The following is a 144,179-nucleotide window of genomic DNA, read 5'->3' as shown; positions in this document are numbered from 1 at the left end:
TTAAAAAAGGTGGGAGCCAGTTTGAGCCAGAAGAGTCGAAAGTGGTTTGGCACATCTAATATTTATAAGAAAAACACAGGGCACTGCACAGAATCCGGCAGGAATTGAGATGCACTCCCTAGAAGATTACACCCAGAAAAAAGTTAATGATATTATAGACAGATTCAAGCAGAGATCTGGGGAAACATTATTTACATGAATGCTGTGATTATTTGAAACAGGAGCCTCTGGAGTAATGTTAGATATAGGAGTCGCTCCTAAGTTTTGTACTCTTAGTACTGATCCCATAATACAGAAGCTGTTCAAGGGTTATCAGGGTAACTAACAGATCACCCTACTGCAGCTAGCAGTCGTGGGGTGCAACCATAAGTATCCTACAGAATCATATTGCCCACTAAATGACAAGACCTGATACACCTTGAGAGATGCAGTGCAGAGAATTAAGGAGGAGGGAATGAAAACTGCTCTTTTCCTGGATGATGCTCACCGTCTGTTATACGGACTGCACTCTGTGTCAGTGCAGAATAAAATCATTCGCCTTGCTCCTCCAACTTACAAGCAAGTAATAATGACTCTCTTAATTAACCAGACAGGGCAGGCAATGAAAGATGTGCTGGAGTCAGTTTGTGAGTTAGGAGAGCTTGGAGACTGGACAAAACCTGAGAGAACCTCAAGATCTGAGGGTCGCATGGATAATAAAAGAGTTTCTAGGAGAGACATGTTTATGGCATTACTGAAGGATGGTGTCAACAAGGAGCAGATTGATGGGATTGATACCAAAAGCTTGTAGGAGATGTACTGTAAGAGAGGGATGAACAGAAAGAAAGGCCTCAGGAAAGTTAACAAACCAGATAATAAACAAGTGATTCATGGCCAGCCACAGATGGAGGAGGATGGAAAAGAGAGGGAGAAAACGTTTGTTTTCACCAGGAAAGGAGGAGGAATATTTGGACAGCGAGTGGTTAACTGCTGAGAACAGGGAAGGAGAGGAATTTGCTCACAAATATGAAAACATATATCCAGACCAGACTTAGGCAAAAGTTGACAGGTTTAAATTAGATTAGGAAACAGGCCAAGCTCCAGTCCAGGGATGGGCTCATAAAGATAACAGACCCCACGTTGATTTAGAAATACACTGAAAGCACAAAAATTTTCAAAGGGTCCAAGCCTTAGTCAACACTGGAGCGGAGGCATCTTTAATTTATGGAAAAAGTTTACCGATAAGCACTACATGATCACAGGGTTAGGTGGACAACAACCCTCGGCAGTGCAGACTACTGTTCAAATGATAATAGGAAGAACACTAAAAAGAGAATATACTGTTTTAATGTTGCCCCTCCTAGAATATATATTAGTAATTAACATTCTGAAGGGGATGACTTTATACTTGGATGACAGATGCTATAAATTTGGATCTAAGACATACATTTCAGTGGCAGCAATGAGGGTAGGTCATATGAAGATACCCCCAGTGAGGTGCCCCAGCAACCAAGGTGATTTGTTTAAAGCAATACCGAATTTCAGGAAGGTATGAGGAAATAAGTGAGACTACACAGGAGTTGATTGAGGCTGGTGTGGTGGCTCCAGTCACCAGTGAATAAAATAATCTTCTGTGGCCCATGAGCAAACCAGATGGATGCTATAGAATATTGATTACCGCAAATTAAATAGATATATACCCCCTTTGACTACTTCAGTCCCCATCACCATCACTTTGATTTAAATAATACAAAAACACAAAGGGGCCTGGTATGCAACCAGTGATATTGCTAATGCTTTCTTTTCTATACCATTGGCCCCTGAGAATCAGGAGCAATTTGCTTTCTCTCATGCTGACAGACAATTTAAGATGCTATCCTTGCCTATGGGGTGTGTACATAGCCCACCATGACGACTTCCACCAGCAGACGTAGGTCATTTCCTTATGTGCAGAAAAGTAGGTCAGGCAGCTGACATCTTAAGGACCCTTAGATGGTGTGGAAAGTTACAGTAAAGATGCGTCAAAGGGTCAGAAACATATATACACTATAATTTTAAGTGCTGGCTATGAGCAAACAAGTTACTGACAACCAATTTAAATACATGTTGTGATATTCATGGAATGTGATTAATGTATCATTAGTGGCATAGTCTGCACCCTCATGGCCATTGGATAGATGGTAATTGTGTCTATTTTATGTGAATCATGGTAAGAATGTCATTATCACTGAGACTTTCAGTGACATGCGTTTCCATTTCCAAGTCACAATTGAGGAAAGGGGGTTGTGGCAGGCTGAACGGTATAAACCAGACAGAGATCCGATAATATGGTAAGTAAGGGTTTATTTATAGGTGTTACTTTCTTTGTTCGTTAAAGTTCAGATTATATATTTATATATGGCGTAACCCGGTTAAATGTCTCTTCTTTAACTTGGTCGTTCTTCTTTCTCTTTTCTTCCTCGGTCAGGTTTTTCAGGGAACTTGGTAAGGCTCCAGGGAGGTACCGGCAAGAAAACAGAAGAATGCCTGGGTAAGTATATAAGCGTTTTCTGGGGTTTTCTCTATTAAGAAGGAATAGGGAATGGGTAAGCAGGGAGATAGGAAAAGTGTGCGTCCACCCGTGAACTGTGTTTAAGCCTAACAAAGTCTATGCTTCAGGTAACTCTTAGGGTGCGCCCGAGAGGTTAGGTTAATCAGTCCTTTCATAGGCTGTGCCCTTCCTTTATCCCTTTCCCCTCTCACCCCTCCCCAGTTCCCTTTCCCAGTGTAGGTTTGAGGTTTCTGCCCCTTGCCCCTAGGAGGGACCGTACCTTTGTGAGCCACGACCCTCCAGGGTCGTGGCTGGGCTCCTTCGTCTGGCTCTCCGATGTTCCAGGGACGTGGTCTTGCTCTCCACCTCTCCGGAACTGCTCTGTTCGTGCTTTGTGGTGTCCTGCTGCTTCGTGATGTCTCCAGCGTCCGTCCTCCTCTCGCCGCCAACGTCCTCCTCCTCGCCGTGTTCCAGCCTTTTATGGCGTTCCGCGGGCTCGTTTAGAGTGAGCGTTTCCCCGGGAATGGGGAAACGCAGCTGAGTCCAGTTGCGCGTCCCCATGGCAACATGGGGACGCGGAAATGACGTATCGGGTTCGCCCGATACAGCGTCTCCCGCTGCTGCCGGTGCCGGGATCGGGTTCGCCCGATCACATACCCCTTCCCAAGAACGGTCCTGTTCGAGGACCGGAGTAGGGCAAGGAAACCTGGATAGGTAATCCGCGGGACCCTGTTGCGTTCCAGGGACATGACAAACCTGAAAGGAAAAAGGCTGAAGTTCAAGAAACCATCGAAGTATCCTAGAGTTGGAATCCTTATGTGAAGCAAGCCAGGTAAGGGGAGCATGATCAGTATATAGTAAAAAAGGACGTCCCAGGAGATAATATTGCAAGGTCTCCACTGCCCATTTAATGGCCAAACACTCCTTCTCAATGGTGGGGTAATGCCACTCCCGGGGAAGCAGCTTCCGGCTGATAAAGACAATCGGGTGATCCCCACCATCCGCATCCAGTTGTGCGAGCACTGCGCCAATGCCCACATTAGAAGCATCCGTGTACACATGAAAAGGTTTGGAGAAATCAGGACATAGCAAAACCGGTTCTGAGGAGCCAAGTTGTTGGGGTGTTTTTGTGATAATAGGTCAGTAAGCGGGGCCGCCACAGTGGAATACCCCGGGATAAATCTACGGTAGTAACCTACTAGCCCAAGAAAGGAACGCAAATCTTTCTTTGTTTTTGGGGTTGGAGCGTTTTGAATTGCTTCTACTTTAGTCATTTGGGGTTTTAACGTACCACTGCCTATCTTGTAGCCGAGATATGATATGTCAGTCTTCCCCAAGACACATTTCTTTGGATTAGCAGTCAACCCGGCTTCTTTGAGAGTAGTCAAAATTTGGTGTAGATGATGCAGATGGTCTAGCCAAGTATTGCTAAAGATGACAACATCATCAAGATAAGCGGCAGAGAATGAATGGAAGGGTTTCAACAATCTATCCATCAACCTCTGAAAGGTTGCCGGCGCCCCATGAAGACCAAAAGGTAACACAGTGAATTGATATAAACCAGATTGAGTAGAGAAGGCTGTTTTCTCTTTGTCTTCGGGGAAAAGGGGTATCTGCCAATATCCTTTAGTGAGGTCTAAGGTAGACATATACTTAGCTGTTCCTAGCTTCTCGAGAACATCATCCACCCGGGGAATAGGATAAGAGTCAAATACAGAGATGGCATTGAGTTTGCGGAAGTCAATACAAAAACGAACTGTTCCGTCCGGTTTGGGAACCAGAACTACAGGTGAACACCAGGGACTGACAGAAGGCTCAATTACTCCCAGGTGTATCATCTTTTCTATTTCGTCTTCTATGATATGTTTCCTAGCCTCGGGAATACGATAGGGCCGTAATCGAATAGTCTGACCTGTTGGTGTTCTTATTCTGTGATGGATCAGGGATGTTCTGCCAGGTGTGTCTGAAAACACCCCTGAGTGCTGGGTTAATAGGGCGTATAACTGATCCTACTGTGACTTTGTCAACAAAGTGTTGACAACGGGCATGTTTGCCTCTTGTTGATTTCCAGAGGGAAACAACTCTATCTCTACTTCCTTAACGGGGGATAAGAGACAACTCACTGCTACTCTCTCGCTAACCTCCGTTTCTGCTTCCCATTTCTTGAGGAGATTCACATGATAAATTTGTTTTTTTGGGGGGTTGACACTTAACTCAATAAGATAGGTGACAGTGGAGATTGCTTGAATAATCCTATATGGCCCTTGCCATCTGGCTAATAACTTTTGATCAGATGTGGGTCTCATAATCAACACCTGGTCATTAGGAAGGAATGTACGGAGTTTACTTCCCCTATCATAATATTGTTTCTGCGACTCTTGGGCCTTTTCCATATGTTGTCGTACATTCTCCCATAAATCTTGTAAATGTGATTTCAGCTTCTGAACGTATTCTAACACTGGTCGCCCTTCCTCTCCTTCTTCTTCCTCCCATGTTTCGACTGCCATATCTAAAAGGGAACGGGGTTGCCTCCCGAAGACCAGTTCGAATGGACTATGTCCTGTAGAGGACTGTTCGTGGGTTCGAATGGCATATAACACTAAGGGTAGTTTCTGGTCCCAATCCCTCCCTGTCTCGTCTACTATTTTCTTCAAGAGTGTTTTAATAGTTTGATTGTATCGTCCACAAATCCGTCTGTCTGTGGATGATAAACTGAAGTTTTAATCTGGGTGATGCCAAGTGTCTTGCAGATCTGCTTCATAAGGTTGGACATGAAGGGTGTACCCTGGTCAGTAAGAATTTCTCGGGGAAACCCTGTCCGCGTGAATACCGTTATCATTGCCTGTGCTACCGTTTTAGTCGTCATGCTGGCAAGAGGAATGGCTTCGGGATACCGGGTTGCATAGTCTACTATCACTAGTATATACGTATGTCCCTTAGTTGAGGGGAGCAAGGGTCCAATTAGATCCATCCCCACCCTACTGAACAGAATATCAATGATAGGAAGAGGTAAGAGAGGTGCTTTCCGGGGCCGGCCTGGTTCGGTGAGTTGACACCTAGGGCATTGCGAGCAATATTTTCTAATGTGGGCAAAAACTCCTGGCCAGTAGAATCTTCGGAGGAGATATTCTTCGGTTTTGTCCCTGCCAAAATGGCCCCCACCCGGTTGATTGTGGGCTAGAAAAAGTACTTGATCTCTATATGTCTCTGGGACTACTAATTGGAATTTGTGTTCCCCTGTCCTGGTGGTGGTCACCCTATACAGAAGGTTGCGTTGTACAAGGAAATAGGGACCCACCTCGTCAGTTTCTTCAGTTTTTGCTGTTCTCCAAGCATGAGTGAGAGTGGGGTCCTCCCTCTGATGCTGGCGGAAACTGATGGGGCCTCTGTGGTTCTCCGCTATAACTCTTATGGGTTGAGGTTAGTCTTTAACCGCTCGAAACTGTGCCTTGCCTTCTCTTTTTTCCCGGCGGGAAAGTTTTCTACGATATGGGGGAGAGTCAATTTCGCTATAAGAAAAAGGAGCCTCTGTCCACCATTCGAAGTTCTCCTTTTGGGTACCATTTAATAATTGCTGGAAGTGTACGTAGTCTGTTCCCACAATACATTCTTCTATTAGTTGTTCCATAATACCCATGGGAAGAAAGTCTCTGTAATTTCCCCACTCTAGCTCCACTGTGGAAAGAGGGTATTGTGCCTTATCGCCGTGTATACAGCAAATAGTTACTCTTTGGCAGGTGTTTTCATCCACCGGGTCTATCAGATCTTGTCGTGTGACCGACTGACTACAACCCGAGTCTATGAGGGCAGAGAGGAGATGCCCATTGATTCGTAAAGTCTGTTTAAATTTGGTGTCCCCTTTTCCTGTACATAAGACCCTGCGTCGAGTTACTCCTATTTCCATAGGTTCCGCCCCCTCTGTTTTCCTGGGACACACGCGAGCAATATGTCCCCATTCTCCGCAGTTAAAACATTGGGGTCCGGGTATTGGATGAGCCTCCCCTGGTTTACGTGGAAATGGGTCTTCTACGGGATATCCCTGGATGGGACGTGCTGGAGGGGTAATGGGTTTGGGATTGGGCCGAGGTGATATTGATCTTACGTCCGTGGATCTGTGATATGCACTAGCCAGATCTATAGCCATGTCCGTATCCACATTGGGATGTTGTCTTATCCAGCTTTTTGGACCTGTGGGTAAGGAGTCCAAATATTGTTCGAGGATAATTGTTTTGATAACATCCTCTCGGCTAGTTCCTATAGGACCTAGCCATTTGAGCGCCAAGTCCTTAACCCTAAAATAAAAGGTTCGGGGGTCCTCATTTTGTCCCCATCTAACCTTACGGAACCTTACTCTGTAGTACTCGGTGTTGTGACCAACCCGTTCTAAAATGCTCTTTTCAATGTCTTTATAGGGTGTAGTTCCGTCAGGATTGGCCACCTGATAGGCTGCCTGTATAAGTCCGGTGAGTAAAGGTGCGATGTATTGTCCCCATCTCTCTTCGGGCCACTGAGCCGAAGAGGCGACCCGCTCAAAGTTAGTAAAGAACGAATCAGGATCTTCCCCTTCCTGATACCGTTGGAGAACCGAACTGGGGACATTAGGGTGCACTTTACTAGCAGCTATGGTCTCAGTTAATTTTTTCATGGCCGTCTCATGAACCAGCTGATTGTTTGCCAATATAGTGGCTTGGCTCTTTAGAGCAGACTGTAAGGCTTCCCTATCTTCTTTGGCCTCGCGCTGGTGAGCTTCCCAAACCAGCTGTAAATGCCGCTGTCCTTCCGCCAGTTGTTTAATCATGTCCTCTAGGCTAGGCTGTTCACTCAAGGTTATACCGTTCCTCAGCCGCTGGGACTAAATCCCACTTCTGACACCACTGTGGCAGGCTGAACGGTATAAACCAGACAGAGATCCGATAATATGGTAAGTAAGGGTTTATTTATAGGTGTTACTTTCTTTGTTCGTTAAAGTTCAGATTATATATTTATATATGGCGTAACCCGGTTAAATGTCTCTTCTTTAACTTGGTCGTTCTTCTTTCTCTTTTCTTCCTCGGTCAGGTTTTTCAGGGAACTTGGTAATGCTCCAGGAAGGTACCGGCAAGAAAACAGAAGAATGCCTGGGTAAGTATATAAGCGTTTTCTGGGGTTTTCTCTATTAAGAAGGAATAGGGAATGGGTAAGCAGGGAGATAGGAAAAGTGTGCGTCCAACCGTGAACTGTGTTTAATCCTATCAAAGTCTGTGCTTCAGGTAACTCTTAGGGTGCGCCCGAGAGGTTAGGTTAATCAGTCCTTTCATAGGCTGTGCCCTTCCTTTATCCCTTTCCCCTCTCACCCCTCCCCAGTTCCCTTTCCCAGTGTAGGTTTGAGGTTTCTGCCCCTTGCCCCTAGGAGGGACCGTACCTTTGTGAGCCACGACCCTCCAGGGTCGTGGCTGGGCTCCTTCGTCTGTCTCTCCGATGTTCCAGGGACCGTGGTCTTGCTCTCCACCTCTCCGGAACTGCTCTGTTCGTGCTTTGTGGTGTCCTGCTGCTTCGTGATGTCTCCAGCGTCCGTCCTCCTCTCGCCGCCAACGTCCTCCTCCTCGCCGTGTTCCAGCCTTTTATGGCGTTCCGCGGGCTCGTTTAGAGTGAGCGTTTCCCCGGGAACGGGGAAACGCAGCTGAGTCGGGTTGCGCGTCCGCATGGCAACATGGGGACGCGGAAATGACGTATCGGGTTCGCCCGATACAGCGTCTCCCGCTGCTGCCGGTGCCGGGATCGGGTTCGCCCGATCACAGGGGTGACATTGCAGGAATAATCCATTATGTCCCTAGGTATGTCCTGGGTAACATGTTTTTACTATTTCATATGGCATGTCCAAGCATCATGTGTGCTATATGTATTTTCACACATTCAATCGACACAATGACTGATAGACATACCTTCTTATTCCCCTTCACCTTGTTACCCTGGAATGAGAAGGGTCAGACCACCAACAGTGTACTATCCAATAGCAGACCTGCTGACCACGGAGGATTCACATGTCATCCAGATCTACAGCATGGATAGGCAGACAATCATGGATCTCTGTTGTCAGTTGGAGCCAGATCTGATACCTGCCACTCATCATCCCAATAGCATTCCATCCATTGTACAAGTCAAGTCAGTGCTGCAGTTCCTGGCCACAGGCTCTTTTCAAAATACTGTGGCCCTAACTGCAGGGATGTCACAGCCTATCTTCAGTTTGGTCTTGAAGGATGTCCTCTCAGCCCTGTTAAGACACCAAGACAGCTACATCCAGTTTCCACAGTGTGAGGATTTGGCACGTGTGGAGGCAGATTTATATGCATTGGCAACATCCCACATGTGGTGGGAGCCATTGATGGAACACATGATGCCTTGTTTCCCCCAAGTGGCAATGTACAGGTGTATCAGAAAAGGAAGAACTTCTACTCCATAAATGTTGAAGTAGTCTGTTTGGTGAACCTCTACATTTCCCAATTATGTGCAAAGTACCCAGGTTCAGTTCATGATGCCTTCCTCATGCGGGATAACAATATCCCACAGATGATGGCACAACAGTACACAGAGTGAGCCTGGCTGGTCGGTAAGTCATATAGATAATAAGTGTCAGTATCAATTGACTGCTGCCAAATGGAAGGATGTCCAATATTCATGTTTGCACACATTTAACGGTTTCTTACAGGGGATTCTTGCTACCCTAACTTTCCCTGGTTGTTGACACCAGTGAGGTATCAAATCACGCCAGGGGAAGTTAGCTTCAATGAGGCCCACGGAGGGACCAGGAGTATCGTGAAGCGGACCTTTGGGCTCCTAAAGGCTAGATTTTATTGCATAGATGAGTCAGGTGGAGCCCTACTCTACTCACCCGCCAAGTCTGTCAAATCATTGATTCATGCTGCATGCTCCACAATCTCATCCTCAGATGTCAGATCCCATATATACCAGATGAGGGGAACCAGCAGTTCCATTGGGTGCGAATGCAGAATTGACAAGTGAGGATGGCAGTGTTAAGGAAAAAGGTGGAGACAGCCATCAGATCTCATAAAGCAGTACTTCAACTGTCTGTAAGTATGTGTTGTTCAGTTAAATACTTGACTCAGTGGGTATTTGGGGGGCTTAGAGATGTTTGTGAAGGGTCTTTGTATGACCATCAGACAGCTGATCAGTTGTCTAGCAGTGCATAGCTCAAGTGTGCATGCAAAATTGTACATGGAGCTGTGACTATCGTCATGGTCTCATTTGTTAATGTTTGTCACACAGCACATCCAGTGTAACTATTGTATTTCGGACATGTCTTTATGGGTCTTCATCACAAGGTCATCCTCACGTGGTCAGTTCTGAGTTGTGTCACAGGCAGGTGGGGATTGCAGCTCTGACATGTGAAGTCAACATAGATGGATCCAGGTACTGTATGGCATCACATAGGTGGGTGTTGAGTTCCATGCCCAGACCACCAGGACAGTGGGATGGTAGGGTACTGTTCCACACAATAGACCTGTGTGACATGTTCTCTGGGTTGAATGGTGTCATATGTGTGGTCGTGTGCCTCTGACACGTCACCCTGTGTACTCCATCTCCTCAACCATCTCATCGGTTTGAAATTGATACTATTTGACTCTTATGTAGCGGTCACTGTGTTTCCTCATTGCTGCCCATTGTGCATGTATGTCAAGACTGATAGAGGTGAGTAGCATGCCTACAGATACCATGGTAAGTGGAAGGTTGCATGACTGGGGACAGTTGTACTGACTTCTGCCAGTAATATGGGGTATAGTCATTTGGGAGGTATGGAATGGATATGTTATAAGACTTAAGCTGATGAAACATTGAACCAATCTGTTTGCCTATTTAGATAGACAAACACTAACATGTCTTTAACTTCAGTAGTCTGTGGGGGTCCTGTTATTCACACCTATACAGAAACATTACATTGTGAAGCTATACTGCACTGTATGATATTTGGTATGTTGTCAACCTTTGTGCCGGAAAGCACACACAATGGGAAAAGGAGTGTGTCCATTTGTACAATTGTACATATATCAGACCTAGATTCAATAGTATAGAGATGGGACTTAACATATTTGGAACATATGCAAATTTAATGTGTATGCAACATTTATCACAGTTACCTGTTCAGTATAGAAATGATTCTCAACCATATGTGGTTTAGTTGTGTTTATATACAAGTGCATGGGTACGTTTGAGGAATGGGATCAAATCATACAGTGCAAACAGTGAATGGTTCAGTCATGGTGGATGTGATCATCAGGTTAACTGCTACAACATTTCAAGTCTCAAGTCCAGTGTCCTTGTGCTATTGGAAAATGGAGAGTGGTCACACACAAGGGGAACCAATGAGTAGAGGATCACTTCCTGGCAGTGGTTGAGGTCTTGGCGTCTGCTCCTCCTGGATGTTTAGGTGGATGTCTACATTTGCGGTGGGAGGTTTTTCAGCTACAGAGGCAGGGGTGTCTGAGGCATGTCCTTCCCCTTGCAGAGCCTCCATTCCACTGGCTGCCATAGATGTAGAAAGGCCTGATGTAACATGGCCAATGGAAGGGGTCTGCTGTGGTGGATGTAACCTACTCATGGTGGTATTATTGTCTCTCAGCACCCCTTTTAGGGAGGCCATTTTGGCATTGTGGGCCCCCCACTTTAGCATGTCTTCCTGGTGGTTGTCCCTCTGCAGCTTCTTTATCTCCCCATCAGGGCAAGTACCTGGCCCATCACGCCTTGAGACTGTTGATAGGCTCCCAAGAATTGGGAGATGTTGTTCTGGCCTGTTGTATCCCTAGAAGCCTCAATCCGCTGGCCCACACCATCCTTCCCATGCACCCTACCCACACATGCCTGTGCCCTTGGCACAGTTTGCCCACTCCCACTGGTGCCAGGTCCTTCATTGTCTGAGTTCTCTAGTGGTGACTCCGGTACCTGTACTGGGGGGCACATGATGGTATTGACTGTCCAGATGACACAGGTTTGGGGGCGAATGGTTGCCTAGGATGTATTAGCAACAGGGATGGAAGAAGTAGTTGTGGGCAGGGTAAGGCTGACAGGTGTAGACAGACCAGGTATCCCAGGTGGGCCAAAGACATCCTCATTGTCCTCACATTCAGGGGTGTTCTCCTTACTGAGCGCTTCATCCAGGGGGGAGATGCCTGTCTCAGGTGTCCTCTCCATGGCCACATTGTGTAGGTGACTTTTTGAAGAAGTGGAACAGATTGTTATAGATTGTAATGCAGCATGTGGAATCAAACTTTGACAGGTAGATATGCTTTGAGCCATGTACAGAAAGGCTTTACTAGATCCCCTGATATGACTGTTCACCTGCTTTCAAATCTGGGGCACAGTTATATGATACAGGATTTTCCTATGTCATACACCTTGCTACAGGATATCAGATTAGCTTGGCAGTTGGTGGTCTTTTGATATACTCATATCTTGTCTGTTGTGAAGCTTTATATTGTTCATGAAACATCCCAGTTAGCACTAGTTTAGTACTGAGTCACCAGGCTGCTGCATAATGTAATTGGACACTGACCAGTCCATCGGCTTAGGAGTGACCATTCTACCTGGCCATATATATCAGGTTACACCTACTATAGCATACTGCAGATATGTGTGTTCCCCCAGGTGAGTATCTCTCAATAGGTGATGGGAGGTAAAAGGGCCATTTTAGCAGAGGACACAGCAGTATCTTTGTGTTGGTGGTATGGTACTGGCAGATGCCCATAGCATTGCTGTCATTGCCCTAGACTGTGAAACTGTGGATAATTCAGGTGGATTTAGTTGATTGTTTAGCAAGGCTCCTTCCATTATGTAACACTGTTCTGGTTTTCTTATTGATAGAACAGTGACTGCTGGGAGTTGTAGTGCTGTCTGTCCCTGTACTAACCACACCATACACATACACTATGTCCCCCAGGTGAGTTTAGTTGATGTGCTATGGCAGTGAGGGGTATTTGAACAGTTGGACACAGGGGTGGTAAGTGTGTTGTCGGTTAAGACGTCAAAAGGTGATCAGTGAGCGTGCAAAACAGGTGACAGTTCCAGTGTTGTGGCTCAACCAACTCCACTCCCCCAGGTATTCCTGTCAAACCCTCAGGATGCAGGATGTCCAAGACCTTCTCCTCCTATGATGTGTACATTGGGGGAAGAGGTGAGAACCCACTGCCAGTCTTGTGAACCACCAGCTGGTGCCTGACGGTCATGGAACATACCTTCCTCCTGAGGTCGTTCCACCTCTTCCAGGTGTCCTCCCTTGTACGTGGATAGCTGCCTACAGAATTTACCCTATCAACTATGTTTTGTCACATCTCCATTTTCCTGGCAATTGAGGTTTGTTGGACTTGGGCTCTAAATAGGTGTGGCTCTACTCTGATGATTTTGCCCACCATAACCCTCAACTCTTCGTCTGTGAAGCGGGAAATTTTTGTGGGGACATGGTAGTGGTGGACGACACAAAAAGGTAAAAAAATGGGTGGTGAGGTGTGGGTGCTCTGTTGTGAGTGGGTGACAGATGTTGTGTGATGTGTGGTGAAGATTAGTGTGATATGTATGATGTGCAGGTGTGGGATGAGTGGTACTTGGAGCGGTGAGGAGTGCCTATTCTATGGTTCCTAAAATCAGTGTGGCCTCTGTCTAGATGTGTATGGTGTTTTGATGCAAAGGATTGTGGGGTGTGAAGGGGCGTGTTGTATACTACAGTTTGTAGGTGTGTCGGGTGTGTGGATGTGTGTCAGGTGTGTGGAATTCGAACTATCCAATGTGGTGCACTGTATTACTTTATAGACCGCCACAATTCACACCGCCATTGGTTTTAATGCAATGGGAGAACCGCTATTGTGATTTGTGGGTCAGAATTGGTTTGGAAGATTTTTGATGGGCTGGCGGTGCTGGTGGTGGTACTGCCTCTTTCCCACCCTCCAGGATCCTGGTGGTGTTGCATTTTGGCTGGGTTTTTGCGGTCCTACCTGTGTAACTCATAATACGGCACCAACATGGTGGTCTTTTGGCGTCTGCCACCTCGGCGGCCTTACTGTCAGACCGCCAAACTCATAATAAGGCCCGTAGTGTTATATGCAAGACAGAGTCTCACCAAAGCGACAAAGGCGTTTTCTCAACTGGAAGAAGACTACCTGGCAGTTGTGTGGGCATGCAAACATAATCATGTCTTTGTGAATGGAAAACCTTTCACCAAAATAACAGATTGTCAGGCACTAATAACAATCTTTGGAAACCCCAAAGCCAAGATGTCACCACTCATTGGGAGACTGGGACTTTGCCTACAAAAGTACTTACACTCAATAATACAAAAACTAAGAGAAGCTGATAACCCATTTAATTACATGTCCAGATACCCATTGCAAGCAAGAAAGACCAGGAGATACACAGCAGAGCAATACATTACCTTTTTTGTCAATCAGGAAACACCATATTCCACCTCCATCCAACCCATCAGTGAAAGCATGCACCATGATGTAACTTCAAAGGAGGGGAAGAGGAGAGCTAAACAAAATGCATTTCAACACCTAAATGATGCAGTGGCAGAGGATGATAAAAAAGTACTGTCTTGTGGCATGTGAAAGACATACTGTCAGTCAAACAGTGTGGTTGCATAGTTTGAGATAAAAGACTTGTGATCCCAGCCACACTGAGAAAACACATTTTGCATGTAACATATCAAGATCACAGTGCCATCGTAGCTCCCAAGCAAGCACAACAAGAGAGAGTGCATCCCCCCAAGCTAGAAAAATTAGTGGAAGAGTCATACCAATTTGCGACCATTGTCAAGTACTCAGCAAGCGTACATACCCACCCCCACTGTGGATGTCACCACCCCACAAAAGGCATGCCAAAATGTGGCTGTAAATGACTTTAACCCTTTGCAATCCAGGAAATGCATACTTATAATCAATGAATGTAGCTGATTTCCATTTGTCAAGTCACCACATTAAAGCAGTGCAAAGGTAATAATTTGTGGCCTGGATGAAATACGTACCCCTTGGGGAATGCTGAAATCATCAAAACTATTACTGGGTCCCTGTTCAACAGCCACAGTTTGCCCAATTTGCAACACACTTCAATTTCAAGTAGTGGTGAATCACTCCTGTGTAGGTGCAGGTGGTTTTAATAGTCGAGTTTTTTTCATGTTCAACACCAAGAGAGTACTGCTGAACTTAACCACAAGCCTGCTCAGCAGCACACTCATCACAATTCTTCAATCACATTGCAACACCCTATACCGCACCACTGGACAACATCCTGCAAAATTGATGAGAGAGTCACACTTGAAAACCAAACGTGATGGCACCAAGAGCTCTGATGATCGTCAGAGAGGAGGCATTCCGCATAAGATGAGCAAGCTTTGATATCAAGAAAGATGACTGGGTATTAGTGAGGCAGAAACAGACCAAGGTTACTGATCCACAATATGCCTCTGAGCAAAATGATCAATGGGAACAGCGAGTGTCAATTGCGGAGAACTGATGCAGAACATATCCCTATTCAGGGTCTACCACCAACACACCCAACATGTCTATGAACACTCAAAGGAACTGAAACTGGATGGGGACACAAGGGCAATCAAATCAAGCTGTTCCTTTCAAGAGAACAACAGGAATTCACCACAATGACTTCAGAGGGTCTGTACATGACGCAAGAGATTCACTGAAAAATGTGGCTGGACAGAGAAGAAAGAGATATCTCGCCTACCTAGTTACCTATTCTTTTTTACCACATATTCACTATTTGTCAATTTTTCAGCAGGGGTCGAAGGGGAACATAATGGTGACTGAACAGGGACTGAATGTAGTTGGACAAAAAACAGGTCAGCAGACCAGTTAGAAATTGGACACCTCACTTGAGAGTAGGAAATACTCCCCAGGGATAAATTTGGAAAAATAATGGACCCAAGGGCCCAGATTTACTAATGGCGTGTGCTGCCCTTGTGTCACACAAGGTGATACAAAAACAACGCAAGTTCTTAAGTGAGATTTACTGTAAATTGCAGAGCCACCTTGGGTGGCTCTGCATTGCATAGTACATCTGGAGCAACGCAAGACAGCACAAATTACAGCCTTGCGTGAATCTGCCCTGGGAAGCCCTTCCATGGGTGGAGCGTGGGTGTTCCACGCATCCACCCAGTGCTTTTGGTGCATTCTCAGATTTACTAACACTAGTAAACCTGGTAATGCATCAAAGTGTTTTGCCTTTCCAGGGGAGACGTAAGGAGGAGGCAAACGATACTTCCTGCAACAAAGGCAACCTTGCACCTTGGTGCAAGGGTGCCCGCATTGGCGCTTGGCAGCCACTACTGGGCACATGCAGAGAGAGAAAGCAGCAATGCATATCTTACTAGACACGGTGCATTCCTGCCCTTTCCATTTGACGCAGTACAGCAAGTTGTCCTGCTGCATTGTGCTGCATCAAATGTAAACAACTTTGCACTGGGTGTCCCACTCTTGTTGCCATTGGGATCACAGCCACAGGAAGAACACGGAGAGATATGTCATGTTAATCCTTAAAGTTCCTGAACAAATAAATTAATTTGCACCTACCTCCCTGATGCGGTGCCAATCCTGAGGAACTGTCACCAAACACACTATAAACTGACTGAAGGCTTTGGAAAGAAGGTAACATACGTTAACCTGCTGCTGATGCTGAAACATGAAAAACGATTCCCTTTTTTGATAAGTTTGAGCTCAGTGGACCTAAGATATTCAACAAATCTAAAAACACCATTGATATGACTGAGAAGACTGGTAAAAGCGGATGCGGCAGTGTTCATGCTTACTCTACCAAAAGAAAAACAAAAGAAAGCACTGCCAGGGAATGAGCTAGTATCTAACGAAACCATGAAGTTTCGGAGAGCTGTTGGGGCACATTTTCATTGAGTTGCTAATTCCTAAAAATGCTTTTACCATAAATCTGTTCCATCAACATGTGTGGAGGGATGTATGTCCACTTTACATTCCTGGCCAAATTCCCTTTCTCACTTTACTTAATGAGCAATGTATAAAGTAACACCCAAGCTAACAGTGTCAAACAATATTCAGAGGTTGCCATAAGACATTAATAAAAAGCACCAATGAAGAATCACTGGTAACTATTTTCCTCGCCTTAACTGTTAGCATTCTACATGAAACATTATTGTGAAAACTATACACCAGTTTTAAAAGCAAGTTGACCAAATAACAGTTAAAGCTGGCGCCTGCATATTTTCGAGTTAAGGTACATGAGTAAGCATGTCTTTTACAATATACAGTCCGCCGTGAGCAAATGTGACCTAGTGCCGAGAGACAACCGCTATATAAATGGTTGCGAATTACTGTGTCTTCTGCAGACCGTGACTGAGTTTTAATAGGTTTGCATGCCCTTTGGTCTAGCATTATCCCACCAACAGCAGACCACAGATTATTTAAATACATTATATAAATTACCACCTCGTGAAGCTGCTTTCCCACAGTGCTGACCACGACTCCAGCCTCCACCTGTTTTTACAGCATCATTAATCAGCTCACCAGTTCAGCTTCAGGTCGGAGGATGACATCATTCAAAAGAATGGAAAACCAATACAATTTTAAGCAGTGGGCTAGCTTAAACCAGGTATCGGATTGCATTTGTGTTTTTTTAATTTTTTTATTTTAAATACATTTAGGACCCAACGGCTACCTAAATGGATGGGCGCTACTAAACGAGTCCAAAACTATGGGGTACATTTTCAACAGACAGTATACAGTTGTGAAAGCTCTGCAAAGAGCAATTACTAAATGTATACAAAGTCCTTCACCCACCTACCCCCAATACACAGATTCAACTAAATATTTAATGACGTTTGTATTTTTATTTTTCATTGTAAGACTTGAAGCACATCAGAGTTTATGAATTGGTGTACTCGAAGTAAACATACACTTTAAAAGAGAGTCATATCATGTGGAATTATTTCTATAGGGATAAGTGTGGAAACACTAGCAGATAGGAGTTTTGTGGATCTCTGCAGATTCCAAATTTTTTCTTGACTGAATGTGAGGAAAATGCATTATTTTAGTCAAAGTGTGAGGTTTATAGAGCATTTTGGATAAGAAAACCTAGTGAGATACATGCGCGTTGCAACATCCTGGACTTCTCAGGGTGTCTATATTTCAGAAATGTCTGTGTTTAGTAGAGTTCCCTAGTTGCAGGGTGACATTAAGCCCAAATAGTGCAACAATTCAGCATGGCAAGTAAAAATAAAATTGGGATTTACCCATGCAATTTTGACCCATATGTCAAAACTACACCCACAACAATCCAAGTTTCCTCTAGCTTGCAATGGGGATGCTGTAGGCCCTAAGTCGGTGTTAGACATTAGGAGTGGGAGTAGGCTAAGCGCATAAGCACCTGTCCCCATCCTATACATTTTTTTGTAAATATATTCTATATATCTGTGGTGTCTAGCGGTCCCTATGCCACCTCCATGCCCCTGAGGACAGGTTCCTGGTAACACGCAAATCTGCTCCAGAGGAGTGTAGTTTAAAGACTGTTGGGCCTTTTCTGGTGTGGGGGCACAAAACAATGCTTGGATTTACCATTCCACCATCTTTTTTTGCAACTAGAACAAAGTCATATTGTCTAGTGAGATTCATAACCCCGGGGAACGATCTGGGTCAAACCCCTCAACATAGCCCCCAGGTGGTAGAAATATATTTTCCTGATAGTGGTGGAGAGAGAAAACTGGATCTTGCTAGTGGATCCACTCGACACACAAAAAGAAGACCCTGATGTTCAGCAGCCTTTTTATGCCCCAATAGGGCAGATTGGGCACAAGCCCTATTTACATCCTAAGGGTTGGGGGGGCATAAAGACTATTGCCTCATTAAGTGGTGTTGGCATAGTTCAATGCCAGGGAAGGCTGCCCCAGCCCTTTCTTTTCCACCATTGTAGAAAACCCTGGTGTCTACTGATCTTTCTACCTTCCAGTTGGGTCAAATTGGGGCTCCTGGGGAACAAAGCCTATATTGCCCCTTCTAGATTGGGTGCACAGTCCGAAGTCATGGTGGGCCTCCTCTACCCTGTTTCAATCCACCATGTGGAAATCTCTGGTGTCTAGTGGACATTTTAACCCCCCCCCCCCCAGCCCTCCTGCCTGGCCCCAAAACCACGTCCAGGGTATTAGAAGGATTGTTTTGTCCTGGATTGGGGACGCACTGGCCAAGTGTCCGATTATACCCCCTACCCCCCATCAACAGTGAAAGGTGACCATGCCTTCAGCATGGCCTGCTTACAATTTGTTTTGCTGTGATGTCAGCAAGCTGCACAAGCTCATGTTACAGCCAAAGAAAAAAGACAAGCACGAGCCTTCTCCCTCATGTTACGACTTTGATTTTAGAAAAGGAAATGTTTCCGGTGATTTGATCAGAAGCCTTTTCTTGTGTGGCCGACAATATAATCCCCACTGCCACACTTAAAAGGTAGTGCTGTTGTTGAGAACGTGCCAAGCAGTGCACTAAAAAAGTTTAGAAAATTTGGAGTTTCAATATGCAATAATATTCAGGAAAAATAATAATAAATAAAATATTCAGTTGCTGAATGAATGCAGACAGTTCAGACTTGTTTGCAAATCCTCACCATTAGCTAGACCAAAATCTATTTGATATATCACTATACGAAGCCCTAGGATACTAATGAACAGAAGGACGTGTTAAAGATCACAAGATTACTTGTTTCTATCAACTCCATGTATGTAATACATGATAAGATTTTGTTCTTAACTTTGCTTTAACGTTTCAGACAGATCTACTCAATGCTAAGCCACAACTCTTTCGTTTTAATCTTCAGCTTTTCATTATTTAGTGATCCTGATGGTTAATATTGCTACAGTTGTTACCTTGCTACAAACAGTGTACACTTCGTGTTTTCAATGTAATGACCTTATGTTTTATCATATGTCCTTAAGGATATTTGTCAATCTGGTAGTCGAATATGTTTTTGTTTTTAAAAAATGTAACACCAGAAATGGTTAAGTGTTGTCCAGTGATAGGATGAGGTATAAGAGTCGTCGTAGTCGGAGCAGTTGATGTCCTGCACTAGTGATTGATTTTACTTGCCATACTAGTGATTGGTCACCATACATCACCATACGCCTAGGCACCTAACCCTTTAGAGGAGGATGACTTGACAACTGTTTCAATTTAGAAAGAAACAGTACCATTGCCTGGGGTTGTTGGCAATTTTGGACGAATATCTCCAGATGGCTTTCCAGGACGGTTTGCATGAGAGGGGTAAACGTCTTGAAGCAGTCTGCTTGCAAAATGCAAGTAATCCGGCCTTCACCACAGTTCCTTGGATGTTGTCAAGAGTTACAGCCAAGGAGGGATTATATACTATGCCCAGGTCCTGAATATGTATACTAGACAGTGCCCATCCAATAGTCTATTACAATCAAAGACATTCATAAGTTTGTCACTACTGATTTCTATATTATTTCTGAAAAAGTGGAAGGGTAACGAAGCATGTATGCGTGGCCTGTACATCCAGGCCTAGTGATAGCAGGTCAGTATTTTCAGGCAGATATAATAGCACATTTGAAGGCTCAGTATGATACTTTCCAAGAATGTGTTTTTCTATTCTAGCTTGTGATGGTAATTGAAGTTCAGCCATATAGTAGCACTGCCTTTGAAACAATTTGACTCTGGCGCAGTAGACGTAAGTATCATCTCAAGTATAAAAATAGGTTACTCAAAAAATGAAAAACTTAAATCAAATTCTGTTTTCCTCTCTGCTCATGGTGAACAGCCAGGTGGAGAACCATCGCAGGATCCCAGTCTACACTGAGCGGCATTTCAGCAGGCTCAGACCACTACCGGAGCTTCTTTCATGCTGGGTAACAGCATGGGAGAAGCATCTGGATTGGGAGGGGAAGGGAGCAAGCACAGAAGCACTGATGCAGCTGGGGCAGATGAACACTGAGGCGGAAGGTAAGACTTTGTTACATTTTTTTATTCTTACTCTCATCCCTCCATCCCCCTCCCCCACTTTGTGCGCTCCCCCACCGAGCGTTACTGGTGGCAGCCGCCACTGGAAAGCAGAATTCACTTTCAAGGATGTACAACTAATATGTTAAGGTGTTAGCTTTGGAAGCCTTTATGAGTTAATGTTTCACTGGTGTAGCTCCAAAATGTCAATGCATCAGCAGCTTTCTTTTTCTGAGAGTTTTCATTGCAATCTGGTCTTTGCAATAATGTTGCTTTAAACACTTGAACTTTGGCATTTTTCACTTCTGAAATCACAGGGTTTTATGGTTCTGTAAACACATTACCAATCCCGGCATTGTTTCATTCATATTTGAGGCCACTAGAGGTGTATGGAAATTGCTGAATACTAACTTTGGCCCTCTTTATGTACTTGGCGGGATGCCCGGCTGCCAACTGTGCCGTTGGTCAATGGAAGACGGCAAATGTCAGCGACCGGCATCCCGCCACATAATGACACATGGAGCCTCACTGCCATTGATGGCGGTGAGGGCCACCATGCGCAATGCTGCTGGTCGGTGGCGGGGTGGATGCTGCTCCACCCTCACTGCCATGTCAGACCATACACTGCCACACCTATGAAGAAGCAGTTATAGGCGTGGTGGTGTATGGAGATGCGGCTATGGTGGCGGAGCAGCATCCAGGGAGCCGTTCCCTCCCAGAGCAGCAGGACGGAAGAGGTAAGTGCTGTCTGAGAGGGAAGGGGAGGAGGGGGGTGTGTGTGAGCATGTGAGTGCATGGGGGTGTGCGTGAGCGTATGTGTGGGGGAATGTGTGTCTGAGTGTATGTATGCATGTGTGCATGTAGGTGAATGGGTTGATGTGGGGGTTTGGGTTTTCAGGGGACCTGTATGTAGGGATGGGGGATGGTGAGGGTCTCGTTGGGGGGACCTACATGGGGTTTTGGGGGCAGAGGTTTGTGGGGGCGGTTTTCAGGGTTTGGGGTTAGAGCAGATCTACGGGCTTGGGAGGTGGGCAGGTGTAGTGGCAAGAGTGTGGCTGGCATGTCACATACATCTCATGCAGCCGTTGCTTTACATTGAGCTTTCTGAAAAGGACACCCACTTCACAATTCACATAGAACTCAAATTTCAAGAACATAAATCACATCAACTGACTAACCAAACTGGAAGATGCAGGTACTGACAGTGCTCTTCTCAAGTGGGTATATTATTTAATCATTACAAGTCCTAGTTAAACACACTTTCGCCTTTGTGATGACTAAATGTGGCGCTCCACAGAGTTCATTCATTTCGCCTACCTTTTCACATCTGGTTTGACAGAGCAGCTGTCACCAGACCACATGTGATCAACCTACAAAAGAGCCTTCTGGAGTACTACAGAGAGGGGTTTTAGCTTCATCTACATGTTGGCGGACAGGAGTATATGGTTAGTTGGACACAAGCAAGGGAGTATCTAGAAAATTAAACAACCGAACACAATCCACACCTTGCATGTCATCGAGTGAAATGAAAAAAACCCTACCCACCCTAGATGAGGTCCTTCATCTTTCTCTCTATCCTTTAAGTCTTTCATCCATCTATCCATCCAACAATCCATCACCTCATGCTCCCATTGATCCATCCATCCTTTCACCTTTCAATCTGTCCTTTTGTTATCATTCTGTCTAGCCACCTTTTTAACCTTACAGTTCCCCATTCAGCCTTCTGTCCTTTTACTCACACTTACAGCCATTCATCAATCTCTTTTCCATCCATACACCCATTCATCTTGATGCATGTATCATTTCACCTTCCTGTTATCAATTCGCCCACCCATTTCATCATTTCTGCTAGTCTTTCTTTCACTCACCTATGTCAATGTTGTTTTATACTTTATCCATCAGTCCTTTCACCCTTGATTCCATTGTTTAATGATTTTGACCCTTATTTTGTGCCACTGTTTCTTTCTTTTCCTACGTCCTTTGTTTCATCCTTCCTTTAAACCATCTATTTCAGTCACTCAGTAGTATAGCCAGTGTAACGCAGGACCCCACACATGGAAGGAAATGGGTCCACTGGTGTCACTTGAATGATAAAATTCAGCAATAAAAGGGGATCAGTGGGCCCCTCAGGCCTCTAGGCCCCAGTGTCACTGTACCTGCTGCACCAATGGAAGCTATGCCCCTTTACAGTCTTTTCTTCTCTTTTTCTAATCATTTCACATTTTGAGCCTCCTTCACTATGATTTGCTTCACATCCCTGACCTCTGTTGTGATTTCTCCTTACTTTGCATTTTTTAAATAGCTTTTGTCTGCAGAGCTGCAGACAGAACAGGCTAATAAATAATTATGTGTCAACTCCACTCCCACTTTAGCTGTGAAAGAGGAGGGGATCGCTATGCCACTGTGCAGAAGTTGTGTGCTGCTACAGAAAAAAGTGCATACCCTCTAAACTGCTGTGATTATTTTGTTTGTTTATCCAGCTGCCTGGGCCAGCGGCGCAGCTGTCTAGAGAAGTCTCCCTAACATGCACAAAGTGCCAAGCTTACAACAGAATAGAGCTTGAACTTTTAGGAGTACACATATGGCATTGAAATGCCATTAAAGTGTCATGTAAGATAAGTGGATATTTCCAGGTGTTTGTTTTTCTCTGGCAGCAGCACAGATAGTATGAGGGCAGTCAAGAGGAATGGACTGTTGTTTTCCAATCCCTTCCACGATTTACTTCAGACTTCAGAGAGCAGATGTGTGTTTGAGAGCAATATGGGATGCCCAAAGCCACACTAGTCTACATGGATTTGTAGGGTTGGCCTGAGAGCGCAGCTGTCACCTCAGCTGCTGTGATTAACTAAAAAAGAGCTTTCAGAGTGCTACGCCCACCAGTTTGTACCCCTTAACACAGGATTCGTACTTGGCTAAATGTGTGTGTTTCCACCAAAATATCTGCTAGTACTGCTTTTTTGACTTGTGGCAAAGCTTATAGTTGATACAGCAAGACTAAGGCCCTGATTTAAGAGGCCTAGCGCTGCTTTAGCGCCACCTTAGGTTATTTTTGTCCTTTTCCCAGCACCAGATTTACAAAGTGGTGCAATGCATGCATTGTGCCACTTTGTAACTCTTTGCGCTACATTATGCCTGTACCAGGCATTATGTATGCAAAGGGGGCTTTCTCCCGTTGGGGGTGGGAGGGGGGGGTGAAAAGATTGTGCAAAGAAATCTAAGCGATTTCTTTGCATCATTTGTTCAGCACTATTAACGTCTGCTCAGAGCAGGCGTTAAAAGTGGGCACACCATTGTTTACAATGGGCCCCTATGTACTGTTCAGGGTTAGCACCAAAATGTTGGTGCTAACCCTGAACAGTGTAGCAATAGAGTCAGAAATTCTGTTGCTATTGCCCCCTACCATGCGCCATGGTGCTCTGTTTTTCAAATACGGCGCACAGATGGTGGCTGGGGGGGCGCAAGGGGCCGCAAGAAAAGTGGCTCTACATGTAATGTAGCTCCATTTTTAATAAATCTGGCTTTAAGTGTCTTATGGTGGCAATCCTGAACTGTTCATTATAAAATGTACAATAAAGACACTAGGCCATTTATTCTAAGAACAAAACATTTTTTTATAGGCATTTAAGAGGGGATTGTTATTGTTCTGTATTAAAGTATAATGATAGCTGTTTTGTAAGCTGGAATCTCACAGATTACTGTGATAGGCAAGGGTTTGGGAGTTGGTTACCTCCTGTGACAAACCATGGGTGTAGAAGATCTGCTCTTCGAGAATCCTTGTTAGGACCCCGCTTTGAAAAAAAAGATAGTTCAGTTGCCATTGGCCTCATCTGTTTAATATGGACAGTTATGATAAATGCAGTCAGCCTGACACATTGATTGTGAAAATTATATGTTTAAATCAATAAACATTTAAGGATGGATTGTTATTTCTCTTTATCAAGGTCACATATAGGTATTTTGTTACATGAAATATCACAGATTCCCTTTGTAGGGAAGGATTTTGGTGTTGGTTGCCACCACTGACAAAGTTTCTGATTTGCACTGAAATAATTGTTGCTATGATCTCTTTGTAGCTCTCTGACAGGATCTTGTAGTAAGAAAAATCAGTAAGAAATTCTGTTAGCTATCACTCGTCTGTGATATATTTAATATTTTATACCGACGCCGTCTTACACCAGCTCCTATTGTCAAGTACCTAGAGATACTACTAGGTGCAGATCCGACAATGGCAATGTCAGAAACCCTTTCAGAGGGCCACGGGCCACACAGGGCTACTGGTCCCAACTGTGGTGGTTGAGACCTTTTACTCCGGATGTCCTGAGGCCTGACCTACTATGGATCCCACTCAACTGGGCCAAGTACCCCTTCTGCATTTAACTGTCAGTGGTAGCTGTGGTTGAGCAGCCAAGGCTCCCTTTGGGAGGGATGTAGATACAGGTCAGTGAACACAACTAATAACTAAAAGTGCAAACAGTGCAAAAAAGAAATAAATGTCCAGCCAAATACTTTCTTTTATAAGAAAAAGTAATATTTTATCTCTAACTTTACAAACGCAAAGAAATGCAACATTCAGAAGCAACAACACAGGCCCCCTTGAGTAATAATTGTTAGGCAAATCCCTGTCCCACGCTCCTTCATGTAATGGGTTCAGGGTATTCCTCATTCACTGGTGGCTGCATCAGGGAATCCAAACTATTAGGCCATACTCAAGAGTTCCCTTCTTACTCTTCATGGTTTCAGATAAAAGTGTCTATTGTGCCGTAGCACCTTCAGCAGTGACTCCTCTGGGGATCCAAAGGCCTGGTTCAAATCTTATACACTCCTGTGGTGTGGTAGTATCCAGTGGTGCAGTGACTGCCCTCTCCTCAGTCGCTACCAAGTCTGGATCTTGTACAGTGAAGTTGGGCCCCTCACCATGTCCTCACCAGCACTTGGCAGTGTAGGCTTTTCCTGTCGAGCAGTGCTGCTGTTTGGTTTCCAGTGATCAGAACTGCTCCCGCTCTGTGGACATAAAAGGTAATTGTGCTTTCCCTAGAAAGGAGGGGTTCTCTCACCCTCGACTGGAGCTCAGGTAAGAGTGTGACGTTCTCAAAGCATCCTGTGATTCTCAGGCAAACAGTCAGGTGCAGTTGGCAGGCTAGACCCAAAGGTTACGGAAGTAATCATTTCGACTGACCTACGACCCAAACAGTTGGCCACAGTGATACTGGCATCTCCTTCTGGCATACGGGGTTGCTGCATTGCTTACTATTGGGTGCACACTCTTCGGTGCTATCACCCTACACCAGTGGTCTTCAAACTTTTTAATGCTGCGCCCCCCAAGTTGAAAAATAAAAATCATTGGGCCCCCCGTCAGAATTTTTCACAATTATTTTAGAAAGATGGCAATATTTAAATAGGTCTAAACCTATTTAAACATTGCAGTTAAGTACTGTTACCTTTTTAAAACTGCAATAACATGCTTCTGCTTAAAACAAAGGCATGTTATTTGTATAATATTTCTTTTGGCCAGAGTTTGGCGCCCCCCCTGGGATTACTTGAGGCCCCCCTAGGGGGGCCCGCCCCCCAGTTTGAAGACTCCTGCCCTACACACAGCAGACAAAAGTCTCATGCTCCAGACCAATTAAGTCACTAGTGGCCCCATCTGGCATACATGGTCACCACAACAATGCTGTGTGGGCTTGGTACCCTCCACCCAGCTCTCGATACTTGACACAGTCTACAGAGTCTCTCTCCTGGCATATGGTGGTCTCCAAAAAAAAGTCTTGCTCACGGGCTGTGACCCGATTGTTGAACAGTCTAATCCTCACACAGGAAGCCCACATGGGGGAGCCCACTGGACTTCGCTCCCTCCAATGCTTTCCTCTTCCTCACAGGGCACACTGGTCTGGCAAGCAGGCAAACGCTCATGCTCCAGCTAGGGTGACCAGGGTCCCAGATATGACAGTCCTGTCTTTTTCACCAGCTGTCCTGGCAGATTTTGGCATCTCATGTCCCGGTTCGACTGAGAACAATGGAAGGTGCCTTTTTATGTTCTCCAAAGCAGAAACAGTTAGCAGGTGTTATAAGAAAGCAATTGAAACTACAGGCATGATGCTAGCTTTAAATTGGCATTTTATTTATGTTCTTATGCCCCTGCTGTAATTCTATACTGATAAGTGCTGACATTCTGCTCAGTCGGTTGAAGTAAAATTGTAGTCATTTTTCTATTTTTATGTAATGTCCCAGTTTTTTACTTTAAAATTCTGGTCACCCTAACTCCATGGCAGGTGGTCTGGTTTCCTTGGGTGATTTCCCCTCACTCATCAGGGACATTAGCAGGTCTTGGCCTCCAGTCCTGGCCACAGGCAAAAGTCTTGCAGAGCCTCCCTTTCTCACACAGCATATCTGAGTTCTTTATGGGTGACAAGTTTTTGTGGACTCAACCTCCCCTTCACATAGTCCTTCTTCAGGCACCAAATGTGAGTTAGGATCTGAGTTTTTTATGCTGGGGTACTGCTTCTTTTGAAGCAGGCAGTTTTCCTTTTCATCTTCATTCATGAAAGAGTGTATGCACAGCAGGCACAACTCCAAAGCTGTTTGTCCACAACATAATTCATGAGATTGACCAGAGCTTACATCTGCATGCCAGCCACTGTGATGTATGCATCAAAGGGTTAATCCCAGACCCTCAGCCTTACTCTTTATGATTCTTTTATCAGCTCAATCTCCTTTCCTAAAATATGTCCAAGTCCCTCCATTGTGATCTATCACTGAATCAAAGGCCAATATTTTCAAATGTAAAGGGATTCTCATCTTTTTCACTCCAGTGTGTCCCCACCCTGCTTACAGGAATGCACCAATACACAAATATGTCTAGGGGGATTCCTCTTCTCTGCGTGCCTTCACCAGGAAGGCCTGGGCTTCCCAAAATTGAACCTAGCATTCTCCATACAATGCACCCTTACTAGCACACTTACTCCTTGTACTTTCACCGCATACTTTCAGTCCAGCACTAACACCACTACTCATTGTACATCTACCTGTACACATGCATTCAGTTTACATACCAAATCTATGCACACTGTTCAGTACTGAATCTTCCCTGCATTCAACCAGATTGTGCTTAATTTAAAACACATGCACTCCCCAGCACACACACTTACTATGTTCACCCTGCACAACTCTTCACCCTTCATGTATTGTACTTCATGCAAGCACATATACACCCAGCACTTGCAGTCCCTGGACACGCATCTCACAGCACTACATCTCTCATGTAATGTATTCCAATCGGGCATAAATACATCCAGCACATGTACTGACCACACATGAGCTGCACAGTCCTGCTCCATTATTGTACTGTACCCTTCCCAGGCACTCATACAACCAACTCAAAGTCACTAGTTCTATGCTGCACAGCACTCCACAACTTACCTGGTATAGGCCAAAGGTGAGTTAAACACACAGCAGCTGAACTCTTAAGAAGGTGAGTGAGGCTGTAGGCCTCGCTCCAATGACACAGGGTGAAAAGGTCCCGTTTGCTATTTCTGAACACTACATGATATGCTACGACTTCCATGCCCATGCTGCTTAACTCCTGGTGAAAGTGGTAGCCTTCCACCCCTATGAGGGTAGAACTTTTGGAGCCCCTCACATTCCAACAAGACCTAATCTATAAGACAGGCCTATGTCATGTTGCACCCACATGATCTGTGTTCGCCTATGACAAAAACAACAGTACAGTTAGGCACTCAGGGCAGGTGTACATATCTTTACCATTCAGTGAACTTTTCCATCCCAATAGGTAACAAATGTGACAAATATTGTACAATCTGTATTTTATCACTGCCAATCATTAAAAAACGTCTCCCTTATATGGTGTCTCCTCATTGAACTCAATCAGTGATTTTGCTGGTGTTCTTCACACTCCAGTATGAAAATGGCTTACTTAGGATTTCTGCCTAGTTTCTGAAGGGAGTATATGGGCTTCAAACTGCTGCTGGGTACTTTTTTTCCCCATCTTACTTTGAGATGCCTCCCCCCCCACACACACACACAACATTAAGACAGCTTCACTGGTTGGCAGTTGAAAAACAGATCCACTTAAAGGCACTTTCTACAATTCAAAGAAGTGTAAAAATCAGGAGGTGGTCTATTTCTATAACACAGACTTGCTTCTCCCATGCCTCCCTGATCTCTCTAATAATGAAATGCTAACCTTTTGGTCATCTTTAGTGTGCATTGCATCTATATTTATATACCAACCTGACCTCAGGCTTCTTATCTTAGGGAACATGTCCCCCTTCTTAATTTTGTCCCTGTTCCTTAAGGATTTTCAATAAATCAATCAGCAATTTTTATAGTGCTGCTTATCACCCATGGGCTCTCAAAGCGCTGTTAAAGGGGAGCTGGCCAGTCGAAGAGCCAGGTCTTGAGGTCTTTCTTGCACTGAGTCAGCGAGGGGGCCTGCCTGAGGTGGATAGGTAGCGTGTTCCAGGTCCGTGCTGTGAGGTAGGAGATGGATCCGCCTCCCGCAGTGCTCTTCCTGATCAAAGGGGTGGTGGCGAGGGCAAGTTGAGAAGATCAGAGCCGTCTGGTGGGGGTGTAGAAAGATAGGCCGTGGTTGAGGTAGGCTGGCCAGATGTTTTGCAAAACTTTGTAAACATGTGTCAGGAGCTTTAAGGTGATGCGTTTGTTGATGGGGAGCCAGTGCAGGTGTCTGAGGTGGGCGGAGATGTGGCTGTGGCAGGGGATGTCTAGGATGGGTCTGGCTGCTGCGTTCTGAATTCTCTGGAGTCTTGCTTGGAGCTTCTTTGTGATTCTGGCATAGAGAGTGTTGCCGCAGTCAAGTTTCCTGCTGATGAGTGTGTGGGTAACTGTCGGTCTTGCCTCGTGGGGATCCACTTGAAGATCTTTTGGAGGAGGCGAAGAGGGTGTAAGCATGATGATGAGACGACATTGACTTGGCAGGTCATGGACAGCGTGGAGTCCAGGATTATGCCCAGGTTCCATGCGTGGTCAGTGGGGTGCTTCCGAGGGTAGCTGGCCACTAGGAGTCACCCCAGGCAGAGGGAGTCGGACCCAGGATGAAGATCTCAGTCTTGTCCGAGTTGAGCTTGAGACAGCTGTTTTTCATCCAGTCGGTGACTGCTCTCATTTTGTTGTGGAAGTTGTTCTTGGCTGTTGATGATTCATTGGCAAGGGAGAGACTTAGTTGTGTAACGTTTGCATAGGAGACTATGTTGAGGCTGTGCTGTTTGATGATTTTGAATGATGACTGAAGAGAGTTGGGTTGGGGTACTCCACTGTGGGTTTCTGTAGGTTCCGAGACGAATGGCTGGAGTCGGCTTCTCTGGGTCCTTTCATTGAGGAAGGAGCGGATCCATTACAGGGCCTTACTGCGGATGTCAATGTTGCAAAGTCTGGTGCATAGGGTGGTGTGGGATACGGTGTCAAAGGCAGTGGAGAGGTCGAGGAGGATTAGGGCAGGCATGTCTCATGATTCAATATGGTGTGGATGTCATCCGTGACTGCGAGGAGGGTAGTTTCGGTGCTGTGGTTGCTCCTGAAGGCAGATTGGGAGGGGTCCAGGATGTGATGTGCTTTGAGGAATTGAGCTGGATGTTGATGGCCTTTTCAGGTACAGTTGCTCAGAATGGGAGAAGCAGGCAGTTTTCCTTTTCATCTTCCTGTAGTTTTTCATGACTCTGGGGTCAGAGGTGGATTTCTTTAGTAGCAGGTTCATCTCAGCGTCCTTCCAGTCATTTGGGAAGGTGGTGGTTTTGATGGAGCGGTTAATTGTCTGGCACAGCTCAAGGGTGATGGTTGTGCTGCCTCAGTTGAAGTTGTGGTGTGGGCACAGGTCCAAGGGTGCCCCAGAGTGGATTGAGTTCATGAGCATTCAGGTGTCTTCTGTGGAGATGGGGGTCCATTGGCTCAGAGTTGGCTTGAAGGTGGGGTCTGTGGTGGTGCTGGTCTACGGTGGAGGTGGGATTTGGCTCTTGAACACTTTGTATATGTTCTGGATTTTAAGGTGGAAAAAGGTAGTGAGGTTGTCGCAGAGGTCTTGAGGGGGGATGTCTGTGGTGTCCATGCTGGGGTACATGAATTCCTTGACTATGCTGAAAAGCTGTTTCCTGTTGTGTGCGTTGGTGCTGATGCATTCCTGGATGGCAGCCTTTCTGGAGGCTCAGATGCATTGGTGGTGCGCAGTTACTGTGTCTTTGTATGCTGTGCGGTCTGCCATGTTTTTGTTGTTCCTCCATTTTCATTTGAGTCGGCTGCAGTTGAGTTTAGAATCTTGGAGGTCAGTAGTTAACCAGCTGGGTTTCATGCGGTGCTGATTTCCGGCAGGTTTTGTTAGGGAGGCTGCAGTATTTGCAGAGTCGGTGATCCTGTGGTGGAGATTGCGAGCTGAATCGGTTGCGTCCATGGTCTTCGGTGGAGGGGAGAGGCTGAGTGCGTTGGTAAGCTGGGCTTTAGTTACGTTGCTCCAGTTCCTGCAGGTGGAACGGGTTCCATGATGGTGTATGGTGGTCCTAGTGAAAGTGAAGTGGATGTAGTGGTGGCCGGTCCAGAGGTGTTTGGAGGTGTGGGAGAGGGAGATGTTGTTTCCAGTTGAGAAGATGGGTTCAAGGGTGTGTCCCACTGAGTGAGTGGGGAGGTTGACCAGTTGCTTGAGTCCTAGAGTGGAGAGGTTGTCCAGGAGGGATGCAGTGTTTGGATCGTAAGGTGGAGTGTGTTCCTATAGATTATGGAGACGCCTCCTCCTGTTCGGTCGACGTGGTCTTTGTGGATGATTTTGTAGCCGTCTGGGATGGTAGTGGCGATGTCTGGGGCTGAGGTGAGGGTTATCCAGGTCTCCATGAGGAAGGCGATGTCAAGGGTGATTGAGTCGAGGAGGTCCCACTCTTCTACTGTGTGCTTGACGAGGAAGTGGGTGTTGAGAAGTAAACATCTGAGGTGTCCGGCTAGGCTTGGGGTGGGGCACTGTGGCATGCGAGGGCAAGTGAAGGCACAGTAGCAGCAAGAGAAAGGGCCTGGCATGTTCTTCGGAGAGGTGTGGTGGCATGCGGCAGAGCCTCCAGTGTTAAGGGCGTGTTGGGTGTAACGCTTGTACCGATGACTGATGCGGGGGCAGGGTCTGTGGTGCTGGGCACAGTCTAGGTGCAGCCGGGTGCAGACAGGCTTGCCTTTGGCATGTCTTCTGGGTGCCAGCAGCGCACCCGCAGCATGCACCCGCAGCATGCGCCCGCAGCGTGCACCGCTGCGTCACTGCCATTAAGAAGGGGCGGGTGGTGGGAGGGGATGGTCAGCTGGGCTGCGGGAGGGTAGAAAAGCATGTCACAAGTGGGGGTGGGGCCACAGCGGTGGGTAGCAAGTGCAGGAAAACAAAAAATCAGAAAAAAAAATTAAAAGCCAAAAAAGAGAAGAACAGAGAAAGGCAGAAAAAATCAGAAAAAGCAGAGCGAGGCAGAAAGGTAGCAGAGACAGACAGAGGCCACCACAAGGCCACCAGGGATAAGGTGAAGGCGGGTGCCTGAGGGTGGAGGAGGGTCTCGAACTAGGAGGCAAGCAGGCTCACTCTCACAGGGCATTAGCAGCAAACAGGTGGTGTTGCGTGGGGGGCGGCCCAAATGCTGACCAAGGTAGCCATTTTTAAACAGATGTTCCGCAATTTAACTTATCTCTTGACTGATGTACTGAATTTGCATCTCGATTCCTCACTAAGAACATGTTTTATAAAACTTACAGAAAATTGGATTCTAAGACTAAAACTTTGTGGTATGGTTCCAGAAACGTAGAGGAGTGTCTAAGTTGTCAGCCTCCATAACTGACCATAGGCAAAACAATTCTTAAAGAAAGGGCAAACATGTAGCCCTGTTCAGAATAAATCTCTCACCCGTTTGGCATTCACAGAGAGTTCCTGGAGTACCTCTAGGAAGCTGTGACTGCTACAGCTTTCCTGAAGTAGTTCAAGAATTCTTTGTTAAGTACTCTCATGTATATGCACATCTACATGCACAGGTGCGAGAAGTGTTCATTCAATAATGTAGAAAGTGTTTGCCCAATTGCATTTGCACTTATTCACTTTTTTTGTTTCGTGACAGGGAAAATATTTTCCACCTTCCATTAGAGGAGATTTTCCCATGCAATCACCCATGGACTGTGACACAAATCCCTATGTATTAACCTTGGCAGACAGAGATTTGAATAAAACAAATTATGTTTCCTTGAGGTATGCATAACATTAAGGAAAAGCTTTTTCTCTGTGTGTGTACTGTACTGTTATTGAGTTAGTATGGATTTAGGTCCTAATTTAGTTCTTTGCGGTAACAGTCCCACCGTTGACTTTTTGGCTGGAAGCCCACCCCATGCCATGATGGTCCGACCGCCCTATTCAGGTGTCATCAGGTCATATGGAAAAGACCACCAATGGACCATTGTCACCAACAAGAAACTTCACCCGCATCGAGGCACAATAGGCAAAAGTGGCTGGTAGCGGGACAACAGACCCTTTTACTGCTGTGCCTATCATGATGTGTATTCCTGCTGACCCAACTGTGGCAGCTGAACCTCCACACCTGAGTTGGATTGGGAGCTATATAAGGATTAAATCCTGACACCATGAACTGGCTGCTACCAGTCCTGCAGTTCCTCCTGGGCCATATCCAAAATTGAAATCACCCCCTCATCACCGGAACAGAAGGGAAATCACTGACATCACTGTTATCCTAGGAGTTGTAGCTTCATGGTCATCCTGGACTTGTGAATGGCTCAATCATTTGTGCCTGTTGTGCAAACACCTCCAGAATGCTGTGCAGTGCTCAAGTGTGTACTGTTGTAGACAGTATGTATCGGAGCAGACCTCGAGATATAAGTGGCACCCACCAAGCTGGTACGGACTGCCTTCATGGCAATGGACACCCACACAAAAATTCTCAACAATCACAAATAGAAATGTATCTGCACAGATGTGTGCAATAATGTCCCCAAAATATTGAAAGCATCAACTGAAAGAGTATACCCAATCTGAACGAAATAATCCCATGATAATGTAACAATTACACTACAACATGCTACAGGTGGTGTACATAGAATGTACTACAAAGTTTACTGGTAAACTGCAAACATGGCAGAGATGTATGAAGGTCACATATCCGCTCGGTGTGGACAATATTTCACCTAAATAAGAACTCATTTGACTGTAATTTGCCAGGTACCCTGTGTAATGCATATGTGCATATTATTGACACATCATGTGAAAATAAACACACATGCATTCTCCAGTCACTAAAACAGAAACATATATAATGTTGGTGTAAGTGTCCAGTAACTACATGAACGCTTGCACCAAAATTAATATGTCCATTACAAATGTACAACACTAATGTATATTTTGAAAAAGCCAAAATATACAACCTGTGCTTGTCACTTTCACAAATGAGACTAAGTGCAAGGCACACACATGAGCAGAAAGAAACTCATTAGTAAACAGTTAGTAACAATCATAAAATATGGCCAGTGCAAAGGTATTCTCAAAATAAAAATGTTTTATCAAAATGAGATAACTCTCTCGGAAGTCTAAACTTAAACTGTACAGAAAAAAACAAAGGCACAAGGCCAGTAGTCCATTGTGTGGTGCATGCCCACAATTTACCTTCTACTGTCACTGCCAAAATAAACCTCCTCTGGAAGGAGCATCTATGGGGCAGAGAGCAGGCACCTCAATGATCTCACTGGGAGGGGTGGTCCTTGGGTTTGGGAGGGGTGGTTTTGGGTTTGGGAGGGGTGGGTTTGGTAGGAGTGGGTTGGGCTTTGGAAGGGGTGAAAAGACTTTTAGGAGGGATGGATTTACGCTTGGAAGGGGTTGGGTGGGATGTGGAAGAAGTGGTTTGGAAGATGGAAGGGCTAGAAAGATGTTTGGAGGGGTGAATTCGGGTTTGGAAGGGCTCATGGCCAGTGAAGAAAGTAGGTCCTCATTAAGGAAAAGGGTAGGGTGGTTTTCAGGGAGTTGGGGTTGGGAGGTAGAGGGCGTGGCTGTGTCTGTTGTGCATGAGTGTGCTGAAGGTGTCTGTGCTTGAGGGTCCGTTGTATGTACTGTATCTTTAGATTTGTGTCTCTTACTTATTGTCTTTTGGGTGGGTGAGTGTGGGTGCTTGGGTCCGGTATGTGTGTGTGGATAAGTGTGTAGTGGATGTGGTATGTGTTGGTGTGGTATCTGTGGGTGTGCTGGTGCATGCATGTGTGGTGGTGGGTGCAATGACTGGGGGTGTGCTTGTGGTGTTTGTGGGTGTTGGTGTAGTGGTAGGTGTTAGTCTGTGGGTGTGATGGTGCTAGTGGTGTGTGCTTGTGTCACGGTGGGTGCACTAACTGGGGGTATGCTTGTGGTGTGTAGGGTGTTGGTGGGTGTTGTGTCTGTGGGTGTGTGGGCTGGTCGGTGTGTGTTTGTGTCATGGTGGGTGTATTGCCTCGGCGTATGCTTGTGGTGGTAGTGTGTATGGTGTCTGCATGTGTGGTTGTTGTTGTGGGTGCATGCACATGTTTGTGGCTTGGATAGTTCTGAGTTGAGGGATTTGGGATGGAAAAAGGGGTGGGAGTGTGGGCACGAGGTTGGAGTGGGTGATAGGCTGATGCCAATGAGGAGACCAGATCCTGGACTGACTACTGTAGGCCAGACAGAGCACTGTGATTGCCATCCAAGTAAGCCAGGACCTGGGGGTTCTGGCCAGCAAGCCTGTGGATGGCATTCAGAAGTGTGGTGTGGCCTACAGTGATCGTCTGCAAAAGGTCTGCAGCCTCCTGACTGAGCGCAGCCTGGGTCACCAGGGCAGGGACAGAGGTGCCTGCAACAAAGGTGACACCACCCTTTTTAGGGGGGTGGCTACGGCCAATTGGGGGGAAAAAGAGGGAGGGTGGAGATTGGAACGGGGGCAGATGAAGATGTAGGTGTCACAGTCACTCCAGGATCCACCCCCACTATTGACTAGTCTTCATTGGAGGCCTCAGAGGAAGATTTTGACTTACTTGTGGCCTCCTGGCCAGTCCCCTCACCTTCCGTGCCACTGGGTCCCTCGGTGTCAGTGGTATCCATACCTGATCCCCAAGGGTCAGTATCATCCCGCGGATGAGGCCGCTGTCATCTTTGCCTTGCACAGTTGATGCTGAAAACACAGATACAACAGTTTTAGAGTATCTGTGAGAATACAGTTGGACATCGATGTACATCACACAACATTTGCACAAAGTTCAAAAATCCTCCATCCCAGCTCCCATATAATGTATGCCTTTGTCATTTATACACTTGTAGCTCACTCCATGACAAAAGCTTCCAACAGTATGAGTAAACACATAAGCATGGAGGCACCTCTGAACCACTGCAGTACAGAGCCAAAATTGATTCACTTCTCAGAAAGGGCAAGGTGTTGAGATGAAAATAGACTGCTCAAGGTGGGACACTGCAACATCTAAGTGATGTAACCTTACATATGCAAATATCCTTTCAAATCTCCTGCTTCTGATAGGCGTTGACCTGTATGGCTGACAGAAAATAAGAAGAAAAGAAATTTGATTGTTTCTGTTTGGCAGTACTGATGTGACAATTCATTTCAGATATTCACACCTACATTCACCAAACAGTAACTAGATTTTTTCAAACAAAATATTACAGTTACTTTGAAATACAGATTTGCAGTGATCTCATGAGCAACATCAATACGTCCCAGGTCCTCATGTAACCTACAGCATTATCTTGGCCAGAGCTATGCAACCATTACTCACAATCATTGTGAGGTACTAATGACCAAACCACCTGTACAATCTTTGCACATAATCCCAGGCAAAGCTACATTGGCTTCCTGCCTAACTCCCAAGAGTCATAACCCATGGTCTGCATCACATACAGTGACTAAGGGCAAATAGAAGGGCTGCTATGTGTCAGTGAGCACAGGGACTTGTGGGATGGTAAAACAAGTGTGTGTTGGAATGGGACAGTCTTGGATGATTGACTGTGAGCCAGTGTCATCTGAACTTGCAGCACATAAACTAACTTTACCTATGTGTGGCTCCATGACAGGTTTAAACTATACAGAGCAACCTAATATACCTTATGTGCTGGAATCCCACATGACTGTACAGCATCAGACAACTCCAGGCCCTCTACATGTTCCCCTCAACATCAACATGATTCCAACATTGGCTGTATGTTGTCAGTCATGCTACTGGCCACTTGTGTGACGAAATAGGATTTGTGTGTTACATGGACACATATTTTAGCTTTTACTTTCAGGTAACTTAACATTGCCATGCACAGACATTTCAAACAGTGGCAAAAAACAATCTGTCCCCGCTACATCATTCTGTCAATTCCAATCACAACACTACCCCATTACCAAAAATAAATAAAATAGCCTGTGTATCAGAAAGAAAGAGGTTACTCAGTCAGACATTCCCCAATCAGACATGTACCTGTTTCTCTGGAGTACAATAGAGCTGGCTGTACAGGGACAGAATCTCCATGGCAAGGAGCTCCAGCTCCTCCATGCTGAAGGCAGGGCCCCGTCGCCTGTTTTGCCCAGCATCCTGCCTCCCAGAGGTTGGTAACCGCAGCAAAAAATTGGGGAGGTCTAATTGTCTGCAGTGTTAGGAGGCAAGTGTAGGAAGTTGGCTCTGTATGTGCTATTTCAAAGTAAGGAATAGCATGCACAGAGTCCAAGGGTTCCCCTTAGAGGTAAAATAGTGGTAAAAATAGATAATACTAATGCTCTATTTTGTGGTAGTGTGGTCGAGCAGTAGGCTTATCCAAGGAGTAGTGTTAAGCATTTGTTGTACATACACATAGACAATAAATGAGGTACACACACTCAGAGACAAATCCAGCCAATAGGATTTATAGAAAAATATCTTTTCTTAGTTTATTTTAAGAACCATAGGTTCAAATTCTACATGTAATATCTCATTCGAAAGGTATTGCAGGTAAGTACTTTAGGAACTTCAAATCATCAAAATTGCATGTATACTTTTCAAGTTATTCACAAATAGCTGTTTTAAAAGTGGACACAGTGCAATTTTCACAGTTCCTAGGGGAGGTAAGTTTTGGTTAGTTTTACCAGGTAAGTACGACACTTACAGGGTTCAGTTCTTGGTCCAAGGTAGCCCACCGTTGGGGGTTCAGAGCAACCCCAAAGTCACCACACCAGCAGCTCAGGGCCGGTCAGGTGCAGAGTTCAAAGTGGTGCCCAAAACACATAGGCTAGAATGGAGAGAAGGGGGTGCCCCGGTTCCGGTCTGCTTGCAGGTAAGTACCCGCGTCTTCGGAGGGCAGACCAGGGGGGTTTTGTAGGGCACCGGGGGGGACACAAGCCCACACAGAAATTTCACCCTCAGCGGCGCGGGGGCGGCCGGGTGCAGTGTAGAAACAAGCGTCGGGTTCGCAATGTTAGTCTATGAGAGATCTCGGGATCTCTTCAGCGCTGCAGGCAGGCAAGGGGGGGGTTCCTCGGGGAAACCTCCACTTGGTCAAGGGAGAGGGACTCCTGGGGGTCACTCCTCCAGTGAAAGTCCGGTCCTTCAGGTCCTGGGGGCTGCGGGTGCAGGGTCTCTCCCAGGTGTCGGGACTTGGGATTCAAAGAGTCGCGGTCAGGGGAAGCCTCGGGATTCCCTCTGCAGGCGGCGCTGTGGGGGCTCAGGGGGGACAGGTTTTGGTACTCACAGTATCAGAGTAGTCCTGAGGTCCCTCCTGAGGTGTTGGATCTCCACCAGCCGAGTCGGGGTCGCCGGGTGCAGTGTTGCAAGTCTCACGCTTCTTGCGGGGAGCTTGCAGGGTTCTTTAAAGCTGCTGGAAACAAAGTTGCAGCTTTTCTTGGAGCAGGTCCGCTGTCCTCGGGAGTTTCTTGTCTTTTCGAAGCAGGGGCAGTCCTCAGAGGATGTCGAGGTCGCTGGTCCCTTTGGAAGGCGTCGCTGGAGCAGGATCTTTGGAAGGCAGGAGACAGGCCGGTGAGTTTCTGGGGCCAAGGCAGTTGTCGTCTTCTGGTCTTCCTCTGCAGGGGTTTTCAGCTAGGCAGTCCTTCTTCTTGTAGTTGCAGGAATCTAATTTTCTAGGGTTCAGGGTAGCCCTTAAATACTAAATTTAAGGGCGTGTTTAGGTCTGGGGGGTTAGTAGCCAATGGCTACTAGCCCTGAGGGTGGGTACACCCTCTTTGTGCCTCCTCCCAAGGGGAGGGGGTCACAATCCTAACCCTATTGGGGGAATCCTCCATCTGCAAGATGGAGGATTTCTAAAAGTCAGAGTCACCTCAGCTCAGGACACCTTAGGGGCTGTCCTGACTGGCCAGTGACTCCTCCTTGTTGCTTTCTTTGTTCCCTCCAGCCTTGCCGCCAAAAGTGGGGGCCGTGGCCGGAGGGGGCGGGCAACTCCACTAAGCTGGAGTGCCCTGCTGGGCTGTGACAAAGGGGTGAGCCTTTGAGGCTCACCGCCAGGTGTCACAGCTCCTGCCTGGGGGAGGTGTTAGCATCTCCACCCAGTGCAGGCTTTGTTACTGGCCTCAGAGTGACAAAGGCACTCTCCCCATGGGGCCAGCAACATGTCTCTGGTGTGGCAGGCTGCTGGAACTAGTCAGCCTACACAGACAGTCGGTTAAGTTTCAGGGGGCACCTCTAAGGTGCCCTCTGTGGTGTATTTTACAATAAAATGTACACTGGCATCAGTGTGCATTTATTGTGCTGAGAAGTTTGATACCAAACTTCCCAGTTTTCAGTGTAGCCATTATGGTGCTGTGGAGTTCGTGTTTGACAGACTCCCAGACCATATACTCTTATGGCTACCCTGCACTTACAATGTCTAAGGTTTTGTTTAGACACTGTAGGGGTACCATGCTCATGCACTGGTACCCTCACCTATGGTATAGTGCACCCTGCCTTAGGGCTGTAAGGCCTGCTAGAGGGGTGTCTTACCTATACTGCATAGGCAGTGAGAGGCTGGCATGGCACCCTGAGGGGAGTGCCATGTCGACTTACTCGTTTTGTCCTCACTAGCACACACAAGCTGGCAAGCAGTGTGTCTGTGCTGAGTGAGAGGTCTCCAGGGTGGCATAAGACATGCTGCAGCCCTTAGAGACCTTCCTTGGCATCAGGGCCCTTGGTACTAGAAGTACCAGTTACAAGGGACTTATCTGGATGCCAGGGTCTGCCAATTGTGGATACAAAAGTACAGGTTAGGGAAAGAACACTGGTGCTGGGGCCTGGTTAGCAGGCCTCAGCACACTTTCAATTGTAAACATAGCATCAGCAAAGGCAAAAAGTCAGGGGGCAACCATGCCAAGGAGGCATTTCCTTACACAACCCCCCCCCAAACGAAAGAGGATGAGACTAACCTTTCCCAAGAGAGTCTTCATTTTCTAAGTGGAAGAACCTGGAAAGGCCATCTGCATTGGCATGGGCAGTCCCAGGTCTGTGTTCCACTATAAAGTCCATTCCCTGTAGGGAGATGGACCACCTCAACAGTTTAGGATTTTCACTTTTCATTTGCATCAGCCATTTGAGAGGTCTGTGGTCAGTTTGAACTAGGAAGTGAGTCCCAAAGAGGTATGGTCTCAGCTTCTTCAGGGACCAAACCACAGCAAAGGCCTCCCTCTCAATGGCACTCCAACGCTGTTCCCTGGGGAGTAACCTCCTGCTAATGAAAGCAACAGGCTGGTCAAGGCCATCATCATTTGTTTGGGACAAAACTGCCCCTATCCCATGTTCAGAGGCATCAGTCTGCACAATGAACTGCTTAGAATAATCTGGAGCTTTTAGAACTGGTGCTGAGCACATCGCTTGTTTCAGGGTGTCAAAGGCCTGTTGGCATTCCACAGTCCAGTTCACTTTCTTGGGCATTTTCTTGGAGGTGAGTTCAGTGAGGGCTGTCACAATGGATCCATATCCCTTCACAAACCTCCTGTAATACCCAGTCAAGCCAAGGAATGCCCTGACTTGAGTCTGGGTTTTTGGAGCTACCCAGTCCAGAATAGTCTGGATCTTGGGTTGGAGTGGCTGAACTTGGCCTCCACCTACAAGGTGGCCCAAGTAAACCACAGTTCCCTGCCCTATCTGGCATTTGGATGCCTTGATAGAGAGGCCTGCAGATTGCAGAGCCTTCAAAACCTTCTTCAGGTGGACCAGGTGATCCTGCCAGGTGGAGCTAAAGACAGCAATATCATCAAGATAAGCTGTGCTAAAGGACTCCAAGCCAGCAAGGACTTGATTCACCAACCTTTGGAAGGTGGCAGGGGCATTCTTTAAACCAAAGGGCATAACAGTAAACTGATAATGCCCATCAGGTGTGGAGAATGCTGTTTTCTCTTTTGCTCCAGGTGCCATTTTTATTTGCCAGTACCCTGCTGTCAAGTCAAAGGTACTTAAGAATTTGGCAGCACCTAATTTATCTATGAGCTCATCAGCTCTAGGAATTGGATGAGCATCTGTCTTGGTGACAGAATTGAGCCCTCTGTAGTCCACACAAAACCTCATCTCTTTCTTTCCATCTTTGGTGTGAGGTTTGGGGACTAAGACCACTGGGCTAGCCCAGGGGCTGTCAGAGCGCTCAATTACTCCCAATTCTAGCATCTTGTGGACTTCCACCTTGATGCTTTCCTTAACATGGTCAGACTGTCTAAAGATTTTGTTTTTGACAGGCATGCTGTCTCCTGTGTCCACATCATGGGTACACAGGTGTGTCTGACCAGGGGTTAAGGAGAAGAGTTCAGGAAACTGTTGTAGGACTCTCCTACAATCAGCTTGCTGTTGGCCAGAGAGGGTGTCCGAGTAGATCACTCCATCTACTGTGCCATCTTTTGGGTCTGAAGACAGAAGATCAGGGAGAGGTTCACTCTCTGCCTCCTGATCCTCATCTGTTACCATCAACAGATTCACATCAGCCCTGTCATGGAAGAGCTTAAGGCGGTTCACATGGATCACCCTCTTGGGGCTCCTGCTTGTGCCCAGGTCCACCAGGTAGGTGACCTGACTCTTCCTTTCTAGCACTGGGTAAGGGCCACTCCATTTGTCCTGGAGTGCCCTGGGAGCCACAGGCTCCAGAACCCAGACTTTCTGCCCTGGTTGGAACTCAACCAGTGCAGCCTTTTGGTCATACCAAAACTTCTGGAGCTGTTGGCTGGCCTCAAGGTTTTTGGTTGCCTTTTCCATGTACTCTGCCATTCTAGAGCGAAGCCAAGTACATAGTCCACTATGTCCTGTTTAGGCTCATGGAGAGGTCTCTCCCAGCCTTCTTTAACAAGAGCAAGTGGTCCCCTTACAGGATGACCAAACAGAAGTTCAAAGGGTGAGAATCCTACTCCCTTCTGTGGCACCTCTCTGTAAGCGAAAAGCAGACATGGCAAGAGGACATCCCATCTCCTTTTGAGTTTTTCTGGGAGCCCCATGATCATGCCTTTTAATGTCTTGTTGAATCTCTCAACCAAGCCATTAGTTTGTGGATGGTATGGTGTAGTGAATTTGTAAGTCACTCCACACTCATTCCACATGTGTTTTAGGTATGCTGACATGAAGTTGGTACCTCTGTCAGACACCACCTCCTTAGGGAAACCCACTCTGGTAAAGATACCAATGAGGGCCTTGGCTACTGCAGGGGCAGTAGTTGACCTAAGGGGAATAGCTTCAGGATACCTGGTAGCATGATCCACTACTACCAGGATATACATATTTCCTGAGGCTGTGGGAGGTTCTAGTGGACCAACTATGTCCACACCCACTCTTTCAAAGGGAACCCCCACCACTGGAAGTGGAATGAGGGGGGCCTTTGGATGCCCACCTGTCTTACCACTGGCTTGACAGGTGGGGCAGGAGAGGCAAAACTCCTTAACCATGTTGGACATATTGGGCCAGTAGAAGTGGTTGACTAACCTCTCCCACGTCTTGGTTTGTCCCAAATGTCCAGCAAGGGGAATGTCATGGGCCAATGTTAGGATGAACTTCCTGAACAGCTGAGGCACTACCACTCTCCTAGTGGCACCAGGTTTGGGGTCTCTGGCCTCAGTGTACAGGAGCCCATCTTCCCAATAGACCCTATGTGTTCCATTTTTCTTGCCTTCGGACTCTTCAGCAGCTTGCTGCCTAAGGCCTTCAAGAGAGGGACAGGTTTCTTGTCCCTTACACAGCTCCTCCCTTGAGGGTCCCCCTGGGCCTAAGAGCTCAACCTGATAAGGTTCAAGCTCCAAAGGCTCAGTTCCCTCAGAGGGCAGAACTTCTTCCTGAGAAGAGAGGTTCCCTTTCTTTTGCTGTGTTGTAGTTGGTTTCCCAACTGACTTTCCTGTTCTCTTGGTAGGCTGGGCCATTCTTCCAGACTCCAGCTCTACTTGTTCACCCTGTGCCTTGCACTGTGCTCTTGTTTTCACACACACCAGTTCAGGGATACCCAGCATTGCTGCATGGGTTTTTAGTTCTACCTCAGCCCATGCTGAGGACTCCAGGTCATTTCCAAGCAGACAGTCCACTGGGATATTTGAGGAGACCACCACCTGTTTCAGGCCATTGACCCCTCCCCATTCTAAAGTAACCATTGCCATGGGATGTACTTTTCTCTGATTGTCAGCGTTGGTGACTGTGTAAGTTTTTCCAGTCAGGTATTGGCCAGGGGAAACCAGTTTCTCTGTCACCATGGTGACACTGGCACCTGTATCCCTCAGGCCCTCTATTCTAGTCCCATTGATTAAGAGTTGCTGTCTGTATTTTTGCATGTTAGGCGGCCAGACAGCTAGTGTGGCTAAATCCACCCCACCCTCAGAAACTAGAGTAGCTTCAGTGTGGACCCTGATTTGCTCTGGGCACACTGTTGATCCCACTTGGAGACTAGCCATACCAGTGTTACCTGGATGGGAGTTTGGAGTGGAACCTTTCTTGGGACAGGCCTTGTCTCCAGTTTGGTGTCCATGCTGTTTACAGCTATGACACCAGGCCTTTTTGGGATCAAAGTTTTTACCCTTGTACCCATTGTTTTGTGAAGAGGCTCTGGGCCCACCCTCCTGTGCAGGTTTTTGGGGGCCTGTAGAAGACTCTTTACTATTTTTAGTTTTGGTTGTCTCATCACCCTTCCCCTGGGGAGTCTTTGTGACCCCTTTCTTTTGGTCACCCCCTGTTGAAGTCTTGGACACCCTTGTCTTGACCCAATGGTCCGCCTTCTTTCCCAATTCTTGGGGAGAAATTGGTCCTAGGTCTACCAGATGCTGATGCAGTTTATCATTGAAACAATTACTCAATAGGTGTTCTTTCACAAATAAATTGTACAGCCCATCATAATTACTTACACCACTGCCTTGAATCCAACTATCTAGTGTTTTCACTGAGTAGTCAACAAAGTCAACCCAGGTCTGGCTCGAGGATTTTTGAGCCCCCCTGAACCTAATCCTGTACTCCTCAGTGGAGAATCCAAAGCCCTCAATCAGGGTACCCTTCATGAGGTCATAAGATTCTGCATCTTTTCCAGAGAGTGTGAGGAGTCTATCCCTACACTTTCCAGTGAACATTTCCCAAAGGAGAGCACCCCAGTGAGATCTGTTCACTTTTCTGGTTACACAAGCCCTCTCAAAAGCTGTGAACCATTTGGTGATGTCATCACCATCTTCATATTTTGTCACAATCCCTTTGGGGATTTTTAACATGTCAGGAGAATCTCTGACCCTATTTATATTGCTGCCACCATTGATGGGTCCTAGGCCCATCTCTTGTCTTTCCCTTTCTATGGCTAGGAGCTGTCTCTCTAAAGCCAATCTTTTGGCCATCCTGGCTAACAGGAGGTCATCTTCACTGAGAGCATCCTCAGTGATTTCAGAAATGTGGGACCCTCCTGTGAGGGACTCACTATTTCTGACTAACACAGTTGGAGACAGGACTTGAGGGGTCCTGTTCTCCCTATTTAGGACTGGAGGAGGGACATTGGCCTCCAAGTCACTAATTTCTTCCTCTGTGAGGTCATCATCAGAGGGGTTGGCTTTTTCAAACTCTGCCAATAGCTCATGGAGCTGAATTTTGGTAGGTCTGGAGCCAATGGTTATTTTTTTGATATTACAGAGAGACCTTAGCTCCCTCATCTTAAGATGGAGGTAAGGTGTGGTGTCGAGTTCCACCACATTCATCTCTGTATCAGACATTGTTTTGCTAAGAGTTGGAAGACTTTTTAAAGAATCTAAAACTGTTTCTAGAATCTAATTTCAAACTTTTAACAAACTTTTAAACTCTAAAAAGACAATGCTAAACAGGGACTTAACACACAAGGCCCTAGCAGGACTTTTAAGAATTTAGAAAACTTTCAAATTGCAAAAATGAATTTCTAATGACAATTTTGGAATTTGTCGTGTGATCAGGTATTGGCTGAGTAGTCCAGCAAATGCAAAGTCTTGTTCCCCACCGCTGATCCACCAATGTAGGAAGTTGGCTCTGTATGTGCTATTTCAAAGTAAGGAATAGCATGCACAGAGTCCAAGGGTTCCCCTTAGAGGTAAAATAGTGGTAAAAATAGATAATACTAATGCTCTATTTTGTGGTAGTGTGGTCGAGCAGTAGGCTTATCCAAGGAGTAGTGTTAAGCATTTGTTGTACATACACATAGACAATAAATGAGGTACACACACTCAGAGACAAATCCAGCCAATAGATTTTATAGAAAAATATCTTTTCTTAGTTTATTTTAAGAACCATAGGTTCAAATTCTACATGTAATATCTCATTCGAAAGGTATTGCAGGTAAGTACTTTAGGAACTTCAAATCATCAAAATTGCATGTATACTTTTCAAGTTATTCACAAATAGCTGTTTTAAAAGTGGACACAGTGCAATTTTCACAGTTCCTAGGGGAGGTAAGTTTTGGTTAGTTTTACCAGGTAAGTACGACACTTACAGGGTTCAGTTCTTGGTCCAAGGTAGCCCACCGTTGGGGGTTCAGAGCAACCCCAAAGTCACCACACCAGCAGCTCAGGGCCGGTCAGGTGCAGAGTTCAAAGTGGTGCCCAAAACACATAGGCTAGAATGGAGAGAAGGGGGTGCCCCGGTTCCGGTCTGCTTGCAGGTAAGTACCCGCGTCTTCGGAGGGCAGACCAGGGGGGTTTTGTAGGGCACCGGGGGGGACACAAGCCCACACAGAAATTTCACCCTCAGCGGCGCGGGGGCGGCCGGGTGCAGTGTAGAAACAAGCGTCGGGTTCGCAATGTTAGTCTATGAGAGATCTCGGGATCTCTTCAGCGCTGCAGGCAGGCAAGGGGGGGGTTCCTCGGGGAAACCTCCACTTGGTCAAGGGAGAGGGACTCCTGGGGGTCACTCCTCCCGTGAAAGTCCGGTCCTTCAGGTCCTGGGGGCTGCGGGTGCAGGGTCTCTCCCAGGTGTCGGGACTTGGGATTCAAAGAGTCGCGGTCAGGGGAAGCCTCGGGATTCCCTCTGCAGGCGGCGCTGTGGGGGCTCAGGGGGGACAGGTTTTGGTACTCACAGTATCAGAGTAGTCCTGAGGTCCCTCCTGAGGTGTTGGATCTCCACCAGCCGAGTCGGGTCGCCGGGTGCAGTGTTGCAAGTCTCACGCTTCTTGCGGGGAGCTTGCAGGGTTCTTTAAAGCTGCTGGAAACAAAGTTGCAGCTTTTCTTGGAGCAGGTCCGCTGTCCTCGGGAGTTTCTTGTCTTTTCGAAGCAGGGGCAGTCCTCAGAGGATGTCGAGGTCGCTGGTCCCTTTGGAAGGCGTCGCTGGAGCAGGATCTTTGGAAGGCAGGAGACAGGCCGGTGAGTTTCTGGGGCCAAGGCAGTTGTCGTCTTCTGGTCTTCCTCTGCAGGGGTTTTCAGCTAGGCAGTCCTTCTTCTTGTAGTTGCAGGAATCTAATTTTCTAGGGTTCAGGGTAGCCCTTAAATACTAAATTTAAGGGCGTGTTTAGGTCTGGGGGGTTAGTAGCCAATGGCTACTAGCCCTGAGGGTGGGTACACCCTCTTTGTGCCTCCTCCCAAGGGGAGGGGGTCACAATCCTAACCCTATTGGGGGAATCCTCCATCTGCAAGATGGAGGATTTCTAAAAGTCAGAGTCACCTCAGCTCAGGACACCTTAGGGGCTGTCCTGACTGGCCAGTGACTCCTCCTTGTTGCTTTCTTTGTTCCCTCCAGCCTTGCCGCCAAAAGTGGGGGCCGTGGCCGGAGGGGGCGGGCAACTCCACTAAGCTGGAGTGCCCTGCTGGGCTGTGACAAAGGGGTGAGCCTTTGAGGCTCACCGCCAGGTGTCACAGCTCCTGCCTGGGGGAGGTGTTAGCATCTCCACCCAGTGCAGGCTTTGTTACTGGCCTCAGAGTGACAAAGGCACTCTCCCCATGGGGCCAGCAACATGTCTCTGGTGTGGCAGGCTGCTGGAACTAGTCAGCCTACACAGACAGTCGGTTAAGTTTCAGGGGGCACCTCTAAGGTGCCCTCTGTGGTGTATTTTACAATAAAATGTACACTGGCATCAGTGTGCATTTATTGTGCTGAGAAGTTTGATACCGAACTTCCCAGTTTTCAGTGTAGCCATTATGGTGCTGTGGAGTTCGTGTTTGACAGACTCCCAGACCATATACTCTTATGGCTACCCTGCACTTACAATGTCTAAGGTTTTGTTTAGACACTGTAGGGGTACCATGCTCATGCACTGGTACCCTCACCTATGGTATAGTGCACCCTGCCTTAGGGCTGTAAGGCCTGCTAGAGGGGTGTCTTACCTATACTGCATAGGCAGTGAGAGGCTGGCATGGCACCCTGAGGGGAGTGCCATGTCGACTTACTCGTTTTGTCCTCACTAGCACACACAAGCTGGCAAGCAGTGTGTCTGTGCTGAGTGAGAGGTCTCCAGGGTGGCATAAGACATGCTGCAGCCCTTAGAGACCTTCCTTGGCATCAGGGCCCTTGGTACTAGAAGTACCAGTTACAAGGGACTTATCTGGATGCCAGGGTCTGCCAATTGTGGATACAAAAGTACAGGTTAGGGAAAGAACACTGGTGCTGGGGCCTGGTTAGCAGGCCTCAGCACACTTTCAATTGTAAACATAGCATCAGCAAAGGCAAAAAGTCAGGGGGCAACCATGCCAAGGAGGCATTTCCTTACAGCAAGTGAGTGTTGTTTCACAATGCAGTGTACAAGTACACGGTGAACACGATCCATAATGAAGACAGACACAGCTTTTGGCTTTTAGGTGTGTGAGGCACACAAGTTAGCCTATGACAGGGCCCGTTGAGGAGCCCACCACCTACTACCCAGTCAACTTCTGCCGACAGCCGTGGGGTAGCCTATGTCCTGATGGCAAGGTCAGGTAGCTGCCATTTTAGGGTATGTAGCTGTGCATTTTTCAATTGTTAGTGCATCACCAGCAATCAAAATGGAGGCTAGTGGATTTCTAAATGTCAGATAAAATGACACTTTTCCTGGCAAGATTTGACACAATAAAATGTGAACCGTGACTGTGTTTGCCACCGATAGTGCCCTGGGGCAGGTACTACCTCCGTAAATGTATTTTGAAAAAATATATATATATATCATGTGCAAATAATATATTTCAAATGTTCTATTTGCACATAATGAAATACATTAAAAATTAGATTTGAAACAAATTTTTGAGGTCCACTTTTGAGGTTGATGTGAATCTGTGGTATGGCCATTTCATCTGATATTTTCTTTTCTATATATACAGATGTCTGAACCCAACTATGGGTATGATGCAACAGTCTCAGGTCTTTCAGCCCTTTCCAGACTTTGCCACCATGGAGGAAAGGGACATCATCAAGGAATATTGTCTAAATAGGCAATCTATCCTGAATTTGTGTCAGCAGTTGGAACCTGATCTCCTATGTCACAATATAAATCCAACAGCCATAACACCAATAGTGAAACGTATGGCAGTACTGCATATTGTTGCCACTGACACCCTTCAATACACTGTAGCAGTATCTGGGGGCATGTCTCAGGCAACGTTCACTGGTGTGCTACTAAAGTCCTCGCTTCCCTGATTAAACAGAATAAACAGAGACATCCAATTTCCACATCCACAGGATTTGGCCACCATGAAGGGAGATTTTAATCCTTTGTGTGGACTACCACGTGTGGTTGGAGCAATAGATGGCATGCTTATTACCTTGGTGCCACAACACACAAGGGAACAGGTCTACTACAATCAGAAGAACTTCCATTCCATTAAAGTGCAAGTTGTCTGCTTACCAGACTATTACATCTCAATTGTGTGTGCTTGCTTCCCTGGGTCAACACATGATTCATTTGTACTACTCAACAGCAACATACATATGCTAATCTCACAACTTGGACCGGAGAGGGCCTGGCTTGTTGGTAAGTACAATATGACTTGAGGGTCTTTTGCCTGAATCCTATTTTAGGAAGGGACAATGGCTTGACATGTGAGTAATATGTTGATGTGTTGCCTCCGTATAGGAGACAGCGTATCCTAACCAACCATGGTTATTGGCACCGCCGAGAAATCCAACAACACCAGGGGAAGCCCACTTCAATGAGACCCATGGAAGAACACGGAGGACAGTGGAGCGGGCTCTTGGGCTCCTGAAGGCCAAGTTTAGATGCCTGGACAAGACCGGTAGAGCCTTCCTCTACTCACACGATAAGATGTGCCAAATCACAGTTGCCAGCTGCATTCTCCATAACACCACCCTGCGGAGGTACATCCCTGTTACTGCAGAGGAGGGAGACTGTGATGAACCCCCTGCTGAGGATGTTGAAAAGCCCAATGAAGATGACAGTGGTGAAGAAGGAGTTGACATACGTAAATATCTGATTGACCACTTCTTCACCTGAATGCAAGTTTACCTTTACAAACTGTAACCTCTAATCTCAGAACAACTTGTGACATAGGGAAAATATCAGTTTGCTATGGTAATTTGCTAGGAATGCTCAGCGCAGGAAAGTCTAAAGCAAAGATGTTAGTGGATCAGAATTTCCCCACATTAAGTACTGTGGTCATTGACAGACAGACACTAACTGTGCTTGTGCTAAGTATGTGTGACCTCATAACTTGTCATTATAGTCAGGTTGAATATGTTATCTTGTTTGAGAGTCCTTCACCATGTCATCCCCATTTGGACATTTCAAAGTTGTGACATTTGTAGTGATATGTTGCTGTTGGAAAGTACAAAGTGAACACATGTTGATACTGGAACACACACCTACTTAGGCTGGACAAATCTCATGGAGAGACAACTTGCACTCTGATAGGATGGATGTTCAGAAGATTGGATCAGACCTGTTTTCTGTGTGATGGGGTCATCAAGGCAATATGTGTCACTTCATTTCCTCAAGCCACATGCATATGTCTAACCCTAGCATACTGTTCTTCCTTCCATTGGCCAAGTCTTCAATGTGTGGGCAGTGGAGATAGCTGTTGAGTTGTCTCCTCATAGTTGATAGGACTTTTTATGAGCAATGCACTGAATGGTGAATGCGTAATTGCACCAGATACTGTCACAGTGTTCTGTACTGGTCATGTGGACTCAAATGTTGTCACTGCCATGATGTAGAATATTGGTGCAATTGATCTGGGGTTCCTATTGTGAAAGAAGGATGTATGGCTCCAACTGAGGTTGTGTATCAGTGATAGTTTGCTTATTTAATTTGATCCCTCAAATATTCCCTTTCCTCCATGGTATCAAAGTCGTGGAGTGTATAGCCCTGCATGACACAGACAATTTGTATTAGGCCTGGTTATTGAAACCCAGATTTATTTTCTCCAAAATATATGTTCCAAATACATAAAGATTTGTGTTGGTTTCCTGAATAAACTGGACAACACTTTACCACTTTGTCAATAGGGGTTTTGCAAATAAATCTTCAGAAGGCATGACTACATGATGGTGGAAGACCAATATGACAAATGAGAGGCCACAAAATAATACAACAATAATCTTGTAGTCTGCATCCATACTATTTATTAGCATGAAGCAAAAATCAGAAACGTCAATCCAAAAAATTGGAAATTAAAGAAATAAATCTATCCTGGTGGATAAAAGTATGGTACTAGAGGCAAAAACAGTTTGGAGTCCAATATAAAAATTACAACAGCTCTCAGAAAAGGTGAAGCATCTCAAAAATAGTCCACAGAGTGAATGCTGAACACACACTGGAGGAGATTAGGATTTGCATCTCTTGGAGGTGGCGGTGGCCGCCTTGCAATCCTCTCCTGGTGGTTCGGGTGACCATACTCTCCGGGGCAAAGGAGGGGGAAAGGAGCAGGGTCTGGTGTGAAAGGAGCAGGTTCCTCATGCACAGGGCCTCCCTGTCTGTGGCTGGCAGTGGTGTTATGGTGCAAGGTCTAGAGGGTTCACAGACGGGGCAGGTGGTATAGGAAAAGCCCTGCTCACGTGGTGGTAGATGTCGAACAGTACCCTAGTCAGGGAGCTCATATTTGCTTTATGATTACATATTTTCAACATGAGCTCCCACTGCACCTCTTTGATTTCTCTGAGCTCAGTTACTACCTGGAACATCACGTCTTGAGTCTGTTGGACTGCTTCCAAGACTTGGTCAATGGTGATCCGACGGACAAAGACCCAGTGGCCTCACGTGGCTGACCCATAGATTCCCTCCCACAACCACTACCCCCGCTACCTTGTGCCCTAGAAGTGGTGTGCCCCATCCTACTGGTTTCTGGCAGAACTGGAGGAGCCAGTGTTGTGTTCTCAACAAAAGTCAGGACTGGGGGGCACAAGATTGGTGTGATGCTCCTTTGGACACAGGAAGTGGAGGAATCCATTGTCTGAGGTATTGTTACTGCTAGGGTGAGAAGCACAGATGTAGCCCGAGTGCAAACCACTGGAGCTGATTGACCAGACAGACCAGATAAACCAGGTCCCTCATGATCATCCGGACTGGCAGGAGTGGTGTCCTCACTGAAGGCCTGCTACTGGCCTGGAGTGGAGATGTCTTGGGAGGCAGTCGTTATTCCACTGGTCCGGGGTGTTGGACTTGAAAAGGATGCAGAGAATATATAATTAATATCTAGTTAGTGCATTTTATGTCTCTTTCTCAACAAATGGGGCAACTTAAAAAAGCAAAATCAGACTCATCGTCTGATTAGGCCTTGGTGTGAATTTTATTGCTTTACACATGCAGGCTGATTTATACAGATGCCATTGTACATTCCATGTAGTAGACTTTCAACACAACACAATGGTGGATAGATTACGGTACTGAACCATTCCAAGGTCTAGCAGCCTAAAAGACTATAAAGCAATGTATGTGAACTTAAAATGTAACTGTCATTGTCATCGATGGAGAGTGCAACGTAAATTGTGTGACAATACTACTTTTACACAGCATGCCAAATCATAATATGGGGATTCTTGGATGCAGAGGACTATGAAGTACGTGAGCATTTCCATCACTTCAATGTAGCTATGAGAAAGTGCCGGTTTAAGAGTGGAGGAGGACACCTATATGTATTACTCTTATTGGGCAAATGCGGGAATGTAAGTTTAATTTTATTATTAATTTTACTAAACCCGAAAGGACGTGCGTCAGATAGGTAGGCAAGACATCCGATGAGTAAAATGCTAGGAAAACGGGAACGGCAGTCGTCGAAAGATCATTAAAACTATTAGTCGAGCGGACGGCTTGTGAATACAAACGGTAAAAAGTCACTAACAGGCAGGTGCGTGAAAATGAGAAAATATATGAACTATAAATAAATAAGTGCAGGAAACGGGAAAGGGACACGAGGTAGTAAGAAAAGCCAGGGCTTACCCATATCACAGCATCGGTAAACGTGCTCTGACATTTCGGGAAATGTTAGTAAGTGTGAATGATGGCCGCCATCTTAATAGACAATTCCCAAAAGATAGAAAAAGGACAAAGCTGAAACGGAGATCACCAAGTGACAAACAGGATAACGGGGCCGTATTGGAATGGTCAGTGGAAATAATAGAAAATGATATTAACGATCAGGCCTCTGAAAGAGAGGATACAAGAGGATACTGAGTGCAGCGCTACTTTCCCTGCTCCTCTTAGCGCCCCCTACTGCCACAATGGGTGCGCTGTATTTAAAATATGGCACACCATGGCGAAGGGTAGGGGGTAATAGCATAATTTTTCATTACACTATTGATGTACTCTGCAGGAGTAGCACCAAACTGTTGGTGCTGCTCCTGCAGAGTACATAGGGGCCCATTCTAAAGAATGGAAGCCCCCTTTCAACGCCTGCTCTGAGCAGGCTTAAAAGTGCCATAAAAAATGGTTTAAGGAAATCTCATGGATTTCCTTGTGTGAATTTTTCATCCCCCCCCCTTAACGGGGGAATGCCCCCTTTGCATATATTATGCCTGGCGCAGGCATAATGTAGCGCAAAGGGTTACAGAGTGGTGCAATGCATGCATTGCGCCACCCTGTAAATACGGCGCAGTGATTTCAACCTTTTTAGGCCACATTAACGTCAAAAGTAATAATGTGGCGCAAGTTGGCGCTATGGGCCTAAAAGTATGTCCCATAGTTTTTGAACAAGGGGTAGGTAATAGTGTGGATTTATAAATGCGAGGGGTACATTCATTTTGACATCTAATCTCTTTTCCCTTGCAAGCGTTCTCATAATGTGAAAAAAGAACAGATTCTGGCTACTTTAGTTCGGAGAAGAGGGTGCAAAAGCAGAAAATATTTGTGTTCGTATTAAAAATATTAAACATGTTCTTAGGCCTCATTTCTAAATTGGGTAGCTATCCTACTGCATAATTCTCTCACTGGAAGAGATACAATTTGTCAAGTGTTTACAAGAGATGTCAAATGAGGTATGATGGACGATATCTTTGGTGATGTCTGCTTAACTCCGCTACTGGGTCCCTTGTGACTTTCTGAAACTATCAACATTCAGGCCCGGTTTTCGTATATTTTTCACAAAAGAAAAATCAACCTTCTCTATTTTTCAAATTTTGACGAACGATCCACTGCTGACGTATTCAGACAAGTTGCACGCTCCCTCTGAATCGTATACATCTCACACATGTAATTAAAGAAGTTAAAAAACCTCTTAGTGTAGTGGGCTAGACATTGAGGTAAGTATTTACCTTTGGAAAAACAGAATACTTGTGAGTTTAAGGGTCATTGCTTTACATTACTCAGCTTACATAACATGAAGTCATTGTGCATTTATTAGTGACCACCAGGTACTGTCTGCACTTTATGGGCCGTGATTTACAGTGTGGTCTTGTAAAAGACTTATGGCGTAATGTGTATTTTAGCAAAGGTCACCCTGACCAGCAATATCTTGACAGTATAAAAATAACTTTCGTCTACATTATAGACTAAGTTAGGGAAAATATACAGCTTAAACCATAGTTTGTAATGCCCAAAAATGTGTTACATTGCTAGCAGCAAGGCTACGTTAAAGATCTTCTGCAAGCGAGTTCCACGTCAACCCTCGGTGACTGCGAGGCAGACTGAATCCTACACTCTAGGGATAGCTAATGAAGCGCGTAACGATGCTGAGTAAATTACATTACCCACTAAATGATGTAACATCTGTTTTACAGCACATCTGGCAGCCTTTATAGGTTTTAAAGTGATTGTTTAAACATATAGGTTACCTATAATGGTCAAGCAGTAGACATTTCAGATGCTATTCATTAGTCTTTCTAATGTTTACTCGTTGAAATATTGTGTCATAATTTGGTTTATGATGGCATCAACCGGCCATATAATGGCATCATTTCTGATGGCATTTTATTTTGGTGCTCAAATATACTGGCTGCCACTTGAACAATAAAGGGCTGTGAGAAATTAGGTTATAGGTTGAAGGGGGTCAAACCCTACTCAAGCAACAACCACAATTCTTGTCAGGGTGAAACACAAAAAATAACTAAATTAACCTGTGCTTATCCCTTTGGTAGCTTGGTACAAAACGAGTCACTCTTAACTTAGAGGCAATGTGTACAGTATCATTGTAGCACACCAACAGTAATAAAGTGGAAACACAGTACGAAACAAATCCACACCAACTTGTCAACATAGAACAAATTAAATACATTATTTGACACTAAAATAACAAAAATCCAATCAGTAGAACCGGAGATATGCAATTACTAAGATTTAAGATAAGTCTAATGCCTCAAAGCAAAAACTGCCACTAGCAGTCATCTGGTAATGCTAATCACAAGTTCCGGCATGGGCCAGATAGAGGGACCAGGTTAGTCCAATGGAAAAAGTTACCTTCCTCAAAATTCAGCACAAAGAGCCCAGTTTGCAGTGGAGGAGGCCATGAGGAGCAGGGAGAGTGTCATGGATGGTCATCGTTGTAGCACAAAGATCCTGTTGGGCGCTGTGGATGGTCGATGCTGGAGCTTGGCGTTGGTGATCACTGCAGACTGACGATGCTGTAGTGCAAAGTGCAGATCTTGAATTGCCGGTCATCACTAACAGTCTCTGTAGCATGAAAAGTCAGGTTCACCGGAGCTTTACATTGGTTGTGGACACAGGGGACAAGGTCTTGGCATGATTATGCCCGATGGTCAAAACGAAGAGCCCATGCCCTCAGGATTTCTCCTTCATTTTCAGAGGAGGGCACTTTGATGTCAACCAAGGGCTCAGGACCTGCGGAGGTGCCTCCTGGGGATTGGGAACTCACTCCTGTAGAGGACAGAAGGGCTCAAGCACGTCCAGTGCAGCAGGTCGGGAGGCAGACACAAGGAAGTCTTTGGAGCTTGCTATGTCCCTGAAGCTCTTAACAGGAGGTCAGTCAGCGGACTCTTGGAGTCAATTCAGGGAGCTTGAGATGAAGGGAGCAGGTCCAATCTTCCTTCTCAAATAGCATGGCAGGTCTCAGGTAGCAAGACAATCTGGGAGCAGGGCAGTGCTTCTTCTGCATCGAGCCCCTCAATTCTCACCTTTGCAGTTTTTAGAACACAACAAAGGTATGTGGAGAAAAGGAATTCTCTGTTTTGAAACTAGTTGTAGTCTTAAAGCTACTTTTGACCCTTAGGGGCATATTTACAATAAAGTGGTGCAGGGCGGCGCTGCGCAGAAATTGGCAGCACTGCATCACTTTAGAAACACAGGGATGCGCTTATTAACAAAAATACGGCGCACCCCTTGCAAAGCGCCAACGCAGCCACCCTTGCACCAGAGTGCAAGGATGGCTGCATTGCGAGGAAGATTGTTTTAGTGCAGGAAGGGACACCTCCCTGCACAAAAACAATCTTAAAAGGTGATTTGCTCTTTCTATGAGTGCTGCAGAATGCAGCACTCATAGAAAGAGCAAAAAACAAGGAGAAAAAAAAGCATTTCTCCTCATTGCGCCATGCTAATGCCATACCTGGGATGGCATTAGATTCTGGTGCTGCCTCAGATTTATAAAATCTTGTATATCTGGGGCAGCGTCAAAAGACAATTGGTGTTGCTGTGGAACGCCCACAGCTACACCCATTGCACGCCCCTGCCACGCAAAGTGCTGCATGTGAAGGGGCCATATTTAAAGGTGGGGTTAAGCCAGAGAAAGTGGCTTATCTCCGCCTTGTAAATATGGTGGAGTGAACAGCGCCACCAGAGCGTCACAAAAAGTAATACTCTAGTGGCGCTAGGGGCTTGTAAATTTGCTCCTATGTTTCTCAATCTTCCTCCCCACAGTGCTCCAACCTGTTTCCGCTCTCTCTCATCCCTCACAGCCCTGGCCACAACTCCCAATGCACTTCCTCCCCTCCCAAGACTGACTTAAGGTTGGCCACGGCAAGTCTGTCTGTGCCCAATGATACCTAGACTGTGCCCTCCACCAGGAACCCTAGTCCAACCCCTACACTCACCTACTCTGCCTCTATTCTCCTTGCTGTCAATCTCGACTTCCACACCGTATGTGCATGATCCTCAAAACTTGCTCGCTCAACAAACATGCCACATGGATCTTGGGTCTGTTACATACCTCTGTCATGTTCCTCACAAAAACATGTCTAAACCCAGCCATGGCACCTACATTGCCACAGCCATCCCAGCTGTTACAAGATCTCAAGGCAGGGTGGGCATTACAAGCCCAGAGGTGGAGTGCCATCATATTCAAGGACCCCATCTGCAGCACCACCACCACTGACACATCCACTGGCTACATAGAACACCTCAAGCGTCTCATCACAGCAATCTTCAGCCTGAACAGTATCCTTATTTACAGACTTATTTACAGACTATCAGGACCTCACACCAGCTTCTCCAGCAACATCATAGACTTCGGCACACCCGTCATCATCAACATCAGCACCGTCATCTTCCTCAGAGACCTAACTTCCACTTGGAAGACCTCACAACCCCAAGATCTACAATCCTCCAGGGAATGTTTGGAAACCTCCACCTCACTCAGCATGTCATTGGATCTACCCACACCTTAAGACTCCTCCTGGGGCTGATTCTCACCTCCTTCAGCAGCATCACAGTCTACAAGTCATCACCTATAACCTGGACAGACCGTGCGCTTGTCAGTTTATGCGTACATGTCCTGCAACACCTTAGTCCCATCACAATCGGACCTGCCCGCAGCAGCTGGAAAAACATCCCAGAGGATGACTGGGCATCCACTCTATCACTGCACCAGCCCGAGCACATCAGCAACCTGCCGAAAGACATGAAGAACTTTAACAGCTAGATCTTTGCATGCCCGAACTCGCCTTATTCCCTTCAAGAGCAACCATGACAGCAAGAGCCCAACTGCAAGCCAGTTGGTACACAAAAGAACTCAGGATGATGAAACGTCTCTGCATGCAACTGGAGCACAAATGGAAAATGAGCTAAAATGCCACTTTCAGAGGCATCTCTAACTCTACTCTTAGACACCAATAACAGATCAGGAACAATAAATCAGGAACACCAAAGTGCACAGCACTCACAAACTGCAACTGCATCAACAGAGCAAGGAATTATTTCCCATCATTAAAAACTTCACCTCAGCACTGACAGGACTTAGAAGTAATGGTCTTTGGCAAGAACACACCACCATGGGACTCCATCTGGTGCCAAGTCCACTTTGGACCAACACCCATGCCAAGAACCTTAGGATCATCAATGACAACAAGCTGGACATGACCACATAAGTCAACACCGTCGCTGCATCCTGCTTCCACACCCCGAAGATGCGAATGAAGATCTTGAAATGGCTCCCAAGTAACAGAAGAAAAAACGCCACTAGTCACCAGCAAGCTGGACTACAGGAACATTCTCAACTTCCCACGTAGAGCACATATCACACCACACCTTAGGGAGTCGCACTTCCTACAACACAAACACGCTCAGTTCAAACTTCTCAGTCACACATTAAAGGCATTACAAAACATAGGCCCTGCCTACCTGATCAGACATATCTCCTTCTACCCCTGATCTGTTGGACTCCTACTTGCACACATCCCATCCCAACACAGAGACAGATCCAGAGGCAGGGCCTTCTTGTACTTTGTCACTAAGGCATAGAACAATCTGCCACTACAGATCAGAGCCTCCTCCTCTCTTCATTCTTCAAGAAGCTGAAGACATTGTTCTTTGAATAAACCCTCCCACTCCCTAACCCTAGGTTCAGTTAGGCAAATACACCTGCTCAGCGCCAGGATACTTCCTGGGTAATAGGGTGCTCCACAAATACACAGAACTCAACATAACTGGTAACAGTGGCTGTTGCCTTTAATATAGACTGGGACACTACTGGTGGATCAGATGGAGTGGTAATGGTGATAATTCTTCTTTAAAAGAATGTTCTAAAACTGCCATATAGCTATTGAGGTCTGGAGACGTTGCCAAGTCCTTGCTGACCTCATGTACTTCGTGTTGTGCTGTCAGTTTCTATGGTTTATAATCCATGGCAGTATTTATGTAAGGAGAGAGTACACAAGCCAATCGGGTATATCTTTTTGTTTTTCTTTTGTGTGAACAGCAAATGGGTTTTAAGATCTTGTGCACAGTTTGTCTCTGGTGGCTGTAGGAGGCTACCCTCTAGGTAGTGTCCAAGGCTAGGCACATTGTGCAGGGGATCCACGCAACAACACGTTGGTTCACATAGGTGAAAACTAGACCTCCTAATGATCTAACTTTTACAGTAGCTTGATCGAGCAGTTCGGCCAATCTTGGAGAAGTGCAAAGTATTTGTTGCATTCACAGTATCAATAAATCAAGTCACTCACTCAAAAGAATAACTCAAGACCAATTTACCAAAAATACTTCTGATTTGTTTAACATTTTTAAGAACAAGATCATCAAAATTGGGTGGTAAGTATTTTTTAAGTTATACATTTTCAAAGTTTTAATAAAGTTAGTCTTTTTGTGTGCAATTACGCACCTTAGGAATCAAAGGAGAAATACTTTGAAAATTCCCAGTAAATCAGGCAATGCGTTTACCAATTGATGGGTACCCTGGACCCGCTGGTGAAATTGGGATGACTCACAGTGCTGGCAGGAGCACCTTCAGAAAGTCGATGGAGCTGGTGCCAGGCCACTGCAGGGGGACCATCTGGAAAAGCACTGCTCAGGCAGACGTAGGGGTAAGTCCAGTGAGTCCCCTTTGGTTGTCCAGGTTGCAAGTGGTGTGAGACCCTTCTGGTCCTTTTTCAGTCCGGAACAGACTGTCCTTCTGGGTGTTCTACATGAGGTGGCTAGTAGCTGGGGCTATTGCACAATCTAGCCACTGGAGGTTGCAGTGTCATGAAACGTATCACACTGGTAGGTCCTGTCCACATGGTCAAAAGGGTGAAGTTTGATCTAGCTGCACCATCTGGTTCCCTGGTCAGCAGCCAGTTAGTGAAGTGGCCTTTACTGGGTCTATGGTTCCTTGAGGTTGCAGAGTTATGCCTTCACTCTGGAGGGAGATCTTTGGTGGTTTTTGTAGAGTGGAGGTCCTCTGGGGGTTTATTGAGTCTGTACAATGTACAAGCAATCACTCAGCGGTGATTGTCGAGTCCTAGGTACATCAGGCAGGGTTTGGCTCCTTTTCTTGGTGCAACAGCCCTTAAGTTGTCCATCCTTGGGGCTTCTTTGTTGCTGGTCTTCTTTTGTCCTTAGAATCTGATTTCTTGGTCTAGGGATGCCCACTAAATACTGTATTTACTGGGTATTTTATGGGAGGAACCTAGTAGTTACCAATGGATTATCTACCTTTGGGTGGCTACACACACTAAGTGACCACTTCCCGTGGGCAGAGGTCACTTCCTCACACCATATTGGCTATTTTCCGTCCATGCAAGATAGAGGAAATTGAAATAAAGCAGTCACCTCGCAAGCAACACCTCGGGGGGAGGGGTGCATGCCAAAACTGACCACTCCTCCTGTTCTTTGTTTGGTTCCCACCGTTGCTCCTGCCAAAAGTGGATGTTTGCGATGGGGGTGGCCATCTGCTGCTAGCAGCAGGCCTGGGGGTCAAGTTTCAAGGGCGGTAAGCCCTTTGAAGCTCGCTAGCAGGGCAGTACACATTCCTGAGGGATGGGGTTAGCACCTCCACCCAGCAAGGGCTTTGTTCTGAATCTGGGTACATTTTGCAAAAAAAAACAATGCTGGTACCAGTTTGGATTTATCATTCTGAGTTTTTTGTTACCAAACATCCCAGGGTTTAGGGTGGCCATCATGTAGCTGTGAAACTCGTACTGACCAGTGCCCAGCACATGCATTACAATGGCAGCCCTGTTCACTTACTATGTCCCGGGTTTGGCAAGGACACAGTATGGGCATATTGCTCAGGTACCTATGCCCACACATACCATATAGTGCACCCTGTCATTTTTCAATAAATCCAATGCTGGTACCAGTTTGGATTTATCATTCTGAGTTTTTGTTACCAAACATCCCAGGGTTCAGGGTGGCCATCATGTAGCTGGGAAACTCGTACTGACCAGTGCCCAGCACATGTATTACAATGGCAGCCCTGTTCACTTACTATGTCCCAAGTTTGGCAAGGACACAGTATGGGCATATTGCTCAGGTACCTATGCCCACACATATCATATATTGTACCCTGTCATAGGCCTGGAAGGCCTGCCAGAGGGGTGATTTACCTGAAGCATATGCAGTGTATGGTGGACAGGGCACACAGGCTGTGTTCCATACTGAGTTTGTCTGTTGGGTTTCTAACACGACACAGCCTGGACTGGCATTGCTGGATGCACATGAATGCATGGCCCTGCAGGGTGGCACAATCAATGCTGCTGCCCTCAGGGGCCTACCCTTAGTATCCCATGCCCTGGGTCCCTAAGTAACATTTACTTGGGACTTATAGTGGCAGCTAAGGGTGTCTCCAATTGTGCCAATCCATCATAACAGTTTTGGGGAAAGAGATCTAGCCCAGGGAACCTGGTTAGCAGGGGCCCTGGGCACTAACAACTTTGAGACTATATCATTTACCAGGCAAAAAGTGGGGGGCTAACCATGTCAAAACAAGGCCTTTTCTCACATTACCCCTTCCCCACAAATGGAAGAGGATGAAACTACCATTTCCCTAGTGAGTCTTTATCATCTAAGTGGAAGAACCTGGAAAGGCCATCCGCATTGGCATGGGCAGTCCTAGGTCTGTGTTCCACTTGAAAGTTGATTACGTGTAGGAAAATGGACCACCTAAGCAGTTTGGGGTTTTCACCTTTCATCTGCTGTATACATCTGAGAGGCCTGTGGTCATTCTGAACTAGAAAGTGAGAACCAAACAGGTATGGCCTCAACCTGTTCATGGCCCAAACAACAGCAAAGGCTTCCTTCATTGTGGTACTGCATTTTTGTTTCCTCATGAGTAGTCTCCTGCTTATAAAAGCAAATGGCTGGTCATGTCCTTCATTAGTTTTCTGGCCTACGACTGCTACTACCCCCATTTCAGATGCATCTGTTTGGACTATGAGTTGCCTGGAGTAGTCTGGAGCTTGTAGGACTGGGGCAGAGCACATAGCATTCTTCAAAGTGTCAAAGGCCCTTTGACAACTCACTGTCCAGTTAACCTTTTTGAGCATTGTCTTGGATGTTAGATCTGTGATGGGGGCAACTATGGTGCCATAGTCCTTCACAAACCTACTACAGTACCCAGTCAAGCCAAGGAATGCCCTGACCTGTGTCTGGATTGTGAGAGCCTCCCAAACCAGAATGGTATGGATCTTGGGTTGAAGCGGTTGAACTTGGTCTCCACCAAGTAGGTGGCCCAATTAAACAACCGTAGGCGGCCCTATCTGGCACTTACTTTCCTCGATAGTGAGGCCTGGTTTCTGAAGAGCCTCAAGGAACTTACCTAGGTGGATCAAGTTATCCAGTCAGGTGGAACTATAGACAGCTATGTCATCAAGGTACGGTGCACTAAAAGATTCCAGTCCAGCAAGGACTTGGATCACCAACCTCTGGAAGGTGTCAGGGGCATTCTTTAGTCCAAAGGGCATAACAGTGAACTGATAATGCCCACTAGGAGTAGAAAATGCTGACCTCTCTTTTCCGCCTGGGGTCAGGTCATTCTACCAGTACCCAAATGTTAAATCAAAAGTACTCAGGTATTTGGTTGCCCCTAATCTGTCTATGAGCTCATCAACTCCTTTAAATGGGTGCACATCAGTTTTTGTAACAGAATTGAGGCCCCCTGTAATCCACACAAAACCTGATTTCCCTTTCTCTCCTTTAGAGTTGAGTTTGGGGACTAAAACTACTGGGCTAGCCCAGGGACTCTTGAGGGTTCAATGACACCCAAATCTAGCATTATTTTAACTTCTGCTTGGGCGCTCTCCCTGGCATAGTCTGACTGTCTGATAAGTTTGTTTTTGAGAGGCAAGCTGTCACCAGTGTCCACATCATGGGTACACAAGTTTATCTTTCTAGAGGTCAGGGAGAATAACCCAACATACTGGCTGAGGACTTGCCTGCAATCAGTTTGCTGTTGTTCTGAGAGGGTGTCTGATAAAACTGTTCCGTCCATAGAACCATCTTGTGGGTTGCTGGAGAGGAGGTCAGGGAGAAGTTCACTCTCTTCTTCCTGTCCGTCATTTATAACCATGGTCACATCAGCTCTGTCATGGTAGGGTTTTAGACCGTTGACATGGGTAATTCCTTTTGGGTTTTTGCAACTGCCTAGGTCATCTAACTAGGTGACCACCCCCTTTTTTTCAAGTGTGGGATAGGGCCCAGTCCATTTGTCTTGAAGGGCCCTTGGAGCAACAGGCTCTAACACCCAAACTTTCTGCCCTGGTTTAAACTCAACCATATCAGCCTTTTGGTCAAATCAGAGCTTTTGCAGCTCCTGGCTGGCCTGAAGATTTTTGTTGGCTTCCTTCATGTACTCTGCCATCCTTGAACGTAGGCATAGTACATAGTCCACAATGTCTTGCTTGGGCTCTTTGAGAGGCTTCTCCCAGCCTTCCCTAACAAGACTTAGTAGTCCCCTAACAGGACGCCCAAACAAAAGCTCAAATGGAGAGAATCGTACCCCCTTTTGTGGCACTTCCCTGTAGGCAGACATGTAAGTAAGACATCCCACCTCCTTCTGAGTTTTTTAGGGAGTCCTCCAATCGTGTCTTTTAGGATCTGGTTAAATCTTTCAACCAACTAATTTGTCTGAGAATGGGGTAGTGGACTTATAAGTCACATCACATTCCTTCCACATGTGTTTTAAGTATGCAGACATGAAGTTGGAACCTGTCTGATACTACCTCCTTAGGGAACTCTACCCTACTAAAAATAGCCAGGAGGGCCTTTGCAACTGCAGGGGCAGTAATGGTCCTTAGAGGTATACCCGCAGGATACCTAGTGGCATGGTCCATTACCACTAGTATGTATCTGTGTCCTGATGCTGTTTTGGAGGCCCAGGGAGATGACAATGTCCATCTCTACCCTCTCAAAGGGAACCAAAACCACAGTGGTAGTATCATTAAGGGGGCCTTAAAGTGTATTCCATCCTTTCCACTGACTTGGCAGGTAGTGCAGAGCTGGCAAAATTCATATATTTTTGTGACATTCCTGGCCAGTAGAAGTGGTAAATCAACCTATTCCAAGTATTATTTTGGCCCAGCTGCCCAACTAGGGGGATGTCATGGGGTAGAGTGGGGAGAAATTCTTGGAACTGCTGGGGCACTATCACTCTCCTGGTTGCACCAGGCTTGAGGTCTCTGGCCTCAGTGTACAGGAGCCACTCCTCCCAATAAACCCTGTGGGTATCACTGACATTTCCTAGCACTTCCTGTGCAGCTTGCTGCCTCAGGCCTTCAATAGTGGGGCAGGTTACCTGCCCCTGCACAGATCTTCCCTGGAGGGTCCTCCTGGACCCAAGAGCTTCGGGTGGTAAGGCCCAAGCTCTGCAGCCCTAGTTCCCACTAGGAAAGGCCAGTCCTCTTCCTGGGAAAAGGGATCTGGTCTTGGATCAGTTGCAAAGCTGGTTCCAGAGTCTTCTTGCCCTTTCTCTTGGTAGGCTGGTCCACTATTTCAGGATCCAACTCTCCTTTTTTCTCTGAAGTTCGCTTGGCCCTAGGCTTGACACATGCCCATTCTGGGATCCGAAGCATTGCTGCATGGGTATTCAGCTCCACTTCATCCCAGCGGGAATGATCTAGGTAATTTCCAAGCAGACAGTCTACCGTTATGGAGAAAGACCCAACCACTTCTTTTTGTTCTACTACTCCCCCCCAATCACAGGTTACCATCGCCATGAGATGGAACTTTGTCTCATTGTCAGCATTGGTGACAGGATGAGACTTCCCTACCAGGTACTGATTTGAGTGGACCAGGTGCTGGGCTACCATGGTAACACAAGCTCCTGTGTCCTTCAGTGCTTCCATTTTCTGCCCATTAATCAAAGGGTGCTGCCTATATTGTTGCATGTTTCTTGGCCAAGCAGCACAGAATAACTCCACCCAACCCTCAGTGACTAATGTTGCCTCTATGGGACACTGACATGGTCAAACCACATATATGATCCCACCTGGAGATTGGCAACTGCATTTACTGCAGATTGACTAGAGGCATTCTTTTTGTTTTTACAGCTAGGATTTCCAGTTGGATGCCCTCTGTTTTTACAGTCATAGCACCACGTCTTGTTGGGATCAAAGTTCTTACCATTGAACCCACCCCTAGACTGTAAGGTGTCTCTAGACACACCTTTCTCTGCAGGTTTTTGGGGGCTTTGAGAAAACTCTTTGTTATTTTTATTTAGGCTCCCATCTTTCCCTTGGGGGGCTTTTTGGTCTCTTTCTTTTGGTCTCCTCCACCAGTGATAGTCTTGATCACCCTTGTTTTGACTCAGTGATGTGCTTTCTTTCCCAACTCCTGAGGGGAAAGTATACCTTGGTCGACCAGGTATTGATGTAGCCTTTCATTGTAACAATTACTTAGCAAATGCTCTCTCATGAATAGGTTATACAGCCCTTCATAATCCTGTACCTTGTAACCAGCTAACCAACCACCCAGCATTTTTACTGAATAGTCCACAAACTCTCTCCATTTTTGGCTCTGGGTTTTTCGAGCCTCCCTAAATTTTATGCAGTACTCCTTAGTTGTAAATCCAAAGCCCCCAAGCAGGGTACCCTTCATGAGGTCATAGGTTTTATAATCTGCCCCATTCAGTGTCAGGAACCTATCGCTGCACTTTCCTAAAAATAACTCCCACAACAGTGTGCCTCAATGCTTTTTCTCAATTTCTCACCCAATACAGGCTCTTTCAAAGGCAGAAAACCATTTGACTATATCATCCCCTTGAGTGAAGGAAGGGACAACTTCTTTTGGAAGATTAGTATTGAAAGATGTCTCCCTCAATACTTGGATGCTGCCACCAAAGATAGGTCCTAGGCCCAACTCATTTCTTTGTTTCTCAATTTCCAAAAGCTGACTCTTTAAGGCCAGTCTTTTGGTCAGCCTCGCTAGGGCCAGGTGTTCTTCTGTGGGCGCACTAATGCTTTGGGAGGAGGAGCTACCCTCACCCCCATTTTCCACAGAGTCTTTTTCCCCCACAGACATTTTATAATTTACTCTATCTGTGGGGTGCTCCTTCTCATGCTGGGCCACCAGAAGCCTAAGCTTATCTGTGTTGGCATGCTACCCAGTATAAGTGTTGTACAGCTTGCAGAGTTTCCTTAACTGGTCACAACTAAATGCCTAGTAAGGGGCCACGTTGGGCTCCTGGCTCTGGGTCTCTGCATCTGATATGTTTACTCTGCGAAAGCGGGGACCTCCTTATAAATTTGGAACCCCTTTTTTTAGGTAAGGCCAATTAAGGTAAGCACTTTTAAACATTTACTATTTTTGTAGGGACCTAACCAGGGCCCTAAAGATTATTAAAAAATTGGTTAAAAAAATTCTAGCCAATTGAAAATGTAAAATAATTAGGCTAAAGACAATTTAGAGAGTTATTTGTGTGCTCAAATAAATGACAGAGTGGTATCAGCAAATGCAAAGTCTTTATCCCACCGTTGATACACCAAATGTCGAAGGCTGGCCCTCTATGTATTGTGCAAAGCTAAGCACACTATGCAGGGGGTCCAGGCAACCACACATTGGTTCACAGAGGTAAAAACTAGACCACCTAAGGCCCTCATTTTTATGGTAGCCTAGTCAAGCAGTTAGGACCGTCTTGGAGAACTGCAAAGCATTTGCTGCACTCACACTATCAAGAAATCAAGGCACACACTCAAAAGAATAACTTGAGACCAATTTACTAAATATTTCAGATTTGTATACATTTTTTAAGACCAAGCTCAACAAAAATGGGTAAGTACTTTTTAAGTTCTGAATTTGTTAAGTTTTAATAAAGTTAGCCTTTTTGCGTAAATATGCACAATAGGAATCAAAGGAGAAATACTTTGAAAATTCACAGTAAATCAGGCAGTGCATGTCTCCATTTGCAGGTACGTGAAGGTCGTTGATGGGTACCCTGGACCAGCTGGAGAAATTTGGATGACTTCAGTGGGAGAAGCAGCAGCAGAAAGTCGATGGAGCTGGTGCCGGGTCACTGCAGGGGGAGCATTTGGAAAGGCATTGCACAGGAGGACTTAGAAGTAAGTTCAGTGGGTCCCCTTGGGGTGCCGAGGTCACAAGTGATGTGGCACTCGCAGGGCACAGCTGGTTCTTTGGTTCAGGGTGCAGGGCGGCCGCGTGCAGAGTAAATTGGTGAGCCAGGAGCTGTGCACAAAGTTGCCCTTGGAAGCAAGAGGTAGGTCACTTTGAGGGTCTCTTGCAGGTCAGCAGGGGCACTCTGGTGTGTGGTGAGGGTGGTTCCTGAAGTCCCTTGACTGGGACTTCCCCTTGGTCCTTTTGCAGTCTGGAATGGACTGTCCTTCTGAGTGTCCAATGTGAGGTGACCAGTACCTGGGGCTATTGCATGGTCTGGCCACTGGAGATTGCAGTGTCTCCAACCTTGGCACACTGGTGGGTTTTATCCTCCCGGTCTTAAGGCTGAAGTTTGGTCTGGCTGGCGCATCCGGTTCCTTGGTCAGCAGCTAGACAGTGAGTTGGCCTTTACTGGATCTTTGGATCCTTGGAGTTGCAGAGTGATGCCTTCACTCTGGAGGGAGATCTTTGGTGATTTTTGAAGAGTGGAGGTCTTCTGGGCGTTTGTAGAGTCTGTCTGATGTTCAAGCAACCACTAAGCGGCAATTGTCAAGTCCTAGTTGCAGCAGGCAGGGTTTGGCACCTTTTCCTGGTGCAGCAAGACTTCAGTTCTCGAGCCTTGGGTATTATTTGTTGCTAGTCTTCTTTTGTCCCTAGAATCTGATTTCTTGGTCTAGGGATTCCCACTAAATACTGTATTTAGTGGGCGTTCTGGGGGGTACCTAGTAGTGACCAATGGGTAATCTACCTTAGGGTGGCTACACCCACTAAGTGACAACTTCCTGTGGGCAGATGTCACTTCCCTACACCTGATTGCCTATTTTCCTTCCATGAAAAATTGAGAACATCGAAATGGAAAGGGTACCTCGCATGCAGCATCTTGGGGGTGGTGCAAGACAGGATTGCCCACTCCTCCTGTCCTTTGTCTGGTTTCCAGCCATTGCTCCCTTCAAAAGTAGGGGTTTGTAATGGAGGCAGCCATTTGCTGTTAGCAACAGGCCTGGTAGTTGAGTTTGAAGGGCGGTAAGCCCTTTGAAGCTCACTAGCAGGGCTGTGCACATTCCTGAGGGAGGGGGTGTTAGCACCTCCACCCAGGAAGGGCTTTGCTCTAAATTCCAGAGAGCAGGATCTCTCATCCCACGGATTCAGACTCTTGTCTGGTGGTGGCAGGCTGGTTGTGACCGGCCAGCAACCATGCCAGGGTAGAAAACTGGCTGCAGTCTCTTCAGAGCCCAGGCCAAGACCAACATTTCCTTCTCTGATGTAGATTAGCTTTATTTGTCAGGCAGAAGCTTACTGAACAGGTGCACAGTGGAGTTGTCTGACATCTGAATGAGGACAGATCCCACTGGATACTGTACTTTTGCTCATGGTCCTGTTGCTAACAAATAAAGAAATAAAATAAAGTAAACAGTGTCAAAGAAGCCCCTAGCTTGGCTAAGAACTGAGGCATGTACCAAGTTTTCATAGCTTAATTGTATCCTGTCTAGGCTTCCAGGCATGACCTCTGTAGGTGTCTGTGTTCAAGACAAACTAGCACATCTCTGCCCTCACAGTCAGGGTTGTGTCACCCGTCCTGGTCAGCACAATTGTTATCTGCTGAAGATATGACTATGACCGGAATAAAGTTTTGGGATTTGAGTAGGCTATGACACTTGGATGGTTCCAGCCGAGTGGGACAATCTTCATGCCAAATGGCTCAACCTGGTACTCTCCCTGGACCAAGGTGCAAGAGAAGCCAGGCCCTATTAGAGCTTTCATAGCTTCACCTGTCCATACCCCTTGTGATCTTGTTAGAAATTAACCTGCAAGGCACCTTTTTGTCAAGGATTTCCTACACCAAGGACATCAGGTATGACAGTTTAATTTAATTCAAATTCCTATGACCAGAACAGCATCAAGAAGTTCCATCCGCCCTGGGAATCAGGTCTGCAAGGTTGGCTAGTCAGTAGTGGACTGAGTTATGATTTCCATCTTTTTGTCCTTCACAGTTGCTGTAAGAACAAGAATATAGATTGTGACGACACAGATGTCCATATTGTGCTCCCCATCCTTCACTTTATCAAGCATGCTGCACATTGTGCAGTGCTGCCATCTGTATTTATGACAGTTCCTCAGCAAGGCAGCCTTTCTTGCAGTTGTCTGAGTCCTCTGGGTCGCACACCATCAAGGTCAGCTCAGTAACTCTGTGATAGGAGTCAGGTCCCATCTCTATCATGCAGACCGAGCTGATGGAAGGCGACTGTGGCACTGAGGTGAGTGATTGAGTTCAAGGCAGGTGAGGGACAGGTGGGGGAACAGGATTGAGAAAGGGGACACATATGGAGTGCTGTGAGGAAGTGGACTTCCATCTTTCTTTAACCCATTCACAGCCTAACCTTGATGCAGAATCTGTTTGAAAGCTACTAAATTATTTTCCAGCAGCCCTTCCCTGCTCCCAGTAGGCAACTGACCTTTGGAAGCACTTTTTGAGTTGTATATTTTCCTTTTACAGGTAATTTGTTTTCAGGTGTGTTGGTCCCATTAAACTAAATGACCTGGCATGTGTCTGGAAATGGGTAGTCCATGATATAGCCACCTGAGCATGTATTATGATTTCTCTATAGAAGCAGGAGTCGACTACGTTTTAGAAGGTCACACCCTCCTGACATGAGGCATTTCCTTTTCCAAAACTGTCACACAAAACTAGTCTTGGACACGGCTTTTAATATCCTCCGAGGACTATTAAATGTCAACAACAGCAAAGTATATATGTGTGTTTATATAAGCCCTCATTATGACATTGGCGGTAAGTACCGCTTACCGCCATGCTGACTGCCGCCAACATACCGCCGCCGTGGCGGATCACCGCTACCCGTATTATGACACACACAGAGCAATCACACTATACACTATACAGCCACACACAAGTCCGCCAGCCCAAAGGTCGGTGATAAACTGGCGTTAGCAAAACCCACACTGTTACGCCAACTGAACTACGCCCACAACATTATGTCCCACGAATCACCGCGGCAGACATTCAATGGCGGTAAACCATTGGTGCTACATACCGCCGCACTCAAAATACAAACACACATACAAAACTACACCACATTGGCCAATTCAAACCACACACACCTGACACACGTACAGCCACCACACACACACACACCACTATAAAACAAACACCCACACTACCCACAACCCTTTACGACTACAAAGTGCCACAAGAGAGATAGACCACAGACAAGACCACAGCCACCAACCACCAACACCTCTACACCATCCACGCACCTTACATCACACACCCCAACACATCACCCCACACACCCACACCACTCACAGTACACCCATTGCACCACAATGACACCCCAGATTCTCTGAGGAGGAGCTGAGGGTCATGGTGGAGGAAATCATCCAGGCAGAGCCACAGCTATTCGGATCACAGGTGCAGCAGAAATCCATTGCTAGGAAGATGGAGCTATGGCGGAGAATCGTGGACAGGGTCAACGCCGTGGGACAGCACCCCAGAACAAGGGATGACATCAGGAAGAGGTGGAACGATCTACGGGGGAAGGTGCATTCCACAGCAGAAAGACACCAACTAGCTGTACAGAGGACTGGTGAAGGACCCCCACCTCCTCCCCCACAACTAACAACATGGGAGGAGCAAGTCTTGGCAATACTGCATCCCGAGGACCTGGCAAGAGTAGGAGGAGGACTGGACTCTGGTAAGTCAAATCTCTTTTACTATCGCCCCCTCCTGCCTGCATGCCATCACAAACCCCCACCCTTACCCTCACTGCCATCACTCCACCACCTCCCACATACCCCACCATCACAACCCACTCATCCCAATATTAAGCCCTGCATGCAACACCAATGCATGGACCCCCGTCCAGACCTGCATGGACACTAAAGTATGCACACTAGAAGGAAACAGCAAGCCCACCAAATAACTACTCACTCAAGGCAAAGCTGCCAGGGAAATAACAACCCTAGAGGGCAACACACCCATGCACAAGATGTCACACGCAGAAACAATAACACTGCATTTACATCACCACAGGTCCCCCACCCAACGTCACCGGAGAGGAGGTGCCAGCAACATCCAGTCCCCCCCAGAAGAGGCCCACAGTGATGACAGCAGCTCTGGACGTCTGGATGTGGATGACCAACCTGGCCCATCAGGGATCTCCGGGCAGTCGGTTACCCAGGCACAGTCCCATACCACCACAGAGCCTCCCCCCTCAGTAAACACCACCACAGTACCCACCCAGCAGGCCCATACCTCTGTCCCCAGAACACGTCAATCAGCAGTCAGTCCACCACTATAGGACCCCAGGGCACCCAACAAACACAGGACGATCAGGGACCTGGGATCAGTGGCAGTGGGCAGACGGTTCAGGGGACAGAGGCACAGGACAACAGGAAAGCTGGGAGGACTGCTGTGCGACAGGGGGAGTACAGGCCCAGGGAACCAACTCTCCAGGAGGCACTCACCAAGATCCTGGGAGTATACTACCATTCCCAGGAGATGATGGGCTAGATACTGGACAAGTTGCAGGAGAACCAGCGGCTGCAGGAGAGACAGTACCTGGGGATCAGGGAGGACTTGAAGTCCATTAACACCACCCTGGTCTCCATTGCAGGGGTGCTGGCAGACATGGCCAACACTATGAGGGAGGCAATGGCACACCACCAGGCCCCTACCACTAGCCAAACCGATGAACAGCCCTCCTCTTCCGCTAGTGAACAGGAGGCCCCGCTGGAGAACCAGCAACCCTTCCCCTGTAGATGGAGAACTACCACACAAATGATCCCTGCGATCCAGGCAGAAGCCAGGGACTATTGCCAAGACCCCAGCCAGGAAATAAGACTTTCCTGATTGTCACCCTTGTGTCCCCACCCTGTCGCCCTGTCTACCTTGAACTGCCATTGCTCCACTTCCTATGCCCCCTGGGACAATGAACCTGTGATTCACATATCCTGGACTCTATCCTGGACTTTCCTCCACCATCAACCCAGCCCATTGCACATCCCCTCAACTTATAAGCACTTAAATAAACACCAATTGAATACAAATACAAGTATGGAGTCTGTCAAATAATTGAACTATGTATTTGTTTAACGAGGTATAAACACTGCAATACAACTGTCCAGTAATTTATACATGGGAATGACCTGTAGTTGGCTTCAGTCAACACACCAGGAGCGATAGTGGGGTACAAATATCTGCAAATAGAAATGCCAAAGGGTACAGTGAGTGGCCATAGAAGTGGGAAAATCAGCCTGCCAGTGACAATGTCAAACACAAAACAGTCATTTAAATTTGAAGTTACACTGTCTTACCTCTGTGTCATTGTCAAATTATTGCACTTCTGTTGTCCTCATCCTCTGCCTCCTCATCTTCACTGTCCACAGGGCCCACTGCTGCCACACGCCCATCTCCAGCCTCCTCTTTCTGCAGAAAAGGCAACTGGCGACGCAAGGCAACGTTGTGCAACATACAGCGTGCCACAATGATCTGGCAGACCTTCTTGGGTGAGTAGCACAGGGAATCACCTGTCAGGTTGAGGCTTCAGGAGGCCGAATGTCCTCTCTATGATTCTTCTTGTTCGCCCATGTCCCTCATTGTAACGTTCCTCTGCCCTTGTCCTGAGATTCCTCACAGGGGTCAGTAGCCATGAGAGGTTGGGGTAACCAGAGTCACCAGCAAATATCGAGGGACAACTGTTAGCCACACACTTACCCTTAGGGACCATACCATACCCATACACCAACATCCACTGGGTGGGAACCAGGGCTCACCTATTAGCCACACCCTGTGCCTATGGAGTTGATCCATCACATATGGGATGCTACTATTCCTCAGGATAAAGGCATCATGCACAGACCCGGGATACTTAGCATTGACATTGGAGATGTACTGGTCCACCAAGCACACTATCTGCACATTCATAAAGTGAAAGCTTTTTCGATTATTGAACACCTGTTCATTTCTCTGGGGGGGGGCGGGACAAATGCAATATGTGTACCATCAATACCCCAATAATGTTGGGGATACGACCCATTGCATTAAAATCTGCTTTCACTGTGGCCAAATCCTCCACCTGGGGGAAAATGATGTAGCTGCGCATGTGTTTAATCAGGGCAGACAACACTCTTGTCTGCACTATTGAGAACATTGGCTGTGACATTCCTACTGCCAAGCGCACTCCTCACTTGGAAAGAACCAGTTGCCAAGAAATGGAGCACTGATAGCACTTGCACAAGAGGGGGAATCCCGATTGGGTGACGGATAGCAGATATCAGGTCAGGCTCCAATTGGGCACACAGCTCTGTGACTGTGGCCTTGTTCAGCCTATAGGTGAGGATAATGTGCCTGTCCTCCATTGTTGCAAAGTCCACCAGTGACCTGTACACAGGGGGATGTCTCCATCTCCTATTCATCCACAGCAGTTGCAATCAAGGGGCAAAACGTTGAGCAGCTGGTCAGCATCCCATATTTCCAAACCCTACACTTCATTGCATGTTGTGACTGTAACAGTATATTGTTGGATAGGCCCAAATGGTGCTTATGTGTACTATGACACAATTAGGTGCCATGGTCTACCCTCTCTGAAATGGCATCCACCTGTCCTGTTAGGAGGGGCATGTGTAAATGAGGTAATTCCGCAGACGTTGAGCGCCGTTGCGGGAGGCGGTCGAAAACCACTGTGCAACTCCTCATAGGTTAACATTGGGAGTTATGTGTCACAGTGGCGAATGGTTATGTACGCCCGTGATGACGGTACGCACCGCCGTGGACGTGACTGCCATTTTCTATCTGTTCACTCACTTGCTACCTGACCTTCAACAGGAGAGGACCTATACTGCATGTGCTGCTGTGACCTGTGTCTGGAACCTACATGGCTCATGTCACCGGGGAAAGGGCCCGTGCCTTCACCGCAGTGGAGTTGGAGCGACTGGTGGATGGGGTCCTACCCCAGTAGCGAATGCTGTATGGGCCTCCAGACCAACAGGTGAGTACACTGTGACCACGATGCATGGGGCGTGAATGCATAGAGTGGTGTATGTGAAGGCCTCATGTCAGGGAGGGGTTGGTGGAAGGGCACTGGCAGCATGCTGCATGTATGGTGGGCTATGTCTGTGCATAAGGGGATGTGAGGGCTAAGGTGGGCCATGAGTGTAACAGGCAGGATGGTCTGACTAATACCTTTTCCTATGTGTATTTCTCTGCAGGTCAGCGCTCATCAGAAAAAGGGTACATGGCGTGCCATCGCCAAGGACATGCGGACCCTGGGGGTCTACTGCAGGCGGAGCACCCACTGTCAGAAACGGTGGGAGGACCTGAGACGCTGGGCACAGAAGACAGCGGAAGCCCAGCTGGGGATGGCCTCCCAATGAGGAAGGGGTGCCTATCGAACCCTGACCCCCTGATGGCTTGCATGCTGGCGGTGGCCTATCCGGAGCTGGATGGGTGCTTGGGGGCATCCCAGCAGACACAAGGGGATGAGTAGAATGCCCCAATTACTACTTGCGCAGTATGGGGTGGCATCTGGGTGTGGGATGTGGGCCTGTGGGTGTCCCTAGGCCAGGCTGGACATTGCAGGGTAGGTCCCAGGTTGGGCAGGGTCTGATGAAAACTTCCTCCAAACAAGCTAGTAGGCATCCACTACTGGGCAGGGGTCTGTGGTTCTCAGGTATGCTGCAATTGGCATTCTGGGGGTCATTCTGAACCCCGGCGGGCGGCGGTTGCCGCCCGCCTGGAGGGAACCGCCATTTGGCCGCCCCGCGGTCAAAAGACCGCTGGGGCCATTCCAACTTTCCCGCCGGCCCAGCGGGAAAGAGGCCTGCAACACTGAAGCCGGCTCCGAATGGAGCCGGCGGTGTTGCAGGTGTGCGACGGGTGCAGTTGCACCCGTCGCGCTTTTCACTGTCTGCTAGGCAGACAGTGAAAAGCAGGCTGGGGCCCTGTTAGGGGGCCCCTGCACTGCCCATGCCACTGGCATGGGCAGTGCAGGGGCCCCCAGGAGCCCCAGGACACCTGTTCCCGCCATCCTGTTCCTGGCGGTAAAAACCGTCAGAAACAGGCTGGCGGGAAGGGGGTCAGAATCCCCACCATGGCGGATTCGCCCAGCCGGGGGAAATCCGGCAGGAAACTGCCGGACCCGGTTTTCTGACCGCGGCTTTACCGCCGCGGTCAGAATGGGCAGGGAAGCACCGCCAGCCTGTTGGCGGTGCTTCCGTCACCCGCGGCCCTGGCGGTCTATGACCGCCAGGGTCGGAATGAGGGCCTATGTGTCCCTTTCCATGGGCTGGTGACTAGCATTGTGATTGGTAGTACATTGCATAGTGCGTAGGGCTGTTCCCTGTGTGAGTGTGTTGTGTATGCCAATGGTGGTGTTGTTGCCACCATTTACCAAGTGTATCCTTTGTCTCTCCCCCCTTTTTGTTTTGTCACCCTGTCCTTATGTGCATTAGCATCATCTGGTAGAGGAGCAGAGGCACCAGAGACAGGGAGACAGGGAGAGCTGCATCCCACAGGGCCCAAGAGGCTGAATCCACAGACGGTGAGGGCACCAGTGGGACGGAGGGCGAGGGGAGTACCACAGCGGAGAATGGAGGGGACAGTTCGGACAGTGATGCCTCCTTCGATGGAAGCTCCCTGGTGGTGGTGGGCCCCTCTGTGCCCACCCCAACTACAGTTAAAGCCGCCACCCCCATACCAGCACCGCCCTCCCAGCAGCCCCTCAGCGTGTTTCCCGTGCCTGCTCACCCAGGAGGATGGGCATCTCCTTCGCCCTGTGCACCTCAGGCCCTGTCCCAGTTATCCCTGATGCCCCAAGTGAGGAGGCTATTGACCACCTGAGATCCATCTCTGTTGGGCAGTCAACCATTGTGAATGCCATCCAGGGGCTGGCACCCCATTTGCAACAGACTAATGCATTCCTGGAGGGAATTCACTCTGGCATGGCGACCCAACAGAGATCAATCCAGGCTCTGGCCTCTTCCCTGATGGCAAGTATTGACCCTGTTTCTAGTCTTCCCCATCCAACTTCCTCTACCCAATCCCATTCCCCTCAACCCCAACATATCCCAAGCACACAGGTAGACCCGAATGCACACAGGACAACACACAGGAGTGGTTCAGGCAAACACAAGCACCACACATCATCCCACAGGCACTCACACAAACACCATCCAGAGTCAGACATACCAACATCCACTGCCTCTACTGTGTCCCCCTCCTCCTCCTTGTCCAACTCCCTCCCAGTAGCGTCTACACTCACACCCGCATGCACTGCATCCTCATCCACTACCAGCATCACGCCTATCACTACACGCCCCTCAGTGGCAGTCACCACCCCCACAACCATGCACATGTCCCCTGTGTCCTCTCCCACTGTTTCTGTGCCCCTCCTCCCAAAGTACATAAACGCAAGCACTCAGACATCCAACAGCCATCCACCTCACAACAGCATCCAGCCCATGCACCTGCACCCAAAATCAGCAGACGGACACCTTTTACAACCAATTCCTCTTCCTTCACTCCCAAACCTTCACCCTCTTCGCATCCCAATGTCCCTTAGAAGCTTTCCCTCTCCACCGTTGACCTCTTCCCTACCACTGCCCCACCATCCTTCACGTCGGGCCAGGGTGGTCAGAACCCAGGTGAGCCCCTCTGCCACCCAGTCCACGGCCACAGTAGTGTCCACAGCTACTGCAGGTGGGAGAGGATCCCGGGCACCAGGCAGCCACACTGAAAGGGTGCCTGCACCAGCAGCGTCTAGGAAGGGCAAGGAGGCACTACCAGCTGTGTCTGGGAAGGGCAAGGAGGCAACCTAAGCTGCTACAGGGAAGGGCAAGGAATCACCCCCAGCTGCTACAGGGAAGGGCAAGGAGGCACCCCCAGCTGCTACAGGAAAGGGCAAGGGGCAATCCCCGGCTGCTGACAGGAAGGGAAAGGGGCCTGCACCAGCAGGCAAAAAGTACAAGAGGTCTGGTGCTGGGACTCAGTCGAAGCCCCCACCAACAACCATGGTGGTTCAGCAGTCCGAGGTTGCAGGGGAAGGCCTGGAGCCTCCCCACACCACTTCCAGCACCTCCACCAGCACCGTCGCTAGCACCTCCGCCAGCACAGCCACCATCACCACTGCCAGCAGCAGCAGCCCAGTGAGCAGCTTTCCAAGGCTGCAGGGGAAGGGCTGGAGCCTCCCGCCACCATTGCCAGCACCGCCACCAGCAGCAGCAGCCCCAATGGGCAGCCGTCCGAGGCTGCAGGGGAAGGACTGGAGCCTCCGCCCACCACTGCCAGTTCCACAAGCAGCACCGCCACTGCCACCACTGAGCATCCGTACCGCCGGAGGGCAGTGTGTAGTCCTGAATCCATGGGCTGTTGTGCGGACTGGCCCCTGCAAATCCTGTGGGTCCGATACTCAGGTGAGAGACTGTGACCTTGCACTCCCCGAGATCTGCATAGCTGGGCACAATGCCCCCTCCAGAACCAGTGGAAGAAGCCATCCACTTACCCCATCCTTCCCAGGATGAAGCACACTGGGCACTATGCCCCCTCCAGAACCAGTGGAAGAAGCCATCAACTCACCTCATCCTTCCCAGGATGTAGCAGACTTGGCACAATGCCCCCTTCAGAACCAGTGGAAGAAGCCATCCACTCACCCCATCCTTCCCATGATGAAGCACACTGGGCAAATGCCCCCTCCAGAACCAGTGGAAGAAGCCATCCACTCACCCCACCCTTCCCAGAGGGAAGGACACTGGGCACAATGCCCCCTCCAGAACCAGTTGAAGAAGCCATACATTAGAGAGACTGTGGCCTTACACTCCCCAGGACCAAGCACAGGGCATGTTGCCCCCTCCAGAGCATGTGGGCAAACCACCCACTAGAGAGACTGTGGCCTTGCACTCCTCAAGACCAAGCAGTGGGCAAACCACCCACTAGAGAGACTGTGGCCTTAGACTCCCCAGGACCAAGCACAGGGCATGTTGCCTCCTCCAGATCATGTGGACAAACCACCCACTAGAGACAGTGGCCTTACACTCCCCAGGGCCAAGCACAGGGCATGCTGCCCCCTCCAGAGCAGGTGGGCAAACCTCCCACTAGAAAGACTGTGGCCTTGCACTCCCCAGGACCAAGCAGTGGGCAGACCACCCACTAAAGACTGTTGCCTTGCACTCCCCAGGACCAAGCAGTGGGCAAACCACCCACTAGAGAGACTGTGGCCTTGCACTCCCAGGACAGCGCAGTTTCCCCTTCCAGGACCAGTGGTGTTGTACCATCTTCCAGCTGAGGTGCCCCCCATTCCCCGTCCACCTGAGGTGCCTGTGTATTTTCGACCTGATTCCCCTGCAGTGTTCTCTCCGTGTTGTTGCAGGAGTAAGGTAGGGCCTTGGTCTATGTGATGTGGCCCTGTGGCCCATAGACACTGAGGACTGGGCAGTGTCCCTACATTTGTAAATATGTATGTACGTTTGGATTTTGATGAACTTATTCCTAGTATTTTTTTGTATTACACTCACTTTCTTCAAATCTTTTTGTCCTTGCATTATTCCCAATGGGTATGGGGGAATATGTAATGTTACTGCATCTGGTTGTGTGTATGGTGTTGGGGGTGGGGTGTTGCGTGTTGCATGTGGGTGTCACTCTCTTTTTCCTCCCCCTCTGTTGTGTGCTAGGAGGCAGTACTCACCGTGGTCATCTTCGCCGGCGTTGATGTTCATAATGCAGCAGAAGGCAGATGAGCATGGAGAATATGTGCAACTCGGGCTCCATGACGTCGTGATTGTTCCCTGAGTCTCCCTGGTTGTGTTGACTTTAAACCGATCTACAGTGATGAAGTCTGGGCTGAGTGCCTTGCCGGCTTTACTTGCTTTTAGGGCAGCAATGATCTCATCCAAGGTAAATGCAAGCTTGATAGGGAGAAAAACCGGGGCAAAAGAGTCGCTGTTGGTTGTATTGTCTACTATCAGCCTTAGCCTGTTAGTAGGATTAGAATAAATAGTAGAGAAGTGAGTAATCCAGTCTCCCTCGCCAGGAGCCATTTCTAGGTGTGGTCCGGTGTCATTCTAGAGATAGGATTAATTAATTACCCAACAAAAAGCTGCAGGGTCCTTACTAGTGCTCGCTTCATGCAATTTGTCCCGTAGTTAATTTTTTAATACTGCTTTCCTCGGCATTAAAAACCTATTGTTTTTCCTAGCAGCCCTAACTTCATTTATGCAGCGTTGTCGTTTGTGTAGGGCTAATTTCAACGTGCTGTGAGCCTTGGTAAAAGGTTCATCAAACCACCCTCTCATCCTGTTGTTTCTGCTGTCCCTACCTGTAGTCACTAGTCCCTCCTTGACGTCCCCAGCAATCTTTTGAAAACTCTCAATGATATCCTCGGGGTCAGGACCCAGGTCTAAACAACTTTCGAAAGCCTGCGTACATCCACAAATCAACTTTTTTTAGAAACTCTTGGGGATCAATCTTTGACCAGCGCAGGGTATACCCGTTAAGCCTGTTAATGTCCATGACACCCACCGTGCAGTAGTTGGGGAGTGGTGCTTGGGATACAAAATCCATTGATGCCATATCCAAATCTATGCTCAGAGGGTAGTGGTCACTGCATGCAATTGTGTGGCTGATAAAATTTCCAACCCTTGCAGCGTGTCTATTTGTGACCAGTATGTAATCTATCACTGAGTTTTTCCCCTGGCCATTGAATGTAGTTGCAAATGGGATTGGAGGGCAGCAAATCTTGTTGCAGAATGCAAGGTCAGTGCTAAATATAAGTTAATTCAATTGTTCCCCACATATGGATTGTGTACAATGTGAGTGCCCAGGATTCCCCCTTTCACTTAAACCACAGATCTTCTCTAAACCCCTATTGCAAACTTCAGTATTAAAATCTACCCCCCCCCCCCTTCCCCCAGGAAATACCAAATCCTGGAATTTCCTATTCCTGAGAGCTTCAACATCCCTTTTTAGTAGAGTCAAGGCAGTTTTTATCTCAGCTTTTGGGATGTTATTATAAAAGTTGATTAATGCCAGCACGCATGTAGGTGATGTTTCAACAACAACAATCTGATGGTATGGTTGCGGTGCCAGCATAGTTATACTAGATGCCTTCAGGGTATTTGATACGTTGGTACAGATACCTCCCCTTTGTTCTCCCTGAGTTGGATGGTTCCGCCCAGGTATGATAGGTTCTAAAACCATTTAGGTGGATTGGGTTTACTGTCCATGTTTCTTGTACACATTCTACAGTAAAGCTATTAACAAAATCACGCCTGTCTGCTTTTACCACCTTAGACAGTAAACCTGCCACGTTGCAGAATGCTATCTTTGTCTTCCCTTCGGGAACGCTATTTTCACAATTGACCAATTGGTCCTGAGTAGGTAGATGGGATCTGTCAAGGAGGAGGGGGAGGGTGTGTTTAGAGTCAGAAGTAGGAGAAGCAGTCAAACCGGTGGTAGTTATGTTGCTTGGGAGGGATGGTAGATCAGCAGGCTTTACAGGTAGTACACTGAGTCAGTCATTCTCATCTACAGTAGAGGAAATGCCTGCTGGATGGTTGTTGAACCTGGCCCTGTCACACAGGGGCAGTCTGGGATACTTAAACTGAATGTGTGAGTACCCTGGTGAGCTTGTCCTCGCATCTAAGGCCACCAAATTATCAACCATGCTCCTATCCCGAATTGTCAGCTCAATTGTGTCAAGGCAGGTGTCCGGCTCTGGCCTTTTAACTGCTTCAATTACATTCTTTGCGCATTATGGAATAACAGCCCCTCACATGGTGGATCCAATGGATTGCTTTATTTATAACCGAATCCCCCCTTCTTTATGGGTTAGTAGGTGTAGTTTGGGGACGTTAACCTTTAGGACAGTGTTGCTAGAATTAGACCGATTAGCAACAGACTGTCCAGCACAATTTGGAACATCGTCTTTCATTGGTTTAGGAAATTGGTGGTAAAGTCTTGGTTTGTTGCCCATGTTTAGACTATTGTATGAGGGAGCCTGGCAACGTTTCTTGGTCCCACTGCCTACTGTAGAATGACCAGCACGGGGCACCAGACTAGCTGTGGCGTGTGGAGGAGCGCAATTGCAGATATTGTTACCTATTTTCGATGGTAATTTGGTCAGAAATGTTGAGAGACCTGGGGGATTGAGCGTGGAGCTACCGTTGTGATCCCTGCTGGATTTCACATCTACAGATGTTAACTGTTTGACCATAGTAATTAAAGAGTTAACCATGGATTTAGTCTCAGAAACCTCTTCCTTTAGATCTTTTATGCATGAGATGAACTGAGCTTTAGGCAGGTCTGGGCGTATGTCTGTTGCACCTGTGTATGATATTCCCCCCATCAATACACTTATGTCAGGATCACCATATGAAATATCATTTAGGGGACTGAAGCGATTGGTGCAGTGAAGGGCCTTGCTTCCAGAAGGTGAAATCTCATTTGCTGGTGGTGATGGCATGTGAATAATAGCATTTCTCACTTCACCCTGTCCTGTAGGAGCTAGAGCCTGTGACCCACATTTTCTGCCCATGTCAGGGATTTTCCTGTGGCCCTCCCTTGACCTTACTGGGGAGCACTCCCTCTGAATGCCTTTAGAGGATCTGTCCAGAGAGGAAGTCAAAATAGCCATACAATCAACCAGGAGATTGTCTATCGTATCCATTATGCAGTTACTTGCTGCGTGCTTCTGCCGTTTGTGTTGTTTTCTGTGTGCCACCCCAGACCTGCCCTCGGTCACTTTCCTTTTACCCATCACAATTGCTTTCACCAGAGGGTGAACCCTTAAAGATAAAGTGAGTTAATATAACATTCCCCAGAGGGATTGACAATACAGAAACTCTTGCAAGCCTACATAATAGTAGATGTTAGGGGGTGGCCCAGGCCAGCCTCCTTCAGGCTTTGATGGGTGTGGACGGGCCCGCCCTTCCCTGGGCTTCGCCTGGGTGCGCATACGTGCTTGTCCGGCGCTGCTGTGTTCCTCCTCGCGCTTTATAGCGTTCATTTGTCTGGTTAAGTGGGAGCAGGTGCTGTGGAAAATATCCGCCTCCTGGGGCCACAAAGCTGTCTGGCATCTGACATCCCTCTGAAAATGGTTAGCCCGTCCCGCGCTTCGTTGTGCCCCCTCGCACTTTATAGTGCTCGTTGTTCTGGTCGAGTGGGAGCAGGTGCTGTAGAAAAGGGCTGCTTCCTGGGGCCACAAAGCAGACTGGGATATGTAGTCCCTCTGGAAATGGGTAGCTAAAGTGGGGATGTGGGCTTGTGGCTTCATATGTAGGAGTAGTCTGGCAGCAGAATTCTGACTTTGTGTTACTCTTTTCATAGTTGATAAAGATGATCCGTGGTAGAAGCCGTTGGTGTTATCAAGTACAAGAGAGATAATACCTTGGACCTTGAAAGGAACTCCTAAGTGGAGGAAAATGTGTTGCAGAGTTTTCATAGTAATAAGGCTTAATCTTGCTAACTTATCAGTTTGGGAATTCATAGATAACTTGGAGTCCCTGGTAATTCCAGGTGGTCCCAGGTCATCAGGACAGGCGGAGAGTGGTCATAATTTTTCCAAGTGCCACATGTGAGTATTTCAGTTTTTGATGTATTCAGTTTGAGATGGCTCCATGTCATCCACAGATCAACGGCTCTGAGGCAACCGAAGATTTTTGAGATTCCGATGTCTTTGGGGCTTTCCAGTTTCATAAGTATTTGTCTGCGATCTGCGTAGGTATAGCTTGTGAGCTGACATTTATTGATCAGTGCTGATAATGAATTCATGTAAATGTTGTAAAGCATGAGTGAGATGATAGAGCCTTTAGGAACCCTGCATTTGTGAAGTACGGTTTGGATGAGAAACGGGGAAGTATGGATTGCATTTGTTCTCTTTTTAGGGTAGAGTGTGATCCAGTTCTGAACAGTCCCCTCTATTCCAGCTTGTAGGGTCTTTGGATTAGAGTGTCAGGATCAGCTGTGTCGAAGGCAGCTGAAGAGTCCAAGAGAACTAGTGCAGCAACCCAGTTTCAGTATACTGTGTTTTTAAGGTCATCTCAGATGGTGATTAAGGCAGATTCTGTGCCTCTTCTTGAACTGAATCCTGTTTGGATGTCAGAAAGAATGGAGTTATCAGCAATGAACTGTGACATCTGGGTGAATGCTGCTCTTCCTATCAGTTTGCCCAAGAAAGGTCTATTTCTGATTTGGTCTGTAGTTGTTTGGGTCACTGGTTCCAGGTTTATTATTTTTAATAATGTGTGTATGTATGTATATATCTATAGAAACATGGTCCTAACTATAATGACCTAGTGGCAACCGCAACTAGGTAATAATATATATAAATTTCCTTGCCCCTAATACAGCCCAGTGAGCAAGAGTCTTAGTAGACTGAGAAGATCCCAGACTTTTTGTGCATTCTTGTTAATTGTTAAAAAGTGTTTTCACTCCTTCCTGTGCCTGTTTATATTAGGCTCCCTATGTTTCAGAAAGTTGGTGCTTTTAAACTGCTGTTTCTTACCCGTGACTGTTTGAAATTTCCCCCCTAGTTTTTCACAAAGACTTTTCAAGAAGCTGAAGACATTGTTCTTTGAATAAACCCTCCCACTCCCTAACCCTAGGTTCAGTTAGGCAAATACACCTGCTCAGCGCCAGGATACTTCCTGGGTAATAGGGTGCTCCACAAATACACAGAACTCAACATAACTGGTAACAGTGGCTGTTGCCTTTAATATAGACTGGGACACTACTGGTGGATCAGATGGAGTGGTAATGGTGATAATTCTTCTTTAAAAGAATGTTCTAAAACTGCCATATAGCTATTGAGGTCTGGAGACGTTGCCAAGTCCTTGCTGACCTCATGTACTTCGTGTTGTGCTGTCAGTTTCTATGGTTTATAATCCATGGCAGTATTTATGTAAGGAGAGAGTACACAAGCCAATCGGGTATATCTTTTTGTTTTTCTTTTGTGTGAACAGCAAATGGGTTTTAAGATCTTGTGCACAGTTTGTCTCTGGTGGCTGTAGGAGGCTACCCTCTAGGTAGTGTCCAAGGCTAGGCACATTGTGCAGGGGATCCACGCAACAACACGTTGGTTCACATAGGTGAAAACTAGACCTCCTAATGATCTAACTTTTACAGTAGCTTGATCGAGCAGTTCGGCCAATCTTGGAGAAGTGCAAAGTATTTGTTGCATTCACATTATCAATAAATCAAGTCACTCACTCAAAAGAATAACTCAAGACCAATTTACCAAAAATACTTCTGATTTGTTTAACATTTTTAAGAACAAGATCATCAAAATTGGGTGGTAAGTATTTTTTAAGTTATACATTTTCAAAGTTTTAATAAAGTTAGTCTTTTTGTGTGCAATTACGCACCTTAGGAATCAAAGGAGAAATACTTTGAAAATTCCCAGTAAATCAGGCAATGCGTTTACCAATTGATGGGTACCCTGGACCCGCTGGTGAAATTGGGATGACTCACAGTGCTGGCAGGAGCACCTTCAGAAAGTCGATGGAGCTGGTGCCAGGCCACTGCAGGGGGACCATCTGGAAAAGCACTGCTCAGGCAGACGTAGGGGTAAGTCCAGTGAGTCCCCTTTGGTTGTCCAGGTTGCAAGTGGTGTGAGACCCTTCTGGTCCTTTTTCAGTCCGGAACAGACTGTCCTTCTGGGTGTTCTACATGAGGTGGCTAGTAGCTGGGGCTATTGCACAATCTAGCCACTGGAGGTTGCAGTGTCATGAAACGTATCACACTGGTAGGTCCTGTCCACATGGTCAAAAGGGTGAAGTTTGATCTAGCTGCACCATCTGGTTCCCTGGTCAGCAGCCAGTTAGTGAAGTGGCCTTTACTGGGTCTATGGTTCCTTGAGGTTGCAGAGTGATGCCTTCACTCTGGAGGGAGATCTTTGGTGGTTTTTGTAGAGTGGAGGTCCTCTGGGGGTTTATTGAGTCTGTACAATGTACAAGCAATCACTCAGCGGTGATTGTCGAGTCCTAGGTACATCAGGCAGGGTTTGGCTCCTTTTCTTGGTGCAACAGCCCTTAAGTTGTCCATCCTTGGGGCTTCTTTGTTGCTGGTCTTCTTTTGTCCTTAGAATCTGATTTCTTGGTCTAGGGATGCCCACTAAATACTGTATTTACTGGGTATTTTATGGGAGGAACCTAGTAGTTACCAATGGATTATCTACCTTTGGGTGGCTACACACACTAAGTGACCACTTCCCGTGGGCAGAGGTCACTTCCTCACACCATATTGGCTATTTTCCGTCCATGCAAGATAGAGGAAATTGAAATAAAGCAGTCACCTCGCAAGCAACACCTCGGGGGAAGGGGTGCATGCCAAAACTGACCACTCCTCCTGTTCTTTGTCTGGTTTCCCACCGTTGCTCCTGCCAAAAGTGGATGTTTGCGATGGGGGTGGCCATCTGCTGCGAGCAGCAGGCCTGGGGGTCAAGTTTCAAGGGCGGTAAGCCCTTTGAAGCTCGCTAGCAGGGCAGTACACATTCCTGAGGGATGGGGTTAGCACCTCCACCCAGGAAGGGCTTTGTTCTGAATCTGGGTACATTTTGCAAAAAAAAACAATGCTGGTACCAGTTTGGATTTATCATTCTGAGTTTTTTGTTACCAAACATCCCAGGGTTTAGGGTGGCCATCATGTAGCTGTGAAACTCGTACTGACCAGTGCCCAGCACATGCATTACAATGGCAGCCCTGTTCACTTACTATGTCCCGGGTTTGGCAAGGACACAGTATGGGCATATTGCTCAGGTACCTATGCCCACACATACCATATAGTGCACCCTGTCATTTTTCAATAAATCCAATGCTGGTACCAGTTTGGATTTATCATTCTGAGTTTTTGTTACCAAACATCCCAGGGTTCAGGGTGGCCATCATGTAGCTGGGAAACTCGTACTGACCAGTGCCCAGCACATGTATTACAATGGCAGCCCTGTTCACTTACTATGTCCCAAGTTTGGCAAGGACACAGTATGGGCATATTGCTCAGGTACCTATGCCCACACATATCATATATTGCACCCTGTCATAGGCCTGGAAGGCCTGCCAGAGGGGTGATTTACCTGAAGCATATGCAGTGTATGGTGGACAGGGCACACAGGCTGTGTTCCATACTGAGTTTGTCTGTTGGGTTTCTAACACGACACAGCCTGGACTGGCATTGCTGGATGCACATGAATGCATGGCCCTGCAGGGTGGCACAATCAATGCTGCTGCCCTCAGGGGCCTACCCTTAGTATCCCATGCCCTGGGTCCCTAAGTAACATTTACTTGGGACTTATAGTGGCAGCTAAGGGTGTCTCCAATTGTGCCAATCCATCATAACAGTTTTGGGGAAAGAGATCTGGCCCAGGGAACCTGGTTAGCAGGGGCCCTGGGCACTAACAACTTTGAGACTATATCATTTACCAGGCAAAAAGTGGGGGGCTAACCATGTCAAAACAAGGCCTTTTCTCACATTACCCCTTCCCCACAAATGGAAGAGGATGAAACTACCATTTCCCTAGTGAGTCTTTATCATCTAAGTGGAAGAACCTGGAAAGGCCATCCGCATTGGCATGGGCAGTCCTAGGTCTGTGTTCCACTTGAAAGTTGATTACGTGTAGGAAAATGGACCACCTAAGCAGTTTGGGGTTTTCACCTTTCATCTGCTGTATACATCTGAGAGGCCTGTGGTCATTCTGAACTATGAAGTGAGAACCAAACAGGTATGGCCTCAACCTGTTCATGGCCCAAACAACAGCAAAGGCTTCCTTCATTGTGGTACTGCATTTTTGTTTCCTCATGAGTAGTCTCCTGCTTATAAAAGCAAATGGCTGGTCATGTCCTTCATTAGTTTTCTGGCCTAGGACTGCTCCTACCCCCATTTCAGATGCATCTGTTTGGACTATGAGTTGCCTGGAGTAGTCTGGAGCTTGTAGGACTGGGGCAGAGCACATAGCATTCTTCAAAGTGTCAAAGGCCCTTTGACAACTCACTGTCCAGTTAACCTTTCTGAGCATTGTCTTGGATGTTAGATCTGTGATGGGAGCAACTATGGTGCCATAGTCCTTCACAAACCTACTACAGTACCCAGTCAAGCCAAGGAATGCCCTGACCTGTGTCTGGATTGTGAGAGCCTCCCAAACCAGAATGGTATGGATCTTGGGTTGAAGCGGTTGAACTTGGTCTCCACCAACTAGGTGGCCCAATTAAACAACCGTAGGCGGCCCTATCTGGCACTTACTTTCCTCGATAGTGAGGCCTGGTTTCTGAAGAGCCTCAAGGAACTTACCTAGGTGGATCAAGTTATCCAGTCAGGTGGAACTATAGACAGCTATGTCATCAAGGTACGGTGCACTAAAAGATTCCAGTCCAGCAAGGACTTGGATCACCAACCTCTGGAAGGTGTCAGGGGCATTCTTTAGTCCAAAGGGCATAACAGTGAACTGATAATGCCCACTAGGAGTAGAAAATGCTGACCTCTCTTTTCCGCCTGGGGTCAGGTCATTCTACCAGTACCCAAATGTTAAATCAAAAGTACTCAGGTATTTGGTTGCCCCTAATCTGTCTATGAGCTCATCAACTCCTTTAAATGGGTGCACATCAGTTTTTGTAACAGAATTGAGGCCCCCTGTAATCCACACAAAACCTGATTTCCCTTTCTCTCCTTTAGAGTTGAGTTTGGGGACTAAAACTACTGGGCTAGCCCAGGGACTCTTGAGGGTTCAATGACACCCAAATCTAGCATTATTTTAACTTCTGCTTGGACGCTCTCCCTGGCATAGTCTGACTGTCTGATAAGTTTGTTTTTGAGAGGCAAGCTGTCACCAGTGTCCACATCATGGGTACACAAGTTTATCTTTCTAGAGGTCAGGGAGAATAACCCAACATACTGGCTGAGGACTTGCCTGCAATCAGTTTGCTGTTGTTCTGAGAGGGTGTCTGATAAAACTGTTCCGTCCATAGAACCATCTTGTGGGTTGCTGGAGAGGAGGTCAGGGAGAAGTTCACTCTCTTCTTCCTGTCCGTCATTTATAACCATGGTCACATCAGCTCTGTCATGGTAGGGTTTTAGACCGTTGACATGGGTAATTCCTTTTGGGTTTTTGCAACTGCCTAGGTCATCTAACTAGGTGACCACCCCCTTTTTTTCAAGTGTGGGATAGGGCCCAGTCCATTTGTCTTGGAGGGCCCTTGGAGCAACAGGCTCTAACACCCAAACTTTCTGCCCTGGTTTAAACTCAACCATATCAGCCTTTTGGTCAAATCAGAGATTTTGCAGCTCCTGGCTGGCCTGAAGATTTTTGTTGGCTTCCTTCATGTACTCTGCCATCCTTGAACGTAGGCATAGTACATAGTCCACAATGTCTTGCTTGGGCTCTTTGAGAGGCTTCTCCCAGCCTTCCCTAACAAGACTTAGTAGTCCCCTAACAGGACGCCCAAACAAAAGCTCAAATGGAGAGAATCGTACCCCCTTTTGTGGCACTTCCCTGTAGGCAGACATGTAAGTAAGACATCCCAAATCCTTCTGAGTTTTTTTGGGAGTCCTCCAATCGTGTCTTTTAGGATCTGGTTAAATCTTTCAACCAACTAATTTGTCTGAGAATGGGGTAGTGGACTTATAAGTCACATCACATTCCTTCCACATGTGTTTTAAGTATGCAGACATGAAGTTGGAACCTGTCTGATACTACCTCCTTAGGGAACTCTACCCTACTAAAAATAGCCAGGAGGGCCTTTGCAACTGCAGGGGCAGTAATGGTCCTTAGAGGTATAGCCGCAGGATACCTAGTGGCATGGTCCATTACCACTAGTATGTATCTGTGTCCTGATGCTGTTTTGGAGTTCCAGGGAGATGACAATGTCCATCTCTACCCTCTCAAAGGGAACCAAAACCAGTGGTAGTATCATTAAGGGGGCCTTAAAGTGTATTCCATCCTTTCCACTGACTTGGCAGGTAGTGCAGAGCTGGCAAAATTCATATATTTTTGTGACATTCCTGGCCAGTAGAAGTGGTAAATCAACCTATTCCAAGTATTATTTTGGCCCAGCTGCCCAACTAGGGGGATGTCATGGGGTAGAGTGGGGAGAAATTCTTGGAACTGCTGGGGCACTATCACTCTCCTGGTTGCACCAGGCTTGAGGTCTCTGGCCTCAGTGTACAGGAGCCACTCCTCCCAATAAACCCTGTGGGTATCACTGACATTTCCTAGCTCTTCCTGTGCAGCTTGCTGCCTCAGGCCTTCAATAGTGGGGCAGGTTACCTGCCCCTGCACAGATCTTCCCTGGAGGGTCCTCCTGGAACCAAGAGCTTCGGGTGGTAAGGCCCAAGCTCTGCAGCCCTAGTTCCCACTAGGAAAGGCCAGTCCTCTTCCTGGGAAAAGGGATCTGGTCTTGGATCAGTTGCAAAGCTGGTTCCAGAGTCTTCTTGCCCTTTCTCATGGTAGGCTGGTCCACTATTTCAGGATCCAACTCTCCTTTTTTCTCTGAAGTTCGTTTTGTGCCCTAGGCTTGACACATGCCCATTCTGGGATCCGAAGCATTGCTGCATGGGTATTCAGCTCCACTTCATCCCAGCGGGAATGATCTAGGTAATTTCCAAGCAGACAGTCTACCGTTATGGAGAAAGACCCAACCACTTCTTTTTGTTCTACTACTTCCCCCCAATCACAGGTTACCATCGCCATGAGATGGAACTTTGTCTCATTGTCAGCATTGGTGACAGGATGAGACTTCCCTACCAGGTACTGATTTGAGTGGACCAGGTGCTGGGCTACCATGGTAACACAAGCTCCTGTGTCCTTCAGTGCTTCCATTTTCTGCCCATTAATCAAAGGGTGCTGCCTATATTGTTGCATGTTTCTTGGCCAAGCAGCACAGAATAACTCCACCCAACCCTCAGTGACTAATGTTGCCTCTATGGGACACTGACATGGTCAAACCACATATATGATCCCACCTGGAGATTGGCAACTGCATTTACTGCAGATTGACTAGAGGCATTCTTTTTGTTTTTACAGCTAGGATTTCCAGTTGGATGCCCTCTGTTTTTACAGACATAGCACCACGTCTTGTTGGGATCAAAGTTCTTACCATTGAACCCACCCCTAGACTGTAAGGCGTCTCTAGACACACCTTTCTCTGCAGGTTTTTGGGGGCTTTGAGAAAACTCTTTGTTATTTTTATTTAGGCTCCCATCTTTCCCTTGGGGGGCTTTTTGGTCTCTTTCTTTTGGTCTCCTCCACCAGTGATAGTCTTGATCACCCTTGTTTTGACTCAGTGATCTGCTTTCTTTCCCAACTCCTGAGGGGAAAGTATACCTTGGTCGACCAGGTATTGATGTAGCCTTTCATTGTAACAATTACTTAGCAAATGCTCTCTCATGAATAGGTTATACAGCCCTTCATAATCCTGTACCTTGTAACCAGCTAACCAACCACCCAGCATTTTTACTGAATAGTCCACAAACTCTCTCCATTTTTGGCTCTGGGTTTTTCGAGCCTCCCTAAATTTTATGCAGTACTCCTTAGTTGTAAATCCAAAGCCCCCAAGCAGGGTACCCTTCATGAGGTCATAGGTTTTATAATCTGCCCCATTCAGTGTCAGGAACCTATCGCTGCACTTTCCTAAAAATAACTCCCACAACAGTGTGCCTCAATGCTTTTTCTCAATTTCTCACCCAATACAGGCTCTTTCAAAGGCAGAAAACCATTTGACTATATCATCCCCTTGAGTGAAGGAAGGGACAACTTCTTTTGGAAGATTAGTATTGAAAGATGTCTCCCTCAATACTTGGATGCTGCCACCAAAGATAGGTCCTAGGCCCAACTCATTTCTTTGTTTCTCAATTTCCAAAAGCTGACTCTTTAAGGCCAGTCTTTTGGTCAGCCTCGCTAGGGCCAGGTGTTCTTCTGTGGGCGCACTAATGCTTTGGGAGGAGGAGCTACCCTCACCCCCATTTTCCACAGAGTCTTTTTCCCCCACAGACATTTTATAATTTACTCTATCTGTGGGGTGCTCCTTCTCATGCTGGGCCACCAGAAGCCTAAGCTTATCTGTGTTGGCATGCTACCCAGTATAAGTGTTGTACAGCTTGCAGAGTTTCCTTAACTGGTCACAACTAAATGCCTAGTAAGGGGCCACGTTGGGCTCCTGGCTCTGGGTCTCTGCATCTGATATGTTTACTCTGCGAAAGCGGGGACCTCCTTATAAATTTGGAACCCCTTTTTTTAGGTAAGGCCAATTAAGGTAAGCACTTTTAAACATTTACTATTTTTGTAGGGACCTAACCAGGGCCCTAAAGATTATTAAAAAATTGGTTAAAAAAATTCTAGCCAATTGAAAATGTAAAATAATTAGGCTAAAGACAATTTAGAGAGTTATTTGTGTGCTCAAATAAATGACAGAGTGGTATCAGCAAATGCAAAGTCTTTATCCCACCGTTGATACACCAAATGTCGAAGGCTGGCCCTCTATGTATTGTGCAAAGCTAAGCACACTATGCAGGGGGTCCAGGCAACCACACATTGGTTCACAGAGGTAAAAACCAGACCACCTAAGGCCCTCATTTTTATGGTAGCCTAGTCAAGCAGTTAGGACCGTCTTGGAGAACTGCAAAGCATTTGCTGCACTCACACTATCAAGAAATCAAGGCACACACTCAAAAGAATAACTTGAGACCAATTTACTAAATATTTCAGATTTGTATACATTTTTTAAGACCAAGCTCAACAAAAATGGGTAAGTACTTTTTAAGTTCTGAATTTGTTAAGTTTTAATAAAGTTAGCCTTTTTGCGTAAATATGCACAATAGGAATCAAAGGAGAAATACTTTGAAAATTCACAGTAAATCAGGCAGTGCATGTCTCCATTTGCAGGTACGTGAAGGTCGTTGATGGGTACCCTGGACCAGCTGGAGAAATTTGGATGACTTCAGTGGGAGAAGCAGCAGCAGAAAGTCGATGGAGCTGGTGCCAGGTCACTGCAGGGGGAGCATTTGGAAAGGCATTGCACAGGAGGACTTAGAAGTAAGTTCAGTGGGTCCCCTTGGGGTGCCGAGGTCACAAGTGATGTGGCACTCGCAGGGCACAGCTGGTTCTTTGGTTCAGGGTGCAGGGCGGCCGCGTGCAGAGTAAATTGGTGAGCCAGGAGCTGTGCACAAAGTTGCCCTTGGAAGCAAGAGGTAGGTCACTTTGAGGGTCTCTTGCAGGTCAGCAGGGGCACTCTGGTGTGTGGTGAGGGTGGTTCCTGAAGTCCCTTGACTGGGGCTTCCCCTTGGTCCTTTTGCAGTCTGGAATGGACTGTCCTTCTGAGTGTCCAATGTGAGGTGACCAGTACCTGGGGCTATTGCATGGTCTGGCCACTGGAGATTGCAGTGTCTCCAAGCTTGGCACACTGGTGGGTTTTATCCTCCCGGTCTTAAGGGTGAAGTTTGGTCTGGCTGGCGCATCCGGTTCCTTGGTCAGCAGCTAGACAGTGAGTTGGCCTTTACTGGATCTTTGGATCCTTGGAGTTGCAGAGTGATGCCTTCACTCTGGAGGGAGATCTTTGGTGATTTTTGAAGAGTGGAGGTCTTCTGGGGGTTTGTAGAGTCTGTCTGATGTTCAAGCAACCACTAAGCGGCAATTGTCAAGTCCTAGTTGCAGCAGGCAGGGTTTGGCACCTTTTCCTGGTGCAGCAAGACTTCAGTTCTCGAGCCTTGGGTATTATTTGTTGCTAGTCTTCTTTTGTCCCTAGAATCTGATTTCTTGGTCTAGGGATTCCCACTAAATACTGTATTTAGTGGGCGTTCTGGGGGGTACCTAGTAGTGACCAATGGGTAATCTACCTTAGGGTGGCTACACCCACTAAGTGACAACTTCCTGTGGGCAGATGTCACTTCCCTACACCTGATTGCCTATTTTCCTTCCATGAAAAATTGAGAAAATCGAAATGGAAAGGGTACCTCGCATGCAGCATCTTGGGGGTGGTGCAAGACAGGATTGCCCACTCCTCCTGTCCTTTGTCTGGTTTCCAGCCATTGCTCCCTTCAAAAGTAGGGGTTTGTAATGGAGGCAGCCATTTGCTGTTAGCAACAGGCCTGGTAGTTGAGTTTGAAGGGCGGTAAGCCCTTTGAAGCTCACTAGCAGGGCTGTGCACATTCCTGAGGGAGGGGGTGTTAGCACCTCCACCCAGGAAGGGCTTTGCTCTAAATCCCAGAGAGCAGGATCTCTCATCCCACGGATTCAGACTCTTGTCTGGTGGTGGCAGGCTGGTTGTGACCGGCCAGCAACCATGCCAGGGTAGAAAACTGGCTGCAGTCTCTTCAGAGCCCAGGCCAAGACCAAAATTTCCTTCTCTGATGTAGATTAGCTTTATTTGTCAGGCAGAAGCTTACTGAACAGGTGCACAGTGGAGTTGTCTGACATCTGAATGAGGACAGATCCCACTGGATACTGTACTTTTGCTCATGGTCCTGTTGCTAACAAATAAAGAAATAAAATAAAGTAAACAGTGTCAAAGAAGCCCCTAGCTTGGCTAAGAACTGAGGCATGTACCAAGTTTTCATAGCTTAATTGTAACCTGTCTAGGCTTCCAGGCATGACCTCTGTAGGTGTCTGTGTTCAAGACAAACTAGCACATCTCTGCCCTCACAGTCAGGGTTGTGTCACCCGTCCTGGTCAGCACAATTGTTATCTGCTGAAGATATGACTATGACCGGAATAAAGTTTTGGGATTTGAGTAGGCTATGACACTTGGATGGTTCCAGCCGAGTGGGACAATCTTCATGCCAAATGGCTCAACCTGGTACTCTCCCTGGACCAAGGTGCAAGAGAAGCCAGGCCCTATTAGAGCTTTCATAGCTTCACCTGTCCATACCCCTTGTGATCTTGGTAGAAATTAACCTGCAAGGCACCTTTTTGTCAAGGATTTCCTACACCAAGGACATCAGGTATGACAGTTTAATTTAATTCAAATTCCTATGACCAGAACAGCATCAAGAAGTTCCATCCGCCCTGGGAATCAGGTCTGCAAGGTTGGCTAGTCAGTAGTGGACTGAGTTATGATTTCCATCTTTTTGTCCTTCACAGTTGCTGTTAGAACAAGAATATATATTGTGACGACACAGATGTCCATATTGTGCTCCCCATCCTTCACTTTATCAAGCATGCTGCACATTGTGCAGTGCTGCCATCTGTATTTATGACAGTTCCTCAGCAAGGCAGCCTTACTTGCAGCTGTCTGAGTCCTCTGGGTCGCACACCATCAAGGTCAGCTCAGTAACTCTGTGATAGGAGTCAGGTCCCATCTCTATCATGCAGACCGAGCTGATGGAAGGCGACTGTGGCACTGAGGTGAGTGATTGAGTTCAAGGCAGGTGAGGGACAGGTGGGGGAACAGGATTGAGAAAGGGGACACATATGGAGTGCTGTGAGGAAGTGGACTTCCATCTTTCTTTAACCCATTCACAGCCTAACCTTGAAGCAGAATCAGTTTGAAAGCTACTAAATTATTTTCCAGCAGCCCTTCCCTGCTCCCAGTAGGCAACTGACCTTTGGAAGCACTTTTTGAGTTGTATATTTTCCTTTTACAGGTAATTTGTTTTCAGGTGTGTTGGTCCCATTAAACTAAATGACCTGGCATGTGTCTGGAAATGGGTAGTCCATGATATAGCCACCTGAGCATGTATTATGATTTCTCTATAGAAGCAGGAGTCGACTACGTTTTAGAAGGTCACACCCTCCTGACATGAGGCATTTCCTTTTCCAAAACTGTCACACAAAACTAGTCTTGGACACAGCTTTTAAAATCCTCCGAGGACTATTAAATGTCAACAACAGCAAAGTATATATGTGTGTTTATATAAGCCCTCATTATGACATTGGCGGTAAGTACCGCTTATCGCCATGCTGACTGCCGCCAACATACCGCCGCTGTGGCGGATCACCGCTACCCGTATTATGACAAACACAGAGCAATCACACTATACACTATACAGCCACACACAAGTCCGCCAGCCCAAAGGTCGGTGATAAACTGCCGTTAGCAAAACCCACACTGTTACGCCAACAGAACTACGCCCACAACATTATGTCCCACGAATCACCGCGGCAGACATTCAATGGCGGTAAACCATTGGTGCTACATACCGCCGCACTCAAAATACAAACACACATACAAAACTACACCACATTGGCCAATTCAAACCACACACACCTGACACACGTACAGCCACCACACACACACACCACTATAAAACAAACACCCACACTACCCACAACCCTTTACGACTACAAAGTGCCACAAGAGAGATAGACCACAGACAAGACCACAGCCACCAACCACCAACACCTCTACACCATCCACGCACCTTACATCACACACCCCAACACATCACCCCACACACCCACACCACTCACAGTACACCCATTGCACCACAATGACACCCCAGATTCTCTGAGGAGGAGCTGAGGGTCATGGTGGAGGAAATCATCCAGGCAGAGCCACAGCTATTCGGATCACAGGTGCAGCAGAAATCCATTGCTAGGAAGATGGAGCTATGGCGGAGAATCGTGGACAGGGTCAACGCCGTGGGACAGCACCCCAGAACAAGGGATGACATCAGGAAGAGGTGGAACGATCTACAGGGGAAGGTGCATTCCACAGCAGAAAGACACCAACTAGCTGTACAGAGGACTGGTGAAGGACCCCCACCTCCTCCCCCACAACTAACAACATGGGAGGAGCAAGTCTTGGCAATACTGCATCCCGAGGACCTGGCAAGAGTAGGAGGAGGTCTGGACTCTGGTAAGTCAAATCTCTTTTACTATCGCCCCCTCCTGCCTGCATGCCATCACAAACCCCCACCCTTACCCTCACTGCCATCACTCCACCACCTCCCACATACCCCACCATCACAACCCACTCATCCCAATACTAAGCCCTGCATGCAACACCAATGCATGGACCCCCGTCCAGACCTGCATGGACACCTATCACTAAAGTATGCACACTAGAAGGAAACAGCAAGCCCACCAAATAACTACTCACTCAAGGCAAAGCTGCCAGGGAAATAACAACCCTAGAGGGCAACACACCCATGCACAAGATGTCACACGCAGAAACAATAACACTGCATTTACATCACCACAGGTCCCCCACCCAACGTCACCGGAGAGGAGGTGCCAGCAACATCCAGTCCCCCCCAGAAGAGGCCCACAGTGATGACAGCAGCTCTGGACGTCTGGATGTGGATGACCAACCTGGCCCATCAGGGATCTCCGGGCAGTCGGTTACCCAGGCACAGTCCCATACCACCACAGAGCCTCCCCCCTCAGTAAACACCACCACAGTACCCACCCAGCAGGCCCATACCTCTGTCCCCAGAACACGTCAATCAGCAGTCAGTCCACCACTATAGGACCCCAGGGCACCCAACAAACACAGGACGATCAGGGACCTGGGATCAGTGGCAGTGGGCAGACGGTTCAGGGGACAGAGGCACAGGACAACAGGAAAGCTGGGAGGACTGCTGTGCGACAGGGGGAGTACAGGCCCAGGGAACCGACTCTCCAGGAGGCACTCACCAAGATCCTGGGAGTATACCAGCATTCCCAGGAGATGATGGGCTAGATACTGGACAAGTTGCAGGAGAACCAGCAGCTGCAGGAGAGACAGTACCTGGGGATCAGGAAGCACTTGAAGTCCATTAACACCACCCTGGTCTCCATTGCAGGGGTGCTGGCAGACATGGCCAACACTATGAGGGAGGCAATGGCACACCACCAGGCCCCTACCACTAGCCAAACCGATGAACAGCCCTCCTCTTCCGCTGCCGCTAGTGAACAGGAGGCCCCGCTGGAGAACCAGCAACCCTTCCCCTGTAGATGGAGAACTACCACACACATGATCCCTGCGATCCAGGCAGAAGCCAGGGACTATTGCCAAGACCCCAGCCAGGAAATAAGACTCTCCTGATTGTCACCCTTGTGTCCCCACCCTGTCGCCCTGTCTACCTTGAACTGCCATTGCTCCACTTCCTATGCCCCCTGGGACAATGAACCTGTGATTCACATATCCTGAACTCTATCCTGGACTTTCCTCCACCATCAACCCAGCCCATTGCACATCCCCTCAACTTATAAGCACTTAAATAAACACCAATTGAATACAAATACAAGTATGGAGTCTGTCAAATAATTGAACTATGTATTTGTTTAACGAGGTATAAACACTGCAATACAACTGTCCAGTAATTTATACATGGGAATGACCTGTAGTTGGCTTCAGTCAACACACCAGGAGCGATAGTGGGGTACAAATATCTGCAAATAGAAATGCCAAAGGGTACAGTGAGTGGCCATAGAAGTGGGAAAATCAGCCTGCCAGTGACAATGTCAAACACAAAACAGTCATTTAAATTTGAAGTTACACTGTCTTACCTCTGTGTCATTGTCAAATTATTGCACTTCTGTTGTCCTCATCCTCTGCCTCCTCATCTTCACTGTCCACAGGGCCCACTGCTGCCACACGCCCATCTCCAGCCTCCTCTTCCTGCAGAAAAGGCACCTGGCGACGCAAGGCAACGTTGTGCAACATACAGCGTGCCACAATGATCTGGCAGACCTTCTTGGGTGAGTAGCACAGGGAATCACCTGTCAGGTTGAGGCTTCAGGAGGCCAAATGTCCTCTCTATGATTCTTCTTGTTCACCCATGTGCCTCATTGTAACGTTCCTCTGCCCTTGTCCTGAGATTCCTCACAGGGGTCAGTAGCCATGAGAGGTTGGGGTAACCAGAGTCACCTGCAAATATCGAGGGACAACTGTTAGCCACACACTTACCCTTAGGGACCATACCATACCCATACACCAACATCAACTGGGTGGGAACCAGGGCTCACCTATTAGCCACACCCTGTGCCTATGGAGTTGAGCCATCACATATGGGATGCTACTATTCCTCAGGATAAAGGCATCATGCACAGACCCGGGATACTTAGCATTGACATTGGAGATGTACTGGTCCACCAAGCACACTATCTGCACATTCATAAAGTGAAAGCTTTTTCGATTACTGAACACCTGTTCATTTCTCTGGGGGGGGGGCGGGACAAATGCAATATGTGTACCGTCAATACCCCAATAATGTTGGGGATACGTCCCATTGCATTAAAATCTGCTTTCACTGTGGCCAAATCCTCCACCTGGGGGAAAATGATGTAGCTGCGCATGTGTTTAATCAGGGCAGACAACACTCTTGTCAGCACTATTGAGAACATTGGCTGTGACATTCCTACTGCCAAGCGCACTCCTCACTTGGAAAGAACCAGTTGCCAAGAAATGGAGCACTGATAGCACTTGCACAAGAGGGGGAATCCCGATTGGGTGACGGATAGCAGATATCAGGTCAGGCTCCAATTGGGCACACAGCTCTGTGACTGTGGCCTTGTTCAGCCTATGGTGAGGTGAGGATAATGTGCCTGTCCTCCATTGTTGCAAAGTCCACCAGTGACCTGTACACATGGGGATGTCTCCATCTCCTATTCATCCACAGCAGTTGCAATCAAGGGGCAAAACGTTGAGCAGCTGGTCAGCATCCCATATTTCCAAACCCTACACTTCATTGCATGTTGTGACTGTAACAGTATATTGTTGGATAGGCCCAAATGGTGCTTATGTGTACTATGACACAATTAGGTGCCATGGCCTACCCTCTCTGAAATGGCATCCACCTGTCCTGTTAGGAGGGGCATGTGTAAATGAGGTAATTCCGCAGACGTTGAGCGCCGTTGCGGGAGGCGGTCGAAAACCACTGTGCAACTCCTCATAGGTTAACATTGGGAGTTATGTGTCACAGTGGCGAATGGTTATGTACGCCCGTGATGACGGTACGCACCGCCGTGGACGTGACTGCCATTTTCTATCTGTTCACTCACTTGCTACCTGACCTTCAACAGGAGAGGACCTATACTGCATGTGCTGCTGTGACCTGTGTCTGGAACCTACATGGCTCATGTCACCGGGGAAAGGGCCCCTGCCTTCACCGCAGTGGAGTTGGAGCGACTGGTGGATGGGGTCCTACCCCAGTAGCGAATGCTGTATGGGCCTCCAGACCAACAGGTGAGTACACTGTGACCACGATGCATGGGGCGTGAATGCATGGAGTGGTGTATGTGAAGGCCTCATGTCAGGGAGGGGTTGGTGGAAGGGCACTGGCAGCATGCTGCATGTATGGTGGGCCATGTCTGTGCATAAGGGGATGTGAGGGCTAAGGTGGGCCATGAGTGTAACAGGCAGGATGGTCTGACTAATACCTTTTCCTATGTGTATTTCTCTGCAGGTCAGCGCTCATCAGAAAAAGGGTACATGGCGTGCCATCGCCAAGGACATGCGGACCCTGGGGGTCTACTGCAGGCGGAGCACCCACTGTCAGAAACGGTGGGAGGACCTGAGACGCTGGGCACAGAAGACAGCGGAAGCCCAGCTGGGGATGGCCTCCCAATGAGGAAGAGGTGCCTATCGAACCCTGACCCCCTGATGGCTTGCATGCTGGCGGTGGCCTATCCGGAGCTGGATGGGTGCTTGGGGGCATCCCAGCAGACACAAGGGGATGAGTAGAATGCCCCAATTACTACTTGTGCAGTATGGGGTGGCATCTGGGTGTGGGATGTGGGCCTGTGGGTGTCCCTAGGCCAGGCTGGACATTGCAGGGTAGGTCCCAGGTTGGGCAGGGTCTGATGAAAACTTCCTCCAAACAAGCTAGTAGGCATCCACTACTGGGCAGGGGTCTGTGGGTCTCAGGTATGCTGCAATTGGCATTATGGGGGTCATTCTGACCCCGGCGGGCGGCGGTTGCCGCCCGCCTGGAGGGAACCGCCATTTGGCCGCCCCGCGGTCAAAAGACCGCTGGGGCCATTCCAACTTTCCCGCCGGCCCAGCGGGAAAGAGGCCTGCAACACTGAAGCCGGCTCCGAATGGAGCCGGCGGTGTTGCAGGTGTGCGACGGGTGCAGTTGCACCCGTCGCGCTTTTCACTGTCTGCTAGGCAGACAGTGAAAAGCAGGCTGGGGCCCTGTTAGGGGGCCCCTGCACTGCCCATGCCACTGGCATGGGCAGTGCAGGGGCCCCCAGGGGCCCCAGGACACCTGTTCCCGCCATCCTGTTCCTGGCGGTAAAAACCGTCAGAAACAGGCTGGCGGGAAGGGGGTCAGAATCCCCACCATGGCGGATTCGCCCAGCCGGGGGAAATCCGGCAGGAAACTGCCGGACCCGGTTTTCTGACCGCGGCTTTACCGCCGCGGTCAGAATGGGCAGGGAAGCACCGCCAGCCTGTTGGCAGTGCTTCCGTCACCCGCGGCCCTGGCGGTCTATGACCGCCAGGGTCGGAATGAGGGCCTATGTGTCCCTTTCCATGGGCTGGTGACTAGCATTGTGATTGGTAGTACATTGCATAGTGCGTAGGGCTGTTCCGTGTGTGAGTGTGTTGTGTATGCCAATGGTGGTGTTGTTGCCACCATTTACCAAGTGTATCCTTTGTCTCTCCCCCCCTTTTTGTTTTGTCACCCTGTCCTTATGTGCATTAGCATCATCTGGTAGAGGAGCAGAGGCACCAGAGACAGGGAGAGTTGCATCCCACAGGGCCTCCTTCGATGGAAGCTCCCTGGTGGTGGCGGGCCCCTCTGTGCCCACCCCAACTACAGTTAAAGCCGCCACCCCCATACCAGCACCGCCCTCCCAGCAGCCCCTCAGCGTGTTTCCCGTGCCTGCTCACCCAGGAGGATGGGCATCTCCTTCGCCCTGTGCACCTCAGGCCCTGTCCCAGTTATCCCTGATGCCCCAAGTGAGGAGGCTATTGACCACCTGAGATCCATCTCTGTTGGGCAGTCAACCATTGTGAATGCCATCCAGGGGCTGGCACCCCATTTGCAACAGACTAATGCATTCCTGGAGGGAATTCACTCTGGCATGGCGACCCAACAGAGATCAATCCAGGCTCTGGCCTCCTCCCTGATGGCAAGTATTGACCCTGTTTCTAGTCTTCCCCATCCAACTTCCTCTACCCAATCCCATTCCCCTCAACCCCAACATATCCCAAGCACACAGGTAGACCTGAATGCACACAGGACAACACACAGGAGTGGTTCAGGCAAACACAAGCACCACACATCATCCCACAGGCACTCACACAAACACCATCCAGAGTCAGACATACCAACATCCACTGCCTCTACTGTGTCCCCCTCCTCCTCCTCGTCCAACTCCCTCCCAGTAGCGTCTACACTCACACCCGCATGCACTGCATCCTCATCCACTACCAGCATCACGCCTATCACTGCACGCCCCTCAGTGGCAGTCACCACCCCCACAACCATGCACATGTCCCCTGTGTCCTCTCCCACTGTTTCTGTGCCCCTCCTCCCAAAGTACATAAACGCAAGCACTCAGACATCCAACAGCCATCCACCTCACAACAGCATCCAGCCCATGCACCTGCACCCAAAATCAGCAGACGGACACCTTTTACAACCAATTCCTCTTCCTTCACTCCCAAACCTTCACCCTCTTCGCATCCCAATGTCCCTTAGAAGCTTTCCCTCTCCACCGTTGACCTCTTCCCTACCACTGCCCCACCATCCTTCACGTCGGGCCAGGGTGGTCAGAACCCAGGTGAGCCCCTCTGCCACCCAGTCCACGGCCACAGTAGTGTCCACAGCTACTGCAGGTGGGAGAGGATCCCGGGCACCAGGCAGCCACACTGAAAGGGTGCCTGCACCAGCAGCATCTAGGAAGGGCAAGGAGGCACTACCAGCTGTGTCTGGGAAGGGCAAGGAGGCAACCTAAGCTGCTACAGGGAAGGGCAAGGAATCACCCCCAGCTGCTACAGGGAAGGGCAAGGAGGCACCCCCAGCTGCTACAGGAAAGGGCAAGGGGCAATCCCCGGCTGCTGACAGGAAGGGAAAGGGGCCTGCACCAGCAGGCAAAAAGTACAAGAGGTCTGGTGCTGGGACTCAGTCGAAGCCCCCACCAACAACCATGGTGGTTCAGCAGTCCGAGGTTGCAGGGGAAGGCCTGGAGCCTCCCCACACCACTTCCAGCACCTCCACCAGCACTGTCGCTAGCACCTCCGCCAGCACAGCCACCATCACCACTGCCAGCAGCAGCAGCCCAGTGAGCAGCTTTCCAAGGCTGCAGGGGAAGGGCTGGAGCCTCCCGCCACCATTGCCAGCACCGCCACCAGCAGCAGCAGCCCCAATGGGCAGCCGTCCGAGGCTGCAGGGGAAGGACTGGAGCCTCCGCCCACCACTGCCAGTTCCACAAGCAGCACCGCCACTGCCACCACTGAGCATCCGTACCGCCGGAGGGCAGTGTGTAGTCCTGCATCCATGGGCTGTTGTGCGGACTGGCCCCTGCAAATCCTGTGGGTCCGATACTCAGGTGAGAGACTGTGACCTTGCACTCCCCGAGATCTGCATAGCTGGGCACAATGCCCCCTCCAGAACCAGTGGAAGAAGCCATCCACTTACCCCATCCTTCCCAGGATGAAGCACACTGGGCACTATGCCCCCTCCAGAACCAGTGGAAGAAGCCATCGACTCACCTCATCCTTCCCAGGATGTAGCAGACTTGGCACAATGCCCCCTTCAGAACCAGTGGAAGAAGCCATACACTCACCCCATCCTTCCCATGATGAAGCACACTGGGCAAATGCCCCCTCCAGAACCAGTGGAAGAAGCCATCCACTCACCCCACCCTTCCCAGAGGGAAGGACACTGGGCACAATGCCCCCTCCAGAACCAGTTGAAGAAGCCATACATTAGAGAGACTGTGGCCTTACACTACCCAGGACCAAGCACAGGGCATGTTGCCCCCTCCAGAGCATGTGGGCAAACCACCCACTAGAGAGACTGTGGCCTTGCACTCCTCAAGACCAAGCAGTGGGCAAACCACCCACTAGAGAGACTGTGGCCTTAGACTCCCCAGGACCAAGCACAGGGCATGTTGCCTCCTCCAGATCATGTGGACAAACCACCCACTAGAGACAGTGGCCTTACACTCCCCAGGGCCAAGCACAGGGCATGCTGCCTCCTCCAGAGCAGGTGGGCAAACCTCCCACTAGAAAGACTGTGGCCTTGCACTCCCCAGGACCAAGCAGTGGGCAGACCACCCACTAGAGACTGTCGCCTTGCACTCCCCAGGACCAAGCAGTGGGCAAACCACCCACTAGAGAGACTGTGGCCTTGCACTCCCAGGACAGCGCAGTTTCCCCTTCCAGGACCAGTGGTGTTGTCCCATCTTCCAGCTGAGATGCCCCCCATTCCCCGTCCACCTGAGGTGCCTGTGTATTTTCGACCTGATTCCCCTGCAGTGTTCTCTCCGTGTTGTTGCAGGAGTAAGGTAGGGCCTTGGTCTATGTGATGTGGCCCTGTGGCCCATAGACACTGAGGACTGGGCAGTGTCCCTACATTTGTAAATATGTATGTACGTTTGGATTTTGATGAACTTATTCCTAGTATTTTTTTGTATTACACTCACTTTCTTCAAATCTTTTTGTCCTTGCATTATTCCCAATGGGTATGGGGGAATATGTAATGTTACTGCATCTGGTTGTGTGTATGGTGTTGGGGGTGGGGTGTTGCGTGTTGCATGTGGGTGTCACTCTCTTTTTCCTCCCCCCTCTGTTGTGTGCTAGGAGGCAGTACTCACCGTGGTCATCTTCGCCGGCGTTGATGTTCATAATGCAGCAGAAGGCAGATGAGCATGGAGAATATGTGCAACTCGGGCTCCATGACGTCGTGATTGTTCCCTGAGTCTCCCTGGTTGTGTTGACTTTAAACCGATCTACAGTGATGAAGTCTGGGCTGAGTGCCTTGCCGGCTTTACTTGCTTTTAGGGCAGCAATGATCTCATCCAAGGTAAATGCAAGCTTGATAGGGAGAAAAACAGGGGCAAAAGAGTCGCTGTCGGTTGTATTGTCTACTATCAGCCTTAGCCTGTTAGTAGGATTAGAATAAATAGTAGAGAAGTGAGTAATCCAGTCTCCCTCGCCAGGAGCCATTTCTAGGTGTGGTCCGGTGTCATTCTAGAGATAGGATTAATTAATTACCCAACAAAAAGCTGCAGGGTCCTTACTAGTGCTCGCTTCATGCAATTTGTCCCGTAGTTAATTTTTTAATACTGCTTTCCTCGGCATTAAAAACCTATTGTTTTTCCTAGCAGCCCTAACTTCATTTATGCAGCGTTGTCGTTTGTGTAGGGCTAATTTCAACGTGCTGTGAGCCTTGGTAAAAGGTTCATCAAACCACCCTCTCATCCTGTTGTTTCTGCTGTCCCTACCTGTAGTCACTAGTCCCTCCTTGACGTCCCCAGCAATCTTTTGAAAACTCTCAATGATATCCTCGGGGTCAGGACCCAGGTCTAAACAACTTTCGAAAGCCTGCGTACATCCACAAATCAACTTTTTTTAGAAACTCTTGGGGATCAATCTTTGACCAGCGCAGGGTATACCCGTTAAGCCTGTTAATGTCCATGACACCCACTGTGCAGTAGTTGGGGAGTGGTGCTTGGGATACAAAATCCATTGATGCCATATCCAAATCTATGCTCAGAGGGTAGTGGTCACTGCATGCAATTGTGTGGCTGATAAAATTTCCAACCCTTGCAGCGTGTCTATTTGTGACCAGTATGTAATCTATCACTGAGTTTTTCCCCTGGCCATTGAATGTAGTTGCAAATGGGATTGGAGGGCAGCAAATCTTGTTGCAGAATGCAAGGTCAGTGCTAAATATAAGTTAATTCAATTGTTCCCCACATATGGATTGTGTACAATGTGAGTGCCCAGGATTCCCCCTTTCACTTAAACCACAGATCTTCTCTAAACCCCTATTGCAAACTTCAGTATTAAAATCTCCCCCCCCATCCTCCAGGAAATACCAAATCCTGGAATTTCCTATTCCTGAGAGCTTCAACATCCCTTTTTAGTAGAGTCAAGGCAGTTTTTATCTCAGCTTTTGGGATGTTATTATAAAAGTTGATTAATGCCAGCACACATGTAGGTGATGTTTCAACAACAACAATCTGATGGTATGGTTGCGGTGCCAGCATAGTTATACTAGATGCCTTCAGGGTATTTGATACGTTGGTACAGATACCTCCCCTTTGTTCTCCCTGAGTTGGATGGTTGCGCCCAGGTATGATAGGTTCTAAAACCATTTAGGTGGATTGGGTTTACTGTCCATGTTTCTTGTACACATTCTACAGTAAAGCTATTAACAAAATCACGCCTGTCTGCTTTTACCACCTTAGACAGTTAACCTGCCACGTTGCAGAATGCTATCTTTGTCTTCCCCTCGGGAACGCTATTTTCACAATTGACCAATTGGTCCTGAGTAGGTAGATGGGATCTGTCAAGGAGGAGGGGGAGGGTGTGTTTAGAGTCAGAAGTAGGAGAAGCAGTCAAACCGGTGGTAGTTATGTTGCTTGGGAGGGATGGTAGATCAGCAGGCTTTACAGGTAGTACACTGAGTCAGTCATTCTCATCTACAGTAGAGGAAATGCCTGCTGGATGGTTGGTGAACCTGGCCCTGTCACACAGGGGCAGTCTGGGATACTTAAACTGAATGTGTGAGTACCCTGGTGAGCTTGTCCTCGCATCTAAGGCCACCAAATTATCAACCATGCTCCTATCCCGAAGTGTCAGCTCAATTGTGTCAAGGCAGGTGTCCGGCTCTGGCCTTTTAACTGCTTCAATTACATTCTTTGCGCATTATGGAATAACAGCCCCTCACATGGTGGATCCAATGGATTGCTTTATTTATAACCAAATCCCCCCTTCTTTATGGGTTAGTAGGTGTAGTTTGGGGACGTTAACCTTTAGGACAGTGTTGCTAGAATTAGACCGATTAGCAACAGACTGTCCAGCACAATTTGGAACATCGTCTTTCATTGGTTTAGGAAATTGGTGGTAAAGTCTTGGTTTGTTGCCCATGTTTAGACTATTGTATGAGGGAGCCTGGCAACGTTTCTTGGTCCCACTGCCTACTGTAGAATGACCAGCACGGGGCACCAGACTAGCTGTGGCGTGTGGAGGAGCACAATTGCAGATATTGTTACCTATTTTCGATGGTAATTTGGTCAGAAATGTTGAGAGACCTGGGGGATTGAGCGTGGAGCTACCGTTGTGATCCCTGCTGGATTTCACATCTACAGATGTTAACTGTTTGACCATAGTAATTAAAGAGTTAACCATGGATTTAGTCTCAGAAACCTCTTCCTTTAGATCTTTTATGCATGAGATGAACTGAGCTTTAGGCAGGTCTGGGCTTATGTGTGTTGCACCTGTGTATGATATCCCCCCCATCAATACACTTATGTCAGGATCACCATATGAAATATCATTTAGGGGACTGAAGCGATTGGTGCAGTGAAGGGCCTTGCTTCCAGAAGGTGAAATCTCATTTGCTGGTGGTGATGGCATGTGAATAATAGCATTTCTCACTTCACCCTGTCCTGTAGGAGCTAGAGCCTGTGACCCACATTTTCTGCCCATGTCAGGGATTTTCCTGTGGCCCTCCCTTGACCTTACTGGGGAGCACTCCCTCTGAATGCCTTTAGAGGATCTGTCCAGAGAGGAAGTCAAAATAGCCATACAATCAACCAGGAGATTGTCTATCGTATCCATTATGCAGTTACTTGCTGCGTGCTTCTGCCGTTTGTGTTGTTTTCTGTGTGCCACCCCAGACCTGCCCTCGGTCACTTTCCTTTTACCCATCACAATTGCTTTCACCAGAGGGTGAACCCTTAAAGATAAAGTGAGTTAATATAACATTCCCCAGAGGGATTGACAATACAGAAACTCTTGCAAGCCTACATAATAGTAGATGTTAGGGGGTGGCCCAGGCCAGCCTCCTTCAGGCTTTGATGGGTGTGGACGGGCCCGCCCTTCCCTGGGCTTCGCCTGGGTGCGCATACGTGCTTGTCCGGCGCTGCTGTGTTCCTCCTCGCGCTTTATAGCGTTCATTTGTCTGGTTGAGTGGGAGCAGGTGCTGTGGAAAATGTCCGCCTCCTGGGGCCACAAAGCTGTCTGGCATCTGACGTCCCTCTGAAAATGGTTAGCCCGTCCCGCGCTTCGTTGTGCCCCCTCGCACTTTATAGTGCTCGTTGTTCTGGTCGAGTGGGAGCAGGTGCTGTAGAAAAGGGCTGCTTCCTGGGGCCACAAAGCAGACTGGGATATGTAGTCCCTCTGGAAATGGGTAGCTAAAGTGGGGATGTGGGCTTGTGGCTTCATATGTAGGAGTAGTCTGGCAGCAGAATTCTGACTTTGTGTTACTCTTTTCATAGTTGATAAAGATGATCCGTGGTAGAAGCCGTTGGTGTTATCAAGTACAAGAGAGATAATACCTTGGACCTTGAAAGGAACTCCTAAGTGGAGGAAAATGTGTTGCAGAGTCTTCATAGTAATAAGGCTTAATCTTGCTAACTTATCAGTTTGGGAATTCATAGATAACTTGGAGTCCCTGGTAATTCCAGGTGGTCCCAGGTCATCAGGACAGGCGGAGAGTGGTCATCATTTTTCCAAGTGCCACATGTGAGTATTTCAGTTTTTGATGTATTCAGTTTGAGATGGCTCCATGTCATCCACAGATCAACGGCTCTGAGGCAACCGAAGATTTTTGAGATTCCGATGTCTTTGGGGCTTTCCAGTTTCATAAGTATTTGTCTGCGATCTGCGTAGGTATAGCTTGTGAGCTGACATTTATTGATCAGTGCTGATAATGAATTCATGTAAATGTTGTAAAGCATGAGTGAGATGATAGAGCCTTTAGGAACCCTGCATTTGTGAAGTACGGTTTGGATGAGAAACGGGGAAGTATGGATTGCATTTGTTCTCTTTTTAGGGTAGAGTGTGATCCAGTTCTGAACAGTCCCCTCTATGCCAGCTTGTAGGGTCTTTGGATTAGAGTGTCAGGATCAGCTGTGTCGAAGGCAGCTGAAGAGTCCAAGAGAACTAGTGCAGCAACCCAGTTTCAGTATACTGTGTTTTTAAGGTCATCTCAGATGGTGATTAAGGCAGATTCTGTGCCTCTTCTTGAACTGAATCCTGTTTGGATGTCAGAAAGAATGGAGTTATCAGCAATGAACTGTGACATCTGGGTGAATGCTGCTCTTCCTATCAGTTTGCCCAAGAAAGGTCTATTTCTGATTTGGTCTGTAGTTGTTTGGGTCACTGGTTCCAGGTTTATTATTTTTAATAATGTGTGTATGTATGTATATATCTATAGAAACATGGTCCTAACTATAATGACCTAGTGGCAACCGCAACTAGGTAATAATATATATAAATTTCCTTGCCCCTAATACAGCCCAGTGAGCAAGAGTCTTAGTAGACTGAGAAGATCCCAGACTTTTTGTGCATTCTTGTTAATTGTTAAAAAGTGTTTTCACTCCTTCCTGTGCCTGTTTATATTAGGCTCCCTATGTTTCAGAAAGTTGGTGCTTTTAAACTGCTGTTTCTTACCCGTGACTGTTTGAAATTTCCCCCCTAGTTTTTCACAAAGACTGCATAAAGCTTCCCCCCTTTTTTTCAAAAGGCTACATACACCTCAGTTGCTAACTAGAGTGCGTTTATGAGGCTGCTTAATCTGCTCTGTGATTTAAACTGTATTTAGAAGGCATATGCACCACTTGTTTTTGCCTTGAAAAAGCCATATATTTGAGTGTGCGACAAGCAGTATTTCACTGGTTTCAAATCTGTCCCTTACCCGGAGAGTACACTCTGCTAGCTTGGAAGTGTGGATTCTGCCTGTCTGTATCCAAGGAAATTCTGAATAGAGGAGCACCTCCCTCCTCCCTTCCACTGGGGCTTGGGCTTAAGGTAACTTGGCCCTTATATAAGTTTTCTATTGGTTGTTGCATATGATGTTGTGACTGGTTGCTGGGGCTAGTATTTCTATTGGCTTAATGGTTAGGGTTTGTGTTCTGATTGGTACTAGGTCTAGGGTTCCTATTGGTTTCAAATTTTATGGTTACTGTTGTGATTGGCCGTCAGGGCTCGGGTTGTGCTTAGTAGTAGGGCTAGGGTTCCTATTGGTCTAGGTTTTTTTTTGCGTTGCCGTTGTGATTGGCTGTCAGGGCTTGGGTTGTGCTTGGTAATGGGACTAGGATACCTATTGGTTTGAAGTTTTTAGGGTTACTGTAGAGATTGGCTGTCAGGGACCGGGTTGTGCTTGGTACTAGGGCTAGGAATCCTATTGGTCTAAGGCATTAGGGTTACTGTTGTGATTGGCTCTCAGGGCTAGGGTTGTGATTGGTTAATATGGCCAGGTCTCCCATTGGCTCTAGGGTTTAGGGATAGAAATCTGATTGGTTAGGGCTAGGGTTCTATTGGCCCATAGGCTATTTAAGATTAGGGCTCAGGGTCTCTCAGCGAGGGCTGAGCAGAGCACACAGAGTTGTACTCTGTGGAATTCTGCGGAGTTGGTTAAAAACTCTGTGAATTCCTTGGAATTCCGTGTACGGTGTAGTTCTGTCTGCCTGGCCAAATATGCACCTGATCTTGGAAGCGCTAAGCAGAGTCGGACGGCCCGACCCTGCTTAGCTCTTCTGAGATCGGGCACAAGTAAGTATGTGCACACTTTCCTTCACCAATTGTCCATTGCTGACCTGGTCTCCAGCTCTCCCTGCTGGTCCTGCACTGTTCCCCCGGGACTCAGGGTACACAGGTTCTTTCCATGGAGCTCTCACTACACGTTTCCTTTTTTCCAAGCACAGGCAAATAATGCCCAGGCCTAGTGCACCTGGGGCACTGGGCCTGGACATGATTACATATGTTGCGGGGTGGGTCTGTGGTCGCAAAAAAGAAAACTTTCAATCAGAGCTCCACAGAAGAGAGAAAGTCCAGGGACTCTGGGGAGACAGATTATTCTTTTCCATGTAGCTCTCGACTACAGGTTGCCTTTTTTCCAAGTACACCCCCCCTCATATGTAAACAATGTCCTGGCCTAGTGCCTCAGGGGCACATAGAGACACCACCCTCTGCCCTGCACTCCCTGGCTGCTGAGGACAGTAAAAGGAGGGAGGCCTAGAACCACAGCTGGTGCCAGTGCAGCCTGCAGCAGCACCAGCTCGAGGCAGACCGGCAGAGAGCAAAGCCAGGTAGGCTCTCCAGTGAGCTCCGTTTTTTGTCAAACTCTGTGCTCCTGCAGATAGGACAAGGGCAGCTGCCTGTTTGGGCCTGTTCAGGATTGGTCAGGCCTAGGGCCAGACATGCTGCCCAATTTTCCATCTTTCAGAAAGAACCTTAATTCCTCAACATCCTCCAGCATCCAAACACAAAATCAGCAAAGGCATCCAACGCATGCACCACAAACAAACCTCATAAAGATTTCAATGTCACAACAACAACCACAAAACCCCACATGCCACACCTACACACATATCCACCACAACTACTATATTAAGAGACCTTTATTCTCACACCAAACACAACTCTATCCATTACCACTAACACATCCACACATCGCCCACACAATACAAAGCCACATTACATATAACTTTCATCCATCTAGATACAAACTCCCTGTTCATACAAAACACCAGCACTATCCTCTATATGCTCCTACCAGACACCTGTTATCATGACAAAAGCTATACCCAGCCGTCCATCACATCATCCACCAACACCCTCCTAATTTTTTACCAATTACACGCAACCATACAATCTTTACACTCCACCACGCATATTGCCTCTTCCAGTGATCAGATCTAACACAAACACTCTTAACTCTTGTCCATCTCCTCTTATGCACCTCATACACTCTTCTCCAAAATACATCACCACTCCTGTTCTACTCAAACACCACTCACCAGCAGTAAGACATACAAATTCTTCAAAGGAAACCACCACATCAATATCTCCTCTCACTACTCCACAAAAGCTAAACAAACCACACACATCAGCACATCAAAACAGCACAAAGGTTCATAATACTTTCCATCACACCCACTCCCACCCTCATGACTACACAAATAATACAAATCCTGACTAATCTTTACTCCAAACTTCTCACTCTTCACCAACATCTACCACATACACCCCAACACAGCAACATTCATTCACCTGCCTCTGATCCATTGAACAGTTTAGAGCCTTAAATTATGATCCACAAGCTCCTCCACCACCCCAACCCATACTCCTTCCACCCTATACATAGGAAACAAAATAAACAACATGCCACTCTTAACAACTTTGCATTCCCCTGTCTATTACACAACAAGACTACTCTACAAAAAGAAGTAAATGCATCATATCACTCGCAGCCACCAAGTCCACCACCAACACACACAGACCCAACAAAATGCCTCTTAAGCCTGCTGGATGAGGAACCCAATAAAGAAAAACAACACTTTTGTGCCTCTCATACAGTTATCACAACTTATAACACACCTGCTACAAGCTCAAAATATACTGCTCACCCTTCTTCAAAACAAAATGACACCACCACCAAAACACATTTTCTAAACTGCCTGCCCAATCACTCTAAAAAAAAGCAAGCACCACATCTATGACCTGTTCACTGACTCACAACTTGACTTACTATTCATAACAGAATCATGGTAGGGAGGTGATATGGCCCCAGTGTTGCATGAAGCCATTCCTCCAGGCTATCAAACCATCACACAAAACCATATAGGCAAAAGAGGATGTGGACTAGCTATTACATTCAAACAAGCAATAAATCTCAGCAAAACAGAAAACATTTCCATACAAGGTTGTGAGGCCCTCATCACCAGATGCAACCCAACACCAACTTCCTCCTGTACCTTTCTCCTCCTTTACAGATCTCCGTCTAAAAATTCAACATTCCCAGACACATTTCTAGATACAGTTTCAAACCTTATAATGTAATACTCCAACCTCTGCATTCTTGAGGACCAAAACATTTGGTTTGACAAACCCAGTATGCCACATCCAAAAACTATTACCACTGGCCTAGTCACATTAAACCTACTTTAGATTGCACACAATCCCGCACACATCTCTGGACACATCATAGATGTAATGTTTGCAAACCCAGACCAAGTTCCCATTCAAAGTATCACAACAGTTACATGGTGCAACAGGCTGTTGCCGACAGGCCCGTCCGAGGAGGCGGCACGGTCTGACACTGCCGCCTCCAACCCGGAAAGAGAAGGTGTGGTGTCTAATCCCCTTCGGGTTCCGGGGCCAACAGGGCAGCGGCAGACGTTTCGTACGTCTGAGGGACTATAAGAGAGGACAATCCCGGCAGATAGGGGAAGGAGAGTGGAAGGAGCAGGAGTGACGGGAGGAGACAAAGGACGACTCGTACAATGCCAGAAGAACATCCAGTAACCAAGCGGCCTCGAGAAGCTGTCGGATAGCGGCCTGGAGGGCTCCACAGCTCTGCCAGAGGCACGGGAGGTGCCCCGCGAATTTTCCAGCCACGCTTCAGGAGAAGCGTGGCCAGTCCAGGTGCGTCCTACTTGCAGCTAAGGGAAAGGCAAGGGTGGCTGGGAGGAGGTGGCGGGAGAGAACGAGAGAACGCCATAAAGGAAGGAGGAGGAGGGAAGTAGGGGAATAAGCGATGAATGCACAAAAGTAGAAGGGATAAGAAAGAACATAGAAAATGAGCAGGAAACAGGAAAAAAAGAAGAACATACGAGAGACATAAAACACTGAAAGGGACGCTGTCAGAGAGAGAAAAAGGAACAGACAAAGACAGAGGAAAACAGTATATCCAAAAGAGGCAAAAGGGAAAGACAAACCAGGAACACAGGAAGACTGGAAGAGAGAGAGAGAGGGTCAGAGGATTAACCCGGGAACGGGCAACAGGAAACTAATAAAGGAAACAGGAAAAAGAGGGGAAAGAGATAAAAAGAATCCCACAAGAAAGCAGGGACAGAAATTAGTAAAGGAGTAAGACAGAAAGCAGGGAGGAACAAGATAAATAGGAAAAGCAACTTACCGGTGCTTCATCTTGTGTTTCCTCACATGTGCCTCCTGGGAGCCCTGGAAGAAGGATGAAAAGGAAAGGAGAACTGAAGCGCAGCTGATACCGGAACAAGACTGAACATTACTGAATACGTATCTTGCACACCAAACAAAAACAAAATAATAAAACTCACCTGAACCAGTAACCCGCTGACTGCGTCTCCTCATTGACCTACCAGGTCACACATGGTCAGACCACCATTTGGTAACTTTACAACATAAAACAACACAAATCAACACACACAAGACCACTTTACATACATACATCTATCGACCATAGAACAAACTCAGTTTTGAAGACTTAGAAACACAACTAGCACTCAACATAGATCCATACACAATACATTCTGTTCCAAAACTTTATGAGTGGCTACAGGAAGCTTTCGATATCCTAATATCACTCAAGAAAACTAAACAGGACAAAAGAAAACCAACATCTTGGAAAAATACAGAACTAAAAAAGATAAAACAAAAAATCAGAAGGCTGCAATGAACCTGGCTCAAAACTAACACAATTCAAGGCAAACATCACCTACACAAACTTAACAGAATATACAAATCATCAATCAAAAAAGCTAAAAAAAAGTTACTACTCAGACAGAATTCAAAATACTAAATCTGCAAATATTGTTTTTTATAAAATTCCCAACGAATTTCAAAAACCTAAATGCATTGAAGGAACTCATCGCTTTTCTCAAGATTTCACAGACAAATTACGTCAATAAATTGGACTCCTATTCAAAACAAAGAAAAACCACTAGCACCAACCAGTTTCCTAAAATCCCCTCTAAGAGTAAGCCAACCCAGCCTCTGCACTCCTTCAGACAAATATCACAAAGTGAATTTATAGATTTGGCCAAAGCAAGCAGGCCTTCCGGCTGCACTTCTGACCCTTGTCTAGCATGCATCTTCATGAACGTTCTTTTATCTACTTCTGCTGCCACACCAGTAAGAAGAATCATCAATAATTCTTTAACTACGGGAACTTTTCCTTAAAAAGGAATTCATATTCCTGTTATTAAAGAAAACAAACCTGGACCCACATGACCCCAATAACTGCAGACCTATTACAAATGGACTCTTCCTGGATAAAGTAATAGAAAGAGCAGCATTCGCCCAGATGTCACAATTCATTGAAGATAACTCCATACTTTCAGACTACCAAACTGGATTCTGCCCAGGAAGAGGCACTGAATCTGCAATCATCGCAATCTGGGATGATCTTAAAAACACAGTTGAGTGCAATGGAGTTGCTGCACTTCTTTTCTTGGACCTCTCAGCTGCCTTTGACACTGTTGACTATGACACCCTAATTCAAAGACTCCACAAAGCCAGCCTAGAAGGGACTGCTGTCAACTGGATCAGATCATACCATCAAAAGAGAACAAATGTTATCTGTTCTCCTTTCTCGTCCAAACCCTACTTCACAAAAGCAGGGGTCCCTCAAGGATAAATCATCTCACGTATGCTTTTCAACATCTACGTGATGTCATTGCCAGAACTGATCAATGAATTTCAACTCATATGGTACAACTATGCAGATGGCACACAAATACTTCTTCAATTGCAATGTCACAAAGACATTGGAAACTCACAAATCTTCAGTTGCCTCAGAGTCGTTGATCAGTGGATGATTTAGAGCCCTCTCAAAATGAATGCTTCCAAAACGGAAATATTCACATGTGGCGACTGGAAAATTATGACCCACTGTGCGCCTGGCCTGACAATCTGGGGCCACCTCCTCAAGTATATGAGGAAGTTAAAAACCTTGGAATTACCATGGACTCCAAGTTAATAATGAATGCTCAAGTGGACAGATTAGCACAATCAAGCTTCACCACCTTGAAAACTCAGTGACGCATCTTCCCCCACCTCGGATTTCCACGCAAGTTCGTGGCTACTATCTCTCCTGTACTATCTAAACTAGATTAAGCCAATGGCTCCTACCATGCATCATCTCTATCTACTATGAAAAAAATACAACACATTCAGAACTAGGCTGCCAGACTACTACTACATGTAAAGCCACAAGCCCCTGCCTTGAGGGCACTACAGTGGTTACCAATAAGCTGCGTTGCATCATCCACAAAGCAATACATGGAACAGAACCACTTTTCATCAGGAATAAAATCATCAACCACATTCAACAAAGAAACCTCAGCTTAAAATTGGCACCCACCTTAAAACACCACCATACAAGAAAAATACTATAGGTGGTACATCCTTCTTTGTTGAAGCAGCCAAACTATGGAATTCACTGCCCCCAAATTTAAGATCCACAGAAAACTATCTTGACTTCGGAAGACTACTCAAGAGTTGGCCCTTTCCTTCATAACCACCATATCCAAAGGCAATAGACTGTATAAGCCTGTGATGGTAAACATTTATAACCTGATTATGTGTATATATATATATATATATATATATATATATATACATATATATATATATATATATGCATATACATATATATGCATATATATATATATATATATATAGATATAGATATAGATATAGATATAGATATATGTAGTTCTTTAAGAAATATGAATAATATACTCTTTAAGCCTGTTTAACTAACGTATATTTACTCATGTTTAAATGTATATATGTGTGCATGTGTATATATGTGTGTTCATATATGTATATACAAGTATGCATACAATGCATGTATGTATATATGTGTGTATGTTCATATAGTGTATATTATTATTCTATGCTTAACCTGTTCATAAGTCATTGCATAGTTCCTAGATAAGTTGTTAAATTTAATACTCATGAATCCCTGCTTTCATTTTTATATATCACAATGAGGAAATGTTATCTTAACCATTTTATCAGCAAACATTTCACTATTGAAAATTTAAGAAAGTTAAAATAATGTTAGAAACGTACACAAATATATTGACTTCAAATATTGCAAATCTTGAAAATCTGTTTATACAACACAACTTTAAATCTCAAAATATTATATACATTCTTATATTCCTTCCACATGTTTCCTTACTATGTATTTACATATCTATTTATTTATTACTTTAGTCCTACTGTACAAGAGGGAAAGAAATTCATTACTCTCTTGTAAGCTCCTCAATACACTATACCTCTATCAATCTATCCTCTATCCCCACTCTCAGACTCATCCCAAACCATTCTACTACTATGATCTCCAAAATAACCCTGCCTAAGCTCTTCCCTCCTCTGCCACTACTGGCTCAACTCAAACCTCAGTTTACTACTGTGATCTCCCAAACAATCCTACCCAATTCACCCTCACTTATCCCACCATTGACTCATTCAAAACCCCTTCTACTTCTATGGTCTCCCTAAACCCTTTCTACAGATTTGTCTCCCCTCCATCTCTTTTTTTACTCATTCTAAGCCTCATCCTATTACTATAAAATCCCAATTAACTTCTGGATTCTTCCTTCCTCTATCCTTCAATTATTCTATCCAACCCTACAAACTCACATATCCTCTGCTCAATTTAACTCATACTAATAGTAATACTGGAGTCATATTTCGCTATTCTAATCCTCCACCAATCCTTTTGGGTTCTGGAGTAGTGTACTACTTCCCGAAAAGCGCTTCAATGCCTCATCAAGGGTAGTAAGTGCCTTTATAAATACAATTACAATTATGTAAATATGTGTGTGTGTGTATATATATATATATATATATATATATATATATATATATATATATACACATATATATACACATATATACATACATATATACATATATATGTAAACACACATACATATATATATCAGACATACATGCATACATATATATATATATATATATATATATAGAGAGAGAGAGAGAGAGAGATATAGATAAAGATATATAATGTGCATTATGCTTTAACATGTATATATGTCAATGCATTCTTTACATATAAGTTATTTGATCAGGTGCATCTGGGTCTCTGCTTTATTTATTTTATCTATCACAATCTGTGATAAGTTGTATGTTATATGATTAGCTGCTTAGGGGTCTCTGTTTAATTGTATTTTATCTATCATAATGTGTAAATATGATCTAAGGAATCACATTTATAAGTGCTTCACTACTGAAATAGTTGGAAAAATATCAAATAAAAATACATTGGTATAAATAAATAAACATAAAATGCATAAAATCCCCCACCCAAAAAATGAAAATCTATACAAAAATAAATAAACTTTATGTACAACAACACATGAAAGTCTGAGGGCCTCATTACGACTTTGGCGGTGACACCACAGGACTGCCAATGCCACGGGGAGGACGCCGCTGTCATGGTGGCAGCATTCCTTCCCCCGTCGTATTACAGTGTTCCCTCCGGGCTGACCAGCGGTAACATTTTATTATGGCATTCTCGCCCCGGGCTGACCAGCGGGAACACTGCTATGGGATTGTTCTTGGCTCCCTTAAGGGAGCCAAGGCCAATACTGTACCACACGAGCATCCCCAGAACAGTGCTGTCTGGCATGGGCCTGGGCAGGGGCCCCTCTGTGGCCTCCCGTATGGTTTTTCTGCCGAATTTTCCATGGTGGGGTCCCCACCGTGGAAAGCCTGGCAGAAACAGGAGTCGTGATCAGCATGGCGGTGCTTAGTTCAGCGCCGCCGTGGCTGACCACGGGTCCAACCACTGTCAGCACATCGGGAACCTAATGTGACGGTCGGACCACCTGGAGTGTGGCGGTCCAACCACCACCGCAAGTCTGGCGGTCCTTGGATGGCCAGACTCGTAATGAGGCCCTGAGTCTCTAAATATTTATTTATACATGCACAGATGGGACTTTATATTATACAACTTTACATCTCTTCATTATTTCACATACACATGTGTACCTTTCTATGTAGTTATGTATTTATATCGTTATTACTTTACTCCTAATGTAGAAATAATAAAACAAAAGATTTTCAACTGTCTCAAATGCAATACTCTATATCTCATCTCATACTTCTCTCAATATATCTTCTACCTCAACTCTGACTCATCCCAGACATCATTGTACTACAATGTTCGCCCTAATGCCCCGTTCTAAACTATTCCATCCTCTATCACCCATTTGACTCATCCCATGCTACCTTTTACTACTATGATCTCCCAAATTAGCACTTTTGAGGCTCTTCTCTCCTCTATTTCTTCTTTGACTCATCCGAAATGTCATTTTACTACTTTGAACTCCCAAAAAACACTTTCTAGACCTCTATCCCACCTTTATCCTAAACAATCCAACTAATAGACTCACATATACACTGCTTGAATTACCAATTTATATTTCCCTATACTAATCCACTACTAATCCTTTCTGGGTTCCAGAGTAGAGTGCCACTCACTGAAAAAGTGCTTCAACACCTCATCAGGTGTAGTAAGCGCCATGTAAATCCAAATACAATTACGATTACAATCCACAGGCCCAGGAGTATACTGAAGAGTTGGTCTGATAGTCTGCTATTTGTACCTGGTGCCAGCCTCAAAGTTGGAAGAACTTCTAGACTTCCACCCAAATCTGGTTCTAAAATTCCTTTCCTCCCTGCTCTGGTCCCATGCTGCCTGAAGTCACAAAAAGCAAGTGTGAAGTTATTTGTGTGTGTGCTGAGGCAGCTTCTTTGAAGGGCAAGTTTGGTAGGTGATAGCCCCGCCCTCCCATCAGGTCAGATGTCCCATTATGCCAACCCCCAATCTCCCTTTTGTGATACTGCCTAGGTGCAATACACAAAGGCCAACTGGCAAATACACCTAGGCATGTTACTCAGGATAAAGCCTTCAGACACCAAGGGCCAGATGTACGACCGTATGTTTTCCAACTCACAATTTGCAATTCATTTGTGAGTCGCAAACCAAATGTACAACAGTGTCAACAACGCTGTTTGCGATTCCCAATGGGGTTGGAAATGACTTATCTCATCAATATTCATGAGGAAGGTCGCAATTTGTGATCCCATTGGGAATGGCCACACTCACAGGAATGGTGGCCTGCTGGGGACAACAGACCACCATGTCTGTGCCTGCTTTTTAAATAAAACAGCTTTTTTTTTTTATGTAACCTGTTTTCCTAAAAGTTTTCTTTTCATTTTTTTCAGAGTAGGCAGTGGTCTGTGGAACCACTACCTGCTCTGAAAAAATATTTTCACTTCCATTCAAAAAGGGGAAGTGGTCTTGTGGGGACCCCTTCTCATTTGCAAATGGGTTGCCACCAATTGTGGTCACAAAACAATCATACATGCCACTGCGACTCACAATTAGGAAGGGACGTCCTTGGAAAGCCCCTTCCTACTTGCCAGTCGCAATCCCTATTTTGGGAGTCAGTATTTGTATGCCGGCTCACAAAATAGGGATGGTACATTAGAAACAGCCATTTTGCAGTTGCAAAAGGCAAAATTTGTCTTTTGCGACTGCAAAATCGTGTCATAAATTTGGCCCCAAATGATTAGAACAAGAAAATGGCAACTTTCTAAAAGTGGCACTTTCAGAATTGTGACTTAAAATCCAACTTTACCTTTAAAGTGAGTTTTAACTTACAATTCATTAGAGACCCAATTTGACTTTTCCACCTGTTCCCAATTAAGAGTTAGCACTAACTAAATGTAATAAGGTATTCCAAAGATAACCCATGGGAAAGGTAGACCTCACAGTAGTGAAGAACAAACTTAAGTGTTGTTCACTACCAGGACATGTAAAAGTTAAAAAGTGCACAATCAGCTTTTTAAGTAAACTGCACACTGCCCTATGGGCTGTTTAGGGCCTACCCTGCACACAGGCTGCAATGGCAGACCAGAGATGTTCAAAAAGGCTTCTTACGTGGTTGGAAAAATAAGTGCTGCAGTCCCACTAGTAGCATTTCATTGATAGACTCTGTGTACATGCATAAGTAAAGCAAATGTGCCAATTTGGTGTAAGCCAGTTTTACCATATTTAGAGGAGTGAGCACAAGCACTTTAGAACTGGTTAGCAGTTGTAAAATGCACATCGTTCTAGGGCCAACACAAACAAATTCAGCAAAACAGGAGGCATAAATGAAAAAGGTTTTAGGGAAAAACATGCAAAGGATGTCAGGTCTAACAACAGCATCTTACAACTGACCTTATTTTTCAGGTAAGGTATATTAGAGACAGGACTGCTTCTTCTTTAGCACAAAAATGAGCTTTCTTTGTAATGAATATTTGGCACAGGGTAATGCTATAAGGTTATGCAATTCCTTGGCAGAAAAAATAAAAAGAATAAAGGTCAGTAAAGAAACTGAGCTATAAGATACAAGGTATCTGGTTTCTCAGGAGCAAGAGCCCTCACAAACCCAGATGGGTATCATGCTTCATCAAAGGGGATGCTCCTCATCGGGCCCGTGCTGCACTACCCGATGGGTACCCACGAAGGGACTCTTTGATGGAGATCTTTTGTTGTATGTCATATGTGAAGTCTAGGTGTAGGCGTATGGACTCAGTCAGTGTAGATTGGTGTGATGGTATGTGAGTTAAAATAGGCTAAGAGGTATCCTAACAATTTTAATATGTGGGTCCGCTTGTCTAAATTAAAAACTAAGGGCCTCATTTACGAGGCCCTAGCGGCACACTGCGCCACTGGAGCGGCATTTTTTAAATGCTCCGGTGGCACAGGGTACCAGCCCATATTTACAAGGCCACGCAAAGCCACCATGCATGAGTTTTCATGGCCTTGTAAATATGGATCCCTTTCACACATAACACTGCATGAAAGGGATGCATGAAAAGGATGTTTCATGCATGCTGCTTGGGGAGAAATATATTTATTTCTCTGCATTTTTTCCTCTTTCTATGTGTGCTGCATTCTGCAGCACATATGGAAAGAGGAACACACCTCTTGTGTGAAGGTGTCCCTTTCTGCACAAAAACAATCATTCCTGCAATGCAGGAATCTTTGCACCATGGTGCAAGGGTGCCTGTGTTGATACATGGTAGCAATTTGTGCTCCAGCGAGGGGGAGAGGACAGATATGCGCCACATCTTGTAAATACAGTGCATTTCTGCCCTTTCCCGGTGACTCAGGATGGTGCAACAAGGTACTTGCTGTGCCGCCTTACGCCACGAGCCTCGTAAATGAGGCCCTTGGATCCCATATTCTTTTGTGGAACTGCAGTTGCAGCACAACTCTAACAAGTGGCGAAAGGACAGATTGTCTCTAAGCAATTTATGGTGCTGGCTACCATACAGCAGTAGACTGTTACTGTCAGTCGCTTTTTTATATGTTGTGGTTATCAAACTGCCGTCGGTGAGGATGATCACCAAATCAAGAAAGGGGAGGCTCTTATCTGACATGCTTGTTATAAATTTCAAAAAGAGATTAGGGATATTAATCCAGTCACAGAAATCATCACACTTTATTCTTTCCCCTTGACCAGAACATCAAGATATTGTCAATGTATCTGTGCCATAGTAGAATATTACTAGAATGTGGGTTTGTTGTGCACAAGAAGTTTTCTTTCTCAAAACTGGGCATGTATAACCATGCCAAGCTTAGAGTAAAGGTGCTCCCCATAGCTGTCACTTGAGTCTGTTGGTACAGTTAGTCCCCATAATGAAATACATTTTCTGTTAGTGCCAAAGTAGAGCACTCCATAATAAAGCTGAATGGGGTTGAGTGGTCCAATCTTCAGCCTATAAGGTCCTCTCTAGCACCTCCAAAGTGGTATTTTGGGGGATATTGGTGTAGAGGGCCTCCGTGTCTGAAGTCACCAACAAGTCAATCTGATTAGTGATGTTAGTCTATTCGATCAGGTTCAATACATCTCTTGCATCTTATAATAAAGAGTTAGTGTTTGTAACCAATGGATGGAGAAATTGGTCACAGAATTTTGATAGGGTCAGGGTTCCAGCAGGGACTCCATCCCTGACACTATTGCCTCCGGGGGGGGGGGAATCTCTCCTTTATGAATTTGTGGGAAAGATATAGAAGTATGGAACGTTTGGATGTGGTTGACCAGAAAATCTGTGTCATTCTTGCTGATCCAGCCTTGTGTTTCAGCAGAAAATAAAAAGGCAATCTGTGTACTTGGTTTCCCTGTCGGGTCCTGCCTGATTGGAGTATATTATCTGTGGTCAGCTAATAGGTAGAGTCATTTGTTGTTGTAGTCTTTTGTGGACATAATTACAATTGCACCCTCCTTGTCAGCTTGCTTTATCATGATCTGGGTGTCATTGGCAAGTGACTTCACTCCCAGTAATTTGTGATTAGACATGTTGTGGAAGGTATGGCCATCAGAACATTTCTTTACCTCTTTAAGGGCTGCCTACTCAATAGTCATTAGCTCATTAGGTATCATCCAGGCAGACGACTTGAACCTAGATGGGTTTTGTAAGCCTGAGTCATGGTGTTTAGGGGCGGGTTTGTCATGAAAAAAGGCCTTCAGGAGAAATTTCCGAAAAAGTTGTGTAGTTTGCAATTTGTGCAAAACTTGTTATTCTTGGGTACGGGGTTTGGGCTTAGGCTGGGAAGGGGGAGCTTGGTTTTGGCTTGGGAGTTGGTTGGCTCTTCTTGGGAGGGGTTGACTTCTTGGCAGGGAGAGGGGCATGGGTACTGGCAGGGGGAGTAGGGGACGCTTTGGAGGTGGAAGGGATATTTTTGGGGAGGGAAACTGATCCTTTAGGGGTGTCACGGGGAAGAACAGTAGGGTAAAGGTCAAACTCTGAGAGGAAAGCTTTCTTACACACACAGGGATGGTCATAACAAAAGGGTTTGGGTGTGATGGTAGGGGGAGTAGTTGTAAGAGGTGTTGGTGTGGATGTCTTGGAATGCATGTTTGTGGGAGGTATGCTTATGGGTGGTGGGTATATGTTTGGTGGGTGAGTGAGGGTGTTTATGTGTCTTGGGATGAAGGGGTGGAAGTGCTGGGGAATGACCTGGTGGGTGGGTGGGTGTCTGTTGGGGTGGTGACTGCAGGTATGGTGGATGCATTGCATGTAGGCATGTCTGTGTTTGTGGTGTCAGAGGGTGTGGTGACTGGGGTGGATGTCTGAGAGTCTACTGTTGTTGTGTCTGTGGGTAGGATGGGTGAGGTGGCTGTAGCACTGAATGTGTGTGTGGTGTCTGCAGGTGTGACAGGTGTTGTGTCTGAGATGCTGGGGGTGAATGGGGTGTCAGGGAAGGTAGTGATTGTTGCTGTGTATGCAGGTAAAGGTTGCTTGTGTGTATGCTGGTGGTGTGTCTTGTGGTGCTTATGTTTGTCTACACTTGGATGTTGAGGTGGAAGCATGCCTGTCTGTTTATGAGCTTTGGCTGGGTCAGGGAAGGGGGGAATCAGATTAGGAAGAGGAAAGTGGAGGGGGGACGGTAGACAAAGGGTGACTGGCTGCAGTCAGTGCGGAAGCCAGAGCCTGAAAAGATCTCTGTAGGCCAGCCAGAGCACCATGAATGCCCTCCAGAAATGCATTACTCTGTTGTTTCTGAATTGCCAGTCCCTGGATGGCATTCACGATGGTCTCTGACCCACAGAGATCGACCAGAGGAGGTCAATAGCCTCCTCACTGAGGGCAGCAGGGCTAACAGGGGCTGCAGCGGAGGTGCCCAAGGCGAAGGAGATGCCCACCATATTGGATGGCGGGCACTGCCAACTGTTGGGGAGCTACAGGGAGGGCGGTGATAGAAAGGGGGTGGTGGACAGAGATGGTGCTGGGGTGGTTCCATTTGGGTCTTCCACCACCAGGGAGTGGTCACTGGAGGAGGATTTTGAGGATGATGTCCAGGATCGGGTTTCCCCCATGGTACTCCCCTCGCCCTCCAGACCACTGGGTCTCTTAGTGTTGGTGTTCTCGTGACTGGAGGTCCTGTGGCCAGAAGCTTCAGCACTCAGCTGTGCCCCGTCTCCTTCACCTGCCGATGCTGATACTGAAAAACATAAAGTGAGGTATGGTCATCACATTCTCTACATACCACTACTATCATACTTTACACATCAGTAACAGTACATCCAGTTGACCCACATCCCCAGGCACTACCAGTTAAGTGACACCATCATGTCATAACAAGATAAAATGTTTGTCCTTCAATAAAAACATTTTTGCAGACCGGTTAAACTACCTATCTCAGACCTGCAATACCATGATATCTGTAGACCTATCACACTGACCAAACTCACCACATACTAACAAATAAACCTAATCTCATGTACAAGGCAATGGAACATATTGTCTAGTATGCTCTAGACAGCCTGGTGTACACAAGCCATAACCACTTCATGTCACATAGTTAACAACATGCACAATGGATACATGCAATTATGCAACTCCTCTATTGCCACACACTAAATCTTTCCAGATAAAAGTCTAAACACATTTCACCTACACATGTACCAATAGTGATGTATCAAAGGACTGTAAATACATTGTGGACCAAGGCATCTAAGTCGTTGTCCTCCTGAAAATGAAGTACATCAGTCATGTAAGAGCCTAATAAGCTCAGAGCATTTACCCACACACAACACAGCTAGTATATCTTCTATTTCTAGTCAATGGACCACTGTCATGTGCATGAAGCTGACATTTGGAATTACCTAATCATGCACTCATTCCATTAATAGCCCAATGACTGACTGGATGGCAACATAACTATCCACACATCAGACATGGCTACCCTTCCATCTGTCTGTAAACAATTTCTGAGAGACCAACCACATCTCATACATGATGCAAGCCAAGTGTCTGACTACACATACCACGCCACTCACATGCGTATGTGAACTACCACACCTGCCCTACATTGTTGTCAGTGCAAACAATAGTTTATCATACAGCCAGGACACCGAAAACGTAACCTATTTAGCAACAGAAGGTATGTATATAACTCTTTACAAGTTACACATAGTGTTGGCAAAAAATGATATGATTATCATTGTGAATAAGATTTCTTTGACTATTTATTATGCCTACAACAGTATGGCTAAGTACAATGCTGGGTAGGCACTTACCGCCTACTGAACAAAAACATGGTACTAACATTCATTGTCCTGACACTAATGTATGTGATCCAATAGGATTCTAGCAATACCTCCATGGTTCCCAACATGTGGGTTGTCCACTCAGAATATACATTACGAGGTATATCTCTCTTACCAAGGGGGTTCACCTTGTAACAGGTCTGAATCAGTGAAGCAAGTATGTCATGTGAAATGGCAGAGGGACATCACAGCCTCACATGATGTTGTCACTCATCTGTAACCTTTTGAAAAGTAGGAATGACTTCAAGTTGTCTGAATCAATGTTGCACATAGACATAGATTAAGGGACATTGCAATGGACGAAAATCAAAGGTCCCCGGACAATTTTTCATAATGATTTTTGAAGTATTGATCTGTAGTTGGAAATGAACAACCACCAGGGTATGGAAAGCTGTATTGTGGTACATGTATGACACTGTCATATGTGCATCATCATATGCTTTTGTACAAAGGGGACAACATAGGTGAGTAATATGTCCCTATACACATTAGAATGTGCACACCTGTGTACCATTGTTGGGGACTGTACATCAATGTGTCGACTGGAGATCTTTGACCCTTTGCATTTACCACATTGTCAGAGCTAACAATCTGTCACATCACTCACTAACCTGCTAAAGAGGTGAAATTGTGTTAGGTGTGTACTTACCCCCTGTGGCTGCTGTGCTGCCCTCTTGACACAGGCAGGAATAGAATGTCATGTCCACATGCACCATACTAAAAGAAGCAGGGTGAAAAACAAGTTAGTGCAGATAGCCATACACAGACTGTCTTCAAAATCCCTTTCATTGATAAATGAATATATGGAGTCAGGCCATGTGTGATGTTGGAACAGGCATACAACATGCATATCCAGCAACAGGTACCAGCTTATTACATATGACCAAACCACATGCATATCTGCAATGATGGTATTCCTGGCAAAGCTTGTCATACTACCTTCAGTTATTATGTATTACAGTCATTAGGTGGGTAAGGGAAGATACATCACACACTCTCTACTATGTCTAAGTACTCCAAATCTATGAAAACACATATGCACATGTCCATCTACCCACACATATCACCCCAACCCTTCATTCTGCCACATTTCCTGGGCACCATCACAAACTTTACTCATCATCCAGTGTTTGTCATAACAAAGGATAGATGGGCAAATATACATATGTACACATGGTGCACTTAACTGCTCCTCTGGTGCACCATAGAGCTGTCCGTACAGGGGTAGGACCTCCACCACAAGCTTATTAACCTTCTCTGAGGAGAAGGCTGGGGCTCTATTACCTGTAGGATCTGGCATGATTGCTTCCAGGGACAGTACACAGCAGCTCAGGTCATGGAGGTCTTGCTGGCAGCAGTGTCAGGAGTCAAGTGAGAGATGAAGTTTGAGATGGTGGTCACTTCCACCACGTAAGACACTGTCACCGCCGGCAGACATCACCATTGGCGCAAGACCGTCAAAGGCAGCAATGTGTCCAGATGGCAATGTCCACCATGGTTGTATCTGCCTATCACCATGATGACTTCCACCAGCGTAGTTAGGTCATTTCCTAAAGTCCAGCACAGTAGGTCAGGCAGTTGTCATTTTAAGGCTCATAGCTGATCATTACAGTTAGATCAAATTTGCATCACAAGCTGTGAGACATATTTCCGAACTTGTGTTCACTGCTGGCTTTGAGCAAACATGTAGGAACATGCAGAATTTATTTACAGGTTGTAAATTTGATGAGTTAATGGTAACGTAACTTAAGTAGCATAGTCAGCACACCAATGGCAATCTGAAATATGGCATTTTTATCTTATCAATGTGAAACATGGTAGGAATGCTATTATCACAGAGACTTTTAGTGGGATCCTTCTCCATTTCTAATTCATGATTGAGGAAAGGGGATGTGATTGCAGTAAGAAGCCATTATTTGCCTTGGTTTGTACTGTGTATAATGTTTCTACAATTTCATGTGGCATGTCTGAGCATTATGCATAACATATGTATTTTAACACTTACAATGGACAGAATGAGTGAAACACATACATCTCGTTTTTTGCACACAGATACCTGGTCATGAGAAGAGTGAGAGAATCTCCAGTGTACCATCCACTAGTAGACCTGCAGACCATGGAGAATCAACATAACATCCAAATCTACCACTTGGATAGGCATGCAATCATTGATCTCTGTCGTCAGTTGGAGCCAGAACTGATGCCTGCCATTCATAATTCTTACTTCATACCACCCATACTACAAGTCATGTCAGTGCCGTACTTCTTTGCCACAGGCTCCTTTGAAAATACTGTTGCCCTATCTGCAGAGATGTCTCAGCCTATGTTCATTCTGGTTTTGAAGACTGTATTGTCTGCATTGTTGAAAAACCTGGACAGCTACACCAGATTTAACAACATGTAGATTTGGCCTATGTGAAGGCTGATTTATGCTTTGGCACGCATCCCCCATGGGGTAGGTGCCATTGATGGTATACATGCAGCCTTGGTTCCACCAAAAGCCAATGAACAAGTGTATAGGAACAAGAAAAGCTACCACTCCATTAATGTCTAAGTAGTCTGTTTGGCTGACCTCTACATTTAACAAGTTTCTGCAAAGGTACCCGGGGTCAGTCCATGATGCCTTCATCATGTGGAACAGCAATATCCCACTGCTGATGACACAACAGTACACAGAGAGGGCCTGGCTGGTTGGTAAGTCATATATTTAATGTGTGTCCGCAACTTTTATCTGCTGCAAACTGTGTGGATGTACAAGATTTAAGTTTGTCTCTTTGTAACTATTTCTCACAGGGGACTCTGGCTACTCAAACCATCCTTGGTTGTTGACACCTGTGAGGTACCCAACCACGCCAGGGGAAGCCGCTTCAGTGAGGCCCATGGAAGGAACAGGCATGTCCTAGAGCGGAATTTGGGCCTCCTGAAGGCAAGATTCCATAGCATTGATAAGTCTGGTGGAGCCCTTCTCTACTCAACCACCAAATTATTGTTGCCTGCTGCATGCTCCACAATCTAGCCCTGAGACGTTGAATCCCATTTATACCAGATGAGGGGGAGCCAGCAGTTCAAGTGGGTGAGAATGCAGATGTGCCAAGTGAGGATGACTGATGAGAATGAAGCTGGAGACATCTGGGCAGACCTCATCAATCAGTATTTCACCTGACTGTAGGTATGTCATGTCCTGGAATTTTACTAACTCAGTGGGGTACTGGGGGGTTAGGGATGCTTGATAAGGGTCTTAGTATGACCACCAGACAGGTCACAGGTAGATTCAAAGCACATTACTCAGATGTGCATGCAGAATACTATATTGAGTAGTGTGCAGCTTTTTGATCGCCATAGCCTAAGTTTGTCACAATGCACAATCAGAGTTTCCATTGTATATATGACGTAGCTGTATTATGTTTTACAATAATTTTAGGCCTATACCTTATGTGTTGCATTATTGTTTTGCTGATTACTTCACAAGGTCATCCACATTTGGCAATATCTGACAGTGTCATAGGCAGGTGGGATTTGTAGACTGACATGTGAAGTGCAAATGGATTGAACCAGGTACTGTCAGGCATGAGACTTGTGGTGTGTGAGTTCTATGCCTGGACTCTCAGGAGAGTGGGATTTTAGTGTCCTATTCTACACAATAGACCTGTTTCCAAAGTAGGTGGGCCCAATGGTGCCATGTGCAATCCATACCCTCAACCATATTAATTGCTTTATTTTGGTAATACCTTATTTGTATCTAGTGGTCACTGTGTTTCCTCATTTCAGGCCACTGTGCATGTGTATCAAGACTGAAATAGGTGAGTAGCATGCCTACTGATACTTTTCCATGATAAGTGGAAGGTTCCATGACTGGGGGTGTTTCTACAGACCTCTGTCTGTATTCTGGGTATGGTAACTGGGGAAGTATGGCAATTGAGGATTATGGTATGGGTATTTGATAAGGCTTTAGCCGATGATACAGTGAAATAATCTGTTTGACCATTCAGATAGTGAACGACTGACATGTCTCTACCTTCTGTGGTCTGTGGGGTCCTAGTTAGTTACACATATGCTGAGTCATAAAAGTGAGCAGCAGTACTTTACTGGGTGCTCATTTGCATTTTCCCAACCTATATGTAGGTAAGTTCAATAAAAGTGATAAGTTTGTCCATCAGTATTATCAATTGCAAAATGTACAGTGATTAAACAGTACATGTGAGATGGGACTTTAAAAAATTGGTACATTTGAGCATATCTTTTATGTGCAAAAGGTATTACAGTTAACAGTTATGCGTAGCTGACAAAATGACTCTCACACATTATCTGTGGTGTAGAGTTTAATAAGGAGTGCACATTCATATATGGTAATTGGATCAAATCAAATGCTTATAAACAGTGAAGGGTTCAGCCATGGTGGATGAAATCATCAGGGTAGCTGCAACAACATTTGGTGTCTCCACTAGAGTGTTGGAAAAATGGAATTGGAAAATGGGGATTATTTGTTGGACAGTCAATAGTGTCTATTAGTGACAAACAAGGAGAACCAATTAGTAGAGGTTCACTTCCTGACAGTGGTTGAAGTCTTGGCACCTGCTCCTCCTGGACGTTTAGGTGGACTTCCACGTTTGGGGATGGGGGGAGTTCATCAGCTTCAGAGACATAAGTGTCTGCGGCATGTCCTTCCCCTGGGTCCATTGGCTGCCACAGATGTTGAAGGGGCAGATGTCACATTGCTAGTGGAAGGGGCCAGCTGTTGTGGACATAACCTACTCAGCACCCCTGCAATGGCAGCCAAATAGGTATTTTGGGCATCCCACTGCTTTATCACTTCCTGATGGTTGTCCCTCTGCAGCTGCTTGGTCTCCTCCATCATGGTGAGTACCTGGTCCATCACGCCTTGGGATTGTTGGTAAACTCCCATGACTTGAGAGATTGTGCCCTGGCCAGTTGTATCCCAAACAGCCTCCATCCTTGGGCCCACACCATCCCTCGCACACACCCTACCCCCACAAGCTTGCGCCCCTGGTACTGTTTGCCCACTCCTGCTGGTGCCAGGCCCATCATTGTCTGGGTTTATGACTGGTGACTCAAGTACCTGTAATGGGGAGCAGATCATGGTTGACACTGTCCTTGGAACACAGGATTGAGGGTGAATAGTTGCCAGAGATGTTGTAGCAACAGGGCTGGTAGGTATCAATGTAGGTAGGGTGAGGCTGACAGTTGTTGACTGACCAGATGTCCCAGATTGACCAGAATCATCCTCAATGTCCCCACATCCAGGGGTGATTTTCTTACTGAGGGCTTCATCCGGGGTGGAAGTTTCTGTCTCTGGTGCCCTTTCCATTGTCGCAATGGCTAGGTTGCCTGTAGGAGAAATTGAACACACAGTTACTAAACATTATACAGTAATTGACATCAAACTTTGACCAGTAGACATGCTAAGCGACATGCACACAGAGCCTTTACTTGATCCCCTGATATGACATTGACACCTGCTTCTAAACCTGGGTTTGTGCTATATGGGAAACAGAGGTTTCCTCTATCATAACCTTGCTACAAGATGATGGAGTATCTTGGTGGTTAGATGTCAGTTCATAGAGTCATATCTTAACTTAAAAATGTAAATTCATTTAGCAGACATCTCCCTGTTTGGAGTATGGCATAATTGAGTCGCCTAACAGCTGCACAATGTACAATGGAAACAGAGCTGGCCAACAGTATAGGAGTAAGCATTATACCTGGGCCTCTGTATGGGTGCACTCCAGGTACATCCAGCTTCCCATATGCGTGTGCCCCCCAGGAGGGTACATTACATTGTTTGAATGGACATTGAAAGAACAGTTTAGCAGGGAACACAGCTGTAGCTGTGTGTTGGATGGTATTGTACTGGCCGATGCCATGGACTGTACAATTGTGGAGCATTAAGTTATGTTGAATTGTTTGTTAGTTTAACATGCAGGGCAATTATATTAGTGGTACACTGTTCTGGTTTTCTTTATGGTGGAACAGTGCCTGATGGGTGTTGTATTGCTACCAGTCCCTGACCTACCCATACCATAAACAGACAATGGGGCATCAGGTGAGTTTAGTTGACATGTGGAATGGTAGAGAGGGGTATTTGGACAGTTGGACAGAGGGGTTGTAAGTGGTTTGGCAGTTAAGATGTCAAAAGGTGATCAGTGATCATGCAAGACAAAAGTTTTGGCTGACATCGTAGGCATTGTGACTTACCCGACTCCACTCCCCCAGGTATCCCTGTCAAGCCCTCAGGATGCAGTAGGGTGACCAGGCATCCTGGATTTGCCGGGTCAGTCCTGGTTTTTCACCAGCTCTCCCGACAGATTTTGGGAAAATTAGCTCATGTCCTGTTTTTTTAAAGGGAGTCACTTGAAAACAGCAGAAAGTGATTCTCATTTGTTTTCCAAAGCAGAGCTACTTAGCAGATGTTATCAGAAAGCAATTTCATTGACAGGTATTACACTGGCTTTAACAATTGCATTTTATTAATGTTCTTAGTGCCTCTTCTCTAATTCTATGCTGATGAGTGCTGTCATTGTGTGCTCTCAGTTGAGGTAAAATTGTAGTCCTTCTATTTTTGTGAAATGTCCCGGTTTTTGGCTTTAAAATTCTGGTCACCCTAGGATGCAAGATGTCCAAGACCTTCTCCTCCCATTATGTGAACTGTGGTGGGGGAGGTGGGGGCCAACCACCAGTCTTGCTGACCGCCAGCTAGTGCCTGGCAGCCATGGAATCCACCTTCCCCATAGGTTGTACCACCTCTTCCCGAGGTCCTCCCTTGTGCGTGGATAGGTGCCTACAGAATTGACCCTGTCATCTATTATTTGCCACATCTAGGGCCAGATGTAGCAAAGTTTTGCGAGTCGCAAATGGCCCGAATCGCTATTTGCGACTGTGCAAAATCGGAAATGGGATGCAAAAACCCCATTTCCGACTTGCAAAAAGCGATGTGAGCCGTTAGCGACTCGCAAAATTTGCGACCCGCAAATAGCAAGTCGCAATTTGCGAGTCGCAAACCTTATGCAATTGCAACTCGCAAATTGCGACTGGTCGCAAAAAGCCCAGTTTGCACTTGCAATTTACCACTAACTCAGAGCAGGTGGTAACCATAACCAAAGTATAAAAGGAGACCCAGAAGGCATCTGGGTTACTCAAGATGGCGGAGATATACCTGATAGCAGTGAGGAGGAGAGTCCACGCCGCCCAGCTGAGGAGGAGGAGGGGCCACAGACAGGAGAAGATATAGAGAACAAGGCAGACTCTTTTTCAGGAAACTGAGGAAGAGATCTCTGACAAATATCGCCTTAGCAGCGCTGCCATACTAGAATTAATTGATTTACTGAAACCACAGCTAGAACACCAGACTCTGCGTGGCTGCGCCATCCCTACGCATGTGCAAGTGCTATGCTCACTGCACCTCTTGGCCTCAGGGAGCTATCAGGGGGTCATTGCTGTGGCAGGTGGGGTATCTCAAAGTGCAGTGTCAAGGTTCCTCAGGGTATTCCTAGATGCCTTACTCACACACATGTCTCACTTCATATACCTACCAAGGAATGAGGCAGAAATTAACAGCACCAAGCTGGACTTTTACCGCATTGCCAACTTTCCCCATGTCATAGGGTGTGTAGATGGGACACATATTCAAATATACCCCCTGCAAACCTGGAACATCTTTTCCGCAACAGAAAGTGTACCCACTCACTGAATATACAGGTTGTTTGTGACACCCATTATGTCATCACTGACATTGTAGCTAAGTTTCCAGGCAGTACCCATGACTCCTACATTTTTAGGCACAGTAGGATACATCAACGCCTGGAACGTGGGGAGTTTGGAGACGGATACCTCCTAGGTAGAGCTGCATACACCTTGCAGACATACAGACAGGTCACTGTGCACACCAACCAGAACTTTCTAACAGTGTAATGTTTGTGCCCAACAGGTGACAGTGCATATGCTCTAAGGCCATGGATTATGACTCAGTTTTTAACACCCAGCAATGAATGTGAGAGGCGATACAACAATGCACATAAGAGGACCAGGAACCTTATCGAACGCACCTTTGGACTCCTGAAAGCAAGATTCAGATGCCTCCACCGCAGTGGAGGTGCCCTCCAGTATACCCCCATTACTGCATTCAAAATTGTGGTCGCATGCGCCATCCTCCACAACATAGCCACCCGACGTGGGCTACCTCTCACCCCTGCAGACCCAAATCCTGATGATGAAGAGCAAGAGCAACCACATCGCCATCATGGGGATCGGAGTATAGCTAATCAAGGCAGACTGAGACGGGAACACATCGCAACACAATACTTTGGAAGGTACGTGTCAACTCCAACCATACTCACCTATTGACCAAAAACTCCATTTGTTAAATGGAACAAAAAAACTATTTAATTTGTGCAGAAATAGAACTATTTACAAATAATGACTGTTCATGGACATGTAAATGCAAACCATGCATGGGGCACATTGATGTCATGTGCCACATCAACAGGGCCAGGGTAATGTCTATGTCCTTCTGCGGCTCCTGCCAGCCTGGCTGGTCCCTGGTGCTTCTGCTGTGCTCTGCCTGGTACTCCGGAGCACCCTGGTGTCAGTGGCAGAGACACTGCTCACTGTAGAGCCCTCCTCACTGTCCTGGGGTGTTTCCCCTGTGCCCCTGGACAGATGTCGTGCCTCCATTAAGTCTATCACGTGTGTGATACGTCCCAGGCCCCTAGCCACATCTCCAGCAAAATGGCCCATTTCGACCTGGAGGCCAACTGTCCTCCTCGACAGGCCTGTGGTGTTCACAGCCAGTTTGCCGATGGATGTGGCCATCCTATCTAGTCTTTGTAGGAGCTGACAGTCCCTGCGCCGCCCACCCTCGGCCTGGGCCAGTAGTCCTGCCGCCAGATCCCTCATGGACAGGGCAAGGTCCCCAGTGTTCGTGGCAATCAGGTCGATTCTGGAGTTAAGATGATGCATGCTGGCCTCGTTATTGCGGACAAAGCGGTGCAGCACACCACTAATCCTCCCTAATATGTTATTTTGCAGGCGCTGACCACGCAGCAGCTGTGCCTCACTGTGGCTGGGAGGTTGACGGCCGGACGCAGCCTGCAGCCCTGATCTCCTGTACCTGCGTCGCCTGTGCAGCGGTGGCTGCCCTGTGTGTTCACCTGTATCACTCCTGCCTGTTGCTGGCGCAGCCTCCTGGAACACAGTTGCAGCAGGTGTTGACATTTCAGGGATGATGTTGGCTGTGCAGGTGGGAGTGCTGGCGGCTCCTGCGCTGTCCTCATGGGGCTGGCTGCTGTGGGGTGTGGTGGTGTCTTGTGGGAGACCTGTGGGACATGGGGAACAGACTGTCAGTGTCTACTATCTGTTGCACACTTCCTAATAAACAATTGCCTATGAACTGCCTACTTGACTACATTTCCCATAATGCATCATTCTGGTGTTTGCTACCCTGAAATGGAGCTATCTTGATTGAGCATGCCCCTGTCTACATGGTGGGTGGGGGTATGGCTTTGATAGGGGTACAGGCATATCACATGGTACTCACCGGTTGATGTGGTGGGCTCTGAGGTGTCCAGGTCTCCAAATCCTGATACTGCCTCCTGCTCCAGGGTCTCCTCCACCCTTTCTTCCAGGGGTGTGGGTGGTGGTACTGAAGATGGTCTCCCTCCTGTGCCTCTCATCTCCCGGAGCCTTTCAGCCACCCTCTCCTTGGTCCGGGAGCGGAGGTCATACCACCTTTTTTTTATTTCGTCAACACTCCTGTGGCTCACCCCCAGGGAGTTGATTTTCTCCTGGATGTCCTGCCACAGTTGCCTTTTGGTGGCTTCTGGCACATTGAGGGCTGCCTTCCCAAATAATTTGTCATAGTGCTGACAGCATTCATCTGTCAGCACCTCCAGCTGCTTCTCTGAGAATTTAAGTTTTCTCTTCCTAGGAGTTCCTTCCATTGCAGCTGCTGTTTCTCCTGTGTGCAGTTCAGCAGTTAAAAAGGGTGTGGTCCTCCCTCCTCCCAGGTGTATTTGTAAACTTCCTGGCTGTGATGTCATCATCATGTGCCAGGAAGTGTTTCCAGAGTGTTCTGGAGTGGTTTCTGGAGTGTTCTGCAGCACCTGTAAGCAATTTACAAGGTACTCGCAATTTGCGACACCCACTCGCAAATTGCGAGTTCGTTTTTTGCACGGTCGCAAAAAGCGACCTCGCAATCAGCGGACTCGCTCTCTGCGTTGCGACTCCGGGTGCGAGTCGCTATTTCAACACTGACATTGTACCTGCATTTCATTTTGCGACTCGCAATTTGCGACATCTGGCCCCTAATGTTTTCCTGGAGATAGATGTTTGCTGGACTTGTGCTCCAAATGGGTGTGGCTCTACTCTGATGATTTCGTCCACCATGACCCTCAATTCATCATCTTTGAATGGGGATGGTTTTGTGGTGACATGGTAGTGGTGGACAAGACAGTAATGATGTAACAAAATAGGGAAATTGAATTGGTGATGAAGTGTGGGTGCTGTGATGTGAGTGGATGACTGATGGTGCCTAATGTGTGGGGTTCTTATTGTTGTGTTGGGTGTGTTGTGCAGGTGTGTGATGTGTGCAATGGGAAGTGTGTAGGGTGACTAATCTATGGATACTAATATTTGAGGGCGGCCTTTTTTGAGCTGGTTATGGTGTTCTGGTTGCAAAGGATTATGAGAAGTGAAGAGGTGTGTTTTATAGTGCAGCGCGTAGGTGTGTCGGATGTGTGGATGTGTGTCAGTTGTGGGGTTTTCAAATTATCCGGTGTGGTGCATTACTCAGGTGACCGCTGCAGTTCACACCGCCATTGGCCTTCTGCTATAGAAGAACCGCTATTGTGACTTGTGGGTCATAATAGGTTTGGTGATTTTTAGGCGGGCTGACAGTGCTGGTGGTGTGACCGCCTCGTTCCTGCTCTTCAGAGTCCTGGTGGTGTTGGGATTCTGACTGTCCTTTGGTAGCCTTGGCTGTGAGACTCGTAATATGGCGGTCTGTATGACCGCCAACATGGTGGTCTTTTGGTGGCCCGCACCGGGATGGTCTTACCGTCAGACCACCAATCTCGTAATGAGGCCCTAAATCTAAATCTTGAATAGTGTTCTGGGGGAAATGGGTACACAAGGAACAGATAACAACACTCCGAGTAGCATGCCTAAAAGTCTGCACCTGCCAGAATTTTCCTTGCATACTACTGGGATGTTTGTGAATACAAAAAAAGAGCAAACCTACACCCTTTCATAGGAGCATTTTTACGAGTGTAGGTTAAACACATTTTTGTGATTTTACTCTGTGACTTCTTGTCCAATCTGTTGAGAAAAGTATGCTGCACTATTTCAAAATTAAAACTTTGACAAAAAAGAACAAAAAAAGCTTTGGGGAGGAAAAGGCAGTCACTAAGACCTTCCACTCAATGAAATATAGAAGCAGTGTTTAAATATTTTACAGCACTGTGTTTACATGGCAGAGTGGTCAATCTTACTTATATTTCAGAGCCATCTGCACCTTCTCTGAGAGCATGTTCGGAGTTGTGAACTAACAAATAAGTGCACTTCTGTTGCCCTGTCCTTCTACAAAGCTATACTAAAGGGAAATGTAGAGGACACTTCACTGACCACAAACCTGCTCCTCTCCCTTTACAGAAAAAAAGAAGATGTCATGTAATGTTAGCAGGTCACAGCATATTGTTGTGGTTTTGCTGTGACATATCCAAGTCTTTGCGCTGTGGCAATTACATAAAGAAATCCTATTTCATCAACATGCATAAAATCAGAATTTTACTGTGAATGGTTTTGTTATATGCGGCAGTACTGAAGCCTACTGTATACTCCAGCCTCCTGTTTCTGGACTTGGCTGCGCAATGCACCGGAGCTACAAATTCTAGCCCAGATTTAAAAAAAGTTAGCTCCGCCTTTGCGTCATTTTTTTAATGCAAAATTGGCGCTAACTCAATATCATATTTATATTTTGATGCTAGAGCAGTCTAGAGTCAAAATGTTTGACTTTGCGTCATTTTGTGGAAGCGCCACCTCACCTTGCATCGTTTAAATAAAATGATATGCAAGGTAGGTGTTCCCTCCCAAAAAATTATGCTAGGCAGCTAGTGCCAAATTTAGAACCCGGTGGAAAAATGATGCACGCAAAGGACTGGGTCCAAAAACTGACGCTAAATCTGATTAGGATCAAAGTTTTAATGCCTGGTCAGACCAGGCGTTAAAATGAGGCCCACACATTACTACATAAGGGAAAGACGCAGAAGGAGCATTGGAAAGCAACTGAACAACATGGACCCATTACTCCTACAGCTCAGTACCCATAGAAGATGAAAGCGATGACACCAAGTGCCACCAGCACAACTGCATCCTCCACAAACACCAGCACAGCAGCCACAAACGCAGGGTAGAAGCGGGAGAGGATCTTTCACCAGCATGCAACCTCCTGGTCCTCAGGGAATAAGAGGTGATCAGACTCTACCGTCTGAGGCAGGAGTCCATGGGACGCCTGCTCAACCACATTGTGCCAGACATCACAGCAAAAGTGCAGAGTCACACAACAATTCCAATGACAACCAAACTCCTGGCTGTCCTCAACTTGCTGGCATCAAGTTCATTCCAGATGACTGCAGCACAAGTGGGTGGGATCTCCCAACCATATCTCTCTTTACAAAGATCCTGGATGCCATCATCAGACCCACACCCCACAACATCCAGTTCCCCATCACCCAGGAACTGCAGCAGGAGACCAACCAAGGTTTCTACCAAATTGCTGGCTTTCCGCATGTGCTGGGTACAATGGACTGCATCCATGTCCAACTTGTCCTTCCTGCAGCAACCGAACACCACTACAGGAACGGCAATCATACACACTCCATCAATGTGCAGGCCATCATGGACCATCAGAGAACTATCACAAACATCCTTGCAAAACATCCCAGAATCGTCCATGATGCTTACATCTTCAGGCACTCCACTAAAAAACCAACAATTCCAGGATGGACAATATGGCAATGGCCTACTTGAAGGTAAGATATCATACAAATCATACCACACACAACACACCAAACTTGTAGTACAAACAATACAAACACAACACCAAACACCAAACACACATGGACAGGGAAACACGAATGTATAGACCACAACACTTATGCTACATGACACACTACACCGCGGGCAATGCACATCACCCTCACATACGCCCATATTTACAAGTCCCTGTCACCACGTGACTAACACATCACTGGACGAACAGGTGGAGCAAACTACCCTATGAATACAAAAGCTGGACTCAAACAACTTCATGTGTCCACAGGTTCAGAACAAAACACAGATCCTTCACACATAACACTTACCAAGGAATCGCTCTGCTATGTGAATTGCATTGCTATTCAAACATCAAGCAACTCACATATTGGCACGACTCCACATTTACTATGCTGTAGGAATCTCAGGCAGCACTGATATCTATTGTCACCCAAGTGGTCCCATCAACATATCAGCAAAATATAAAAGATACACTCAATGTGTACAAGTTTCCCCTGTGTGGTGCATAGTGCAGCACACATTTAAATACAACATCACCATCAATGAAAGATCATGTGCAGGAATGGACACCTCACAGCACAACAACAAACATACCTGTAAATCCTACATCTCCATACCATGATACAAGGGTACAAAGAATGGACTGTGGCAGATGTACTACTGACAATGTACAGGGAGAGGCCAGAAATGCAAATGAATGAGGATACATGGAACTTAGCAGGGCTGGACTCCTGATGCAGGGCAGTGCTGAAAAGCACAGCATGCCCTGTCCTGTCCCACAGCTGTCTGAACAATCTTGCATACATCACAATACATCTAATATAACTGTCCCTCACTGGGCATATGAACCTCATGCAAATACGTATGCCAGCTAGCAATTGCCAACAAAAAAACTGTGTGCAAGGGAGGTATTTCAAGGGCAAAGGAATGGGATTTACATGCAACATACAGGGCCCTACACCTGTTACAAGGCATACAACAAGCAAAATATGTACACATATCCACTACATCACTCTTCTGCAGGTGTAAAGTGAAGGCACTAAGGACCACATGTTTGAAAAGTTGGGCAGCATCTAAAGCAGTGCTACTTCACTTGTGCACCTTAGCACCCTACTCCCCTCAACATGAGTGTGCCGTATTCAATATATGGTGCACCATGCTGCGGAGTAGGTGCAATAGTGTCAACATGATGGATGCCATAGATGGACTGTGTAGGATTATTGTTAAATATATGGTGCAAATCCTGCATAGTACATAGGGGCACTTTCAAAGCAATGGTGTGCCCCATACTTACGCGTGCTCTATGCAGGCGTCAAAAGTACCAGATAAACATTACGCATTGAAGCCTCTTATACTCCTCTGTACCATTTTTGCTTTTGCACAATGGGAGAACACACCCCTTGCATACATGATGCTTTGCACAGGCATAATGTTTAGCAAAGGATTACTAAGTGTTGCACTGCATGGGTAGTGGCTCTTTGTAAACATGGCACTGTGATTTTTTTGCCTAGTAGGCCCACAATATTATCTACAAAAATGAGACTAATGTGGTGCAAGGAGGCACTAGGGCCTTGTAAAATTGGGACCCTGGCTCAAATATAGAGAACACTGCACATATTTGGCATGGGTGAACTTTCAGACAAAAATTCCAGTTACAATCACCATGTACCTAAGGCACAACCCATGATCGGAAAGTGTACCACCACAGACACATGCAACCATCCATCTAAAGAGGAACACACAATACCAGATGTACGTCTGATACACAACTCCACTCTAATGTGCATGACTGACACATGTTCTCCCATTCCTTTGCAGCTGACCAAGGTTACGGCATCCAGGCATGGGTCATGACATCTTTTGAAATCCTACAACGGATGCAGAGCGGGCATACAATGAAGGCCACATGAGAACCAGAAGTGTAGTGGAGTGAACATTTGGCCTCCTTAAATCAAGGTTCAGGTGCCTACATCTTACAGGAAGAGGACAGTCATATGCACTATCCTTTGTCTGCAAAATTATCATTGCATGTGCCATTTTGTATAACATTTGTCTACAGGTACATGTCCCCTGGGATGAACAAGTACATGTCCCAAATGAGGAGGATGACAATGATGGTGTACAACTGGGAGGGGGAACAGCAAAACACTGCTGCTGGAGTGCGCAGAAGAGACCTAATTGTGAAAAGCTTTTTTCACATAGAACTCTACTCCAAGAAACACCATGTAAGTAATTCTATAAAATCACGTAAGCTCAGAATGTACATGACGTACTCTTTTAGTAACAAAAACTACTGTGCCATATATTGCTACTAATTTTATCACCTGCTCAGAGCAGCTGTTAAAGGGGGCACACCATTGGTACTAATGGGACACTACGTACTTTCAGGGTTAGTGCCAAAATGCTAGCTCTGACCCTGAACAGTACATCAATCGCATCAAATTTCTTGCACGCTTTTGTCCCCTACGCTGTGCCATGGTGCGCATTCTTTAAAATACAGCGCACACATGGTGGCGGTAAAGGAATGCTGAGGGGGGAAATAAAAGTAGCTGTCACGTTACTTAAATCTGCCCATACTCAGGAACAACAACCTCTTTAAAATAATTCATCACCACATGAATGTGTTGGTGGAACATAGGCTTTGTCAGTAGCTAATACATTTTACATTGTCACACACATATCACACAAGTGTATTGGCTTTGCATATCCTGGAAATATATGTGAAGACTGCTGTACAGATATTTGGGCTAGGTAGGAAAAGGCTAGCAAGTACCTACAATGGTAGTTTTGTGTCTGCTAGGTAACCTAGCTAAGTCTGAATGACAATATCACACGTAAGTACTGATTACATACTTTTCAGTGCCACTCACATGTATTGCAAGAGAGTGACATACAGGGACCAATACACATCAATGTCTAGGTATATCACACCCAATCATCCAGGAATGTGCATGTAAGTCAAGCAATGTACTAATAAGTCACAGACCCTTGGCAAATTGTATGTGTGATGAATGACATAGAAAGGTTGATTGTGTCATTCCCTCTACTCATAGCTGACATGAATAATCACAGTAACAAAATACACTCATTGGGAATGTTACATAGATTGTGAAATGCAAATGTGAGCATGTGGCCATGTATAACAAATGATGTGAAGCTACAGTAGAACAGTTGTGAGAGAAGTCGGAAGACTTGGAGGGCTGGTCCTGCTGAATTAATGTATGGATACTAGTGGTCCCTCTAAATACCAAGGGTCCGGCCATGGACATGTTTGTGGACGATCTCATTCTCAAAGAGCTGCAAACATGTGGACTTTCCAAATTTTTTTAGGTGGAGGGAGCCCACCACATCCCAGGTGCACCATAAAAGCCTGGAGCACATCCTTGTCCCAGCATAGCAAGACTCATAGACGTCCGATACGGAGACGTGATTCTCCAAACAGCTCGAAGTGCCCCTCCATTAGATATTGGTAAAGCTCGGATTGCCCTCTTCCCCAATTTTAGTCTTTGGGTCCAGAGGCTGCACCACAGTTTCCTCTAAGTGAAGAGGGCTCTGAGAGAATAGGACCAAAAGTATACAAACACTTATCCAGTGCAGCTTTGATTAGTCGCAGCATGCAAAACTCACTTCTAATCAAGCCCATAAGCTGGTTGTGATTGGGTGGATCGAATGTCAGGTGGCAGGAGGGTCAAGACACTGTGACCATCCTAAGAGGTGCTGGGGGGGAGGGGCGGCATGGTAAAGGAGAATTGTGGAGAGGTGCAGGTCAAAACAAATTAGGCCTAGCCTGGGGCTATGCACAGTTGGGGTGGTTGGCAGTTTGGATTCTGCATTGCAATGTAGTAGAGAGGGGAGACCGATGATTGAAGAGGGGTTACTGGATAATTGTTGTAGTTAATGTTCAGGCAAGATACATACAGCTGGTCAACATAGCTGAGGGACACAGGATATTCACTCTCACCGTCTGAACCCCAACCAGCCATTGCCTGGCACCCCCCAGGTGTGGTCCATTTACCATACAGTGGGATATCCAAAGTTAGGATGTCAACCCTAAGGATATTTTCCTGGAGTGTCAATGGCCTAGGGGACAAAGTCAAATGAGGAGTGGTGCTCCAGTACATCAAACCAGACCCCCCTGATATGGTTCTTCTACAAGTGACTCACCTCCTAGGTATTAGGTGGCACTCCCTTGACCATTATGGAAATAAAACGGCTACTCATGTGGGCCATACCACCTCCTCTAGAAGAGTAGTGATCTTGGTGAGAACACTGATCAGTTGGCAAATATGGCCTGATCCGCTGGGTCCCTATGTGGTGCTCTCTGGGATGTGGGAGGGTGGATCTTAAACATACCTTCAGTAGATATCACAATATGACTTCACGACTCGGTACTACCAGCCCTGACCACCCTGCTACACAGTCTTCCAGATGGGGTATTGATCATGTGAGGGGACCTTAAGGCAACGCTGAGTGATAGCATTCACAGACATACACCCAGACCCCTAGACCCAGTTGGACAACCATTAACAGACTTCCTCACTGCCCAGTCGCTGGCAGATGTATGGTGTATCCTTAAGCCCGCAACCCAGCACTTCATCCTTTTACTTGGGGTGCACGATAGTCTTTCTTGAACTGATCACTTTCTCATGCCGACTGCCCAGCTGTTAAAAGTAAGGGAGACCACTAACTTAACCAGGGGTCTTTCTGACTATTCTTCCCTTTGGCTGGTGAATGGTCAGGGCGAGAGGCCCGCATCATATTAAGCCCTTGGTACCTTAAAGAGCCAAAAATTAGAGAATCGATGTTAGCTGCAAAAGATCGTTATTTTCAGGGAAACAGGACTTCAGTCAAGTCTCGACTCATGTTGTGGGTGGCCAATGAGACGGTAGTCAAGGGGGTGGGTTCCACCATGATGGCGCAAAGGTAAAACCTAAAAAGGGCCAAATAGAAGGCTCTTGAATGTGTTTTTATCCCTTGAGGCTGGTTTACAAGATGAGGAGGGATCAGAGGCAGCCAACATCCTAGCCCTGAAGCAAAAAGAATACTGAGACGTTTCCCAGGAAGCTGCTAATATGTACCATAGGGCAACAGAGCACCACATCAATGTAATGGGGGACAAGACAGGAAAAATATTGGACTGGCTGGACAGGTAGGAGGCAGTGAATAAATGTGTTCCTGGGATCCAGAAGGAGTCAGGGGAACTTGCTAGTAGTCAACAAACCATAGTCCAAACGTTTGCCCACTACAATGGGAAATTCGATTATGCAACGTATTTTGCTGCAAAAAGCAAAGCAGGCGAGCTCCTGAGTGACATCCCCGTCCCAAGCCTCACTACAGAGGATAGGAAAGACTTAGAAGACACACTTTCCCTGGAGGAAATTGTATGACCCATCAGGGGTGTGAAGCCCGGCAAAGCATCATGGCCCAATGGGATACCAATAGAACCCTATCCGTTGACAGCCACTAAACTTGCCTCACATCTAAAGCAGATGTATGGGAAGAGCCAGAAGGGGTGAGTACTCATGTTAGACCAGTGCCAGGCTTATATAGTAGTCATCCACAAAAAAGGAAAGCAAAGGGAGGACAGTATCTGTACCCTGGATCTAAAGACAAGACCCAGTTCCACAAACTGTCAATGACCTAACCTAGCATCCTAGGAATAACCACACTTATTTATAGCAAATCATGTAAAACCATGGGAATTGATGAGACATGTCCTACACAAACAATCTGCCAGGGCCCAATATATGATAGGGCAAGCCTGGCATCAAGAACCTCAAAGGTAACAACACATACGTTGCCATGGGATCACCAATGTGCAGGTGTATGTCTGCAGGGATTGCAGTGCTGGTGATCCATCATGAGGTTAGCAGATCACCACCCAATGCCCCCTTGATCCTTTGAGTAGGCTACATTGGCCCTTGACACAGTCAGGGGCCTGCTGATTGTGCACAGTGAATTGAGATGAGGTGACCACAGTCAACTAATGTTCATACATGCAACAATGGCCCTGTGTGGCCATTCAAAGTGCCACAGGAGCACTGATGACTCGGATGCCATCACTGCATGAGAGCGCCCCTGCCATATAGATTGTATTCAATTTCATCAATCTGCCAATAACATCAAAGTTTGAGTCATTGAACATTGAAAATATATGTTGTTAACACAAAATACCTTCATGTTTCCACACATGTTTCAGCTAGGTGGACCAGGCATGGTACTGTTAATTTGCAGATGGACAAATGAGAACAATTTACATGATAAAATGTGTATGTGTCACATAATAACTTACAACTTATCATGACCAGTGCAAAAGTCTCCCAATTGTGAAACATATTTTACACAGAAATTAGTACACAGCTTTGGACAATGGTATACATATAAGACAGCTGGAATAGAGATTTGGTATGTGTCCAATCCCTAAACACACCACTGTATCATGTAGTACTTATCAGACATGATACACATATTTTCACACACAAAACGTCACTTATTTACCTACAATGACACATGTCAGCACACCATCTCCAACATTTTGCATGCATGGGGAACCGTACGTTACATGTGTTGCTTTGCATCAAGTCTGCTCCACACCAGAGTGTGCACATATGTGCACTCACATTGAAATGGCTTACATGATCTTATCCCAGCTTTAGTCAATAGCATCCTTTGCTAAATATTTGTTAAGGATATCATATGCCTGAACATGTATTGCACATGACCCTTCCCATCTTATG

This window comes from Pleurodeles waltl, chromosome 6, assembly GCF_031143425.1.
Source record: "Pleurodeles waltl isolate 20211129_DDA chromosome 6, aPleWal1.hap1.20221129, whole genome shotgun sequence".
Classification (NCBI taxonomy): Eukaryota; Metazoa; Chordata; class Amphibia; order Caudata; family Salamandridae; genus Pleurodeles; species Pleurodeles waltl.
The sequence above is the reverse complement of the archived record's forward strand: the minus strand, read 5'-3'. Positions refer to the sequence as shown.